At 41.7% G+C, this 128,210-nt stretch overlaps 1 protein-coding gene and 1 long non-coding RNA gene across 3 annotated transcripts; one reads left to right on the top strand and one right to left on the bottom strand.

The window, feature by feature from the left end:
- Nucleotides 1-6,768: 6,768 nt before the first annotated feature.
- Nucleotides 6,769-11,045, bottom strand: MAFB (MAF bZIP transcription factor B). The gene is made up of 2 exons (XM_070744750.1): nt 9,252-11,045; nt 6,769-8,827 (listed from the first exon to the last, which is right to left on the bottom strand). The coding sequence occupies exons 1-2, from the start codon at nt 10,241-10,243 to the stop codon at nt 8,773-8,775; spliced, it is 1,047 nt and encodes a 348-aa protein (XP_070600851.1). The 5' UTR covers nt 10,244-11,045; the 3' UTR covers nt 6,769-8,772.
- A 9,272-nt stretch (nt 11,046-20,317) lies between these two features.
- Nucleotides 20,318-79,300, top strand: LOC139165611 (uncharacterized). Of its 2 annotated transcripts, none has more exons than XR_011558778.1 (3): nt 20,318-20,400; nt 20,962-21,132; nt 79,131-79,300. It is a non-coding gene; the product is annotated as an uncharacterized lncRNA (long non-coding RNA). The 2 variants fall into 2 exon arrangements; XR_011558777.1 differs by having other exon boundaries at nt 20,337-20,411.
- Nucleotides 79,301-128,210: the final 48,910 nt, after the last annotated feature.

Raw genomic sequence — 128,210 nt, 5'->3', positions numbered from 1 at the left:
ATATGATCATCTTTGGGATCCTTCTGGCAAACCAAGTCAAATGGGGGAAGACAGATTCCCTTAATTGGGTTACTAACCTACCAACTGCAGCAGTGGTGGGATTTGATGTTTTTTTACTACCGGTTCTGTGGGTGTGGCTTAGTGGGCGTGGCATGGGAAGGTTACTGCAAAAATCCCCATTTCCTCCCGATTAGCTGGGACTCTGGAGGCAGAGAATAGATGGGCCCGGGACCAGTCACAGGTAGTATTTACCGGTTCTCCAGAACTGCTCAATATTTCCACTATCGGTTCTCCACAACAGGTCAGAACCTGCTGAAACCCACCTCTGAACTGTCATGATTCACTTAGCAACTTGGACAATGAAGGCTGTAAAATGGGACAAAAACTCACTTAACAAATGTCTCACTTAATAACATAAATTTGGGGCTACATTGTGGCTGTATGTTGTAGCCAGGAGTGGCTCAGTAGTTGAAGTGCAGCACTGCAGGCTACTTCAGCTAACTGCTAGCTGAAGTTCAGCAGTTCAAATCTCACCGCTGGTTCAGCCTTCCATCCTTCCGAGGTGTGTAAAATGAGGAACCGGGATTGTTGGGGGCAATATGCTGATTCTGTAAACTGCTTAGAAAGGGCTGCAAAAGCACTATAAAGTGGTATATAAGTCTAAATCCTATTGCTACTACCCTTACTGCCCTTTGCAAGGCAAGCCGGGTCCAGAAAAGTGAGAATTGTGTCCTTCCTGGTTTTGTCTTTTTTCTCCCCAGTGGCTGCTTATGTCAACAATTCCACTGAATGGAGGCTCAGCTGCCAGTCAGGGAGCCTCACTTTCATTAGGTTCAGCTAGAGCCCATGGGGGGGGGGAGAGTTAACCCTCTTGTTGCTGAAAGGTAGGGAGGAGGGTGGAGGCTGCCAAGGGAAAGATGAGCCAAAGCCTGACAGGTCTAGCTAGCTATTGGGGAAAGGGGGAGGGGGCAGCGAAGTAGAAGACCTTCAAGGTCCCTTCTAACTCTGTTGTTGTTGTTATTGTTGTTGTTGTTATTAATATTATTATTCACAAAAAACAGTAATACACAGCAAACAAGATTGATATGCTGGATTTTGTATCAGAATATCACAAGTCAAACACTTCCCAAGTGGCTAGGATTGTTGTTGTTGTTGTTGCTATTATTTTATTATTATTTTTTGTGTGGTTGGCTCTGGGCCATTTTAATTATTATTATTATTATTATTATCATCATCATCATCATCATCATTATATGCAGGACACTAAAGCTGACTGCTAGATCTCCAGGTCAGCGGTTCAAATCTCATCACCGGTTCAAATCTCATCACCGGCTCAAAGTTTACTCAGCTTTCCATCCTTCCGAGGTGGATAAAATGAGGACCAGGATTGTGGGGGCAATATGCTGGCTCTGTTATAACATGCTATTGCTAAGATTATGATGATGATAATGATGATGATGATTATTATTATTATTAGTAGTAGTAGTAGTAGTAGCAGTAGTAGTAGTAGTAGTAGTAGTAGTAGTGGTAGTAGTATCAGTATTAGTAGTAGTATTGTTTATTATTATCATTATAATTATCATTATCATTATTATTATATCGAATCATTCCAAGGAAGGATGCCGAGGACTCACCTCGACGCCTCCAGTTCTCTCACCTTCTGTCCTAACTTTTTACGCGAAGCATCTTCGAACCATAGCTGTCCCGATCCGGAGCCAAGTCCGGAGCCGCCTCCGGTTCAGAGCCGTCCCGGTCGGAGCCAATTCGTGACATTTGCCTCTCCTTTCCTCTCCCTCCCCCCCTTGGGTTGATCTGAATCGCCCCATCACGCGGGAGGATTCCCCGATTGAAATTTCCACCCAGGGATTACCGAGCAATAAACTCCCGTGTTGGTTTCTAAGTAAAATCAACCTGAGTTTTTTGGGCTACCTACTCGGGACCCTTTTCCAAAGTTTAAATCCAATGCCGGTCATTCATCCGTGGGGCGGGCGCGTTCACGTTTCGGATTGATTGATTGGTTTATTGATTGATTAGTTGGTTGGTTGGTTGGTTGGTTGATTGATTTTGTCCAATACAAATTGAAATTTAAAGAGAATAAAAACATTTAGTAGTAAATATCAGGGAAAGGGTAGAAGAAAAGATATGAGAATAGAATACGTCAATGAAGAATAGAGGAAAAGATATATGAAGGGAAGAAAAGATATATAGATATAGGAGGGGCAATTGGACAGGGGACGGAAGGCACACTAGTGCACTTACGCTCGCCCCCTTGCACTTCGTTTCCCAGCGCATGTCGCCGTCCGTCAGCAACACGTTTTTTGCTTTTGTGGTCTCGTGTGTGATTGTGCAGCCCCCAAGTGCTGCAATCGCGTGCGAAAAGGAAGGTTGGGAGGGAGGGGAGAAAGAAAAACTTTTGCTAAGTTTGGGCTGCCAAATCTCCCGACGGCAGTTGCTGCTGCTGCTGCAAAGCAATGGCGAAGTCCCCAACTCTCTGCTGCCATCTAGGGCTCGTCCCGATAGATGCAGCCCCAGATCTGGCGGTTTCCCCTCCCCCGCCCTCCGCCCTCCTCCCCGTTTCCTTTCCCTATTTCACCGCAACGCGCCTTGTGGAAGCCGGGTAGCGCCGCTAAGGCAAACCACGCTGCTGCGCCCAGCCAAGAGTAAAGTTTCACTTCTGCCTCTCCTCTGGGAAGCGGACAGCAACTTTGATTGAGGGATGGGGGCCTATTTCGAAATGGTCCCCAGACTCTCTGCATGTAGCCTGGCCATTCTAGGAATGTGTTTTCTTTTTCCCCCCTTTCTCAGAAATCAAGCTTATTCTAACTAGTGAAGCGTTTCCCCAAACTGGACAATTAGAAGATGGGTGGGGTGCAACTCCACTCATCTTCCAGTTGTCCAGATGGAGAAACACTGGCTGAGATACACACAGTCCGGGCACTTCAAAGGATGAGCCTTAGAATATCTCCCTCTCCCTCTCCCCCCCACCTCTGTGTGTGTGCGTGCGTGCGCGCGCGCGCGCGCGCGCGCGCTCAGCACTCTCGGTCCCAAGAAACTTCACGTAACCTTTCAAACCTGGGACCTCCAAGCTTGGCAACTTGTGGACTTCAGCTCCCAGAATTCTCCAGTGAGCTGGCTGGAGAATTCTGGGAGTTGAAGTCCACAAGTCTTCAAGCTTGGAGACCCCAGCTCCAAACGAAAGAAGGGTAGCTTTTAATTGGTTATTCACGTTCTATCCTTCCTGTGTTCGTGTAGAAAACCTCACTGCAGGGTCCAACTAATTTCCCCCAAGTCCCCCCCTCCACACCTCCCCCGGATTCCTGGCTTCCCCAGCCTGACTCGGACTAGGGACTTCCTTTCGTGTCTCAGTTTTCGACATAGGATCGCCGGGAAGGCTTCTTTCCTTGACGTAGGGACTTCTGCTTGGGAGCGGGGGTTGGACTAGGTGACCTACAGCATCCCATCCAACTCTAGTAGTAATCTAATCTAATTCCTTCCAAACAGGTCAAACCAACGAGCTCAATTCAATAATGATGGTGGTGATGATGATGGTGATGATGATAATGATAATAATAATAATGATGATGATAATGATAATAATAATAATAATAATAATAATAATAATAATAATAATAATAATAATTCTTTTTGCGCTTTCCCCTTTCCTTTAACGGGCCGTTGACTTCAATGGCCCAAAACGACCGACAAAGGAATTTCGCTCGGCCTGGCGTGCAGGGGAAAAGGAATGGAAGGGCAGAGATGTGAAGGGGATTTCGGGTAACCCCTTCCCAACCCGCTGTTTTTCCGCGAAGACGAGCCCGGTGCCGAAAGGTCCGCCTGTGCTTTTCTGAGGCCCAGTTTCCCCGGGTAGAGAAAGAAAGCGGAGCCGTGCGTGTGTGGTGGAGGGAATGTTGCCCAATTAGCTTCTACGATGTATTCCGTGCACGCATGAGAGGACATTAATATGCGGTGGCAGTTCCCACGAACAGGATTCCTGTTTCGCCTTCCGACAGGCCGTTTGCGTGCCTTCCTCCGGAGGGTGAGAAGGGCTTTTTTTCTTCTAAGGCCGGCCCTCACTCTCGCTCGCCCTCCGCGCTTCTTTCTAAAACCGCAAACTGACCACGAGCCGCCTTCTAGCGGCTCTGGGCTAGCTGCGCCCACCTCCGCAAGATCTCAGTGAATCTAAAGTTGGACAAGGTCGGCGAGGTGTTTTTTTTTTTCCTCTTTCACACACACACACACACACACACACTGGTTTCACTCCTGATAAAACCCTTCCTCCCGCGCCTCACCAGCGCTCTCCTCCCAACTTGGAGGGGGAGAACTTAAAAGTGAGGGAAAGAGAGTCTCCCACTGAGGGCGTCCAGCGACCCACTAGCTCTTGTAGATCACAGCAGTCCAACAGAACGCCGTGGCCAACCCCCTTATTCTGGGACAACCCGACTCTTATCTCTGCCGCTTCTGTGTCCAGGAAATCACCGGGAGTTGAACTACATTTCAGGGATTCAATATTATTTTTATTTTTTTATAAAATGGTCTGGGGCTTACTGCGATGGGCCCAACTGAGGTGATTCCCGAGCGCTGATTTCTCACCAACAGCCTCCTAGAGCGAACCGAACCGAGGTGCACAAACTTAAGTTTTGAAGGATCTGGAGAGGGGTGTGTGTGTGGATTTTTAGAAGAAGGTAGCCTTGTGAGTCTGAAGACCGCCGAACTAAGGGAGAGTTGGGATGTCATAAGGACCCACAGCCAATCGGCTGTGGGTCCTTATGACATCCCAACTCTCCCTTAGTTCGGCGGCCTAGCCTAGCCTAGCCTAGCCTAGCCTATTCTATTCTATTCTATTCTATTCTGGTGCCCAGGGTTTCGAGGTCAGGGACGTTGGCTTAGTCGGAGTGCCTAAGGGATTCCTTTGGGAGGCAAATGTCACTCACCGAGTATCTCCTACATTTGCCCGCCAGCCTTGAAGTCAGCGAGCTGGGAATTAAAGGTGAAATTAAAAGCGGACAAGAGCCGCTCGAAACGACGGCTGGCTTCGGCTCCAGCTGGTCGCGGCTTTCTGACCGATTGCCCGCTTTGTTTCTTTGATCTCGGGGGCTCTCGGTGGGGGAGGGGAGAGAAAGTGGTGAGGAGAAAGCATAATTAAGCGCTTGCCTTACGGCCGTTCCCACTGTTCGTAGCGGTTGTCGCCGCCGCCGAGGCTGGAGACTTAATGGGGAAGCCGGCCGGCCGAGGGGTGAGAAAGAGGAAAGTGACATTTCCAGGGAGACCAAAATCCCGGCCTCCACGTTGGAGAGGCAAGGCAAGAACCGGAAAAAGCTCGCTGGTCGGTAAAGGCGGTTGCGAGGAAGCACCAGTTTCACAGGAGATGTTAGGAGCCTACACCGCGATGGTGATGGTGGCTACTATTATTACGCTCTGGCGCACGGCCAAACAAGTGTTCTCAGCACTTTTATCCACCTATGGAATTCTTCTCAAGACTGCGGTGGTTATTGGGTCGGAGTGCAAAATGACAAAAACTGTAAAGAGTATAATTTGTCCCCCCCAAAAAAACGTGAGCGCAGAAGACTTCCAAAGCCTGCTTATGTCCAGCAAACTTTGTCCCCATCAAGATCTGGGCGATTTAGCTCAGAGTGGACCAGAGGTGGACTGCTAAAGGTGGAACGGTGAGGTGTGCTCACCCCGTAGCTCTGAGTGCTAGCGGAGTCCAGCGCAATTGTGTTACTGCACCTGGACAGGTAGCGAAATCGCGCGTCTGCCCAGGTGCACTAGCAGAATTGCGCTGGACTCCGCTAGCACTCAAAGCCACGGAGGCGAGCACACCTCACCGTTCCACTTTTAGCAACCCACCTCTGGAATGGACAGCAGCAGTTGCTGCTGACCCAGACCTCAGTGGGAAGCTTAGTCTGCGCCACGGCCATTTAAAACCTAGTGAGGGTTAAGGGATGCTGGTTAGGAATGGCTTAAGTGGGTACGTGGAGGCTAGCGAGTGAATCAGGTGGAATCAGTAGAATAGATGGAGGCAGACCTAGGACCTAAAACAGAGATGGATGGGGAGAAATGAGGGGAAGAAACTTCAGATGAAGAAGGAACATTCTCCACACCAACAACCACCACATACAAATACCTCCGCCTGCTTTGGGGAATCCCCTTTCCTCTGTCCACTCATCTCAAGCAAGGCTATGCTGACATTTCCTCCAAATGCCCAGTACCTTTCCAGTGGAAACACTCTCGGGGAAAACGCGGGGGAAAAGCTTGTTGGGATTGAAAGACCTGTCAGATTAAAAGAAGCTTGAAAGTTAGGAAAAAGAGGAATGTTATGGGTCATTGCCTCCCCATCCCAAACCCTTCAGTGTATTTTACCATTTAAAATAGTCTATGATATAAAGTAACATTGCTATTCCTGTGCTTTGCCCTTGTTTAAATAATTATCTCAGTTCCACAACTTTCAATCAAACTCCTGGATAAGTGGAGATACGATTCATGTAATACAGTTTGCATACCTCTCTGGATCCAAACAAACCCAGGGAATTCAGTGGTGGTTTCAGGAATGTGGGGTTGGGGGATCAAATGGATCAAACCCTGAAATGCGTTTCTTGCAACTTTGTATAATTTGCCTGATTGGATGAATTGGTGACGCCATCCTATTTCCCACGTTTAAGAATAACTCCCAATACCCTTTAAAAGAATGCCATATCAATAACATTAGTAAGCAAAAATAGGAAACCATTTTAATAACCAAGAGGAACAAAAACCAGAAACCAGTCTGAATAAAACTACAATAAGACCAAGAGGTGTTTTTTTAATATTTTTTCATATCATAAGCAGGATTTGAAATTGATCCCTTCAGAACGTTTACATGAAATAAAAACATTTTCTACTGCTGCAATGCTGTGATTTCAACACAGTTGAATCCATAAAAACCCAAAAAGCTTAAGAGGGGTATTTTCTGATGCATGACTATTAATATTCACAATATTTAAAACTGCAAGCACCATGCTTTTTTCATTTTTTCCACGATTCTTGGTATTACTGTTAATTTATAAACTAATACAAACTCAAAATGCATCCGGCCAGCAGTGCCAGCAAATTCTAAAAGGAAACTAAAAAATAAAAGGTTTTCATTTTGGTATTTTTGTCAGTGCAACGTAAAATCCTTTTACTGACCTGCAGGAGGAAAAAGAAGGGGGAGAGGAAATCTCAAGAAGTAATAATTATAATAAACACCCATAAATTGCCAAACTATTAAAAGTTTTGGCTACACTCACTGGCTGCGTGAAAAAGCAGATTAAACATTGCAAAAGCTAAACTCGGAAGCTGCAAAGCTAAAAACCACCTTTTTAAAAGAGGAAAAGTGTTTTCCCCCTATGCATTCTGAATTCATCCATCCTTTTAAAGGGGCATAAACTTAAACCTTTAACCAGAACTCTAAAACACGTGAGCTGCCTCGCATACAGTCAGTAAAACTGACTCATTTTTTAGTTAAGAAACCAAGTGGCCAATTGTTGCTTTGGAGAAGAGACAAAAATAATTGCAAACTTTTCTTTTTTTCAGCCAGCCATAAAATCAGATGGCCCTCCCAGATGCTGGGTCACGAATGGTGGATTGTAGCAAGACCCAACTACTAAAATTATCCCTTGACACCACTTAAAATAATATTTCTCTCAATTAACTTTTTTTAAAAAGTATTTCAAAAGGTGACTCATTAAATATTGGAAGTTACTTGGAAGTTAAATCTAACTGGATACAAAGGAAGCTGGTTCTTTCTAGTCACAGAGAGCTGGAGATCAGCTCTCCTTAATTTCAGCAGACTTGACCTCCAAGTTATTTAATTAAGATTGGGGAATTAATAGAGGCAAAGCGCTTGCCCCAACAAAAACCAAAATGAAAACTAAATGAGCAAAAAGAACCTACAGCTTTTTTAAAAGTGCACTGAATATACAAGGGTGTTTTCTGAATGCAAAATTGCCCAGAACCTTTTTTTTTTTTTTTTTTGGTAGGTTATTATTTCTGCAACAAATGATCACTGAAAACCAGCCTGCTGAAATGTTCTTGTGTTTTCACCCTGTGCAGATTTTATGTGGTGTGGCTGATATTTACAAGCTAACCCAAGAGCCCAATCCACCCCAGCTGTTCTCTTATGCAGCAGCCTCATTTGATTTCTGTGAAAGTTGCACAGGAGAGGTGCCTAGTGGATTGAGCTAATTATTATTTAAAAAAAATAAAAATAAAGCTGATAGAGAGATAGAACAAGCAGTTGCATGTGCAAGTAAAAAGAAGGGTTTTATATATATATATATATAGAATTTGTGACAGTTTCTTATTCAAAGAAACAAACAACAGTACAACAGGAAAAAAAATAAAGAAGTATGGTCGATGATCAACGACATGCGAAATTCTTAAACAAGAAAAATGGTACAAAATAGAAGTTACCATACATGTCCAGCATGCAGGATTAATATTTTTAATGCAGATTTTTTTTTGTGTGTTTTTCTTTCTTTTTTTCTATATAATCAAGCAGGCAATAAAACTGAGGAGGCTTCTGTCTCTCGCTCGCTCGCTCTTTAATTTCCTTCCCTATTTTGACTAGCTCGCATGGTTAATAAGTCCCATTCTCAATTCTGTCTTTTTCAAAGCAGGCGAACTATGGGGAAAAAAACCTGCATATACATCGTCCTTGCTCCTTTTTCCAGGCTACCGGTCCACTTTCCCCCCTCGCGTGTGTTCTTCCGGTGGGGTGGTTGTTTTTTTAAAAGGAACTCCAAAGTGGGTATTCTAGACAGCTTGTCCGGCGCCCGTCCCTTTGTTTTGTGAAGTCCAGGGTAAAGTTCTACAAGCAAGCAATCAAGTTGTATATATATATAAAAAAACTTTGACCAGAGGCCTTTCCTTCCCCCGACCTCTCCACCTCTCTCTCTCTCTCTCCCCCGTCCCCAAAGCTCCATTTGGCTATCAAGCGGGCCGATTTAAGGGGAAAAGTTGTACCCTTCCCTTTCCGAGCTAAGTCTTAGAGGCCCAAGATGCGGCCAAAAGAGATTTCCCTGGCCTGGAGAAGAAAGCCCACCCTTTCCCCCCAAGCCTCGTAGTCAATTCTTCTGACTCTCTCAACCTTAATCTCGCTGCTGGCTCGGGGAGGGTAGATGGATGGAGATGTCAGCGGAGGGGGGGAGAAGGGAAACCAGTGGGGAGGAGTAGCGGGTGGGAGGATGGAGTGGGGGTGTAGGGGGGTCTTGGCATATTTTGCAAGGACTCACATGAAGAACTCGGGAGAAGACGGGTTGTCGCTGGTGGATCCAGCTTCTCGAAAGCCATTGGTGGCCAGTTTCTCGCACTTGAGCTTGTAGGCGTCTCTCTCTCTGGCCAGCCGGTTCACCTCTTGCTTGAGCTGCTCCACCTGCTGAATGAGCTGGGTCTTCTCATTCTCCAGGTGATGCTTCTGCTGGACCCGCTTGTACCTGCAAGACTGGGCGTAGCCGCGGTTCTTCAAGGTCCGCCTCTTCTGCTTGAGGCGGATGACCTCGTCCTTGGTGAAGCCCCTCAGGTGCCTGTTGAGCTCGCGCACCGACATGGAGACCAGCTGGTCGTCGGAGAACCGGTCCTCCACGCTGCTGGAAGACGAGGCGGAGGAAGAGGAGGAGGAGGCGGAGGAGGAGGCCGGGTGAGGCGGGTGCACGCTCTGCATCGGCTGGGACGAGCTGGACGAAGTGGACGGGGTGGGAGAGGCCTGGTGGTGGTGCGGGTGGTGGTGGTGGTGGTGCGGGAGGCCTGCGCCGGACAGGTCTTCGTGGGTGACTCCTCCATACGGGTGGTGGTGGTGGGGATGATGGTGGTGGGGGTGATGGTGGTGATGGGCGGCCGCGGCTCGGAAGCTCTCGAAGCTCTGGAGCTGCTGGGGCACCTGGTGGGTGCCGATGAGGGCTTCCACGGCGTCCTCCGGCGTCAGGTTGAGCGTCTCCGGGTTCATCTGCTGGTACCCGTTGGCCATCCAGTAGAGGTCCTCCAGGTGCGTCTTCTGCTCCGTGGGGCTGAAGCTGGGCGACGAGGGCACCGAGCTGCACGGGGTGCTGATGGGGGTGGAAGAAACCGAGCCGGCCGGCTGGAGGCGGGTGCAGTGCCGGCCCGAGCGGTCGGCGCGGCCCAGCGGCTCTTTCTTCACGTCGAACTTCATCAGGTCGAAGTCGTTGACGTACTCCATGGCCAGCGGGCTGGTGGGCAACTCGGGGACGATGCCGAGCTCAGCAGCCATCGCGCGGGGGGAGCGGCGGAGGGAGCGGCTCCCCTCCGGGTCCGGAGAGAAGTCGGAGCAGGGGGGGGGGGCTGTTCTCCGCTGGGTCGGCCTCACTCCAGGGCTTCTCTGGGGGGGGGAGAGGCGGTGCAGCCAAGTCCGAAGAAAACTTTCTTCTGCTGCTTCTTCTCTCGCCGCGCGCCGCCGAGCCAAAGCAGCCGAAGGAGATCCACGCAGGCGAAGCTGCGGCCGTTCGGCTTCGCGCTAGCTGCTGCTGGCTGCTGCTGCTGCTTTTCTCTCTAACGGCGCTTTGCAAAAAAGAGAGAGAGAGAGAGAGAGAGAAGAGGCGCAAAGGCAGCTCGCCCGATTTCGCTCTCCTGGCCGGCAACCCCGCTGGCAGAAGGAGGGAAGCACAGTCCGGCGAGGGCGGATTGAGCTGCTGCTGCGGTGCCCGATTCCCCCCTTTTAGGGGGAGATCTTTCGCTGGGTTTAAAAAAAAAAAGAAGGAAGGAACAAAATCCAAGAAAAATTCTCTCTTGCGCCTCTTTCTTGCTTTTTTTGTTTGTTTTGTAAGTCCGGCTCTCTTTTTTTCTTCTTTTCTTCAATCCGCTGCGAGGATTCCCGTGCAACTTTTTTTCTTTTTTTGCAAAAAGGTGGGTGATTGGCTGCCGTCAGGCTCGGCGATGGGAAAGGGGAGGGAGGGCAGGAAGGAGAAACAAGGGGGGAAGGCGCCCCGCCGCCTCCTTCTCCTCCTCCTCCGCCGCCGCGCTCAGCTCCCAGCCGCAGCCTCCAGCACTGGGATTGAACAGCTGTGATTCGCCCAGCCGCCCCTCTCGGTGCCTTATATTGTTTTCCGGGCTGACACTCAAGGCGGAGGGGGCGGGTCGGCGGAGCTCCCCGACCAACCGCGGCTCGGACGCCGAGTTCCCGAGGTAGCCGGGGGAGGGAGGGGGCGGGGCTTTCCTTGGGAAGAGACTGACAGCTCCTGGCCAAGTCAGCTGACGAGCAGCTGGAGGAGAAAGCCCGCCGCGCGGAGTTCCAGCTGCGCGGGTTGGGGGGCTTTTGCCTTTTCTTTTGCCTGCTTTCATCTACCCGAAATCTCAGCCCGGCCGCGCTTCCCCTCGCCGCCACCCCCCCCTCCGCAATTAGGAAAGGGGTCCCGGCCCCGGTTTCTCTTTTTTCCCCCTCCCCCACCACCACTTCCTACCTATTGCACGGCAAGGTTGTTTGGGATTTGTGTGATTGATAGTGTGGTCGGGATTTCCCCCCCCCCCAAAAAAAATATCCTGGCCTGCAGAAAGTGGTTTTTGTTGTGGTTGTTGTTTGGTTTATTTGTTTTACAATGGCCCTGGAAAAGAAGGGAGTGATAATAATTTTAAAAAGTGGCACTTTGCTCCTTGGGAAGGGCGACGAGAGTTTAAAGTTCCCATAAAGTGAGGGGGGGAGGACAGAGGGAGGCAGAGAGGGGGGAGAGGGGGGAGAGAGAAAGTGGGGAAGAGAGGGAGAGGGGGGAGAGAGAGAGAGGAGAGAGGGAGGGAGGGAGACAGAAAGGGGGTGGGAGGGAAAGGGGGAGAGAGAGGGGGGAGAGAGGGAGTGGGAAGAGAGAGAGAAGGGAGAGAGAAAGAAAGAGAGAGATGAGAAAGGGAGAGGGGGAGAGAGAGGAGGCAGGGAAGGAGAGAAAGAGAGGGGGAGGGGGGAGAGAGAAAGAGGGGGAGAGAGGGAGAGAGGAGGAGAGAGGAGAGGGGGAGGGGAGAGAGAAAGAGGGGGAGAGAGAGGAGAGGAGGAGAAAGTGAGAAAGGGAGAGAGGGGGGAGAGGGAGGGAGACAGAAAGGAGGGAGGGAAAGGGGAAGAGAGAGGGGAGAGAGGGAGAGAGAAAGAAAGAAAGAAAGAAAGAAAGAGAAAGGTGGGAGAGGGAGAGAGAGAGAAGGCAGGGAAGGAGAGAAAGAAAGAGAGGGGGCAGAAGGGAGAGGGGAAGAGAGGGGAAAGACAGAAAAAAGAGAGAAGGGGAGAGAGGGAGAGCAGAGGGAGGGAGAGAGAAAGAAAAAGAGGGGGAAAGAGGGAAAGGGAGAGGAGAGAGAGAGGAGGGGGGGAGAGACCGAAAGGAGAGAAGGAGGGAGGGCGGGGAGAAATGGAGAAGTGGGAGAGAGGCTGGAGAGAGAGGAGGGAGGGAGGCAGAAAGGAGGGAGAGGGAGGGAGGGAGACAACGTGGGCCCAGAGGTAAAAGAAAAGGCGAGGAGACAAATGGTTTTCGCCTTTCAATCCTTCCCATACTTTTAGACGTCCCAACTGAACGCCTGGGAGAAACGGCGTTTTGCCTCCGCTGTTTAGAGCAAGTCGCAACGAAGTTCTGATTACATAAAATCAAATCGAGGCTGGAACGAGGCCTAGAAAAGCCATCCCGAATTTGTGATTGTTTTAAAAGCGAAGAAGCAAAAACCGGCAACGCTCATTTTCCCGGCTGAGATTGCAAAGGAAAGCGGGGAGGAGGAATCAGAATGGCGTTTCGCTTCTGGGTGGAAGGGCTGCGACTCCCCCCCCCCCGCCTCCATTTGCCTGCCATTATTAATATAATATAATAACAAAGTTGGAAGGGACCTTTGGAGGTCTTCTAGTCCAACCCCCTGCTTAGGCAGGTAACCCTCCACCACTTCAGACATATTTATTGAACTTTCAATATCGCATGCAAAGACGACCTTATTCTGCAAGGAGGGTTCCCCTCGGGGTGGGGTGGGGGGTCGCCTTCAGTATTTTTGTTTGAACATTTTGTAGCGATTAAGGGAGATTAAGTCTCTCTCGCGCGCGCGTTTTTCATCTCTTCCCCTCCCCCTCCTCGCAGCTCCTCTCCGTTCCAAACGGACATAAAGCGCGACCCCAAGTGGTCACACGAAAAATCGCATCCATTAAAAAGTGTGTGTGTGAGAGAGAAAGAGAGAGAGAAGACGAGCTAGAGAAAGAGAGAGAGAGAAAGCGACAGAGAGAGAGAGAGAGAAAGCGAGAGAGATAGAGAGAAACCGAGAGAGAGAGAAAGCGAGCTAGAGAAAGAGAGAGAAAGCGACAGAGAGAGAAAGCGAGAAAGAGAGAGAAAGCGACAGAGAGCGAGAGAAAGCGACAGAGAGAAAGAGAGAGAGAGAAAGAGACAGACAGAGAGAGAGAGAGAGAGAAAGTGAGACAGGACGAGAGAGAGAAAAAGCGCGAGAGAGAAAAACAGACAGACACAACGAGAGAGAGAGAAAGCGAGAGAGACAGACAGACAGAACGAGAGAGAGAGAGAGAGAGAGAGTCTGGCAATGAAACGAAACCCAGGTGTAAAGTGAGGACGTGTGAAGCGAGGGTCTCTGCCCGTTGAAATACCCACCATTGCTAAACACGAGGCAGCGTTTTAAAACCCGATCCTTCGCTCTCACGAAAGCCATTGGTTTATTTTTTTTAATTCATTTACCTGCCATCTAGACCCACGCGGTCGCGCGCGCGCACACAAACACACACCGGGGGGGGGATTTCCCTTGGCCATTTATTCAAAGAATATGCGCTTTATCTCTTTGATCCCATTGAGCTACGACCTCGGCTGCTTTTTATTCGGGGGCAAGAAAAAAAGGGGGGAGTTAAATATGCAAAGCGCCTTCTTCTTTTAAAAAAGAATGGCCAGTGAGTTTAATCATCCCCAATCCCGGAATGCGCGAAGGAATAATAGAAGTGCTCCGTCCGAAAAGGTGAATTCCAAGGACGGGCTCTTAAATCTCTGATAACCCACCGGGCTTCTTCTTCTGTTTTTGGTGTTGTTGCCGTTGTTTGTTTGTTTGTTTTCCACCCCAGCCCCTTAAACGCGTGTCTTTCGGGAGCGATCTTCACGGTGGTTTTGCCCAGACGAGATAAAGCGCTTTGCTTTGAAATGAACGCTAGTAAAATCAACGCGATCGGGTGGTCTTGCTTCTAAGGAAGCTTGCTTGCTTACCTGCCTGCCTTTATCTGTCTGTCTGTCTGTCTGTCTGTCTGTCTGTCTGTCTATCTATCTATCTATCTATCTATCTATCTATCTATCTATCTATCTATCTACCTACCTACCTACCTACCTACCTATCTATCTACCTACCTACCCACCCAAGCATCCATCGATCCATTTATACCAAACAATTATAGGATGGTAATTTGTGCAAATAAACATTAGATAAGTAATGATAGAAGACAATAGAACAGTAGGACACGGAAAGTTCGGGGACGAGGGAAGGAGGGCGCAAGACGGAGGAAAGGCTTTTTTCTTGGGAGAGCTCTTCGGAGGTCGAGAGACCCTTTGGCGTGAAAGGATTCCCCCCACTTCTTTTTTAAAACCAGGGCCATCGCTTTTCAGGACCCAAGTAAGAGATTCTCACAATCCATCTCTCACCCACCCACCCCACGCTTTGTAAGCCGACAGCAAACTTGCAGGCCGAAGGGGAAAACTTTGAAAGTTGCGAGCCGCCTAACTTAACGCGCTGATCCAAGGGAAAAGGCAGGCGGAAAGGGAAAACCAAAACTGGGGTACAAGTTTCCAAGTTTTCCGGAGACAGGGGTCTGCCCGGTTCCTTTCTTTCTGACGCCAGTGGGCACATTCCTAGTTCTAGAGAAGTCTTCCTTTGGCCCACAGGTGGGCTGCTAAGGTGGGACGGTGGCGTGTAGTCGCCCCTGTGGCTTTCAGTGCTGGTGGAGTCCAGCGCAATTCAGCTACTGCACCTGGGCAGGTAGCGAAATCGCGCGCGGACACGCAGCTGCGTGTCCGCGCGCGATTTCGCTACCTGCCCAGGTGCAGTAGCTGAATTGCGCTGGACCCCACTACGGAGGCAAGCACAAGTCACAGTTCCACCTTAGCGGCCCACCTCTGCTTTGGCCCCACGGCTAACTTCCTGGGCTCGGTCAAGAAACCGCGGAGGTCAACCGGGTGGCCTCTCAGGGAAGGGAACTACAGAGCGTTTAAAAAGTTCCTTCCTCCCCGCCTGGTTGAAGCGTCTTCTCCTCGATTTTGCTTCCCCCCCCCTGCCCCCATCAGCCAAATTGTACCCAAGCAAGGGCTCTTATCCGTTCACTCGCCATCCCGTCCCCCGTAAGCCCCGGGGTCAGAACTTGGAGGGAGGGGGATCTGAGTTCGAATTCGGTCACGAGCCCTGTTGTAAACGGGGAGGAGTGGGGAGGAAACTCGGCAGCTAGAGTTTCCAGGGAAGGAAAGCGCCTTCGGCCCATCTTTGGCGCAAAGGCGCTCGGGCGGTGGGTTTCCCGGGGTATTTTAAAGCGGGAACAAAAACGCCACGACAGAAACCGGAGAGCCCATCATTGTAAAGAGCATTTTTGGGATCGAGGTCTTAACTTTTTTCCTGAGTTCAGTGGGAGTGATTTGCCCCAAAGGCTGCGCCTGAGATTGGCGCCCTCAAACTTCAATCCGGTTAGGATCGCACTGTCTTTTAGTTATATACACTGCTCAAAAAAAATAAAGGGAACACTTAAACAACACAATATAACTCCAAGTAAATCAAACTTCTGTGAAATCAAACTGTGCACTTAGGAAGCAACACTTTGACAATCAATTTCACATGCTGTTGTACACATTCAACTTTGTACAGAACAAAATATTCAATGAGAATATTTCATTCATTCAGATCTAGAATGTGTTCTTTGAGTACAGTATTCCTTTTTATTTTTTGAGCAGTATATAAAAAAGATCCTCGTAGGCTTGCTATTGATCTCCATTATTATTATTATTATTATTGTTGCTCCTCACAGCGTTTCCCATATGTAATAATTCCTTTGATTTTTACAGTCCGGATCCTAAACCCCCGAGCTCTGAACAAATGCCCACATCGAGTTCGATTCCCACCCGAATCAAGTTTTTTCTGCTTTGGAATCATCGAACGATTGCTGGATGGATGGGGACGATCCTTTTTCGGATTATTATTGACCGCAGTTCGTTCCCACCTCTCTTGGCGCCTATACTGAGGGACAACGCTAGGGAGCCTTTTTGAAGGCGCGCGGCGTGAGAGTCTGCCTCCTGGAGGGGTTTTGCCGGCCCTGGTCACCACGAAACACCCCAAGATTTAGGAAGCGAGCGCACTAAAAGATCGCGTCTCCAAAGAAAAACGCTCGGGTGAGGCGGCAGCCTAGTGGGAAAGCGAGGAGCCCGAGCGCTCCCCTTCCTTCCTTCCTTCCTTCCTTCCTTCCTTGCCCTTCAGCGCACATCCCCTCGCCGCCGCCCCCGCCCGCAGTTCTTTCCTGGCGCTTAGTTAGCCAGACCGCGCGGTCCGTGGAGAGCGGAGCTGTTTGCCGGCATCCCCGTTACCGGCAAACAGCTCCGCTCTCCACGGCAGCCAAAGCACTTCTCTTGGAGGCAGCGGGGGAGTGGCGGGCGGGAGGAAGGGGACAGGGTCCCGCTCCAGGCAAAGGTAGAGACCAGGTCTGGAGGTGTATATATATATATTTCTTAACAACCCCGCACTGACAATTCTTTGTAAATTAGATTCGACTTTCCTTCCTTCCTTCCTTCCTTCCTTTCCTTTCCTTTCCTTTCCTTTCCCTTCTTTGCTTGCTTCCTTTCCTTTCCCTTCCTTCCTTCCTTTCCCTTCCTTCCTTCCTTCCTTTCCCCTCCTTCCTTCCTTCCTTCCTTCCTTTCCTTTCCCCCTCCTTTTCCTTCCTTCCTTGCTTCCTTCCCTTTCTCTTCCTTTGCCTTCATTCATCGCTTCCTTCCTTCCTTGCTTGCTTGCTTCCTTCCATTTCCTTTTCCTTCCTGTGTCCCTCCCTCCCTTCTCTTCCCTTCCCTTTCCTTTCCCTTCTTTCCCTCCCTCTCTCCCTCCCTTCCCACTGAAGGTTTCCCGCGAGCCTCCCCGGCGGGCTTTTCTCACCGCTCTTCTCGTTTGTCATAAACTACGTTAGACAGTCATAAAAGGGGGGGGGGGCGCGCTTCTCTCTCTCCGGTTTCAATAGCCTTTTTATTTCCTCCTCGTAAACTGTTTAAGAGAGACTTTCTTCACGAAATGTGGGTACATTTAGACGAACACCCACCCACCCACCCCGCCAACTGGTGTTATTATTAATAGGGTTCCTGGAACTTCCAGAGAATTGGATTTCCTTTCTTTGCCTGCGATTTACAGGCCGGGTTTAACATCACTTGGCGTTTTGTAATTTAAGTTGTCGAAAGCGCAATCCGTCCCGGAATTATAAAAGCTGAGGGAGCGTCCGTAGACTTAAAACACAAATACGAGAGGAGAAAAATAACCCAAAAGTTACCACCCTGGTCTTTTAAAAAAAATCGGCAGCCCAAAGACCAGCCAGAATGAATCAGGTGTCGGCGGAGAGTCGCGCTGGTACTAGATTTACGCACACACACCGGAAATCATCGCAAAGCTATTCGCTTTAGCTCAGTCCTTTGGTCCACAAGCGTATCCCAGAAGTTTTGGAAGCAAGAAACTTTTGTGATGTTTTGATGTTGTGTGGCTTTAGCTCCAAACACGCCTTGTTTTTAAACCTGGGATTTCGGCTGCCGCCTTTTGAGATTGGGGGGAGGGGTCTGTGTAGACTTGCAACCTAAACTGAGCGCGCAAGTGTTGACCTCCGCGCAAGAAGTGGTTTTAACCAGCCACCTTGTTGGGCGCAAGGAATAAAGCACCTGTTAGAGTTTGGGGGTCTCCCTCCTCTTGTTGATCCCCAGGCAACCTGCACAAAAAAGCGAAGAACTGCGCAATTATTTTGCGCTTGAAGTCTTCTTCTACGATCCTGAAGGGGCGACTTGGAGCTTTTATAACTTTTTTTATTATTCAGGCCGGTTTAACCTGAAAGGAAACCTTCCCTGATTAGAATATATGTTTAGAACAGGTTGAGCTCTTCTTCCCGAAGTCTTGAAGTTTAACACAGCTCGTCCCCTATAATCCACAGCTCAATTCATTGAACTGATAGAGAATGAGTGTCAGGGACTGCATTAGAATCCTAGATGTAGTGAAGGTGGAAAGCGCCAGTTCCAACCGTATTTTTCGGAGTATAAGACGCACCTTTTTACTCCCCCAAAGAGACTGAAAATTCAGGTGTGTCTTATACTCTGAATGTAGCCTTGTTCTACCAGCCCCCAACTAGCTGCTAAGGATCTTCCCAGCTCTTACCTTCCAGGGACTTTCATTGTTTCTTTCAGCGAATAATATTTTCAAAGCCCTAAGTTATGCAGGGTTTCTCTCAGTGTTCTATTTGCTCTGAATAAGTTTCTTCCTAGCCCTAAGTAGGTGCTAACCATGTTCCTACCTCTTAGCAAACTTTCATTGTTATTCTCTGCAAAGAATACTTTCCAAGTCCTAATCTGTGCAGGGTTGTTGTTGTTTTCATTGCTTTACTTACTCAGAATACAGTATTTCTTTCCAACCCCCTAACCAGGTGCTAATGGTGTCTCCACTTCTTAGGAGCTTGCAAGCTCTTTCATTATTACGGTAAGTCAATTTCATAAGCGGATCTCATTCAGGCAGCTTTTAGACAGCAAGACCAGCAGTGGCGGTCTTGGGTGAGCCTAATCTACAAGTCCATGGACCCCTCAGATCTCCAGCCTTACTTTTAGTAAGGAAGGAAGAAAAAAGAAAGGTGGATGGAAGTCCCATCTCACCCGCGGGCGCGCGTTCTTCACGAACCCGCAAAGTTTAGCGGCTTAAAGCAGAGATTGCCGCGAGGCAGCCCAGCGCAGCAGCATCTTTACAGGAGGAGATTTCAGAGCACAATTGGCCAGGCGGAGGCACTCCGGAGCGAAATTGCGCCGGGCTTTTCCAAAGAGACGGCGGCGTAATTCGCTGGGGGGGGGGTATTCTGGGGGTATTTTATTCCCATCCAGAGGTGTGCTCGCCCCCGTGGCTCTGAGTGCGAGCGGAGTGCAGCGCAATTGTGCTAACGCACCTGGGCAGGTAGCGAAATCGCGCGCGGACTGCGTGTCCCGCGCGCGATTTCGCTACCTGCCCAGGTGCATTAGCACAATTGCGCTGCACTCCGCTCGCACTCAGAGCCACGGGGGCGAGCACACACCACCGTTCCACCTTAGCAGCCCACCTCTCGCACCCCCCATCCTGTGAAAAGCACTGAATGCTTTTATACCGCAGAATCACCCCTGGGGTTTCTGCTCGATGTGTATATTTAGTCCTTCTAAAAGTAGGGGGATCCCCTTATAAAAGTTGGGGGACCACGAAAAAAAACCCACCCCGATGTCTTCTGAAGATCGAAGCCACGGATAAACCCGGCAAATTTTGAAACGGAATCCCGTCCAACCCACTTCAAATAAATCTATTTCGGAAGCATCTTCAGTCGATGGGGGAGGGGGGAGAGGCGCCGTCAAGACTGACAAGACGGGACAGGGTTTTTTTCCTTCCCTTTGCAAGGGTTTTAAAAAATGATAGCGGACACTCTTTCGGATTCGAGTCCCAAACGAGAGGCCGTATGGAGTGTGCGTGCGTGTGTCTTCCTTTGCTCAGTTTGTAACGCCAGAGAAATTTAAAGGGAAGGGTAGATTAGCACAGGAGAACGCGAGGTATCCTTGTTGCTTCCCCCCCCCCCCCAAGATGCTTCCATTCAGCAAAACAACCCACTCACCTAAAAATCGACAAATCCTCGACTTGGCCCTTTAACTCCCTCTACAATTTTACTCTCGCTCGGGCCGGGTGATTTAGGCTCACTCCGATCCCTTGGAAACAAGAAAGCTCTCTCTCCCATATGTGATTTCACAGACAGAAATGGGCTCACCTGTTTATAATCTCGCAAAACCTGGCCCGAAGTTTATTTCATGGGAGGGGCGCTCAGCAAGAAACGCGGTGCAATTGGGGGGGGGATTTAAGGTGCAAACCGCACGGTTTTGCAAACTAAGGAAAAGTTTCTTTTTATATCTCCCCCGCTTCTCTCTCTTCCCCCCTCCCACTTTAGAACTGCTCAACTGGGGAGGGGAGCGTTCCTGGAATCTCATTTGAACACCCACCCCCCTTCCCAGAGACTCCGCAGAGAGGCGAAGCTTCGCCGCTGCTATGCCCCCCCTCCCCCACGGCCTTTCGCGATACTTACCTAGCTTCCCTCCCTACTTATCGGTTGCAAACGTCCGCTACTTTTATATGCAGGCAAGGCATGAATGCATTGCAAGACAGCGAGCGCCGCTAAGGGAACTGGAATTCCGCGATGCCTTTTACGGCTGGGTTCTCTTAGGGGTCGAGGTATGTGGAAGGTGTGTGTGTGTGAATTTGCTCTTGTTCGGAGGCTCAGGTTTTAAGAGGAGTCCAAAGAGAGCGGTGAAGGGAGGGAGGGGGAGGAAAGAAATTGGGGAGGGGGGAAATGGCGCCACTTTGGCTGCGTTTGTATATACACTGCTCAAAAAAAAAAATAAAGGGAACACTTAAACAACGCAATAGAACTCCAAGTAAATCAAACTTCTGTGAAATCAAACTGTCCACTTAGGAAGCAACACTGATTGACAGTCAGTTTCGCATGCTGTTGGGCAAATGAAATATTCAATTGTCCAGGCTAGGATGTGTTCTTTGAGTGTTTATCAGAAGGGGGGGGGGGGGAAATCCAGCAGCTCCTGGGTTTAATTCTGCTCCGGGTTCCTCCCCCCCAGTTAATCATTGATTGCACATCAAGGGATGTGCTTTTGCAAGAATCAGGCGTGGGGGGAACAGGGAGCATTGAAAGTGGAAGTAGCCCGGAAGTGCAAGTTTTCAGTTTTAGTACCTGTGGTTCTTTTCTGCACACTCTTTCTCTCTCTCTCTGTCTCCCAGGACTGGTGACACTGTGCAAGTCCGGTCCCCCCCCCACTTTGCAAATGTTTTGATGTTGGCCTGCCTGACTTGGGAAGCAGGAGCCTCCCTCCAGTTTGACTGATCAGATCCCAGGCAAGGGACCTGAGGGGCTCAGGTGGATCTCTCCTGGGGAAAAACCTTTTTACCAAGGTAGGTCTCTCTCTCTCTCTCTCTTTCTCTCTCTCTCTCTCTCCCTCCCTCCCTCCCTCTCTCTCTCTCCTAGAAAAAGCAGCCTCAGTTTCTCTCTTCCTGCCACCCACAGACTGCAGATGCTCACAGGCATTGCAATACCGCCCTGTGCCTACAACTGATTAATCCATTAGCTTAATGCATTTGGGCTTAATTAGAATGCTCACCTTAAATTGCTGCATTTGTGGGTTGCCTTTTGGTTCAGGCATGTACAGTCGCTCGGAAGACTGTGTCACCTCTGGGAAAGTGGTGCAAGGTTCAATAGGTGTGAACAGAGGTTTGATTGCATTTCCCTCCCTACACACACACACACACACACACACACACCTACCTTTTAAAACAAAACAAAACTCTGGCCTTCCCTTTGCAGTGAGAAATGTCAGGTTTTTTTGGTCTTTTTTAATTGGAACAATGGAAGACCTTGCATGTTTGTTTGTTTGTTTGTTTGTTTGTTTGTATGTTTGTTTGTTTGTTTGCTTGTTTGATTTATTTATTTATTTATTTATTTATTTGTATGCCGCTCTTTTCCAAGGACTCAGGGTGGCTAACAGCATATAATATAACAATACAGTACAACAGCAAATCAAATTAAATTTAAAATTACAATCTAAAAATCCAATATTTAAAAACAATCATACCAGTTCAATCATACAACATATATCTTATTTAGTTGGCCCGGGGGCTGAGACCTAATTGCCCTAAGCCTGGCGACACAGGTGAGTCTTAATACTCTTACAGAAGGCAAGGAGGGTGGGGGGCAGTGTGAATCTCTAGGGGGAGCTGATCCCAGAGGGCGGGGGCCCCCACAGAGAAGGCTCTTCCCCTAGGCCACACCAGGCAACATTGTCTGGGTGACAATTTGTAGTTGTCTGAATTGTGATGCTTGGCCTTTCTCCAAACCTTTGGAAACCAGTAACTGCATGGCCGTTATTAAAATGACTGCCGGCCAGAGTCCACAAAGAGTTGAGTGGCTTATAAATTTAACAAATAAATAAATAAATTTAACAAATAAAATAAATTCATTAATGAAGCAAGCCACAAATGAATTGCTCCCAAAGATTATTAGACTGAATTAAAATTCTGCGGAGAGGGGCGGCATACAAATCCAATAAATAATAATAATAATAATAATAATAATAATAATAATAATAATAATAATAATAATATTAAAAAAACAGCCTTTCTTTGATTTAGAAGGGAAAGTTTCAACTGTTTGAGCCCTTATGGCTGTGGAAACAGACTTTAGCATTACAATCATGATATGAAAATAGAGTGAATAGGGCTCAATCCCATACATCTTTTTTTCTCTTTCTCTTACTGCAGAATATTTATGGAGAGGTCTCTGAATACGGCCATAAAAAAACCCCGCACCTTTAATCCAATTCAATCAACCCAATTAAAATAAAATTTTGGGGTTACATGGCATCCTTGGCTTGGAAATCACTAGAGATATTGTAGCCAAGCACTTCAATATTTGGTGGCTATGTAGACAAAGTTGTCTGGATGGTTTCCATTGGCTTGGACCCAACATGTCCTTAACACTTGGGCAGAGGTCTTCAAACTTGGCAATGTTAAGACTTGTGGACTTCATCTCCCAGAATTCTGGAAGTTGAAGTCCACAAGTCTTAAAGTTGCCAAGTTTGGGGGGCCCTGACTTAGAGGGAAAAGACAGGAGAGCAATAAACAACAAATGCCATAACATAATATACTGGTTCAGTTGGGTAGTTCTATATCTCACTTCCTTCCCTGTTCAGAGAAAAGGCCTACAGAAATTACAGAAAGTACAGTATATGTTTTCTTTCCTCTGCCCTAAAATAGAGAGGCTTGGGTGGGTGGGTGACTTTATGTGAGAGTTAATTAAAGCAAGGATATCATTTTGCAAGGCTATTAGTTCACCATAAATGACAAAGAATCTCATATGTCAATAATAAACATTTGTACAAACCTAGGAAAAAAATTCCCATGGCGGTATTAAAGATATATAAGGACCTGGCCATTAGGAGGGGGACATATCCAATAAATCCATTGCACTTTGCAATGCCAAAAGGAGACAGTGACTACCTTTTTTCACACTAGGGATGGTTTTCACTATATAAACTTTTCCCATTAAGGAAAACTTATGGGTATTCAACATTGCTTTAATTTTTTAAAAATAGGATTGGCTCAACATGGCTCAACTTCTTTAATTCTACACTCACATGCAAATACCAAAAGTGCTTTTTCAAGAGACAACTGGACTTTCTGTTTTCTTCTTTGAAGACTTTTGGATGAGAAGCAAAATGTCTTCAAAGAAAAACCAGAAAGTCCAGCTGCCTCTTGAAAAAGCATATTTAGGACAACCATGACCTGGATGACTGAGAATCTCCATAGACATTCACATGTGAAAGATGCTATTGGTATTGCTTTATGGTTAATGCATTTCAAAAGTGCATTTTGAAAGGATGCAACATCGTATGTTGAATATTTCAAGTATTATTTTACTTTTTTTTTCTTGGGAAGATATTAAAACAATGAGGATGGTAATGAGGCCTTTATATTTTAAATGCATTAACTAATTACAGCAATAAATGCCTATTCATTTTGCCAAGCCTAGAGTGTCTTGTATGTATTATTTTAAACTTGGAATCCTGAGAGAATTAAATTTGGGGAATGTTTTCTGTAGATGAGAATGATGCATTATTATGATCAATATTATGTGTAAATAAAATATGAGTTGAATTAATTTGCTTGAGAATTTAAATATCATCGTGCAAATTCATGGGCTAACCATCAGTTTTCCTGTGAACTGGCTAGCCCCATTAGTTAGACACCTCTAGTTAGCTTCTGGCACTAATTAATATATCAGGTTGCTCAAAAAGGTTTCCGTTTCATTATAGCTAATAGTGCCCAGTGATATATCAGTTTTCATTAATGTAGCTAGCTGCTATTTATATTAAACTTTTTGATTTGTGGCTAATATTATATCTTGTGTCTATAAACTACATAAGCTGGTGGCTGATTATAAAGAAATATCCCTTCACTGTCTTATCCTTTAGGTTTTGGTAGCTCACCTTTCCTTAGGATAAGCAACTGAAATAATTGCTGCCTTGCAGTCTTTCCAAATCTTGTTTTTTCATGTCTATTGCTTTTCCCCCCAATTATATTATTGTTTAATATTATTTCAGAAATTAATATGGCCACTCAGATTAATGAGTGAGATAAAGTGATTCTGGGTATTGTACCACAATCCAGAAAAACAATAAATATAAAACAATTATTACTTAAAACTTTTATAAATAATTGTTAACAATATTAAAAACTTTAAAAAGCTATTACTTTTGCCTTTTTTATATAGAGAAAAGAAAAATAATAGGCAGAGGGGATGTCAATTATAATGGGGCCATCTCAACAAGTTCACTCTGTTGATAATGTTGTATCGATTTTTGCCTTTTTAAAAAGTTACAGTGCTCTTCAAAATAAAGGTTTCCTGAATAAGTTTAAATAAGTTTCTTAAACAAGCCTAAATATGTTTTCAAATTTACTGTATAAATTATTAAACTAAAAATGACATTCAATGATTCTTCCTGAGCACAGAAAATAATAAAATGTGAAAGGGATCTGCTGTGATATAGCCAAGTTAGTGTGGAAATATTAAACTGCCAACATACTGTATGGAAGGTATGAGAAAATAAAAATTGTATTTTCTCCAAAAATAATATTTACTGGGTGTCAGGTATGCCCTACTGAAAAAGTCATTCTGGACTTAGGGTCCAACTCTGGGAATGATGATTCCTGGTTAACCGTGTGCTACATCTCTGTACAGAAAGAGACTGGAACCAAACCTTTAACCATGTTTTATAAATAAGCTAATCAGGACTGTCATATCGGGGTTTATCAAGGAATGATAAGCTTGGGGCTGTTTTTTGCGTAGGATTTTAAAGATGCTTTAAAAATATCCCACCAGGGAACAATAATGCACAGATAAAAAATATTTGCAGTGTTCAAAAGTGCAGTTGGTTAATTTTAAAAACATAAAAGGCTTTTATTTGGCCTTTTTAATCCAAGCCAATTATGTCCTTTCACTGGAGATGTATAAATAGGTAGAATTTTGGAATGCAACAGAAAGATATAAATATAATCTCTTGTCCTTTACTATATAACTAACTTTTGCTCTTTTTACCTTCCAATCCTGTTGGGAATTTCTGGTTTGGTTTCTGTTTGCCAGTGTATCTGTGATGCTAATTCCCAGATGCTTCTTGATTTAATACCAGTTCAGTTATAAGAGAAGGATGCACAGTTAGCATTTTTTTTTTCTTACAAAGTATTGTTCAAATATTTTCTGATGTATCAGTCAGGATTCAACATTTCTCCAATTGCAGATGATCAGAGAGTGATGATCAGGGTGGTTTTTTAATGTCCCCTGAGGAAAAAGTGGGACAAATTCCATCTTCTTCATATGGAGATTTCTTTCCATTTAAGGAACAGTCCTCTTTTCTCCCACTTATATTTTAAAACTAAACAATGAGGGGAAAGTAGATGAGGTTTGATGCAGATGTTGTTCTTCAAGGCGTGACGTAGCAAAAAATGAGATACAATCAAATCATTTCTTTGTGGAAGCATTAATTAAAGTATGTTTTTCTGACCAAAGAAAATTGCTTTCAGTATGGTTTATTATCTGTTCTACCTTTGCTTTCGTGACACTAAGCTAGCAGGAATAGCCAACACCACAGAAGAATAGCCAACACCACAGAAGACAAGCTCAGGATCCAAAAAGATCTTGACAGACTTGGCCAATTGGCCCTGTCCAACAAAATGAAATTTAATGTGGAGAAAAGCAAGGTTTTAAACCTGGGCAGGAAAAACCAAAGATTCAAGTACGGATTAGATGAATCCTGCCTTGGAAACAATGTGAGAAGAGACTTTGGAGTCCTAGTGGATGATCACTCAAACATGAGTCAGCAGTGTGTGGTAATACAGTGATCCCTCGAGTATCGCGAGGGTTACGTTCCAAGACCCCCTCGCGATACTCGATTTTTCGCGATGTAGGGTTGCGGAAGTAAAAAACACCATCTGCGCATGCGTGCACACTTTTCCATGGTGGGCGAGCTCGCCGCTTACCATGGAAAAAGGGCGCGCATGCGCAGATGTTTTTTACTTCCGCTACATACAGCTCGCCGCCCCGCCCGCCGTTGTCCGCATGCCGCTTGTCCGCACGCCGCTTGTCCCACCGCCCACACGCCCGCACGCCGCTTGTCCACCCACCGCTTGTCCGCCGCACGCACGCCGCTTGTCCCCTGCCCACCGGCCCGCACGCACGCCGCTTGTCCGCACGCCGCTTGTCCCGCCTGCCCCTGCCCGCCCGCCGCCACTTGTCCGCCCGCCGCCTCATCGCACGCCACTTGTCCGCACCGCCGCTTGTCCGCACAGCGCTTGTCGCGCACGCACGCACGCCGCTTGTCCCCCCGCCCACACGCCGCCCCCGCCCACCCCGCACGCTTGTCCACACGCCACTTGTCGCCCGCCGCTTGTCCGCTGCCCCGCCCGCCGCTCGCCTTTCCGCCGCTCACCTGCCCGCCGCTCGGTGCAATGATCGGGGTTTCCCCTTTGCATGGGCGGCGGGGAATTCTGGGAGGTTGAAGACCCAGGGAAGGTTCCTTCCGCCGCCCAGCAGCTGATCTGCTCGGCAGCGCAGTAGCAGCGAGGAGCTGAAGATGGGGTTTCCCCGTTGCCCACGCAAAGGGGAAAACCCCATCTTCGGCTCCTCGCTGCTACTGCGCTGCCAAGCAGATCAGCTGCTGGGCGGCCGAAGGAACCTTCCCTGGGTGCCGCCCCGTTCCCCCCTTGCCTCGAGAGCAAGAGGGGGAGAGATAGAGAAAAGAGAGAGAAGGAAAGAAAGAGATGAGAGTGGAGGAAGGAGGAGTGTGAGAGAGGAAGAAGCAAGATAGAGAAAGAGAGAGAGAAAAGAAAGATGAGAAAGGAAGGGAGTGACGTCATCGGGTGGAAAAAATCGCAATATAGCGTTTCGCGAAGATCGAGATCGCGAAACTTGAGGGATCACTGTACTAGCTGTTGGGTTTAATACTACTACTACATGCTTGCACTGTCTTGTAAACACATCTCTATGGTCAGGTCGCAATTAAATGACCAGTGTGTCACCTTTTGATGACCAAAAGGGGCAGATACCCTGCAGGCTATATAAACTTCTGCAGAGTAGATGATCCCCCCCCTCTCTTCTTTCTCTTCTACCTCTTCCTTCTGAACTCCTGTGTGCTCCATTGTCCTCGGCTGAGGACACATGTGTGAGATGAAATCCAAAGCCATCCTCACACATTGGACCATCCAGAAGTTATTAATATGGACTGGAATATAAACTTATCTGCCTGCAATCTATCAATTGCATGAATCAACATAATTGTAAGTAAAAATTGTATTTTTCATCTTTATGAAGGATGATCATTCATTGCTAACAAATGGGATTTTGAACCACGTGTTATTTCTTGCCATGCTAAATCCGCTGCAAATTAAGCCAGCTGAACTCTTCTAATACAAATAATATTAATAATAATCAAAATACCCAACACTAGCAACCCAAAAAGTTAATACAATCCTTGGTTGTATAACAGAGGCGTAGAATCAAAATCATGTGAAGTATTATTGCTGATTTATAAATCCTTAATAAGACCACACCTGGAATACTGCGTCCAGTTTTGGTCACCACATTACAAAATAGACATTGAGACATTTTAAAAAAGTGTAAAGAAGAGTAACTAAGATGATTAAAGGCCTAAAACATATGTAGAATGGTTGCAGGATTTCAATTTAACCCAAAATTTCTTTTGCCAAGTGAGAACATTTGTTAAATGATTTTTGTCCCATTTTTATGACTTTTCTTGCCACTGTGGTTAAGTCAATCCCTGCACTTGTTAAAAGTAACCATTAATAAAGTGATCATTAAATAGACTTTCCTATTGACTTTGCTTGTTGGTAGTTAGCAAAAGGGGTTCCCTTCACATGACTCACATAGGAGTCAGTTGCCAAGCATATGAATTCTGTTCACATGATCATGGGGATGCTGTATGGTAAGTGTGAAAATGATCACAAGTCATTATTTCAGTGGTCTAATTTTGAATGGTCACTAAACGAATGGTTGTAAGACAAGGACCATGTGACATCCCTTCCAGCCTGTTTGGGGGACATGAAGTTCTCCCAAGATGGACCTGTAGGGTTTGGGTGATAAAGTGTAGACCTACATAACCCATTCTAAATATTTCCGATCATAAATCATGAAAACATCATGATTAGATTTTCTAGCTCAGTCCAGTGTTTGTATTCACCTCATTTCAGACTTCCTTCCCTTCAATGAAAAAGTTTCCTTTTTGTGGAAAAAAAAAGGAAAAAAATGTTTCCAAAATGATTTGCCACCCATGAGTATCAGTGTCACTATGTTTTGCCGGAGAGGCGGAGTAACGACACGGACACAAGAGCTGGATTTAAAACTGGGTCATTTTTATTAAAATAAATTTGCATAATTTATATAATTAAATTAGCATAATTAACGTAATTAACTATGACCCTAACGAGGACCCGCAGGGTCAAACAATTGCTTCCGGGGCGGAAAATGACGTAGAATAAACTTCCGGGGCAACTTCTGGGCGTAGCTCCATGCAAGTCCAGGTGAGGGACCCCTCCCTCACCTGAGACCATGCCATGCACTTGCATGTGGGAGGTCCCGCCGGCTACCCCTAGCAAGGGGAATTAAATGGGCGGGACCCAAAGACAGGTTCCCCCCAACTGCTCAGGTCGCCCAATACCACAAGCCTTTGGAGAGAACCTGTCAATCATCCCCAAAGATGCCCCTAACCTGCCTACCCAAATGACCAAAGGTAAGCCAATCAACCTAAACGGGTGCAAGCACCCCCCTAACCACTTTGTCCGTCTCCACAGTGTGGAATAGGCGAAAAAATGGTCAAGATTAAAGGGCCTGACCACCAAAAATTCCTATTCGGCCCCTTAGGGCGACCCAAATAGCACACCTGAAAGATAGGGAGGGCGGGTGGGTGTCTGCTTGAAGAGACGAGTCCGGGCGAAAAGGAGTAACTTCGGGCCTGCACACCCTTTTATAGGGCTGGCAGGCCCTGCCCGCGGCACGTCACTGATCAGGCCACCCTGGCCTGATCATCGGCCGAAATCTCGCGAGATTTCGGCCGAAAATTACAAGATGGCGGCTACGCCATGTGGCCGGTCTCCCTGGCCCTCCTGAAAAAGGGCGCCGGTGGGTAAGTACCACCAACGCTATTTTGTCTAAAAGACATGACATTATATAAGAAAAAAATATTGTGAAGGGGAACAATAACAGAAACCTATTCTTATATCACTTTTTTAAAAGAATACATAATTACTTACATTCAGTTTATGGAAAGGAAGAGCTAAAAAACTGAGGAGATTTTTCTAGAAAAGACTAGGAAGTTCTGCAGTCTGATGGTCACAGTTACCTGGTAAAAATGGAATTAGAAATTGATGAAGATGATATGCCTGTACAGCTGGTTGTGACCTTACTTTTCTTCACTTCCCTCTGCTACAGGCAAATGCAATATTTCTCAACATTGGCAAATATAATATAAAATGGTTGCCTTCGAATCCCAGAATTTATGCTGCCTTAGGAATTCTGGGATGAAGTCCAGACATCGTAACACGACTAAGGTTGGGAGATATTGGGCTAATATAATGGATTGCAGTTGAGAGCTTGGTGCTATTATGCTCACAAATGAAAAAGGGTCGAAAGATCAGGAATTGATCAGAAAAAGTAGCACGTTGCAAAATTATATTCTGTAATATGCAGAACTTATATTTCCAATCAGTTGTTCGTCTTTTCCTTCAAAAAAGCTTTAAGAAAGCAAGATTGTCTGTCTGTCTGTCATCATAATCTAATTTGTATTTTTATGTATCTATCTTTCTATACTTATCTCTCTCTCTCTTTCTATCATCATCTATCTATTTATCAATCTATATCTAAATCTATCATCTATCACCTATCATCTATCTATCTACCTAGTTACCTATCTATCTACCTATCTATCACCTATCCTCTATCTATCTACCTAGTTACCTACCTATCTATCTAATATAATATTATCTATCTATCATCAAATTTAGGTACTGTCAGAGGCACTTTCAGAAGTGCATGCAACACTACCTCTGTTTTAATCTAAGTTGCTGTTTTGCAAAGTATACTGAGCCATAACCTCACTAACTAATATGTTAAGCTGTAAACCCACCAAACCACCACCACCAGTAACTAAACTTGTACACATTCATCTGCCAATTCTTTCTCAGAACTGTTAAGTGTATTGCCTGAACAGTGAAAACTTTATTTGGAATGTATTTCATAATGATGTTATAACATATTTTGAAACTTATTGCAGCTAGAATTTTAAAAAAAAATTGCCTCTGAGTATTTTGAATCAGTTTAGATTATCTGGAACTTAAGTGGAAGATTCCAGTATATGATTCAGATTAATCTGGCTATAAATAAATCTTGGCTGAATTGTGGCGACTACTCTGTGGCTATAATGAATGATGCTTACTAAACCTTTTCCAGAAGTATTGGTATTGTGATTCTTTGAAGGACAAGCTGGCTGGCTGTCCTGGGAGCTGTAATCCAAGCTATCTGAGAGACATCAAGCTGGGGAAAGGCTGAACTATATTGCAAATTTTCAGTATTGTGTTCCAGGATTTGTCAATAATTCTTTTAAGAGGATAGCCAAATTATGGCTTGTTAGGAGAGTTAAAAAGACAGCCACAGAGAATCCAATTGATATGTAAAAAACCCCAGAGGCTGAATTTGAAGTATTCCTAAGTAATATAGAATGGAGAAAAGATTTGGCCAGAATTCTGGAGATTCATTGCCAATAAAAACTCATAATTCTGGTATAGGAGGACAGTCATCTAAGGCAATAGAAATCAGATTTTAATATTCTAGAATTCACCATCCTTCTTCATTCAATTAATATAAGTCTTACATTTCACTTATTAGGCTTAAATACTACTTTTCTTCCTGGAGCTCAAACTAGCATACAACACACGCACACACTGTCCATTTTTCTCATAATCAGAAACTAGAGAAAATTTGATCATCAAAAGTAATAAATGAGATGCGTGTGAATCTAGATCTTCCTCGTCACAATTTAAAATCTTATCCTGATTTGTCCTAGGTGGAAAGAAATAGCAAAACTGCTACTGGTATTTCAGTGGTGGTGAAGCTATCAGTACCAGCAATTAATGATTCTTAGAAGACTGAAGCTTGAATATAAAAGACATTTTTAAGCATGCATGCATGCAAACACGTGTGCGTGCACACACATACAATAAAACCCTACACAAAACAAAACATATGGAATTATGGATCTTAAAGCTATTGTTTACTAGGGCTGCAAGTGTTCTCTTTCCCTAACAATATGAGATGAGATGAATGTTTTCCCCACATCATTAAATAAAGCTTTTCTATAATAAAACAATTTTAATAAAGGGATGCATTCAATAACTATTCTTCATTGTAGTTTCTGTGAAAATTCTTAATAAGGGAAGTACATGCAGCAAGTGATTATAGCCTATTCTTTATCTATTGAGTTGACACAATATACAAACATTATAATGAATTCTAAATGTCTACCCAGAACTAAGTCCCAATGGGTTCACTGGAACTTATTCTAAAAAACCCCAAGTATAGATCTGCAACATAAGAATTCTACAGTTTAATTAGAATATAAATCAGCTTTTTTTCCACTTGGTATTCTCCACATTAGTCAAGACCCTTTGAGAATTACCACCCAGTCAAAGCACTAGTTGCTATAAAGCCATCTGATTCAGCATCCTGTTTTGTACATTAAAGTGTGGCAATATAGATATTTCATTCCTTTATACTATCCTTTTTTTCTTTCCACTATAATTGGAATTACAACAAAGATGAATATGGGACTGGAAGCCAAAACATATGAAGAATAGCTGTAGGAACTGGATATGTCTAGTAAAGAGAATAATAATAATAATAATAATAATAATAATAATAATAATAATAATAATTTATTAGATTTGTATGCCGCCCCTCTCCGAAGATTAGAGGTGATGAGATAGCACTCTTCTAATATCTAAAGCAGTGTTTCCCAACCATTTGCATTTGCTGGCTGGGGAATTCTGGGAATTGAAGTCCAAATATCTTCAAGTTGCCAAGGTTGGGAAACACTGATCTAAAGGTCTGTCACAAAGAAGAAGGAGTTAACCTATTTGTTCTGACCCAGCCTTAGCAGAAGCAAGAAACAGACTGTCACGAAAAACCCCTTTTTATTTATCTCTTGTGAATTAATGGCATTCAACCACTGAAAAGTACAAGCAAGAATCCTGCAAGGAATTAAATGCAGTAACAAACCTTATCAGTTCCCAGCCAAAAGGCTGCAAAATTTATTTATTTATTTATTTATTTATTTATTTATTTATTTATTTATTTATTTATTTATTTATTTATTCATTCATTCATTCATTTATTCATTCATTCATTCATTCATTCATTCTTTGACACACTTATATGCCAACCAACTCCCAAAGGACTCTGACAAGTTCTGGCAAGCAGTCTTTGATGCATGAAACACAATGAGCAAAATCTTCAGAAATACGAACTGTTGTCTCCTACAACAATGACTCCCCTGTCCTTTTTAATTTTTTTTAAGTTTTTGTAAATACACACAAGACAAAACAAACATATCAAAAGCTAATATTGGATATATGTATATTATACAATATTTTGTTAATGTTAAGATTGCTTTATCATTGCTTATACTTACTCCCCTGTCTTCTATTTATTCCCCAGCCAGGGAGGGACCATTCAGCATCTACATGTACTTTGCTTCCTGAATCAACTCCTTGTCCTCTATTGTTCACTTCTCCTAACTGCTCTGCGCATACATGCATCTGGTACAGGCCCCCACTGTTCTTCCTCTTCACTCATCTCAGCCTCCAAAGGCAGCTGCCTCTACAATGGCTGGGAAATATCAGACAGCCCTGGTTCTATCTCTGTGTCTGACACAAGGCATCCATCAGAGCCTTTCCCAGACTCCAGAACTGGCCCAAATTCCTCTCCAAACTCCTCCTCATCTGAATCTTCCACTAGCTCCACTGGCAGCTGGCGGGCCACAAAACTATTTTCCAAAGCACCTGAAGGCATGACAAGATGGAAATTTATCAAGTAGAAGTCTAATCAAGAACTGGAACTATTGAGTACTCCGTCACTAGAGATTTTAAAGAAGAGATTGGAATGCCATTTGTCTGAAATGGTAGGGTCTCCCACTTGTGCAGGGGTTTGGATTAGAAAACATCCAAAGTCCCAACTCTGTTGTTCCATTATCCTGCCCTCAGAATAATTCAGATGATAATTTTGGTGGTCAACTCTTGACCTTGGAATGTTCCAAATATTGAATCATCGTCAGGGGTGGGCTGCTGCCCGGATGGGGTGGACGGGGTGGACAGTGGGGTAGCAAAAATGGAGCTCCACCCCAGAGCACCCAATTTTCACTGAAAGATGTTGAAAGAAAATGCAGGAAGTCCTGCATAAGCCACGCCCACAATGTGGTAGTAAAACTTTTGGTAGCCCTTCACTGGGTACCATGATGGATTAATTTCAATATTAAACATGGGTAATTTTAAAATTATGTGTACATTTCTTAAATAAATTGCTGTAGATATGAGTCAAGAATTTGCATCGTAGAATTTTATCTCTACCACTTCGAAGGATGCCCTGGGGCCTTCTTCAGAGTTGGAAGGGACCTTGTAGGTCATCTAGTCCAACCCCCTGCTCAAGCAGGAAACTCTACAGCAGGGGTCCCCAAACTTTTTACACAGGGGGCCAGTTCATTGTCCCTCGAACTGTTGTAGGGCTGGACTATAAAAAAAAACAATGAACAGATCCCTATACACATACCTTATTTTAAAGTAAAAAACAAAATGGGAACATACTATTTAGAGGGGGGGAGAAATCTGAAATTCATATATGTTTATGTTTTGTTTTTAATTTTCTTTTGTTAACATCTGATTGGCTATACAAGGTTTTCTCAGTTTATAGAAAAATGTATAAAGAAACAAGGAAGCACTTTGGCATAATGATTAAGTTAGAAATATAATTGGTGTTGTACTTTTTGAAGGAACACTAAGGAGAGAATTTGATTAAAAGAAAAGTATGTACCTGTGCTCCTGTCACTCACCCGTGGGCCAGATAAATGGCCTCAGGGGGCCGCATGCGGCCCATGGGCCATAGTTTGGGGACCGCTGCCCTACACCATTTCTGACAAATGGAAGTCCAATCTCTTCTTTAAAGTTTCAAGTGATGAAGCTCCCACAACTTCTGTTCCATGGGTTGATTGTTCTCACTGTCAGAAAGTTCCTCCTTGTTTCTAGGTTAGATCTCTTCTTGATCAATTTCTGTCCATTATTCCTTGTCTATTCTTTGGGTGCTTTGGAGAATAGCTCGACTCCCTTCTTTCTGTGGCAGCCCCTCAGGTATTGGAAGACTGCCATCATGTCTCCCCTGGTCCTTCGCTTCAGTAGACTGTCCATGCCCAGTCCCACTCGTCATTTGTTTGAGTCTCCAGTCCTCTGATCATCCTGGTTGTTCTCCTCTGCACTTTTTCTAGGGTTGCAATGTTTTTTTAATAATGTGGTGACCAAAACTGGATGCAATATTTATTTATTTATTTGTTTGTTTGTTTGTTAATTATTTGGATTTATATGCTGCCCCATTCCCGGTGTGGTCTAACCAGGGGTGGGTTACTGCTCGGACGGGGTGGTGGTGGAATGCAGTGAGGTAGTGAAATGGAGCTCCACCCCAGAGCACCCAATTTGCACTGAAAGATGTTGAAAGAAAATGCAGGGCATCCTGCATAAGCCACGCCCACAGTGTGGTAGTAAAAAGTTTGGTAGCCCTTCAGTGATGATCCTACATGAAAAGAATAATTGTTTGTTGCTCAGCAGAATCAGTTAAAAAAGCAGATTCTGATAGCTAAATTGATATTCTTGGATTAAAAATAAAGTCTTGCTCACAATGGTTGAAGCTTTATCAAGAATCCCAAAGTGCCATTGCTTTAGTCAACAGTCACTGGCTTCCCTAAGAGAGAAATAATGATCTGCACCAGGACAGAGAGTTGTGGATCTCATCAGACAAGTAAGCCTTTCTTGTCTCCAAGGATCTAGTAGATGAAGATACCTCATCCATCTTGATCTTTAAGCCAAAAGAATAATTGAGACTGAACATAACAGATAAGCTCACCACCACCACAATAAATGACAAATGAGTACAAAAGGGACAATGCTATATCACTCCTAGTGTTTATTTTTCAAAAACTAGTAGCATCCTTGAAAATAGCTGGCATCCAACTCATATATCGTTCCATGGGTTTCTAGGCTATAAAATAGGAATACAATATACTGTATCTAGTTTGTGGTTGATACAGATCAAATATTATCTTAAATCTTCTATACCTTCACTTTCTGGGTCTCAAAAGGGAGAAAAGGGTTTTATTTTATTTTTAGTCAAGCTTCCTCTAATTGATGAAATACAAAGCATGCAACTACATCTCCCCTACCTTGGCCAAACACACTATGTGCTTTATTTATTCTTTGTCAGTTTGAACACGTCTTCCTGGCTATGATCTTACAGTCATAGGAAAAAGCCAGTATAAGAGTTGACTCTTATACTGTAAATTTATACTTATACTGTATACGGTGCAAAAAGAATATTGAGACTCTAGACAAAGTGCAGAGAAGAGCAACAAAGATGATTAGGGGACTGAAGAACAGTTGCAGGAATTGGTACATGCAAGCTCAATCCCTAATTCAACACTCCCAGTAATAGTCTGGGGAGGGGGGGTGGCGAGAGGTATCTGAGAGACTCCTGACTGGCCTAGAGTCATCCACTGAATTTCACAGCTAAGGGGAATTGGAATGTGGGTTTCTCTGACCCAGACTGCACCTGCCCAGTTACATTACTCTCCTCCCTTCTTGTCCGAGGGCTGGAAAGGAGTCATGCTGATTTAAATCTTTCTGCCCTCACAGTACACTCTTAGCACATACTTAGAGTAGATACAATTTAACATGCAATGTTCTAAAATATATCACTGCTGGTTCTATTGGTTAAAATTTTAGCCCATCCAATATTCACCATGAGAAAAAACTGATCCAACTGACATGCACAAAGTTCTGGTTACTGCATGCACTTATTTATTGCTTAAAAAAGAAATCATGAAGCAATGAGCCAACCAATCAAACATTTGGCCCTTTGGCCACTAAATGGCAAGAGAGGTAGCGTTTTTGGTATCTCTTGGCTGCCATCTAGTGGTTGGAGTTGTACGGTTATTTCGTAGGTATTGTGTAGGAGCTGGCATTTGAGAAAGAAGTTTAGTTATAGAGATTAATGTGGGAAATGTAAACTAAGAACATTATTCATTTTATTTTATTTATTTGTTTATCAAGCATGTACAAGATAACATATATAGGTATAAACATAAGCATAAGCAAAGTACAGATAAATGAGGACAATAGACATTAGGCACAATGGTGCGTTTATGCACGCCCCTTACAGACCTCTTAGGAATGGGGTGAGGTCACCAGTAGACAGTCTAAGGTTAAAGTTTATGGATTGGTTTATGATTGATTCCATGACTTTGTTGATGACACAACGTAATGAGATATGTCTGTAATTTTCAACATTACCTGGTTCTCCTTTTTTGAAGATAGGGATGACTGTGACTAGCAAGGAGCTAGTCCTGAAGTTGCCTGTTCCTCACTTAATAGTGTAATTGAAAATATAATTGAAAGAATTATTCTTCATACTTCTATAGCCTGCTGGTGCCTGCTGCTGCCAGGAAGCTGAGGCTAACAACGATTGGGCCAAGTAATTCAAATGCTGTAACTGAAGTCTGAATTAAAACTTGGGTTTTTTTTAAAGGTAACTCTGGAAGAGAATCTTTACAAAGGTATATTTCATACCTTTTCATGACTCTTAATGGAAAAAAATCATTATTTTAAATGGGGAAAAAATCATATTTTTCCATTAATGATAGTTAATCCAAAGTGATTTTTAAAAGTCTCCAGTTCTAGGATGGGAAAAATTATCAATATTGGTTTCTTCCAGCTTCTGTTTTTCCCAAAAATGTAGTTTTGTTTTTACCACTATGCCTGTTTTGCAGATATGCCATTTCATACAGTTCATACATCCCTTCAGATCCCTTGTAGAATGTGACTTCATACTATTTTCATGAATGTGCAAAGCCTTTACTTACTTGTTTTACATTTTTTAAACTGTTGGTAAATTCCAAGGCAAAATTCTGAAAAATGTGAACTTTGCACCATAGCTAACTTCCTGTTGACACGTTGCTTCAAAAAATGCAAAATTAGATGTATTTCCACTGGACATGTTTCTAAATATATACTGCTCAAAAAAATAAAGGGAACACTGAAATAACACATCCTACCGGTAGATCTGAATGAATGAAATATTCTCATTGAATACTTTGTCCTGTATAAAGTTGAATGTGCACAGCAGCATGTGAAATTGATTGTCAATCAGTGTTGCTTCCTAAGTGGACAGTTTGATTTCACAGAAGTTTGATTTACTTGGAGTTATACTGTGTTGGTTAAGTGTTCCCTTTATTATTTTTTTTGAGCAGTGTATTTCTCCCTCATCCCTATTTCCTTCTGACACTAAAAAGAATAGCAAGATTAGAAAACCAGATCGCCAAACCAAATTCAAATTTTCCTACAGGAACTTACTCTGTAAGATGGTGATCAAAGCTCAGAGGCCAAATAAGGTATGATGAATATATCAACAAAATGAGACCCCTTTGCCCATTATTCCAGCAGTGCTGTTATTGACAAAATTGAACGGGTCCAAAGACGGGCTACAAGAATGGTGGAAGGTCTTAAGCATAAAACGTATCAGGAAAGACTTCATGAACTCAATCTGTATAGTCTGGAGGACAGAAGGAAAAGGGGGGACATGATCGAAACATTTAAATATGTTAAAGGGTTAAATAAGGTCCAGGAGGGAAGTGTTTTTAATAGGAAAGTGAACGCAAGAACAAGGGGACACAATCTGAAGTTAGTTGGGGGAAAGATCAAAAGCAACATGAGAAAATATTATTTTACAGAAAGAGTAGTAGATCCTTGGAACGAACTTCCAGCAGACGTGGTTGGTAAATCCACAGTAACTGAATTTAAACATGCCTGGGATAAACATATATCCATCCTAAGATAAAATACAGAAAATAGTATAAGGGCAGATTTGATGGACTATGAGGTCTTTTTCTACCATCAGACTTCTATGTTTCTATGTTTCTAAGTGCCCCACACACATATCTTCTTACACAAATCTTAATACTTGGCTCCAGAAGCAGTAGATTGCCCCAACCAGTCGGCAGCCTAAAACCATTAATCTCTGCTCCTTGTCCAACTGGTACTAGTAAGTAAAGAAGAAAATACACAAGCAGAATCAGTGACCCACTACAAATTGGTCCTGAAAAGTCCACAAGCCTAAATAGACTTTTGCTGATCCAACACTTGTTAGGAATCTGAACAAAGGGGCGATTGGCTCGTCTGATGAGTAGCTTGCTATTGGGCCTTTCACAGTGGCCAGTGATGGATGAGCAGCCTCCTTTTGAGGGGGAAGATGAGGCTCCTGGTATGGGGCCTTTTCTCATCTTAAATTTGTACTCAATAAATCACAGGTGCAGAGGAGACAGCATCAGTTTCATTACACCTACATGCTCCAGTATCAATCATGCCAACACAACGGACTGTGCGCAGTTCATTTGGAGAAGCGACCCCTCCCTCCACAGCTTAGAGTTGTACTCACCAGGGCCATTTCCATTCGCTCGTACTTAACATTTCAAGTGTTTTAAGAGCCTTCACGCCAGTTCTGTCCATGCAGCCTGCAGAAAAGAACATTTGCCTCCCTTATTTCAATTTAGAAACATAGAAATATAGAAGACTGACGGCAGAAAAAGACCTCATGGTCCATCTAGTCTGCCCTTATACTATTTTCTGTATTTTATCTTAGGATGGATATATGTTTATCCCAGGCATGTTTAAATTCAGTTACTGTGGATTTATCTACCACGTCTGCTGGAAGTTTGTTCCAAGGATCTACTACTCTTTCAGTAAAATAATATTTTCTCACGTTGCTTCTGATCTTTCCCCCAACTAAATTCAGATTGTGTCCCCTTGTTCTTGTGTTCACTTTCCTATTAAAACACTTTCCTCCTGGACCTTATTTAACCCTTTAACATATTTAAATGTTTCGATCATCTCCCCCCTTTTCCTTCTGTCCTCCAGACTATACAGATTGAGTTCACTAAGTCTTTCCTGATACGTTTTATGCTTAAGACCTTCCACCATTCTTGTAGCCCGTCTTTGGACCCGTTCAATTTTGTCAATATCTTTTTGTAGGTGAGGTCTCCAAAACTGAACACAGTATTCCAAATGTGGTCTCACCAGCACTCACCAGCACTCTATTTAGGATTCTTTTGGCCTGTAAAGGGCATCTCATGTGGATTGTGAGGTGTTTTCTCTCTCTCTCAGATTTCCCAAGTAATTAGGGAAGTGATAATGAACCTATAGCACAGGTGCCACAGGTGGCTTATGGCACACGGAGCCATATCTGCCGGCACGCAAGCCTTTTTAATTTTTTTATTGTTTTGTTTTGTCCAATACACAATAATACACAATGAGGGTTATAGAGGATATAATCAGGTAGAATGTATTAAAGGGAGAATAGAGGAGAAAATAAAGGAGTCAAATATAACTATGAGAGAATAGCAGAAAAAGATATAGGGATAGAAGAGAAGATATAGGAGATATAGGAGAGACAATAGGACAGGAGACGGTAGGCACTCTGGTGCACTTATGTGTGCCCCTTACTGACCTCTTAGGAACTTGGTGAGGTCAACTGTGGATAGTCTAATGGTAAAGTCAAATTACTCAATACCCACCTTTATCACCAGGCATGGGGGTGTTAAGATATTCCTTCCCCCTAGGCCATTACAAGTTATGCATGGTATGTTTGTGTGTATGTTTGGTTTTATAATAAGGGTTTTTAGTTGTTTTATTAATTGGATTGTTACATGCTGTTTTTTATCATTGTTGTTAGCCCCCCCGAGTCTGCGGAGAGGGGCGGCATACACATCCAATAAATAATAATAATAATAATAATAATAATAATAATAATAATAATAATAATAATAATGTGTTGGAGGTTAGGAGATGATACTACAGAGTCCGGTAGTGAATGCCATGCTTCGACAATTTGATTACTAAAGTCGTATTTTCTACAGTCAAGTTTGGAGCGGTTAATATTAAGCTTGAATTTGTTGTGGGCTCTTGTGTTGTTGTGGTTGAAGCTGAAGTAGTCTTTGACAGGCAGGACGTTGCAGCATATGATCTTGTGGGCAATACTAGATCATGTTTGAGGCGTCTTAGTTCTAAGCTTTCTAGACCCAGGATTGTAAGTCTAGTTTTAGATTGTAAGTCCTTTGCCCTAGATCAGCTCCAGCATGCATATGCACCCTGGCCAGCTGATTTTTGGCTCATAGAGAGGCTCTGGGAGGGCATTTTTGGTTTCCAGGGACCTCTGGAGAGATGGAGGAGGGCGTTTTTGCCCTCCCCAAGCTCCAGGAAAGTGTCTTGAGCCTGAGGAGGGTGAAAAATGGGCCTAATTGACCCACCAGAAGTTGGGACACAGGCCTCTAGAGGGCCTCTGAGGGCGGGGGCAGGGAAGGCAATTTTCACCTATCCCAGGCTTGAATTATGGGTGTAGGCACTCGCACAGTCATGATAGTATGTGTGCACACGCTTTCGGCACCCGAGGGAAAATTAGGGCATTATAGGAATAGAGTCATGGGTATGATTAAAAATGTTTGCTGATTAATCATATTAAACTGTGGATCAATCAAATTGTGATTGGAGTTTGAGTCTATGTGTGTCCTGAATTGATTAGAAATGGTTTGGATGCAGTGGTCTACCTGTTCTGGTCTTGCATTTAATATTCTCTAGAAGATATTGGGCTGTGGAGAGCTAGAGGCAGTTGCTACTACAACACTCAGTTAAGCTAGCACTGTGTTTTTTTGAAAAGAAGACCACCTTGAGTCTAAGGTGACCTATCCAAATAAATGGAAAGAATTGATTGAAATAAATTATACAAGACAAAAAGCATTCACCCTATCAGGAACATACTGAAATTCATGAAAAGTAAAAGCACTAAATGAATATGAAAAACAATGGTAATCGGTTTAGAGATTCAAAATGTGCCTTTATTCATAATGGAACCACCTGATCTTATACAATTGCATTAATAGTGCCCATCCTGAAACGCAGGAAATACTGCGTACTGGTGGCAGCATAATGTGTCTTAGATTTCATATGGTACTAATTCTTACAAAAACCAATTATACAACAATGCATTAAAGAAGTTTCTACTTTAGTTGCCATGGCTCATATAAGGGGTTTGGACCTGAATGGGGAGAAACCCGCTGGTGACATCACAATGACGTCACTGAATTGGATTGGTCGATGCCTGTCTGTGGGCACCACCATCATTTTTTAATCATTATTTTTTCCTTCTGAGCATGTGCAGAAGCCATCTTTTTTTCAGCTTTGTCTTTTATTATTATTACTTTCAGATTTTTCGTTATTGCGCATGTGTGCGCAGCACACGCCCATGAGGCAACCCAGTATGGGAGGGAGGATGAAGTTGGAACCCACCCCTGGTTAGAATCCACCCTTTAACTCTGGGAGAGCACACACCGCCACTTGAATAGGGATTTTGTTTGGGCACAATCCATGGAAAGGGCCCCTTTCCCTTTCAGTTACTCAGGGCCCAGAGCTCTAAATCTTAACTCTCCTAGCAGCTCAAGGAAAGCATCTGGGAAAAGGAGCCATCAGATCTCTCCCATCCTACAGATGGTATTTTTCTGTACCGATCATAACTAAAAGTGCCCTGTCATAGGCTGTTCTCAGAAGAAGTCTTTGTTTATTTGTTTGTTTGTATGTTTATTTGTTTATTTATTCATTCATTCATTCATTCATTCATTTATTTATTTAGTCCAATACACAATGAGGGTTTTAGTGGTTATATATCTATACTGTATACACATAGTAAAATACATGATGAAGGTTATAGAGGAGATACTCATATGTAAGAAATAATAGAAAAGAAGATATAGTAATAGAACATATCAATGAAAGAATAGAAGAAGAGATATAGGAATAGAAGAAAGGTATAGGAGACAAATCCCAGCGACCGATTAGGTCCCACAGAGTGGGCCTTCTCCGGGTCCCATCAACTAAACAATGCCGGTTGGCGGGTCCCAGGGGAAGAGCCTTCTCTGTGGCGGCGCCGGCTCTCTGGAACCAACTCCCCCCGGAGATTAGAATTGCCCCTACTCTTCCTGCCTTCCGAAAACTCCTTAAGACTCACCTTTGCCGTCAGGCATGGGGAAACTAAACATCTCCCCTGGGCATGTTAATTATACATGGTATGCTTGTGTGTGTGTTTGCTATTACATGGGGTTTTCTTAAATCGTTAAATATTTTAATTAATTGGATTGTTGTGACTGTTTTTACTTGTTGTGAGCCGCCCCGAGTCTTCGGAGAGGGGCGGCATACAAGTCCAACTAATAAATAAATAAAATAAATAAATAAATATAGGAGAGCAATAGGACAGGGGACGGAAGGCACTCTAACTCTAGTGCACTTGTACTCGCCCCTTACTGACCTCTTAGGAATCTGGATAGGTCAACCGTAGATAATCTAAGGGTAAAGTGTTGGGGGTTTGGGGATGACACTATGGAGTCCGGTAATGAGTTCCACGCTTCGACAACTCAGTTACTGAAGTCATATTTTTTACAGTCAAGTTTGGAGCGGTTAATATTAAGTTTAAATCTGTTGTGTGCTCTTGTGTTGTTGTGGTTGAAGCTGAAGTAGTCGCTGACAGGTAGGACATTGCAGCATATGATCTTGTGGGCAATACTTAGATCTTGTTTAAGGCAATCTCAGTTCTAAAATTTCTAGGCCCACGATTGAAAGTCGAGTCTCGTAGGGTATTCTATTTTGAGTGGAGGAATGAAGGACTCTTCTGGTGAAGTATCTTTGGACATTTTCAAGGGTGTTAATGTCTGAGATGCGATATGGGTTCCAAACAGATGAGCTTCCCTGAATGTCTTTTCAGTCCCTGAGTTGAACTAAATCCACAAGGTTTCAGATGCTCAGATCCTACTAGCAGGAAGAGTTTGCACAGTATGTAGTATACTCAGGGGTGGGCTGCTGCCCGGATGGGGGGACAATACAGTGGGATAGTGGAAATGGAGCTTCACCCCAGAGCACCCACTTTGCACTGAAAGATGTTGAAAGAAAATGCATTAGCCACACCCACAGTGTGGTAGTAAAAATTTTGGTAGCCCTTCACTGAGTACACTCCTTCTGTGGGAGTAGGATCTAGCACAGATAATCTCCCCTTTGTGCTGGATCTCAGGATCCTTCCATGCTTTTGAGCAAATGAACTGCAATAGTACACAGCCAATCTGTGTGTGCGATGACTGGGGATTTGGGGAATTGTGGTCTGTATTACTAGCAAATGGGGAAGACCATCTCAAACATCAGTACCGCTCTGAGAAATTGTTCTCTCTAGAAATGGTGTGCGTGTTGTGTGTTCAGAAAGCAACGCAGATCCATGGCAAAGTAGCTGAAAGCGTTGTGGGAAAATTGGGATCTTTCTTTCCTCACCCCATATCTTTTGATCAAGAGGAAGGGGCAGTGAAGGGCTACCAAAATTTTTACTAGGACACTGGCTGTGGCTTATGCAGGACGCCCTGCATTTTCTTTCAACATCTTTCAGTGCAAATTGGGTGCTCTGGGGCAGAGTCCATTTTCGCTATCCCACTGTGTTCCCCCCCATCCGGGCAGCAGCCCACCCCTGAGAAGGGGCTGCTGAGATAAAGTCACATCTTTAGAGGGGTGGCACTCTAAGATCTTTCATACAGGAATGGAGGACCCACCAACTGCACTGTTAGAAGACAGGCCCATCTCAGAGAACCTCCAGCGGCTTATTTTTCACCCAAGTCCAAGCCATTTGGAAAGCTTTCCTTGCATGAGCTAATCCAAATTTCCTGCACATCACTAGCCCACACCAGCAAGCACTAACCCAAGAGAGCAGCACTTGGCTCAGCATCTTTAAGGAAAAGCATGACTGCCTTTTTTTCAAGCCTCAGCCATAAGGGCTAGAAACGTGGCTTTTAAAAAAAGAGAGCAATCAAATGCTCACTTGCACTCACAGCGCAAATTGGGGGGGGGAGAGATGCTGGTGGGGAGGAGAAAGCTGATATTATATAACCTGTTGGAGTCTAAGAGAACCAGACAGTTGTTCCTCCCCTCTTTAACACTTAGGGAGGGAGCCAAAGGGAGCAAACCACTGAAGCGATTCCTTCAGGAACTATTGAAAGTCCCTTTGTTTTAAAACTTCAAGCTGATCCTATTTGCAGATCGAGGGGTCCACCACCCTTTTGAAAGGCGATTAAGATCTGGGAACAAAATGGGAGGGGAAGGGGCATTGGGGAACCCCAAGTGGCAGGAGACAAGGGGCAGCTGCTCACCTGGGTGCAGGAAATGGAAGAAGGAAATGGAAGGGGGGAGAGTGGGGAGGGGAGAGGAGGAAAGGAAAGGGGGGGAAGCAAAGGGGGAAGGGAAGAAAAAGAAAAGAAAATAGAAAAGAAAATAGAAAAGAAAAGAAGAAAAAAGAAAAGAAAGAGAGAAGGGGAGGATAAGAAAGGAAAGGAATGGAACAGGAAAGGGAGGGAGGGGAGGAGAGGAGAGGAAAAGGGAGGAGAGGAGAGGGGAGGGGAGAAAAGGAAAGGGAAGTTAAGGAAAGGGAAGGAATGGGGGGAAGAGAGTGGAGGGACTACAGCTACAGCTCTGGAATATGAGATTGACTTTCCCACCATCAGTCTGTCCAATTTTGTTTCCCTTCACTCAGATTTACCAAGCTTCTTGAGAAAAAGAACACAAAAGAGGTTTCCAAGCCTGTGTGCCTGAACTAGACACTTTCTCTCGTGCCTCCCACCCGGAGGCCTTGCAGAAGCAGAGAGGTAGTCCTGAAAGGCAGCTGGGCTCCAACCCCCCCCCCTCCCCAAGTTGTCGGCTGGATTTAAAATTATGCATTTGGTGGTTCCTGAGATCCAAAAGGTTGGAAACCTTTGATCTATGGCACATATACTGGGCAATGTGTACGAGCCCTTTCCTCCTTTCAGTGGTCCATGAAAGTTCATTGATATTATTATTATTATTATTATTATTATTATTATTATTATTATTATTATCATCATCATCATCATCATCATAATCATCATCATCATCATCATCATTATCATTATCATTATTATTATTTATTAGATTTGTATTCCACCCCTCTTCGAAGACTCGGAGAGGCTCACAACAACATGTAGATAATAAAGTTGAAAAAAAGTGAAAAATGTTTTTACAGATGTATAGATACCTTGAGGATGGGCTTGACAAGGAAAGGCTGGGAGAGGCAGGTGAGGCACCCCTTGACGTGAGTGACATTGAGTTGGCCACACCCACCCAGTCCCATTACCATGAAGCCATGCCCACCCAGTCACATGACTACAAAGCCATGCCTGCCCAGTTACACAACCACGAAGCCGCTCCCATCCAGTCACATGACAATCAAGCAACACCCACAAAATAAGCCATGCCCACAGAGCCAATAGAAAAAATATTTTAGAACCCACCCCTGGCTGATATCCAGACCTCTTGGAAAAAACACATCGTTTTCTTTAGACCTTTATATCACTATATGCTTTCTTCCTATATTACTTTAACACAGACATTATTTCCATTTAAAACCATCACATCGCCAGAGCTCCCTGGGATAGTATGCCAATTATATGCTGTCAAAACATTGATGGAAATATGTGAAGTTTCTAAAATAAAAGCAGAAATAAAAGTAGATGGTTTGTTTTAAGACTTAAAGAGAGAAAATGGCTCAGAAATTGAACTATAAATTCCTGCTTCAGATTTTGGCCAGATGATTATTTTGTTCAAACAAGGGTGGGCAATCTAGCCCTAGACTGGCTGGCGCTCTCTTTATTCTCCTTTCCTCCACCTTCCACTGTATCTCGAGAGAATGGAGATGCTAAACAACCCCATAGTTCTGTGTAAGGAATTCTGGCATAATCAGACAGAATTTTTCCAACGTTCTGAAATAGTAAATTTCTTAGGAGAGAGCAAGAGAGGGAGGGAGTGAGAGGGAGAGGGAGGGAGGGGGGAGAGATTTTGTTCAATAAATTTGTTCTGGAATCCAGACTATCTGTAATACCCTGTTAATCTTTGGCTAAATAAAAAGCCATGTCAGCACAGAAGAAGAAACGGGTGTCCAAAAGCAGATTGGAATGAGCACACATTTGCAGCAGTCAAACAAAAGGAGTGTTTCAAAAGGAACACTTTCATTCAGCTTAAACTTAATTGGATTGGCACTTTTGTTTATTTGTCTTGAGGCTAGGGCAAGAGAAAGGAACATTATTTGGAATACCAGCGGGATAAACCGTGGATCTTTTTAGTGTCTGCTGAAGTACAAGCCGAACATTGTTATTGGATTAGAAAATAAAAGTTGTATTAGATGCATCAGAAATACATTTCTCTTCCTTCGTGATGTGGGGGACATACACAATGACAATTAAAAGCATCAACATATTATAAAGTGATCATAATGAATCTTTTATCTGGCTTGGAACCAGATGTTTCATTAGTATAGACATAGTATCAGTCACTCTGACTCCACCCCAATGCAATTGGTTGCTGATCAGTTTCTGGTCACAATTCAAAGTGTTGGTTATGACCTATAAAGCCCTTCATGGCATCGGACCAGAATACCTTCAGGATTGTCTTTTGCCGCACGAATCCTAGCTACTGATTAGGTCCCACAGAATTGGCCTTCTCCGGATCCCGTTGACGAAACAATGCCATCTGGCGGGACCCAGGGGAAGAGCCTTCTCTGTGGCAGCCCCGAACCTCTGGAATCAACTTACCCAAGAGATCAGGACTGCCCCCACCCTTCTTGCCTTTCGCAAACTCCTAAAAATCCACCTCTGCTGCCAGGCATGGGGAAATTGATTCCCCCCAACTGTCCTGTTTTATGTATGGTTTGTTTGGGTTGTATGATTGTTTTTAAATTAAGAGTTTCAACTGTTCTGTTTTTTTAAATCATTGGATTTGTATTGTGTATTGTTGTTGTTAACTGCTCCAAGTGTTCAGAGAGGGGCAGCGTACAAATCTAATAAATAAATAAAATAATAAAATAAAGGATTATAGACAATAGTGGGTTCTAAATCCCGTCGCTACCTGTTCATTCATGTGTGCATGCTCACAATGCTTTTGCACATGCGCAGAAGCATTCTGGGCAGGTGGGCGGAGCATCCCGGGGGAGTGAGCAGAGCCTCCTGGGAGGGTGGGTGGAGCTTTCCATGCAGGTGGGCGGACCCTCCTGCCAGTGCCACTACCGTTCACAGAACCAGGCTGAACCGGGAGCAATCCATCACTGATTATTGGGTTGTTTATTTATTTATCTATTAGGCTTCTATGCTGCCCTTCTCAACCAACTCAGTACAACATAATAATAATAAAAAAGAAAAATAAGTCAGAGGTGTCTGATAGAACCCACTTTAATTTGACATTTATATGCATTGCACTATGTGATTTGCAAATTCATTTCATTTGTTCAATGGTATCATGAGAGGCATGGTATCATTTGTTTCTCTTCTAGATGCTTACAGTTCTGAACAACTCTACAACAAATGTTTGATTTTAGGTCAATATTGGGTCACATTAAGGACCTTTAAATATGGCTTCTCCGAAACATCAATCCGTGTGTGCAGTCATCACTATGGTAGAATTATGAGAAATGTAACCCCACCTATATGAAGAATATCAGAAAGGAGGAGGGTTTGCTAACAACCCACCTTGGTTTGCAGAAACCGAAGGGATCCCATCAGCTGTAGGAAGAGAAATCTCTTTCATTTTGGAGCATCAGCGAATTGGAGACACATTAACAAAACAAACATGAGATCTGTTGATTGATCAACTATTAAACATGCCTGCATTAGGACATAGGTTTGCTTCGTTATCTCCAGATATATGTTACCAAGAGCAGATAGATTTTGAAACTTGAGTTTCAAATTGTTTCTTTTTCTTTTCTTTTCTTTTTTTAACCTTTTTTTTCTTTTCTTTTTTCTGGCCTTCTTTTTCAAACATTGGTAGAAAGTCTTTTGTGCTTCTCATCAAGGGACTTTGTGCTTGTCTCAATTCTTCCTTTGGCAGCCTATTGATTGGGCTTAATAGCTGTGTGGGTATTTTTAGTTGATGTTAATCAGACTTTTAGCTTAATTCAAGGATGAAACAGTTTTTATTTGCCCATTGGACACAAGCAGTGACATCTCATTGATCTGGATAACTCTTTCAAGATACAACAAGCCTCTAGACTGACTATTTTATACATTAAATATGGATAGCCCTTCTTTAAGTATCTAAAGTTACATTTGCTAAACATTCCACAGATCGCATAGTTTGAGAACTTAAAGAAAGGTGAAACCATTGTTTGATGACAAATTTTTATATTTTTCTGAGTAGGGAATTTCAATGAGTTGAATGAATGTTTTTTTCTTTTAAATAAGATTATGTCCACATTAATTAACAAAATAAATTAGAACAATTTTTTTTTTCAAGTGGTGATTTGAGGTGCATCATTAATACTAAATTTGAATTGTATCCAGGGCTCTGTTTAATTAAAAAACATATGCAGGATAACGTTTTTTTCTGGAAATAAGAAGAGCATTCAGATTCCATCCAATGGCCAATATAATCCAATATTGCCTAGCAAGAGGTTTGATTAATTCCTCTAAGCAAAGTAATAAAAACATGAGTACAGAAGTATTCTTCAGTTTGTGTAACTCCCATCAACTGATACCAAAAATAAAACAGCACAGAACAATCGTGGCTAATCATAGTTAATATGAAATCCTTATCTTCTTCTAATGTTTTTGATGCTATAAATTGTGACCATTCCTACAAACTGTGCAATAAACTACATGGGCATTCTAAATTGATAGTTCTATTGTGATTGCTGAAATCCTCTTTGAATCTTTCACATATAGCTTCATGAGGTGACCACATTTCTAATATTATTGGAAAGGAAAGGAAAGTTTCTCATACATGCCTTAATGAGCTCAAGATTGTTTAATATATTTTTAAGAGGATGCCAATCTGGAGCAAAATAAAGCAACTCCTAAAGAAAGCAAACCACCTCCTTAAAATGGTGGAGAAACAAGGATATCTGCAACTCATTTTTTAAAATGTGCATTGATGATACTTTAGCTCAATTCAAAGTAGTATTTATTATCCTCTATGTTAACATCATTCTTAGAACTAGAACAATTTAGCATTTCTATTTCGGATTGAGTGCAGTTTATGCAAAAATTTAGACTGTCAACTTTGAATTGAACCTGGTACAGATATATACCTACTCTTTAAAAGTTGAAATGTTGGTTATAAAAACATTTGTACCATTATGAAGAAAGGACTAGCAGTAATTTTTATGCAGTAATTTTCTGTAATACACACATTTAATCAAAGAGTTATCCTATTCTAGGTCAAACTATTGTCAGCCTAGCCCATCATTGTCCCTGATTCTCCAATGCCTTAAATAAAGTTTTTTTTCAATTGGAGTGGCCAGAGATTGTACCAAGCCAATTCTGCAGACAAACCATGTCCTTTCTATTAAATAAATATTTCATTTATTTGTTCATCAACTTTCTCTACCAGCACAATCTGAAAGACTTGATTCTAAGCAGCAGAAAAAGTATACAATAAAAAAATCACAGTGTACAAATAAATAAATCAATGATAAGTATAATTGTATACAATTGATCTTACCTAAAAAAAAATGAAACCAATATCTATTAACAATTAATATGTTACAATTATCTTACCTAAAAAAATTGAAACCAATATCTTTTAACAATTAATATGTTGCAATTAAGTATAATTGTATAAAATTGATCTTACCTAAAAAAATTGAAACCAATATCTATTAACAATTAATATGTTGCTATTAAATGTGTATTTGTAAAAGTTCATATACAGAATGAAACAGATTGATAAGAACAAGCTTTTATTTTTAGACTATTTTAAAAATACGTTGTTTATAGATCCTTGAAGGTTCTGTTTTGTGCAGATGATCTGGTCTTTCTTTTATAGACTAAGAGATTCACAACAATAATTTTTTTTGTTTTCATAATTTTGTGAATTTTCACATACAATTCTTGACATAAAATATACATAGCAAAATTAGCATTTTAAGTTTAAATGTAGTTTAATGCAGTTTAAAATAGCTTTAGAATGAGGTAGAAACTTCTTTATGAGTGCCACTTTCATAATGTGGCTAAGGCATCATACTAAAAACTACACGATTGTGAGTTCTAGTCCTGTCGTAGGCACAAAGCCAGCTGACTTACCTTGGGCCCTTGGAAGGAATAAATGACAATACACTTCTGAAAAACCTTGCCAAGTGAACTGCAGGAACGTTTCCAGGAATCAACTTGTGGGACAAAAATCACCCACACTTTAATAATACTAAGCTAAAAATAATGTATTCTTGTGTGTTTTACAAAAAGTTATAGACTTCTGCAGAAATGGGTCAGACTAACTTACATCTGGAAATAGTTTGATTTGTTCATCAAATTTTTATTCACATTACGTGATATATACTATAGAAACAAATTAATACAGTAGTGTAGAAATGGGGAAACAAGTTGGCAGTGTAAGACCTATGCACCTAAAAAGTAGACTGGAGCAAAAGATCACACCTATTAACATTAACTTTTTAAAATTAAGTGCATGATCAGTGTTAACTCTCTATGTAAATAATGACAATTATCTTTAGGCCATCTATTTATAAATATGTACTGCCAGTGATACAAAAATGATATGACCTGCAAAAAAATTGAAAGCACCTTTCCAGTTTCTTTTGAGATGGAAGAAAAACAATCTCTTAGCTACAGAATATGGAATCAATAAAATGTTATCTTATAATTGCTCTAAACTATCTTTGAGTAGGCTGTTAAAGAGGGATTGTTGGAATAAATCCAGTGGAATCTTTCCAAGTTCTTCCCCCGCCCCCAAGTTATTTTTCTCCACTGATGGGGGAGGGAATTAATTATTTGTTAGTGAATTAAGGTATCCATTTCTGTTTAAATATCAATTGGGTGATGTCAAATATTAGTTGGTTCCTAATGATTTTTAATTATTAGGTCCCAGCTTTTGCCAACCTTGAAGTTCGAAATCACATTAAAAAAGGCAAGTAGAAAAATAGGACCACCTTTGATGGGAAGGCATTTAATCATGCCAGCCACATGACTACGGAGATGTCTTTGGACATGCTGGATATTCAGCTTTGAAACAGAGATGAGCACCGCCCCCCAGAGTCGGGAACGACTAGCACATATGTGCAAGGGGAACCTTTACCTTAATAATTTTGAGGGATTCAAAAGATAATAAAAGTAATAGTCCATTACATTACCTACTTCAGCAAGATTGTAATGAACATAATAAATTCCAGATCAGGGTTATAACAACTTCCATCTATTTAAAATGAACTTGTAGGGTTACTTTCATTAACTATGTATATGGAGAAAATGATCTGACATATTACTTTAAAGAGCCGTAAAACTGATTAGAAGGAAATATGCTTCTCAGATAGCGATTTTAGCCGCTGGGGACATTTTATCCCAGGGAAGAGAGAAGAGAGCCAGACACTGAGGGATACAATGACAACGATTTCAGCGAAGGAAACCAGGACTTTCCCTTCTTTGTGCGGGAGAAAAGAAGGCTCTTGTTAATAACTCCGAAGGATCCTTCTATATGCTACAGGCAATTTCTGCCTCGAAATGAAACTCTTCCGGCCTCTGGAATGGCCTTTTGGCAACCCAGGGGAAGGCTGAGGTATTAAGGGGAACTCTGCCCTCACTGTAGGAAGGAGGCAAGGGAGCTAGCACTTGACTGCACTATAGAAATTACTGCGGCACCTAGAATGCTGGATCCATTTATCAATTTCATTGCAAGGAGGGAAGGGGGAGAGGAAGGGGGGGTGGAACCAAAAAGCCTGCCTTTTCAGCTATATGCTAAACCTAGACTCCCAAGCCGATCGTGTGTATTATGAAGAGCCTTGGAGAAAGTAACTTCATACTAATGATTTATACCTAATTGGATCTCTGAGTGATTAAAGTGCTGGTAATGAATGAAAAACATCCTTCTAATACACCGTATCCACACATAGGGAAAGAGAAGGGAGGGAAACACAAATGGGTCCCTCTCCACTTTGTAGAAGGTTTTTTTGGTTAGTGACCAGGACATGACACTCATGGTTTTTATGATAGCTCAAATGAAACAATGTCATTATCAGTTCCCACAAATTAATATCCCAAAACTATTGAATTCATGGACCAGATGAGAAGATATTTAAACACATATAACGAGACATTATTCACTCCTGGATATATATTTTTTCTGTCAAATGTGTGTGTGTGTTTGTATGTGTTTGTGTGTGTTGCGTAACATATTTTTGCTGAATTTGAAAATGAAGGGAGACTAGCATAGATCTATTTTGGCCTTGTTGTGGCCTCATCAACTAGCCATACCCTCACTGGGATTTGATCTTACAGCCTCTGTAAGGTAGAGAATTAACCTTTAGGCCACAGGATCTCATCCTTCCAGCTTTGTACCAGGGAAGTTTTATATATTTTTTTCCTGTTGAATCACCCTGATATACTCAAATATGGGAGAAGCTTAATACTTACTTTTGCCTCTCAGCCCAACCCAGGACCATATCCAAGGCAGTTAATTAATTTTTCCATAGCCGACAAACTATACTGTTCAAAAAAATACAGGGAACACTCAAATAACACATCCTAGATCTGAATGAATGAAATATTCTCACTGAATATTTCATTTGCACAACTATTCCATTTGCACAACAGTATATGAAATTAACTGTCAATGCTTCCTAAGTGGATGGTTTGATTTCACAGAAGATTGATTTACTTGAAGTTGTATTCTGTTTTTTTTAAGTGTTCCCTTTATTTTTTTTGAGCAGTGTATATTCTGTATGTGTAACATATTTTTGCTGAATTTGAAAATGAAGTGAGACTAGTATAGATCTATTTCAGCCTTGTTGTGACCTCATCAGCTAGCCATACTCTCACTGGGATTTCACACACACACACACACACACGCACGCACACACACACACACACACATGAATTTAGAAAGAAGAAAAGTCAAGCAGGCAGAACAAAATATTAATTCATGAAAACCATCTCCAATGGGCCAGTCCCATAACTCCAAATACATGGAAAAATCAAAACTCTGTCACAAATGGTTTCATTCCTAATCTTATCCAGCTGCTCCATCTTATGTGAAAAGCAACAGAGGAAAGCATCCATAGAGGCCAAAGAAAGCTGATCTGTTGAAAAATACTTGCCTTCATTGAGCTCTACACTTTTAAAAAAAATCACTGGTATTTTTTTAAAAATAATTTTGTTTGCCATTGTATCCAAAATGTATTGAGTAAATTTCAAATGGCAACTCATTTGAATATTTGCTGTATTAACTTAATTTGTGGTGGGCTTTAAAGAGCTATTTTAGCTCTTGTAACTCTGTCTATTAATTTACAAATATAAACAATTTTGGAGAAATGTCCACTCTTAAATATAATAAGCTATATTGGGTTTTGTTATAAACTTAGGAACTTATAAGTCATTTGGGGACTAATTAAACAGTTTTATGGAATACATTTGGAGAAACATTAGAAAAATCCTGTTTACTAACAAAATTTCTCCAAAGTTCTCTATCCAGCTTTTTTTTAAAAAAATGCTCATTCTAAGGACAATTTTGATTTTTTTTAAAAAACAATTCCTTGGATGATGAGACATCTCTGAAGAGTTCTGTAGCCTCGTTAATAACCTAACCTGGTTTTCAGCCTTCGTATAGCTTTCCTAGCTGAATTCCACCAACTTTTCTTCTTTGAAAAAAAAATAAGAATAAGAAAGTGGAAGAAAAATTCAACACAATGCTATAAGAAACTGTTACCAGGGGACAGGATAGAAGATTATCATACAAAGACTTCCATTATTGACAAAGAGAGATTATGAACAAGAAAAAGATGAGTCAATTTAATGTTTGAAATGGATGCTTCTTACTACCTTAAGTGTTTGGAAACTTCAGATGGTGCAGAATGCAGCTGCGAGAGCAATCATGGGCTTCCCAAGATATGCCCATGTTACACCAACACTCCGCGGTCCGCATTGGTTGCCAATCAATTTCCGGGCACAATTCAAAGTGTTGTGACCTATAAAGCCCTTCATGGCATCGGACCAGAATACCTCCGGGACCGCCTTCTGCCGCACGAATCCCAGCGACCGGTTAGGTCCCACAGAGTTGGCCTTCTCCAGGTCCCGTCAACTAAAAAATGTCGTTTGGCGGGACCCAGGAGAAGAGCCTTCTCTGTGGTGGCCCCGACCCTCTGGAATCAGCTCCCCCGGAGATCAGAACTGCCCCCACCCTCCTTGCCTTTCGTAAAGTTCTTAAGACCCATCTCTGCCGTCAGGCATGGGGGAACTGACACATTTCCCCCGGGCCTATACAGTTTATACATGGAATGTTTGTGTGTGTGTTTGCTTTTAATAATGGGGGTTTTAGTGTTTTTAAATTATTAGATTTGTTCTTACATTGTTCTTGTTATTGTTGTGAGCCACCCTGAGTCTACGGAGAGGGGCGGCATACAAATCAAATCAAATCAAATCAATCAATCAATCAATCAATCAATCAATAAAAATGTGTAAAATAGGCTGATCTTGACCAGATTTGAAGATTTGGTACAGTGTCCTCTATTTATATAATAACCTGAGACAAATGATGTGCAGAACGTTTCAGATGTGAATGTTTTTTAATTCCAAAACCCCTAGTTCAATTATATGAATTTGAGTGGCTGTTTTCATATCTGGAATGGGCTTTGTCAATAATTTTAGAAGTGTTTTGATTTTCAAACGCCTGTTTCAAATTAAAGCCACTCTTCTTCAACCTAAAACACTTCCAATACCGCTGAAACAGCCATTTTGAACACAAAACAAATTTGAAATAGTTTCAATCTAAAACATGTTGTTCCTTATTGGCATCCTTGAAACATTTGAACGGTTTTCACCCCAAATTATGTTCAAATTTTATCAAGCCAGAAGTTTTATTTTATACTCAAGCCTATCTCACCCAGGGAACTATTTTGAGGTATGTTGTTTTGGTACAGTTATGTTGAAAGTTGTGTTTTTTAAATTGCTTGGTTATGACTGTTATTTACAGATTTTATACTGTGTTCTGACATTTTATTATATTTTGTGATTGTTGGCATTTTATTGTTGATGCTTCCTAATTTCTTGCGGGCTGTTTTATGCCAGGAACATATGCTTTATAAATATGATAAATGAAACATAACAAAAATTTATTTTCTATACAATATTGGCAAGGCATTTAGACATGCACTTTCAGGGAGCTCTGATATTAAAATAAAAATGCTTTCTTCGTCTTTCTATATTGGCCTTGAAAGTGTGGAAGCATTTCTAACAGAAGGGATTTGATCTGAGTAATGATTATTAGAAAGGTTTTATAACTATTTAAAAAAAGGAGATTTCTTTAAGGAAATGCAGACACAGCCCAGCTAACTACAGTCTATTAAGAGGAAAGCCAAAAAGGATCTACTTTTTGTCATTAGTCCCTAGGGCGAGAAAGAAAATCATTTGAGATAGCACTCTCTCAGATAAAGGGTAAGTGAAGTGACAGACAAAGAGGAGGAACATAGTAAATCCTTCACTCTCTAACTATAACCTATTGCCCCCTTGTGGTCAGCAGGTCAAGAGGTGTCGAAGAGTCATTGCCCTTAAGTCACCCTTGCAATGGTCTAGGGGACAGGGAAAGTTAACTATTTTCCTGTTGCTGCAAGCAATAGAAGGATATTATTTGGACCATCCATCGATGCTGCATACCTTCCCCAGTTCTTCTGTGCTGGCCCTTTAAGTTTTCTCTTTTACATCTTTCCTACTCTTTAGTGTTAAATGATGCAAGACTCTTCCCCACACAGTTGCTGGGTGAAGGCAATCTTGAGGTCAGATCTCTTCTGGGGATGAACCCATATTTGCACAGAGAGATCTCATCTCTTACCTCTCGTCAACCTTAGATGTAGGGTTGGAGTTTAAGGTTGCAAAATTGTAAAATTATCAAGGGGATGTACTTTAACTTAAGGGAAACAATGGGCAAATATTTGAGATATGACATTAGAAATAGAACAGGAGAAAAAACAAATAAGTGGATAGTTGGAACTAATTAAGGGATGGGGTGGCTCAGTGGCCAAGATTTAAGATTAAAATTTATTAGATTTGTATGCTGCCCCTCTCCGAAGACTCGGCGCGGCTCACAACAACAACAATACAATACATAGAATACAAATCCAATAAAGTTTAAAAAGGAGATTTAAAACCCATAGATATTAAAAGCAATCATACTGCACAATCACACCATTCTCATATATTACAGTCAGGAAAAAAGGTGGTGGTGGGGGGGAAGAGATAGTTATTCCCTTCATGCCTGGCGACATAGATAGGTCTTCAACATCTTGGGAAAAGCGGGAAGGGTAGGGGCAATTCAAATCTCCAGGGGGAGTTGATTCCAGAGGGCTGGGGCTGCCAAAGAGAAGGCTCTTCCCCTGGGTCCCACCAAACGGCATTGTTTAGTCGACGGGACCCAGAGAAGGCCAACTCTGTGGGACCTGATTGGCCACTGGGATTCGTGCAGCAGAAGGCGGTCGATTAGAAAGTCAGCAGTTCAGCAGTTCGGATGCCTAGCACCATGTAATGGATTGAGCTCCCATTACTTGTACCAGCTTCTGTCAAACTAGCAGTTCGAAAGCACATAAAAAATGCAAGTAGAAAAATAGGGTCCACTTTGGTGGGAAGTTAACAGCAGTCTGTGCACCTTCAGCATTTAGTCATGCCGACTACATGACCATGGAGACATCTTCGGATAGTGCTGGTTACTCGACTTAGAAACAGAGATGAGCACCGCCTCCTAGAGTTGGGAACAACTAGCACACATGTACGGGGGAACCTTTACCTTTACCTGGAACTAACTGAATTTTAAAAAAGAATAGAATTTTGTTTTTATATATTCATGTTAACAATGTTTATTATACTCAAACACCTTTATTTTGAAGCAGGACATCAATATTTATGTTTGTTTATATGTATAATGTTCATGTTCAATTTCAACAACCTGTATAGGAACCACTTTTAACATTTTAATGATTTTCTATTTTCTCTCTCCATGCACCATCCCTGCCTTGTTTCTGATATATCTCTAGGTTCAGTTTTTTCCTCTTTATTTTCTCTCTTCCTCCTCTCAGGAATGCCATAGATGAGATAAGCTGAAGCCTTCAATATTTACAAGGGTAGATCTGTTGTTTTTTTAAAAAAAATATTTGCAGCTTTTAGTAAATTCTGAGCATTTTAGAAATAACAATAATAATTACTGTTAAAACTGACTGGACTTGTGCTAAGCATTTCTATATTGGTATATTCTTTTTTCTTTCCTTCAAATTTGAATTTTTTTTGTTGCATGTTGGCATTTGCAATGGAAGATCACCCAGGTTCGCCTGGTGCACCAGTTGCGGCCCTATTTGGACAGGGGGTCATTGCTCACAGTCGCTCATGCCCTTATCACCTCGAGGTTCGATTACTGCAACGCGCTCTACATGGGGCTACCTTTGAAAAGTGTTCAGAAACTTCAGATCGTGCAGAATGCAGCCACGAGAGCTATCATGGGGCTTCGTAGATTCGCCCACGTTTCTACAACACTCTGTGGCCTGCACTGGCTGCCAATCAGTTTCCAGTCACAATTCAAAGTGTTGGTAATGACCTTTAAAGCCCTACATGGCATTGGACCAGAATACCTCCGGAACTGCCTTCTACCGCACAAATCCCAACGGCCGATAAGGTCCCACAGAGTTGGCCTTCTGCGGGTCTCGTCGACCAAACAATGTCGTTTGGCGGGCCCCAGCAGAAGAGCCTTCTCTGTGGCAGCCCCGGCTCTCTGGAATCAACTTTCCCCGGAGATTAGAATGGCCCCCACCCTCCTTGTCTTTCACAAGTTACTTAATAAGACCCACCTGTATCGCCAGGCATGGGGGAACTAAGACATCTCCCCCAGGCTTATTATATTTCTTGTTTAATGTGTATGTGCTGAATGGTTTTTAATTGTTGAGGTTTTTATATATTTTATTATTACATTCGTTCCATTGTTATACTGTTTTTATTATTGTTGTGAGCCACCCCTAGTCTTCAGAGAGGGGCGGCATACAAATGTAATAAATTGAATTGAATTGAAGATCCCTTGATATATATTTTCATGATGAGATGAATCTTTATCCCTAGTTATTTTTTATTCTTATTTAAGAAAGTTTGATTCTTTATTTTTATTTATGAGTGTATTCTCTTAGCAGTCTCACACTCTTTACTGTCCTGCAATGGGTCATATCTAATGATAGAATTTAAAAATTATACATCCGAAAGAGAACTTGAGTCTACTGAGGGATATAGATCAACTGTTTCTAATAATTGGAAGTTCTGATTTGTTTAGCTGTAAACATCCTAATTAAGAACAATTTTTCACATAGAAAACCATTCCAAAATATTCTTAGATTTCATCGTACTTGGTGATGTTGGGTGTTTAGAAAGCATGGGAACTTCCTTATCAGATGCTGAATGCCGATTGCTATCAGGAACAGGCTGTTGTCATGGATAATAAAGGGGGAAAACAGGTGTCAGATGAACTGCCTGATTAATAGAGCATTACTTACAATGTCATTGACCCAAAACACAACCTTTGGGTCTAATTTTGCTTGTCATGCTGGCATCAGCCTGGAACGATGCCACTGAGGCCAATGCTACCAAGAACAGGCTTGGTGTGCAATTTAATTCTCTGCCTATTTAGACAAAATTCTACTGAGTTTGTATCAAGGTAACTCTGCTAGAGACTGCAACTCTTAAGATTTTTTTAAATGCCTTAACAAGATTTTTGGAGCAAAATAACTTCTGATACTATTAAGAAAATCCTAGATTCTATCCACATAATCCCACTTATTTATTTATTTATTTATTTATTTATTTATTTATTTATTTATTTATTTATTGGATTTGTATGTCACCCCTCTCTGCAGACTCGGGGCGGCTAACAACAGTAACAAAACAGCATATAACAATAATCCAACACTAAAAACAGTGAAAAACCCATTATTATAAAAACCAATCATACATACAGACATACCATGCATAAAATTGTAAAGGCCTAGGGGGAAAGCGTATCTCAATTCCCCCATGCCTGGCGGCAGAGGTGAGTTTTAAGCAGCTTACGAAAGGCAAGGAGGGTGGGGGCAATTCTAATCTCTGGGGGGAGTTGGCTCCAGAGGGCCGGGGCCGCCACATAGAAGGCTCTTCCCCTGGGCCCCACCAAGCGACATTGTTTGGTTGACGGGACCTGGAGAAGACCCACTATTGATATCTAAATATAACTAAAACATTATTAGCAAGAGAGCAAGGAGAGAGTAGCCTAGAAAGTAACCTTTGGTAATTTCAACATTTAAAGGAGTATAGCTAATTATAATTGAAACATTTTATTAAATTTATATGCCATCTAACTACTAGAGCCCTTCCTTCCTCCCCCACCCCTTATTTTCTTGTTCAGCTGTTCTATTTATAAAGGGCCAACCAGACAGAAATTCAACCGATGGTGCCTTTATGGGCATAGACCATTCTGACTGCAGTTTCTTGTTCCTGCCTCTGTTGAAGAGTTAGCACCATATTTCCAATATGAATTTGAGAGAGTGTTGTACCTGCACAAATGGCTTTTCCTCTCTGTCACCGAGATTTTAAAAATTCTTGAAGTAATTTATAATTACAATGGCCATCCTCTCCACCCCAGCAAACTATTATTTAGTTGCCTGAATGTATGCTGCCTTTTTATAAGAGCTGGGTCCTACAGACAAATGAAGGCCAATGAAATCTATTTTTATCCTTTCAAACAATCAGCAACCAGGTGCAATATGGTGGATTCTGGAGGTTTTGAATTACCCTCTGTGATACATTTGTGTCTGTATTAGCAGGACTGACTTTCATGTTTAATTGGGGAAAAGAAACTTTACTGGTTTTTAAAAAGTCATTTGCTTATTTACTTGAAAAAGGGACTACAAGAAGGGGTCATTTTAGTAACACATACTGTATCTCCCAAGTCAATCTAATAAACACCCATTCATTAACAATCAGATTCTGAAATGCTTCCTGGCTGGTGTACCTTGCAACTCTGACATAATGTTGATTTAGCAATCTATTATTCTCTGACATCTAATTCCTTGTGTCAGAGGAAATCAGGTTTTGTGAAACGTGTAAATGTGCACTATACATTCAAGTACAGTGATCCCTCGATTATCGCGAGGGTTCCGTTCCAAGACCCCTCGCGATAATTGATTTTTCGTGATGTAGGGTTGCAGAAGTAAAAACACCATCTGCGCATGCGCACCCTTTTTTCATGGCCGCACATGCGCAGATGGTGGAGGTGGGGGGCGACGAAGGTGCGGAAGCCTACAGATTGCAGCACCCGCTCGCCCGCCGTTCGCCGCTCGCCCGCCCTTCGCCCGGCCACCCGCCGTTCGCTCGCTGCTCGCCCGGCCACCCGGGTTCGGGGGGGTGCTGGGAAGCCCCCCAGGCTGGCTGCGACCTTTTAAAACAGCCGCGCCGCTTCCCAGCTGAGTCCTGAAGCCAAACGCGGAAGTTCGCCTTTGGCGTTTGGCTTCAGGACTCAGCTGGGAAGCGGCGCGGCTGTTTTAAAAGGTCGCAGCCGGCCTGGAGGGCTTCCCAGCACTCCCCCGAACCCAGGTTGGGGGTTCGGGGGGGTGTTGGGAAGCCCCCCAGGCCGGCTGCGACCTTTTAAAACAGCCGCGCCGCTTCCCAGCTGAGTCCTGAAGCCAAACGCGGAAGTGGGGTTTTTTTTAATTAATATTTTTTTAAAAATCGCGATATAGCGTTTCGCGAAGATCGAGATCGCGAAACTCAAGGGATCACTGTATTAGTAAAGAGGCATTATGCAATCCTCACCAATTCCAATCCTCACCACATATCCACTTACTCATCTTTCCTCATATGATTTTTCGGGATTTGTTTTCCATACATCTGATTATCTTTATTGCTCTTCTCTGATCATGCAAAGTATGAGGGCCTGGAATGAAAAAGAAAATAAACAATAGAATGAATCTGGAACTATTTTGGAGTCAACCTTTCTTATTCAGTTTCGAATATCATTAATGGATGGAATCATATCTTTTTATTTTTTGTCTCTGGGTTCATCCCCTGGGAAAGATACAACTTTCTGTTAAATAATATATATTTTACAAAAGAACGTCTTCTGTTGGATGGTCTATCTAAAACAAGTCTAGCTTGGAGCTAATGGGATCCTATGCAAGGATAACTGTCACATACTTGAAATAGCTTATAAACAGCTAACTCTAGGTGGACTGAAAAGGTTACCCAATAATGCTCATCACAATTATTGAGAGATGCATCTTTATTTAAATTATAGTTATTGTTACTAAATGATGTAATTTGCATAAACTAAATACATTTTATACAAAGTGACAATCTGTTTGAGCCTTTCATGGAGATTGTGATGTATTGAATATACTGTACTATACAGTTGTGTTAAGTCCTGCTAAAGTGAAACTTCACTTTTAACAACAACAACACAAGAGCATGCAATAGATACAAACTAAATGTAAATCGCTCCAAACTAGACTGCAGAAAATACGATTTCAGCAATAGAGTGGTCAATGCCTGGAATTCACTACCGGAATTCAACCCCCAATCCCAAAATCTTCTACCTTACATTATCTACAATAGACTTCTCCCCTTTTCCTGTCCAAATGTCTTTTTTATCTTTTCTATCTCTACTTTATACTTATATTATGTAAACATACTACAATACAATACTATATTTGTATGACAATGGCCTGTTTCCCAACATCTGGTGGGCCCAGTAGGCTCATGTTTCACCCTTCCCAGGCTCCAAAGGCTTCCATTGAGCCAAGGAAGGTAAAAACACCCTCCCCCATTCCCCTGGAGGCTCTCTGGAAGCCAAAAGCATCCTCCCAGAGCCTCTTTGCGAGCCAAAAATCAGCTGGCCAGCACACACATGGACCTTGGACCTGAGCTAGGGCAAGGGCTCGCATGCCAGCAGATATGGCTCTACATGCCATCTGTGGCACCCATGCCATAGGTTTGCCATCACTGGCCTAGAGTATGAATTACAAGCATTTGCCTGCTGTTCCTCAGTTCTAATTTTGAGTCAATAAATGCTGTTGTAGTTAGGTTGGTCTGCTTCTTGCCTACTGAAGCCCACTACACAATAGAGATGATTCATTTCCTTGGTTTGGGAAAAGGAAGTAGTAACCCACAACTGTGTTTTTGATTCAGAGAATGCTGCAGGGCTAAGAGAAATCCCAAAAAATGTGGCAGGGTCAAGCAAAGAGGATCTTCTCTAATATCTTTTTTGGGCAGCATCCCCAGAAAAGCAAGAACTGGAACGTATACTGTAATGACCTCAGATGATTTACTTTTTCTTTTATTTTTATAGCTGACCTGACACAAAAGAGTACTTGAAAAGTAGATGACAGCAGGTGATCTGCAGGACACGAGGATTTGTCCCAGATAATGTGATCAAACTTTTAAAATACATGCTTCAGTTTAGGTTGTACTGATTCCCAGAAGGTTCCCTTCCTCTACAAGGACTAGTTAGATGTTCAAGCATATCATTTGCTTTTTGCATGTCTTTGAAGTATTCTCAAAACACAAGAGTAATAATTGGATACTCTCACCTCAGCTGGCCTGAACAGCTTGGGTCACATATGTAAACACCCTAGTCAAATAACAACCCCAAAATTTAATTTATTTCCACCCAAACAAGTTCTTTTATCATAAAGCAATAAATTTGTCTTGGTGCTAGCAATTTGTTGTGGGTGACATAACATTGCAAATTGATTAATCGCTACTGTACACGACAAAATGAAAAAAGCAAGAAATTATTATGAATAGCGTCCATCTGATACAGTAGGGATTCATTATTCAAAAGTGTTTGCTATTGGTTAGCTATCCCCTTGCTGCAAATTACATTTATTTGCAGACTTCCTACATCATGCGTATACAAATCTACAAACATGCATTTATTAAGACATGGAATGAAAGCTATTAAAATATGAAAAATGGTTTTTTCTTGCCTTTAAAAATATTATTTTTATATCTAGGTAGGCCATTGCTTTGCACATGCATTTGTTGACTTCAGGCTTTGCTGCTGAACTAGTCCTACAATTTATCTGTTATTAACTGTTCACAGGTAGATTTGACTCTTTTGCAGTCAAATGTAAGAGCTGAAACATATTACAAAAGGAGATATTTGTGCTTTTTCATAGGCTTTTAGTGTTTAAAATAAGGGTGAGAGATCTTTAATATTTAAAATAAGGGTGAGAGATCTTTAATGTTTAAAATAAGGGATCTTTTCAATTGTCACTTTAATCATAAGGACTTTTTAAAAATTGAAATGCATACAATATAGATATATAAAGGGCTTACATAAGTGCCCCAGAGTGCCTACCGTCCCCTGCCCTATTGTCTCTCCTATGTCTCCTCTATCTTCTCTTCTATACCTATATCTTTTCTGCTATTCTCTCATAGTTATATTTCACGCCTTTATTTTCTCCTCTATTCCCCCTTTAATACATTCTACCTGATTATATCCTCTATAATCCTCATTGTGTATTATTGTGTATTGGAAAAAACAAATAAATAAAAATAAATAAATAAAATATTGTGGCTAAGACATATCATTGTGTGAGAAGAGGTTAATATTCCCAGTATAAAACATTCCAAGTCTAATGTACCAAGCATGGTAATATTCAAAACCTATAAATTAGAAGTAAACAATTCTGCTCTGAAATGAAGCAATATCATCACATTATGCAGTATTTTTCTGTCATTGACCAATCCAATCCTCCATTGTCTATATTGTGGTAAGCAACCTGCAATCCTCAAACTCAATATCTCATCATTTTTTAAAGGTGACTTATGGTGCTCTCTCCGATAGTGCTGTGATGAAATTTGAAACACAACAATACAAAATACAGTAATCCAGTTGATAAAGGCATTATTTTAAAAATGAAACAGAATGACCAAAGAAGTTTTACACTCTGTAAAGCACCTTTTTTAAAACTCAATTTTTGATGGTAAAGGGATTTTCAGAGCTTCAAAGATCATAAAGATATACATGGACTCAAAGGAAATGTATTTGTTTCTCTTTTTTTAAATCTCTGTCTGTTCTCCCCTCACTCCCCCCTCACTCCCCTCCCCCTCCTCTGTTGGACACATATCCCCACTACATACATTGGCATACACACCTGTAACCTGTTAATAATTTTTTCCCCCACATCTTATCTTGAGGTCTGTATACTTTTTTGTATACTGAACAAGTTTCCAAACAGGTTGAGTGCAATGTAAATATAAAGTGGTAGATTCCCACTTGGCTAAGATACAAAGGATGATTGGTGATTGATTTAAGATTAAGCACTGGGCACTCAACTATTTTAAAAATGGGCAAACACAGATTAGGGTGAATAACATCTGTATATCATAAAGTACAATTATAATTAACTGTGCTCTTTTATTATATAAGGGAGAACTGTGACGGCATAACTACGTCCCTACTATTAAGGCATTTTTGATGGACAGCTCCATCTTCTGATTTTTAAACAATAAACTCAGACACTTTAATTAATGCAGGGATGGTCAACCCGATGCCCTGTGGCTGCAGGCCACCATTGAGCTAATTTCATGCAGGGCTTTGTTCTAATTTCAAGATCTCTGTAAAAACAAAGAAGGCCGAAGTCAGATCTTATTAAAAGTTATCAATTCCTTCCTGGCATCCAGCAGAAAGTGAAAGAGGAGAGCAGGAGGAGAGAAACAAGCAGGAGTTGCTACTTATCGCCACTACCGGTGCACTGTACATGCAGTTTTGGTGTATCAGATTCCTACCAGCTACGGGCCATACACATGTGCAGGAAGCAAAATATTGTGAGGGGGCTCGCATGCGTCTGAGATTTTGGCGATCCTTTTGCTTCTATGCATGCACAGAAGCAAAAAAAATAACCAAAATCCCACAAGCGCACGTCTCCTCTGCATGCGCAGAAGCAAAATATTACTGGAAATGCATGCATGCGCACGCCGGCAACCCAAAATTGCACGCACATCTCCCATTTTACTACTAGTGCACAGTATGTCCCGTACCGGGTAGGAATCTGATACAGGAGAAAAAAGATGTGAACATAAGACATTGAGAGTGAGCCACAGCTCTGGGTGCTTCAACCCTGCCCATTCTGTATCGCTTGAGAACGTATGGTCTTCAAAAATCAATTTTTTTCAACCCTGAGCTATTTAGCATTTTTAGTGGAAAGTTATTCCTCCCGTAAAGTAAGATGTGGTGACTCTACAGTTTTTAACAAAAGTAAAAAACAACAACAGAATGAAATCAAATGTCATTGGTCTCATCAAAGAATGTGATGATATTTCATTGAATTATCAAATATGCCAGTCATTATTTGAAACTAAGACTCCTTGAAATCCAGGCATAATCTAAGTAATACAGTTAGGATCTGACTACAGAACACTGACGAACAACAGAAGAAGGAAACAAGAAGAGCTCAGCATTTTATGGAATACAACCTAAAACAGAGGAAGTTGTTTGCTCTGGGGTGCTGTTCTTGAGCATGGAAGCATGGTGGACAGCTGGTTCCATATGCTCAATTTCTCCCTGACATCCCATTTTGTTTCTTGGCCTTTTACTCTTACTTTGTCAAATGGTCGTATTATGCAGCACAAAGTTTCAATCTCAATGCTTGAAAGAATTGAGCACTTTTCCAGGATTGCCTATACCAAGTTAAACAGTTTTCGTATTATACATTGTAAGGACAATATCTATCTATATTTATCTATGTCTACATCTGTATTTGTATCTTCTGTATCTATATATCTTTATAGAGATAGGGAGGGAGGAGGGAGGGAGGGAGGGGAGAGCTTATGTATACTGTATTTTTCAGAGTACAAGGTGCACCAGAGTGTAAGATGCACCTTAGTTTTTGGGAAGGAAAATAGGGGAAAGAATCTGCTTACCAGGTATTCATCTGGCTAGCGTCCTTAGTCTGGTCAGCTTCAGCACATTATTTTATCCCCTGGTTAGGACTTAACAAAAACTTTATTTGGAGAGAGTAACAATGAAAGACTTTGCAAGCCAGTAAGAGGTGGGAACATCATTAGCACCTGGAAAGAACCATTCAGAGCAAGTAGAGCAATGGAAAAAATTCTGCAAAGACTTATGGCTTGGAAAACATTCTTCGCAGAGTAACAATGAAAGAGCTTGCAAGCTAATAAGAGCTGGGTATATTGTTAGCACCTAGTTAGGGCTGGAAAGAAACTTATTCAGAGCAAGTTAGAGCAATGAAAAAAAAGCCCTGCAAAGACTTAGGGCTTGGAAAATATTCTTCACAGAGCGAAACAATGAAAGAGCCTGCAAGGTAAGAGCTGGGAAGATCATTAGCAGCTAGTTAGGGCTGGGGAAAAAAAGCTACATTCAGAGTATAAGATGCACCCAAATTATCAGCCTCTTTCAGTGGTGAGCTACTAGCTGGAACACCTAATCGGGGCTCACCTCCGCAGCTCTGGAGATCCCGTGAGTTTCAACAGAGCTATGCCTGTACAGATAGCGAAATCGTGCATGGAGAGCGCAGGTGTGCCATGTTCCGGCAAGGTTTTTTTTGATTTTGTGCATGCGTGGAAGTAAAAAAACCTCACCAGAACACGGGTGGACCTGCGTCTCTGTGCACAATTTTGCTACCTGCACGGGTGCACATCATAACTCTGCTGAAACTCTTTTAGGAAGGAAAAAGGTGCATCTTATACTCCAAAAAATATGGTCATTTAGAAAGATGGAGACAGAGACAGAGACAATAATGATAGAGATGATAGAGATAGTGAAGAGAGAGAGATGATAGAGATAGAGAAGAGAGAGAGAGATGATAGAGATAGAGAAGAGAGAGATGATAGAGATAGAGAAGAGAGAGATGACACACACACAGAGAGAGAGAGAGATGATAGAGATAAAGAAAATACTTGTTCAGCCAACAGTATGAGCTGGCAGCATCAGTGATAGACAGACTTTGTTTAAAATGCTCACCAGGTAGCTAAGGCAGCAGATTCTACATTTATGCAACTTTGCTTGCATCTTGGGAATATTTGAAACACTGTTGTGTAATGAAAACGTAATCTTACTTTCAGGGAAATGCATTGGGATAGCACTTTCTGCCTTTTCTACTGAATGTCTGCTATAGCTCATTGATCATGCACAAAGAGCACAGTTCCATTGGGAGCCTTCTGTATTTAACAGAACATTCTGCTGGCGGAATCTGGCAAGACATCATTTCACAAAGATATGGACACATTTCTTGGAGTAGGTGCTAGTAAATATAGTGGGGATTATTACCAAATAAGTATGATCCCATTGTTGGATTTGATAACTGATAAAGAATTATTATGTTGATGGCGTATTCCATTATATAATAATATTGGTAGTATGGATTATGTACAGAATATTTTTCCATGCTTCCCTTCTTCATCTTTACTTTTATTTCACATTGTTTTTTGCTAGTATTTGACATACTAACCTTGATTTTGTTTGTTGGAAGGGTATGTGAATGGCAAAATTCCAAAAGTATAACAGAGGCAATATCTAATTGCTCATATAATTCCTCCCTCCCTTTACAAATTTTTAGACATTATTTCTAAGTTCAGAAATATATTAAAGGCCAATGCAACATTTGCTAAAGCCTCTGAAAGAGACAGCTAGCATGAAAATAGAATGGATGGCACACGCCTCTTTTTACCAGTTTCCCATTAGTAGCACCTATTTTCTTTGCAGAAGAGCCACTGAAGGAGCTTCCATCCATTTTTTATCTGGAATTTCATTCTTTCATTCTTTTCCTCCTTCTTTTCCTCCTCGCCCTTCATAGGCTGTTCCCAAAGTTGGCAGAAATGCTTCCTGAATTTTGGAAAAGAAATCATTACGGCCAGTGAAGGCCTATCAAAAATTTTACTACCACACTGTGGGCATGGCTTATGCAGGATGCCCTGCATTTTCTTTCACCTTTCAGTGCAAATTGGGTGCTCTGGGGTGGAGCTCCACTTTTGCAACCCCACTGTGTTCCCCCCACCCATCCAGGCAGCAGCCCACCCCTGACTATGGCCTTCCATGAACCATCCTCCAAATCAGATTGCCCCGTAATATGGGGAAAAGACACTGAAGAAAGCAGAATGTTTTATCTATAAACCACTACATTTTCACACTTCTATTGTACATTTAGAGGTATTTTTTTAAAAACAGAATTTTTACAGTTTAATAGTACACAGCTCTAAAATGACTGCACCTCGTCAATTCTACTTTACCTGAGAATGTAAGACATTTTATTAAAAAAAAAAATTACTGCCATGTAGGGTTTTGTTCCTTACCTGGCAATGGGACAAAATAAACTCCATTTAAATAAATCCCATTTTAGATTTGGAGATTAATAATTTCTGGTTAAATCCAAAGAGAAAAAGTCCATCAAAGTTCTATAACTGAATCCCTTATCAAGGTAATAGATGGCAAATAATCAATCACTCAATCATCAATCAATACATCTTAAATATGTCTCGCCTAATGCAACAGCAGACACTGTGAATTATTTTCATTCAGCGCCGTTTAAAATAGAACATGTAAATCAATAATGTCTAAACAAACCAGTAACTTCCTATAACAGAATAATCATACAGAAATAAAAACAATAAATTTAATTCAGGCTTAATCTATGGAAGTTTGCATACTAGAATGCTAGAATTGCTCTTGGTATTTTAAAAATATTTCCTGCCAGCTTGTGGGATTTTGTTTTGTTTTTGCTCTGCAGTTTTGAAGGGCGACTATGATCATGCATAATTAAAAATATAGCCAATTTACCATGAAATGAAAGTGATGGCAACCAATGAAGTGGGTCAATGTATGGGGGGTGAAGGAGGGGGGAGCAATTGCCTTTGGGTAGAAGTGCTGTATCTCCTTTGGATGCATAATGTCTTGGTGGGGCCTTTTGAAGCTCAGTGCTTCTTGGAGAGAAAATAATTTTTGTTTTGCCTAATATGAAAGCATTTTTCTCTGGATGTATCATTTTAGCTCATTTTTACTGAGTTGTTATTGAGATGATGGCTTCTTTAACCCATGAGTAGGTGCTGAATCTAAACCACTATGTTACCGATATCACAATTTAAGCTTTACATAAATTACTGTAAATTCAATTTGAAAGAAAAGGCTCAGAACCCATAAATATATAAAAATGGCTTCCTCAGATTTCCAATGAGAAAAGGGAGTGGTGGAAATATAGAGATCCATGATGAACAAACAATATGTAGAATACATACATACTGTATTTTTTGGAGTATAAGACACACCTTTTTCCTCCCTAAAAGAGGCTGATTATTTGGGTGCCTCTTATACTCTGAATGTACCCCCCCAGCCCCAAGTAGCTGCTAACAATATTCCCAGCTCTTACTTTGCAGGCTTTTCATTGTTTATCTCTGCAAATAATGTTTTCCAAGCCCTAAGTCTTTGCAGGGTTTCTTTCATTGCTCTGACTTGCTCTGAATAAGTTTCCTTCCAGCCGTAACCAGGTGCTAACAATGTTCCCAGCTCTTACTGACTTGCAAGCTCCTCCATTGTTACTCTGTAAATAATGTTTTCCAAGCACTAAGTCTTTGCAGGGGTTTTTTTCCCATTGCTCTACTTGCTCCAAGTGCTCTTTCCAGGTGCTAAAGATGTTCCCAGCTCTTACTGGCTTGCAAGCTCTTTCATTGTTGCTCTCTCCAAATAATGTTTTTTAAAGCCCTAACCAGGGGATAAAATAATGTGCTGAAGCTGACCAGACTAAGGATGCTGGTCAGGTAAGCAGATTCTTTTCCTATTTTTCTCACCAAAAACTAAGGTGCATCTTATACTCCAGTGTGTCTTATACTCTGAAAAATCGATACATACATACATATTTTCAGCCGCACTGTGAGGACCAGACTTTTGGGCACATGGTTAAGGTACCACAGAGTATGAGTAGAAAGGTTCAAAATATATTCTAATTCAAAGAGGAGAATTGAGGTCTATTAAGTATGGGAAAATTGCCTATTTCAATGGGCATACAGCTACTTCATTTTTTGGACCCTACATGTTTGAGCTTCAAACAAGCTTTACTTTCCTTTATTTTAGTCTTTTCATAATGAATTTTCCATATGTCATGCCAAACCATCTTTACTTAATTTTTTCAAATTGCTTCTCTAACAGATGATGTCTGTTTCATTGTCTATCGTAACTCACCTATTCAGCAAGAAGGGATGAAATTAAGGTTTCAGCTTGTTCTTTCAACCTACCTATAACATACTTCTCTGATTCATTTCTACTAACATCCATTTCATCTGATATTTCTGTAATTTCGATCCAATGATCTCCATAAAAATTTCTATCTTCCCAACCAAAATAAATTCAGTGGGGGGGAAATGGACAGGTTTATTTTAACAGTTTCTACTTACACCTTAGCTTTACTGTATAGTATATATAATTTTAATGTAGGGACAGCTGGAGACATTTAGCAGTGCAGGAGAAAGAATTCAATGAGTATAAATTACATGCCTAGTATAAGCAACCAATCGTCACTTATTTCTTCAAATATTTAGACACCTCACTAAAGACAGAGTTGGAGTAATCTAAAAGGTCCATTACAGATAAGATCATCAGTTTCTGAATACCATTTTTTTTCTTTAGACTTTGCAATAATCTTAGGATCATCCCAAGCTTCTACTTTTCTCATCAGCAATTGTCACTATCTTCTCCCCTCCCTAACTGTTCAAAATGATGGCAAATGTCACCCTGTGTCATCATTTCCTGGGAATGTATAGGGCACTTGTAAATATCTCCAGTGTAATGACTGAGAAATATAATAAGTAGTGATGGGCGAACCGAACTCGCACAATTCGGGTCCGTACCGAATTTTGCGGTGTTCAGTATACTGATCACGGACCCAAAATTTTTGAAACTTCGGGCAAAGTTCGTGGTCATGTTCGGCGTTCAGAGCTTTGACGTCACTGGCAAGTTGCTAAGGATGCTAAGGTGATCACTTCCTAGATTCCATGGAATCTCTTCGTGGGAGGGATTCCCCAGCTCCTTCAAAGGGAGGTCTTCACGTAAAAATAAACATTGCTATTTTTATGAAAAAGGACACCGCAGCGGCACTGCAAGCAAAGGGCGGTCCTTTCACATAAAAATAAACGTTTGGGTTTGAGTTCGGGTTTAGTTCGGGTTCGGCTGAATTTTGCGTAAAGTTCGTCCGAACTTGCTGAACCCAAACACCGTTGGGTTCGCCCATCACTAATAATAAGCTATGTTAAGTAGGTAAACTGGAGACTTGGATGGATGCAGAGGGATTTAGTCTCTTGACCATTTTGGTTTTATTGGCATTAGCTACAAGTCCAAGGCAGAAAATAAGGAGTGGCTGTTTTGATGCTGAAGCTCTGCTAGTAACTACTCTATTCTATGAATAATTTGTCATCACTAGGCTCTGTTTCTGAAATTAGGTTCAAGGCCCAAGGTGGGACTGCTGTTTTATATCTTTCTTGTCCTCAAGCTGCTGAAGTTGTCTCCAGGTTAATTTTGGAATTGCCCCACTTTATGGTTTTGATTTCAACTTACATTTCTTGCAACTGGAGGATTATTTGGAGATGGTTTATTGGAGTTGGCACCATGAATACCTCATCAATTTATTAATAAAAGCATGCTTTAAATGATGTCAATAAATTGTTCCTGAAATCATCAGGCACAACTATTTTAAATTCTCTACTCAAAATAGGGCAAGAATGTTTCTGGATATCATTCCACTGATTTTTTTAAAAAAGCTTTATTTTTTCCCCTCCACAAATGTTTGTATGTCTTTAATTGAAGCAAAACTATTCCATGTCTTATTTTTCCTACTTATCAAAGGTAGCCTGACCAGATCAGCGCAAAACAGGTGTGTCCACAGGGAGCAGGCCAAAAAAGTCAAATTGTCCATGATCATGCAGCTAAAGTCCTGCCTGAATATATTTCTTTTCTTATTGCAAGATATTTTAATGCATATTTATTTAAAAATGGTGAGCTGCTCCCTGAACCAAGAAAATAGTCATAGCAAAAAGATTTCAGCACCAATAGTACCAGATCTGATGCAGTGGCACCAATTGCCCTTCATTTTGCAGAGGTTCTTTTATCCAATTTCACCAAATAATTTGTTTTGCTAAGGAACTGGAAGGGAAAACAAGGGACTAAGGGAACAAAGTCCCTACTGAATGAGCAAAGACCAAATTCTCGAAAACCTCTGAGGTGCTTGCGTTAATGTCATGTCATTACACTGTATTGCTGTGCAGGTTAATATAATTGGGTTACTGTGTATGAGCAACGATCCGTGGCATATTATGGCACAGAAACAAATGACATTTAACTAAGAGATTTGTAAGGCACCTTGTTATCTGCATGTTGAACAATTGGAATGGATAGTCAGATAGCTAGACAAGCGACTGATGTATTAGTTGTTGGGTTTACTGGACAGGCTGGATTTATAACAGCACCATTCTAACATAATTTATTAGACCCATAAACAGACAGATCCAATGTTTTTACTTAGATTACATCCTTGTCACACTCTCTGATCTTGAGCCAGCAGCAGCCCTCTCGTAGCCTAATTTAGTATTCACATGAAGTACAGCTGCTTTGGGAAGCAGAGGGAGGGGGGCTGAGTGGCAAGCACACCTTTCCATTTTGGCACTTCAGAACGCCATGCACTTATTAGACAAATGTGACTTAACTGCTGTGCATAGCTTGACTCGCTATCTTGTCCCTGGCAGAAACTAGATGTTGTTAATGAAAGAGGTCAGCAATGCAAAAGAGATTTTCACCCTCAAGCAAGGGAAAAGAAAATGGGGGGGGGGGTAAAGGAGGCAGCTTCTGACATTTATTTATCCCTATGCAATGAGAAATCTCGCTAAAATATCAGCTAAAAGGAAGCAAACTAATAGGGGGGGAAAGTAGACCGTCTTGAAGTAGCCTGCTTTAATTGGCAAATAGCTTTTAATAGGGATGAAATTTGGGGAAACATTGCAAAACAGGATAATTTAGAGCAGGCTGGTCTTTTTCTGGAGCAGAGTGGCAAGCCATAAGTATTCCATTCGAATCCTCTAGTTCAGTGATGGCAAACCTTTTTTGCTTTGCATGCCAAAAGGGCAGGAGTGGGCTACTAGCCAGAACGCCAAATTGGGTTCGCTGCGGCAGCTCATGAGTGCTAGCGTGGCCAGAGTGATTTTGCTTCTGCAACTGTGGAGGTAGCAAAATCGCGCACAGAGCTGCAGGTGCACCTGTGTTTTGGCATGCACAGAAACAAAAAATACCCCAAAACACGGGTGCACCTGTGGTTTTGTGCATGATTTTCCTACCTCCACAAGTGCAGAAGCAAAATCGTGCTGGCCCTCCTAGCACTCACAACCCATGGCGGTGAGCCCAATTTAGCGTTCCAGCTAGAAGTCCAGCCCTGCAAAAGGGTGTGTGTGCAACCCCTGGGCATGTGCACAACACACACACCCCGGCGCAACCCCACACATGCACATAGACTTCACTGAAGCCTGGGACACTTAAAAAATGGCCCAATGGAGAGGGGTGGCATACAAATCAAATCAAATCAAATCAAATCAAATCAAATCAAATAAATAAATAAATAAATAAATAAATAAATAAATAAATAAATAAATAAATAAATAAACAAACAAACAAACAAACAAACAAACAAACAAACAAACCAGAAGTTTGGAAAAACAGACTTTCAGTTTGCCCGTTGTGCTGTTTTTTGTACTCTGGAGGCTTTAGGGAAGCTTCCTGAAGCCTCCAAATTACAAAAAACCAGCACAATGGGCAAACAAGAAGTCCGTTTTTCCAAACTTCCGGTTTGCCCATTGGACCATTTTTCGCACTCTGGGGCTTCAGGGAAGCTTCCCTGAAGTCTCTGGAGTGCGAAATGGCCTTCCCCAAGGCCAAAAATCAGCTGACCAGCATGCACATAGGGCAAAGTCTTGTGTGCCTTCCAATATGGTGGCATGCATGCCATAGGTTCAGCATCACTGCTCTAGTACTAATCTCCCTCCTCCCCACACACACACACCAGCATAAATTAATTAAAGCGGTGTTACAACAATCCAGCAACAGCAACCTCAGGAAACTGTCAAGCAAACAGCAATGGCAAAAATGACAAAAGGTTTTTCTAAAATCAGATTAAAGAGAATTTAACTACTGACTTAAGCCTGTGTGTTGCTTTTAAAAAAAATAACAATTGGCATTCCTTCCCTTATAAACTTCAATATGTCTGCAAATTTCATTGAATGAAGATGAAAAACAAATCTTTTAAAAAATCCTTATCTTTGGGTTACAATGGCAATAGGGACAGAAATTACCGTTACTAAGTGACATAATAAAGCATATGACTGCATTGCTTAGCAATGGCAGTTCAACAGTTCCAGTTGCCATTGTTAAGCAATGTCTACATAGTTCACTAAACAAGGACCACACATAACTATACCACAGGGATGTTGCAACACCTGAAACTCTTGAAGGCCAGTTTTAACTCCCCCTTGTTCAGCACTATCACAAGTTTGAACTATCGTTACTGTACTTATTATATTTCTAATGTATTTCTAAAATTCCACCCATTAATTAATTAATTAATAAACTTTATTTTAAAAAATAAAAATAAAATAAAATAAAATTCCAGAATAGAACATCGCATTGACCGTTAAGTTTTTTCCTGCTTCAAGGTCTTAGCCTATTTCTGTGTTTATCCATCTGTTTCTTTTTAGCCTTGCTCTAGACTTCTTTTCTCTCCAGTTTATGTTAATCATCTCAAACCTTATAGACTGTAAACTTGTTGCAGTTTAGGAGCTGATGCTATGAAACCCTGATTTCATAATGATTAAACTGCCAAAACTGGTTGAATAACTGCATCAAAATTGTATTATTTACAAAATTTATTGATAACCTTCTAACTGGGATTCTCTGAATACTTTGAAAGAGTTAATAAAAATTGTGATTAAAAAAATCAAAATACTATCAGTATGATATAGTCATGTGATGCATTGCTTTAAAAAAATGAAAATGAATTACATAGCAGCACATCACAGTTAAACTGTTCTTGGAATGACAAGTTTATTCTAAAAGAAACACTACTAAAATAAAACCTTCTTTATTAAATACGATCATATTTGAGTGAGAATTGTCATAAAATACTAATACTATCATATTTCAAATACTATCATATTTGAGTGAGAGTTGTCGAAGTGTGGAACTCATTGCCGGATTCTGTAGTGTCATCCCCAAACCCCCAACACTTTACCCTTAGACTATCCATGGTTGACCTTTCCAGATTCCTAAGAGGTCAGTAAGGGGTGTGCATAAGTGCACTAGAGTGCCTTCCGTCCCCTGTCCTATTGCTCTCCTATATATCCTATACCATTCTTCTTTCCTATATTTATTCTATTCTTTCACTTATATATTTTATTCCTATTTCTTCTCTTCTCTTCTTTCTTAGATATATTTTACTATGAGTATATCCTCTATAACCTTCATTATATTTACTACATGTATACCTAATATACTGTAACTCTCATTGTGCAATGGACAAAATCAATCAATAAATAAATAAAGAATGGGGCAAGTATTTCAGATGAGCTTTAAAAACAAAGAATAGAGAATAGAATAGAATAGAATAGAATAGAATAGAATAGAATTCTTTATTGGCCAAGTGTGATTAGACACACAAGGAATTTGTCTTGGAGTTTCAGATGCAAAGAATCAGGACCATTCATAAGGTTGCACCAGAGAAAATTTATTCAAACCCATACATAAGAATCTTGTCAGCACTAAATTGGTGCTAGATAAGGACCAATTGAATTCAGGAGGGGTTGGACTTGAAGTGCTTACAGAAATACAATGACTCTAAACTGATGGCACACTTTACCCTTCCCTCCAACTGTGCCTCCACTACAAAGAATTTGGGTGGAAATCTAGACCATTGCTTTGCTATGGTAATCCAAAATTATTTTTTAAAAAATCTTCAGCTGTACCCTAAACTTATTTATATGTGGAGGCACTGGTGGGAAGGTATCAAGAAGGCAGTTGGCAACTATCACTGCATGGTCACACTCTGCCCATTTCTTTCTCTGCGTTACAGCCACTCTCTAGACCAGTGTTTCCCAACCTTGACAACTTGAAGATATCTGGACTTCAACTCCCAGAAGTCCCCAGCCATCAGTCACTGGCTGGGGAATTCTGGGAGTTGAAGTCCAAATATCTTCAAGTTGCCAAGGTTGGGAAACACTGCCCTAAACTGCCCTTCCCAAACATATTGTCCTTCTTGTTAAACAACAAAGTCAACCTTACTAGACACACAAGAATTTGTTTTAAATAAATATAGGACTGCATTATTAGTCCAAAGTGGTCTTACAATGGAGCCTTTAAGGAATCCAATGCACTAGTGCATCCAGGAGATTTCTTTCATCTATCCTGGCCATTAGCAACGGGAAGAAATGCATTTAGAATTATTTTAGATGAAATTAAGTTTAGGCTGCTATTAAACCATTCCAGCAGATCTTCTCCTATGTGGTCTTTATTGGGATCAGCATTGTGTTAAATGAGCTATGTATGTATAACTGAGCAGGGATAGCACAATTTAAGAGCCTGCAGTGCTAATGGTGCACATGTTTTTATGGACAATCATGATACTATCAATGATCCCTCAAACTTGCCAAATCTTGTATGAAGATGTGGAATTATTAAGTCAGAAACATTTCCACTATTGCTGACTCTGCTAAGCCAAACTGGAACTAATAGAAAATCTGTGCCATAAATAACAATAGTCATGCTTCAGTTTGTCCTAAAACAAAATGTATCATTAAACAAAATGAAATTGATTCAGTCCATTTGGAATAATGTTTCCTAAACCTTCCAGACACTTTGGAACTACAACTCCCAGAATTCCCAGCAGCACCGTTTTAAATTGATTTGAAAAGCAATCAGTTGCAAAAAGCTGAGCTAAGACAAACCTTCATAATGTGACTATGTTTAAAGTAAGAGTTTGTCTCAATTATGAGATTAAAAATGATAACAATATTTTTTTAAATGTTTTACTTAAGGAAAGTTTTTGATTTTTTAAAAAAAAGTAATTTCCTTTCAGCCTCAGGAAGTTAAAAAGGATTCTGCATTATTGTTGTTACCGTCATAATTATCATCACCAATATATCTGATTACAGATTGACAGCACACTGAACTGAGAAAATTAAAGATGACTTTCATATTTTACTTTTATTTAGACAGGTTTTTCTTAATCTGACATTCTTTTATGTCTGGTTGAACTACAACACCCTAACTCAGTGATGGCGAACCAATGGCACGGGTGCCACAGGTGGCACGCAGAGCCGTATCTGCAGGCATGCAAGCTGCAAGCCATTGCCCTAGCTCAGCTCCAACATGCATGTGTGTGCCAGCCAGCTGATTTTTGGCTCACACAGAGGCTTTGGGAGGGGGGGGTTGCTTCCAGAGAGCCTCCAGGGGGATGGGCGAGGGCGTTTTTACCCTCCTCTGGCTCCAGAGAAGCTTTTGGAGTCTGGGGAGGGCAAAACACAAGCCCATTGGGCCCATCAGAAGTTGGGAAACAGGCCCTTTCTGGCCTCTAGAGGGCCTCTGAAGGGGGGGAGATTGTTTTCGCCCCCCCCAGGCATTGAATTATGGGTGTGGGCACTCAGGCATATGTGATAGCACGCACCCATGTTCTTTCAGCACCTGAGGGAAAAAAGGTTCGCCATCATTGCCCTAACTGCAAGTAACAAGAGAACTGGGGTGGCGCAGCAGGTAGAGTGCTGTATTGCAGGCCACTGAAGATGACTGTAGATCTGTAAGTCAGTGGTTCAAATCTCATCACCGGCTCAAGGTTGACTCAGCCTTCCATCCTTCCGAGGTGGGTAAAATGAGGACCCGGATTGTGGGGGCAATATGCTGGCTCTGTTTAAAAGTGCTATTGCTAACATGTTGTAAGCCGCCCTGAGTCTAAGGAGAAGGGCGGTATAAAAATTGAATGAATGAATGAATGAATGAATAAATAAATAAATAAATAAATAAATAACATAGCCAAGAGCTATGTTGGTTGAAACAATAGGAAATTCAACATATCTGATACAAACTAGGTTAGAAAAACCTCCTTTAAACATGACAAATGTCATGTTGAGTCTGTTTGCCAACCTCTCTGGAAAAACTAAGGCAGCTGAGAGCTCTTTAAACTATTGAATCAGGCCTAGCATGTCTACATGATATGCAGTAGCTTTCAAACAAACAATGATATATCCCTGAATTAACACAGGAAACATAGAAAACTTTATAGCGTCCTTAAAAACAACATCTATTGAAATGCAGATAAGATTTTTTTCACCTGTTCATACATCCCTTCATAATGCAAATGTATAATTTAAGAGGAACTTTTCTAATTTCACTGTATTTAACATGTTTCCACTATCTTTCTCTTGCAGCACCCAAGAAAGCGGATAAATACGAAGAGTCCAGTTTTAATCTTGCACCATGCAGGAGACCTACTTTGATGAAAGATGTAATTTCCAGGGGGGGAAATGCTACCTTTAATGGATTAGAGGCTAATTCTCCCACCCTCTATTGTGTCTGAAACACACTGAACTTTTTAAATAAAAAAGTAAGTAAAGAGAAATATCCAGATAAATGAAATAGTTAAAGGTACCTTGGTGCCACTATCACTTTTCTATTGAAAACTGATAATAATACCAAGTTCTAAAAAATTCAGCCTGAAAGAAAAATAATTTAAATTTCAGACTCTGCAGGACCCATGCTGTTACTTTAAAACCTAAACTTCACAGCTGTTCCTGGCAGCTGGCAGACAAAATAAATAGGCCACATATATCAGCCTATTTTTTAACAAAAACAAGTAATCAATGGGAACAAAGTTTCAACCTGGAGACTGAAATCTCAGAACCAACTTTTCCTAAGATATCTACATTCTCCCTTGTATCAAACACATCAAACTATTTGGACAGGGAGTATCTCCTCACAGTCACTCATGGCCTCATCACCTCAAGGCTAGATTACTGTAATGTGCTCTACATGGGACTACCTTTAAAGAATGTTCAGAGACTGCAGTTCATCCAAAATGCAGTTGTGTAAGCCATCTTGGGTGTACCAAGGTATACTCATATATCTCCATCACTCCAAGAGCTGCGCTCACCTCACCTTCTTCCTTCGGCAACAACTGTCCTCCTCCTCTTCTTCTTCCTCCTCCTCCAAGTTTTTATTTCTTTCCTAATGGGTTTGCATGCATTACTTGCTTTTACATTGATTCCTATGGGAAAAATTGCTTCTACTTAAGAATATTTCTACTTAAGATCCTGGTCATGGAACGAATTAAATTCTTAAGTAGAGGTACCACTGTAGATAGATAGATAGATAGATAGATAGATAGATAGATAGATAGATAGATAGATAGATAGATAGATAGATAGATAGATAGATAGATATACCTTGTACAGACTAACTCAGAGATCCAGAGGTTGACCTCTGCAGGTTTATAGACATGAGAGAGAGCAATAGCAGCTTTCTTTTCAATTTCTCTTTACTTTTCTAAGTTACTTCCCAAGATGAGCATTATTATTTCTATCACCATTCAACCTTGTGGACCCAAATCTTTCCATTTTTCCTGTCCTCAACATATCCATAGTTTGGACACTAATCATGTCATAGCTCTTATCTTGGAGCTAGGGGTTTTGTGACCTCAGATCAAAAATAGATCCCTGAAACTTTCTATAGCCTCCAGGTTTTCTCTTCAAGGGGTAATGGAAATGCAGTTTTAAAGGACTTTTAAAGAACTTGGCCCATTGGGTTTAATTGGATGATACATTGAATTGGATGATACTTTAAAATTCTCCATATGACCGTACTCTGTGATAAGTCCAGCAATCACATGACTCATAATTTATTCTAGGCTATTGGTGTAGAGAGGGAATAATTGGTTTAAAAATAGTTTCCATGGTTTTTCAATGCCTAACAAAGGGCCATGTGATGCTGAGAAACAATGTGACTATTTAGATGGGAGTGGGGAGTACGCCTGAAAAGTCAAAGCTTAGAGTAAATGTTAATTTAGATGTACACTGGGAAGCTGAAAAGTATCTCAGAAGTAGGCAATGGCAGAACACGTCCAGAAGATTTCATGACTATATCCCTATAAGTTATCCAGAGTCACTCTTGATTTGAAGAAAATTTTATTTCTAATAAATTCCTAAAAGGCACAGGGTCAAAGATAATAAGTAGACTAACTAGAAATTTTTTTGGGGGGGGGGGATGTTTATGGTTTGCCTTACTTTTTATTATAAATATATTAGAAATACACCCAAAAGCCACAACTCACTTATATGAAACATAAGATAGTTGATATACTTGATATACATTTACTGATATTGGAAGTTCGTACTCCAAGGGTTGGGTTCTAAATGTTTCATTACCTGGCTAGGTAACATATTCAGAAGATAAAAGGAAAACCCAAAAGTTTTTATAAACAGAAAAATAGAAACAGCTCCCTTTTTAAATGTCAAAGGGATTTTCTGGTACACACAAGGCACAGGTTAAATGCAGTCCAATTGCTCACCCAATAACTGGGAAATTGAGTCCAATTCTAAAGTCCAGAGAGCCCACACACAAAATCCTGAACAGCAAAAACCACGATCTTGATGAAACAATGAATCAGATAAACTGCCATGAGGCTAAAACACCAGGCTGCACTTTTATCTGTAGCACTAATTACAGCAGCCCGACCCAACCACAGGTGGACTCATTTTCTCTTCTAATAATCCTTCAGTTGTTGTCTCCTATGCATCACTCTACGCATGTGTGGATGTGTCTTTAATTCTTGTTCAGAATCCAGGGATGATACAGGTGACTGATCTCCTCCTGGGCTGCCTGCCAAACTCCCCTCTTCCCTGTCACTCACGCCTTGGTCAGAGGAGACTTCGTCGGCAGATTCTACTGAGAGCAAAACAGGCCTGCGGCATGTGGATGTCTCCCCCACATCCACCTTCACATTCCTTGGAGCAGGAGCTGGGCCAGAGCTAACCACAACAGATTGTGTAGTATCAATTGTTTTTAAGATAATGGGTTTTAGTTAAAGTTTTAATTATTAGATTTGTTCTATATTGTTTTATTGTTGTTGTGAGCCATCCTGAGTTTTCAGACAGGGGTGGCATACAAGTCTAATAAATTATTATTATTGTTATTGTTATTGTTGTTGTTGTTGTTGTTGTTTTGTTGTTATTATTATTACTGTCTGGAAAACTAGAAAGGGTCCCTTCTGAAATATTTTGCATGCATTCTTTCCTTCTGTGGACTTCTTTTATATACCAGTTATCCTGTTTAAAAGCTTCTTTTCCTGGCTCCCAAGATAATTCCCGCATTCTGTTACCCATCATGACATCTATTTGGCCATTTTTAAAAATTGTACTTACTTACAGACATCCATGGCTGTGTCCTCTTCTATCTTCCAAGTGTATTTATTTATTTGATTAATAGATACACCCACTTCACGTCTACATGACTCTAGGCATCTTACAATAAAATACATAAAATGCACAATATAAAAATTGCTTCCAATGTAAATGTGTTGTCTTAGGGTGGCTGCTAGCTGTTATTTTTGCAACGTTAATGCAAGGAGCAAATTTTCATCTGCCCAATGGTCCAGGGAAGGTTGCCGCAACAACATATTTAATTAGGTGATGCTGAAGATTTCAGCATCTCCAGAACACCCAGGGTTGTTATGTGCAGAATTATTACTACCTTCTTTGTATGTGTATGATGTATGAACTGTATGTATTTCTTTGATAAATTGTTTTTAAACATTTCCTCCTTTTTATTAATTGAAGAGGAAACTCATGCATCAATGACAATTTTATGCTGGTTTACACATAAATTATTTCTCCACAATGTTCACTTTTATTATTATTGCCAATATTACAGCAAATGTATTTTTTTGCCTTGTAAACAAGATTTTGCTTACAGCTAAATGAAAAGAAGTAAAGTTAATCAAGTTGAAATAAGAGGTTTAAAACTGTAATCCAGGGATGGTGCCTCAACAGATATTTTTTCACAATTAAATGGTCTTCTTCGAGGATAGACAAATATATAAAAAGTTCAAGATTTCAAGACCTTTTCCTAGTGATCTTCAAATGTTCCAGTTAAGCCAAATTTTAAATTTTCTTGAGAGGAGGAGGAGGGGACAGGGAGGGGGAAGGGAAGGGAGAGTGAGGAGGAGGAGGAAGAGGAGGAGAAGGAGGAGGAAGAGAAGAAGAATTATTTATGTGTTGCATAGGTCCTGTGGCTTCAGTTTGTCCAGTGCCTATGGTGAATATTTGTAATTGGGAGGATAAAGCTAACAAAACACTTGTGTAAGACCACGTTGTGAATATATTGCATTGTAGAAGTAGGATTCAACCCAGATGTGTCCCGATTCACATATGACACTTAATCATTATACTTTAACACTTTGTTATATCACATATCCATGTCTGTCTTCTGCTCAACTTCAGATGATGATGTATACAGATGAATCCATCAGGTGGCATGGGATTTGCTATTACAGTATATCTTTTTTTAATCACCTGCTGTCTTGTAATGCTTTCAGAAGGAAGAGTTTCCACAGGTATTCGCACTGATTGCATCCCCCCTCCATCCATAATTCACAGGGGAATGAACTAAAACAGAGTATCAACTTGCAGAAAATGTGCATAATCTAATTTATAGATCATAAATGCAAATTCAGTAATAATTTGAATTAGTAACAGAAGATTATAATTAAAGTTAGTGGGAAAAAACCTGCTATATCCAGATAATCCATGTATTTGACCTACACATATACTTTAACTAATAGGCCTAGACAGGACATACTTTGTGAAGACTTTTCTACTCTGGCAGATTTTTGGCTTATTAAATCAATTATTATTGTGCTTGTTGCTAACTTCCTGCTGCTCCTTTATAAATTAAAATCAGAAAGCTCTTCAAGTACAAAATTGACCTTTGATGGTCCTTTGGGCAGAAGATGCTATCAAATAGTCAATGTTCTTCTGTAAAATAGGATTCACCATCACATTAGTTTGTCTTTTTAACTGGAAGAACTGTGGACTGTATTCAATTCCATATATATAAGATTAATAGAATCTTGGCAGTGTCTCAATGAAGTTCCACTTGTCATCTTCAGGCTGGTACTTTCGGCTTTGTGCTAGGGTGAACAAAGTGTGGTCGGACTGCCATCTTTTTATAAATATCGGTGGAGGTATTTTGAGTGCTGGTTTAATTGCTGTAAGCGGGTTGGTTGGCTGTATTGTGATAGGAGAACTAATAGGAGAATAAATGTATGCGTCACAGAGCACAAGAACGCAGTCAGAAAAGAAGGAAAATACTTCCTCCCTTTTCCAACACATCAAAACAACAGGACATGAAATTGATTTTGAAAGAACCAAATTAATCTCAAAAGCCAAACACTTCAGCAAGAGAATAATTATGGAAGCTATTGAAATAGAGAAACACCCCCACAACATGAACAAATGTGACAATACCTTTCACCTACCAGACATCTGGAAACTAGCCCTAATCAACAAATGAATCCCAGCCACGAAAACTGACACTGAACCCAGAACAATACAGGATGCCACCACCAATCACCCTCACAAGACCCAAACCCATACCTACCCCACAGACAAAATACAATCACCACGGTAGCTAAACCATGGCAGCACCTCCAACTGCTGCATCCCATTCCAACACCCACACAAAACAAACTGACATATAGCCACACCACAAACTCGGAGCCAAACCAAACCCCAGGATGTTACACCACAGACATACATTACAAACAGCCAACTAATCTGCAAACATCAACTGCAACAACTACTCAGGATGTCACCCCTAATCTGCAAACATCAACTAATCTGCAAACATCAACTGCATCAACTACTTAACTACTCCATCAACTAATCAACACAGCCAACCAACCTACTTACCGCAATTAAAACAGCATTCCACACCCAGACACCAATATTTATAGAAATATGGCAGCTGTGACCATGCTTTGTTCATCCTAGCACAAACACCAGCATCAAGCAGCAAATATAAATAATTTCTGTAAGAAATCAAAATTAATCTGCAAGAACTCAGAACCTGTTTTACACTAAATCAAACTATTGATCCATTTGAATAAAACCTAGTTTAACTAGCAAGACATCCTTTTCAGACAAGAGATTGAAGTTGAAACGTTAGGCATTCAAAGTAAGTGTTCCATCAAAGGATTTTATTGTGATGTTTACTTGAACTTCCCTTTTCTTTTCACTACATCTTATATCAATCTTTCTCTTCCATTTTTTGTCAATTAAACTTAATGGCCCATAGGTTGAAATGAATGCAAGAAATTGAAAATACTTAAATAATTTGATACTGTAATTAAAGAGATTATCGATATTAAAGGAAATATTATTGTATAAAGCAAGTGGTCATTTTAAATACTGAACTACATTTTGAATGCCATCCCTCATATGGGGGTATAATGTGAACAGCTTCCCATAATTTTTCCCAGTTATAAAATTGTGCTGGCTTTAGCCATGAAAATCTGGCTCTCTAAATCTAGACCTTCATTTTTCTGCTCTGATATAGTCTGTAGCCTAACATCCTTTTGAGCAATATTGGCTTACTTTTTTTTTTATCTCTAAGAGGCTTTAGAGTGAAAATTTATCTCTGTTGAACCTTTTTTAAAAAGTCTTACTTTGGAGCATGCATTTTTTAGAGTCCAGAAAACAAAACTCAATTTCATTCTTTCAGATCTGTTCAATCTGTTCAGATTATGCATTTTTTTTAAATATTCTGGAATAAGAAATCTTTCTGGAATAGCCTGCACGATCCCTTGGCCATACTGCTGGCTGATATAACCTGTCATGGATTTATTGACTTCACTCTGCTTGAACTTTGCCAGCTGAAAAAATTGGCACTTTTTACCCTTTTGTTTTTAGAGTGTTATAACTCAGGATTTCTTGCCCAATTCACTTTAAATTTTATAGAGAAATTGGCTACAAATCTAAACTAACAAATTCTGAGTCTAAGAGTACACATTTTCTTGGCCATTTTAGATGTCAAGATATAGTTTACAGCAAAAGAATGAGAAAGAAAGCATCTTCAAATGGAAGATAAGCTGCAAAACAGAGTAAATAAATTTGCGTCTTGGACTACTGAAAGACACACAGTCCTATTTTAAATTTTGGACTTTAAAAATATATTTTTATTAATTAAAAGCAAAGTAAACAAGCCTTGTATTTACAAATGTGTATATGGATAAAAGAGAACAACATGGCTACAACAAACAAAGAAAGAGAAGGAAAAAAAAGAAAAGAAAAAGTACAAAAATGTACAAAAATTCACTTGGTTAAAAATATATCATGCAGTTATTCATATCGTTTAGTGTTGTTTCCTTCTCATTTTTGGTGTATTATAGATGTATCACTTTAATAATACATTATTGCTATTTAGTAAAATATACTATAATTAATCAACACATTTACTATCTTTCACCTTTGTATACTGAATGTTTTTCTCTAGACCAATTTTCCTGTTCCTATGTATTCTCCTTAAGGTCTCTTCTATGCAGTGTAGTTGGTTCATTTTTCTTCTTTTTGTCTATCCAAATATACCATTTATCCCATACTTTATAGTAGTCAGTGTCTTCTTTCTCTTTTATTCTCATGGTTGACCTGTTCATTTCTGGTGGTGGTGGGGAGTTCTTTCTTCCAGGATTGGGCAAATCAGACTCTTGCAGCTGTTATGTGGATAAACAGGTATCGCATATCTTTGTGCATTTTTGGGCCTGTAGTCTTTTTTTATCCAATGACTTTTCAATAAATTTGTAGATTTTGCAAGGAAAAATTGGTATTAATATCCCTTATGCTTGCTAAAATAGATCAGCTTTAAACTAAAAGTTTGCAATAATTTAGAACAAAATTCTAAAATTATGTCGATACATGTACTAATGTTATGTTCAGGTTAAAACTTTCATTTCAGAAACTGAGACGCACCATTACAAGTTATTTTTATGTATCCTAGTCATCTCTGATAAGATAGATAGTGCATATATTTAATTAATAAATAAAAATCACTTTTTCAAAGCAAGAGTTAGGGCCAGAATGTGACTTACACATCAAAGTGAAATAAACAGTAAAGCTTGAATGCTTTTTATTATTTATTTATTTAATTAATTCAATTTTTATGCCGCCCTTCTCCTTAGACTCAGGGTGGCTTACAACATGTTAGCAATAGCGCTTCTTAACAGAGCCAGCCTATTGCCCCCACAATCCGGGTCCTCATGAATGCTATTAAAGTACAGATATTTTATTGCTAATTTGGAAGAAAAATCTCATGTGATTTTGAGAAGCCTTATTGGACACAACACTCTTTCTATGCTATAGCCCCCGTTGATCGCAAACCTATGGCCCACATGCTGGAAGTGGTACACAGTGCCATCTCTCCGGACACAAGAGCCATTGTCTATTGTTCTTCCTGGTTCCCAGTGCACTGGCCAGCTAGTGTTCATGTGCATGGGAGCACCAGAAACTGGAAAAGCAGCCACCCAGCATGCATGTGCATGCTGGGAAGTTGATCTTCCAGTTTCCTGCATGCACACTGACCAGCTGGTCTTTGTGCATGCAGAAAAGGATTTAGGGGTAGTGATTTCTGACAGTCTCAAAATGAGTGAACAGTGCAGTCAGGCGGTAGGGAAAGCAAGTAGGATGCTTGGCTGCATAGCTAGAGGTATAACAAGCAGGAAGAGGGAGATTATGATCCCGCTATATAGAGTGCTGGTGAGACCACATTTGGAATACTGTGTTCAGTTCTGGAGACCTCACCTACAAAAAGATATTGACAAAATTGAACGGGTCCAAAGACGGGCTACAAGAATGGTGGAAGGTCTTAAGCATAAAACGTATCAGGAAAGACTTCATGAACTCAATCTGTATAGTCTGGAGGACAGAAGGAAAAGGGGGGACATGATCGAAACATTTAAATATGTTAAAGGGTTAAATAAGGTCCAGGAGGAAAGTGTTTTTAATAGGAAAGTGAACACAAGAACAAAGGGACACAACCTGAAGTTAGCTGGGGGAAAGATCAAAAGCAACATGAGAAAATATTATTTTACTGAAAGAGTAGTAGATCCTTGGAACAAACTTCCAGCAGACGTGGTTGGTAAATCCACAGTAACTTAATTTAAACATGCCTGGGATAAACATATATCCATCTTAAGATAAAATACAGAAAACAGTATAAGGGCAGACTAGATGGACCATGAGGTCTTTTTCTGCTGTCAGACTTCTATGTTTCTATGTGTGTCAAAAACTGGAAGACCAGGTGGACAGTGCGCATGAGTGCATAGAAAACCAGAAGATCATCTTCCTGCCATGTACATGCTTGTTCATGTACATTGACTGTTCTTCCGGTTTCTGGCATGCCCGAGTGTGCTCCCGTTTCAGCATTCGGTGCCAAAAAGGTTTGCCAACACTGCTATAGCCAATCAGGATAGTTAGGAGAGAATTACTATTCTTCCTACAGTTTTGTGAAGTGCACCAAAAGTACATGCAAATTAAGCACAGTACGCACTGAGTGACCAACCTGTAGATCACAGCAGAGTTTACATGATAGAGTCTATTGAGAATCCCTATCACTGGGAGCTTCTAAAAGAGTTGAAGGCTTTACATATATGAATTTTACTTTCCCCTTGATAATAAGGTTCACAACATGAGCCTTATGTAAGGATGCCAAGAGATAGAAACAGAGCAACAGAGAGTCCTGAGAGAAAGAATATACGGTATGTCCAGTTTTAGAGGAATTATAATTATATAATTTCACATATACTTTTGAGATTTCACTTCTAAATGGCTGCTTGTGTGAAGGCTCTTTTGCCTTTCTAAGCAGTGTGTCCAAAGGAAAACTCATTGAATATTCCACCAAAGGCACTTTTGTATCTTTGTGTTCAAAAAAGTGCACGTAGCTACCCTTCCTCCCTCATTCCCCCACCCAGTCAGAGCCTATATCTTTTCTCATTACAGGAAGCAGTCCAAAACCAATACAAATTAAATAAATATCCTGCTGAGAGCTTTATGTTTGAAAATAGCCTTTTTACTGTACAGATGTGCACTATCTACAACTGCCTTGGCCATCTTTAGTTGCCGTTTTTTTAAAAAAATAAATAAAACTAAACGAAGAAGAAATTAAAGTCTAAATATTATCAGGGAAGCAAGTGTTTGCATTTGTACACTTTGATTCCATTTTCCCTCAGCATGCCATGTGCTTTCATCCTATAATGGCTCTTCTTTGTGAATCCTCATCTCCTCCCACCTCACAAAATAACCACAACTCAAACAGTCAGAGACAGATCAAGACTGATAAAAACACTAATCAGTAGCTCCATTTACAGATACATATTAATGGATACAGTGCAATTTTGCTTAATGTCTTGCTGTCTTCTTACTACTGCAGTTCTCATCGGTGCATTCTCACATACTGTAAGAGGCTTTGCCAGATGGAAACTAAAACTCCATTTTTATAGATATTTCCAGGCAGAAGAAACATTTGGTTTGCATTAGTTCTAAATGTGTAATATTTATTGCCTGAACTATTTTGTCTTTTATAGGAAGGGTAAGAAGAACAAAAATAGACCTGTAACTAAAAAAAAAAAATCTTTTAGAAAATAAAATCTGCTAACAGCATTTTTTGTGGTCTAAGCTTGTAAGGTTTCTAATAAACAAATTGTTGTGTTCGTTTAAAAAATATTCGCAGAAAATCTGTGATTGGTTAAGACGCGGCTATTCAGAAAATAGCCGCGAAGGTTAAATGGTTGTCAGTTAAAGAAAGCCCGCCGTTTTAAGCGAGTATAAAAGGGCAACGGATTAGCCGTTGCCCTCATTCGGAAAACTGTTGTTCCAGTGCTTGTATTTTGCCTCGTTATGAATAAACCAGTTCTGATTAAACTACCGGAGTCCTGACTTTTCAGTGGCGACGAGGAGGTCGACCTCCCGCGAACGCAGCCATGAACTCGGCCATGGCTCCACCACCGCCTGTATTCAACTCCGAGACGGAAGCTTGGACCTCCTACATGTCCAAATTCACATTTTTCCTGAAAGCGAGCAATCTACATGACGCCGATGATGACAGAAAGAAAGCTATATTCCTCGCTTATTGCGGCACAGAAGTCTACAGCCTAGCCTCCACACTCGTTGACCCAGACACTCTGGAAACCATCGCATGGTCAGCTCTACAAGCAAAACTTGCCGCTCATTACCAGCCGACAACTCCTGTCCGTGTATACCGCCACCAATTTGCACAAATGCGGCAAGCGGACGGAGAATCTACCAACGATTTTATTACTCGGCTACGCGCACTCCTTCCAAAATGCAAATACAAGGATCCGGAGGAGCAGTTGATTGACCGCCTTATCTTCGGACTAACCAATATCACGCTACAGAAGAAATACTTAGTTGATGAGGATGCCTCCCTCCAAGACATTCTTAAGGCTGCAAAAGCCTCCGAGGTATCTGAAACGTCTGTTGCCGAGATTAAGCGCGCAACCTCAACCGTTCATCACATCCCCGATGAATCACCTTGGCACGCCTGCTCTCCCGATGAGAAACACTTGGAATCCACCACTCCAGACGACACCTGCCTCCAAATCCGAAGAGCTCCCGACCATGACGCCAAAGAAGCACCCCGTGCAGACAGATGCGCCGGCTGCAACGGAAATCATCCTCGTTTTCGCTGCCATTTCAAGGACGCCTATTGTCGCCGTTGCCAGCGCCGCGGCCACATCGCTGAAGTCTGCCGCGCCGCCAACCCGACTCCAGCAAATCCGCAAAACCAACGACCCTATTTTTCACCAAGGAATCGACGACCGCCGTTTTCACGCAACGTTTCCTGCCCGGCTGACAACTCTCACTCTTCAAACCAACGAGGTAACTGCCCTTCTTCTGTAAACTACAATTTCCCTGCTGCGGAAAACAAACTATTTGTTTCTCTTTTCCTCAACGGCCGTCCCTGCGAAATGGAATTGGACACTGGCTCCAGACATTCCATAATGCCTTGGGGAAAACTTAAATTATATTTACCTCGTGTAAAAGAGACTGACTTAGAACCTTGGGAACCGGGTTTGAGTGATTTTCAGGGTCATAAGATTCCAGTATTAGGATGTTTAAATGTTCCTATTGCTTTTAAAAAGTTTCATGGGTTTTTACCTCTCCTAGTGGTTGACGGTCCTAAACACACATTATTGGGGCTTAAATGGTTACAACCCCTAGGCATTGAAATTTCAGGGGTTAACAATGTATGTGACTCTTTTGACTCAAATGACTTATTGAAAGAATTTCCCGAAGTTTTTTCTAGCACTCTGGGTAAATATACAGGCAGCCCCATATCATTTAATTTGGACCCAAATATTTCTCCCATCCGACTAAAGCCCCGCAGAATTCCCATCCCACTTTTGCCTAAAGTGGATGAACAATTGGACAAATTAATAGCTCAGGGCATTTTGATTCCCACTGATCATGCTAAATGGGAAACTCCTATCGTAACCCCCGTTAAACCGGATGGATCTATTAGAATTTGCGCAGACTATAAAGCCACAATTAATAAAGCCTTACAGCATAATGCCTACCCAATCCCAGTCGTGCAACAACTCTTGCACACATTAGGAAATGGGTCCATCTTCGCGAAGTTGGACCTAGCCCAGGCATATCAACAGCTTCCCGTTGATCAAGACACCTCTGAGGCCCAGACGATTGTAACGCACAGAGGTGCCTTTAAATGCACCCGGCTCCAGTTTGGAGTCTCTACCGCCCCTGGCATCTTTCAGGGTCTCATGGAACGAATTTTAAATAATATTCCAGGGGTCGTCCCATATTTCGACGATGTATTAATATCAGCCACATCTAAATCTGAATTATGGGATAGAATCAGGCGCGTTTTAACTAAATTTAAAGAAACAGGACTCCATTTAAAAGCAGACAAATGTTCCTGGGCCGTTCCCAAAGTAGAATTCTTGGGTTTTACAATAGATAGATTTGGAATTCACCCCACAAACGACAAAGTTGATGCTATAAGAAATGCTCCCACGCCCTCAAATAAGACAGATTTGCAAGCATTCCTAGGACTCCTTAACTTTTATTCCGTCTTTCTTAAACAGAAAGCGACGGTGGCAGAACCGCTACATAACCTTCTAAAGAAAGACTCTGCCTGGACGTGGGGACCAAAAGAACAAGCCGCTTTTACCGCAGTAAAAAATTTACTTTCCTCCAACAGTGTTTTAGTACAATATAATGTAGCTATGCCTTTATCCTTAACATGCGACGCTTCACCGTTCGGCATAGGAGCTGTCCTCAGCCATAATTTTCCAGACAGCACAGAAGCCCCAATAGCCTATTACTCTAAAACCCTCTCTTCAGCTGAAAGAAATTATTCCCAACTCGACAAGGAGGCGCTAGCCCTTGTGGCTGGAGTTAAACGATTTCATTATTATCTCTGTGGTCGCCCCTTTACTTTAATCACCGACCATAAACCTCTCTTAGGCATTTTGGCGGGAAACAAACAAACTCCCGCCTTTCTTTCCCCTCGCATGACTCGTTGGGCTATTTTTCTTGCCGCTTACAATTATACTTTAATCCACAGGGGGGGGAAAGATATAGGGAATGCCGATGCATTAAGCAGGTGCCCCCAAACAGAATTGGTCAGTGATCCTGCCCCTGCCTCAAGCATTCTATTAATTGAAACTAGTAAACAAAATTTATTAACAGCGACAGAAATAGCCAATCAGACACAAGTAGACCCAATTTTAAAATATATTAAACAATGGATATTAAAAGGATGGCCAAATGAACAGCAATCAAATCAATTTCAACCCTTTAAGAATAGACAGTTTGAATTAAACGTGTTAAAAGATTGTATATTATGGGGAGACAGGGTTGTTATTCCAAAATCCTTACAGAAGCAAGCATTGCAGCTATTGCATATAGGTCACCCAGGAATAGTCAAAATGAAAACTATTGCCAGAAGTCATTTGTGGTGGCCGGGTTTGGATAGGGACATAGAGTCATGGGTTGGTGGTTGTGTACCCTGCCAGAGAACAAGACCCAACCCACCAAAAGCCACACCATCAGAGTGGCCAACACCAAGAGGGCCCTGGTCCAGAATACATATTGACTTTGCAGGACCAATCAGGGGCCAATCCTTTTTACTAGTTGTAGATGCATACTCCAAATGGCTGGAAATTGAACTCATGGCATCTACAACTACTAGCGCAACTATAAAGGCACTAAGGAAAATGTTTGCCACACATGGCATTCCAGACATTTTGGTATCTGACAACGGGCCTCAGTTAACAGCCCGTCAAATGGAACTATTTCTTGCAGACCAGGGCATAAAACATGTGCTCACCCCACCTCATTTTCCCCAAGCGAATGGGCAAGCAGAACGAATGGTTAGAACCACAAAGGAAGCATTAAACAAAACACCATTAGGAGATTGGCAACAACAAATCGATGAATTCCTAACCATTCAGCACATTACGCCATCAGCGTCCACAAACAAAAGCCCGGCAGAACTTTTAATGGGCAGAAACCTCCGCTCTAAATTAGACAGAATTCACCCAAATTACCAGAATGACCAAAAAGAAGTTAAATTACAAAGCGAGAGACAGTTTAACATTGGGGATTTAATTTACGCTAAGGACTATGACTCAAATGATAAATGGAAAGAAGGAACGGTACTAGAAAAAACCGGGTTAAAGACATACATCATAATATTAACAGATGGGCGCAGTTGGCATCGGCATGTCGATCAACTACGCAAAAGAATTAAGACTAACTCAGACATTTTGCCTACTGTAGACAAACCAATAGAGGACTTACCAGAACCACTTCGAGACTCCAGCGATGGCTGCCTGTTGCCCCTGGCGGCCGGCGAAGATCAAAATGCATCATCGCAACCAGGCCCGTCAGAGACTAGCCTTAGCGGAACAACGGAGCCGTCCGTCCAGGCAAGCAGCTCCCAGCAAAATGAACTGCGCAGGTCCCAGAGATCTGTAAAGCCGCCAATCCGCTTGCAGGACTATGTGACGTGGATTAACACGTAATCATGGTCTCATCCAAAGAGGGAGGGGTGTTGTGTTCGTTTAAAAAATATTTGCAGAAAATCTGTGATTGGTTAAGACGCGGCTATTCAGAAAATAGCCGCGAAGGTTAAATGGTTGTCAGTTAAAGAAAGCCCGCCGTTTTAAGCGAGTATAAAAGAGCAACGGATTAGCCGTTGCCCTCATTCGGAAAACTGCTGTTCCAGTGCTTGTATTTTGCCTCGTTATGAATAAACCAGTTCTGATTAAACTACCGGAGTCCTGACTTTTCACAAATAATGGAGATTGCTTAGATATATTTACATTTTGCATCGTTTGCTACCTAAACTCAAATCGCACAGTATGTTTTAGGACGGGGGTGTCAAACTTGATTTCACTGAGGGCTGCATCAGGATTGTGTTTTATCTCAAGGGCCTGGGTGGGTGTGGCCAGCTTGATGTCACTTGTGTCGGGAGTGCCTATGGCAGCTAATTCCCTCTGCCAACCAACAGGGTGTCCTAAGCTCCATTTTTGGCTGTGACAGCTTCTTGCAACCCTCTGTCAGCAAAAATGGAGCTCGGGAGGTCCACCCGCAACCTAACCTACGAACCAGTAGTGGGTTCCTACCGCTACACCAAATTGCATGTGTTTGAATTAAATTTTGCTGCACGGAACCAATAACCTTGCCGAAACATGCACACGCGTGATTCCCCATGTGAGATTTTGCTACCTGCACAGGTGCAGGAAGCAAAATTTTCCTCAAATGCGCATTCGTGCACCAGCCCCGTGGAGTGTGCACAACTAGGCACACTCCACTGGGCTACTAACTATCCCAAATATGACATGTTAAATATTTACTTTTAATAAATAATGCAACTGGAAACATAGAGTGAGTTTTAACTAAACAGTTATTTTCCTATATAAATAAATAGAATCAAAAATAAGTTTTGTTCTGGCAAACCAATAAGGTGTATCAGAAATGCTGTAGGATCCAACTATAAGTCTTTATTTCATTATAGAGGCAGCCAAGGAAGGAGGAAGGTATGTTAAAAAAAAAAAAAAGATGGCCACAATCACATATAGAAGCTCCAGAACCTTTTTTTTTTGTTAACTTCATGCCTCTAATGTCAGCATTAGAATTAATATCCGAGAAATAAATCAGAGTCCAAACTTGGCCTTCTTCCAAGTTCCAATTTATTAACAGAGTCATACTGGCATGAAATGTAGGCAACCTGAAACAAATTTTCCTGTAGTTCTCCATGCAGGTTAAAGTTCATTCCTTGTCCCCACACCCACTAGTTCATCACATGGACCACTCTGTTTCTCCCAACATCCATGATCCTCCCATGTACTTCCAGCTGGTACTGAACAAAAGATGACCTTGAATCTCTGGAAAGAATTTGTTGTGACTAGTATTTTCCCCTTGCATGCAACCACCCATCCCAAATTCCCATAGTATGGTTCTGCTTGTGGCAAGCCAAAGTCTCTAACTCAAGATGATGGCTTCAGCCTGACAGGTGCCCCCTCCAAGACAAAAGCATGTCCTGCAAAAGGAAAAGGAAAAAATCACAGGGGTTTAAGAATCATCTTTAAGCACCACTCCCCACCCCAGGGGGACCCTTTGGTTTGCTTGGGTATTTTTCATGGAACTCTTTAATTAGTTTATCAGCTTTTACATTCCAACTTTTAACCCAAGTGACCTCAGACAAAGGGTATCCCTTCCAATGAATTAAATATTGCAATCGACCTTTAATATACAAGAGTCTAAAATCTTTTTCATTTCATAGTGCGTCTCCCTCTGTATTACTGCTGGGGGAGGTGGTGGCTGGGTATGAGGTCTTATATTGGACCCAATTACTGACTTAAGCATGCTGCAATGAAATACAGGGTGAATTTTCCCTAGAATTCTAGGTAATGCAAGTTGCACAGTGACTGGGTTTATCACTTTCACTATTGGAAAAAGACCTAAAAATTTGAGTCCTAGCTTTTTGCTAGGCATTGAATGTATTTGGTTGACAAGAAGACTTTGTCCCCTACTCTAAAAGGAGATTGGAGAGACCGGTGTTTGTCAGCTTGCTTCTTGTAGGCTTCTACCCCTTTAACAAGTGCCTGCTTGGTGTCTACCCACCCCTTCTTTAGCTTCTCCATCCACTTGGTTAGGGACATCAAGGTGGGGGGTTTCCATAGGTAACTCAGGCATGGGAACAAAATCTTGGCCACTGATCATCTGGAAAGGGGTTAGTCCCATACTGCTATGGGCAACTCAGTTATTCTGTTATCATTCATTTAAAAGTAGGATATCAATGGAGTCTTTAATTGAATGGTACTTGTTTTTTCTTGGCAGTATTTACCTACTCAAAAAGGTCATGGCACATCTAAAAACAGAACAGGCCAATCTGGTAGCCAATTGCAATTCTACTAGGAAATAAAAAAAAGAGAGAAACAACCAGTGATGGGCTACCAAAAGTTTTACTACTATACTGTTGGTGTGGCTTATGCATTTTGCTTCAACATCTTTCAGTGCAAATTGGGTGTTCTGGGATGGAGCTCCATTTTCACTACCCCACTGCGTGTCCCCCCCCCCAATCCGTGCAGTAGCCCTCCCCTGGTTATCTACTACATAAAGTGCATGTGCACGCACACACGCACAGCTCTTCTAAAATTATACACATTCAAACTCATTTACTGCGATAGGAAAAACATACCCAGAGCCCAGAAGGGGAAAAAAAGAGGGGGGATCAAAATTTTGCTACTGGTACTGTGTACTTGACTGTATCTGTAGAAGCCCACCACTGGAAACAACTACAAGTATGCACTTTTACAAAGCCCCCTGATGACCTCCCAAAGAATGGCTGGGATTCCATAAACTTGCTAAATTTTGTGTGAATTTAATAGTTTTACACACTTTTCACAAGAATAGCAAATATTTCTGAGACATAGCAATCTGTGAGATGCCTTGATTAAGAAGTAGGAAATATGTTTTTTAATATGTTTGTGAGTGACATAGGGGAAGGTTTGGTAGGGAAGGTTTGCCTATTTGCCGATGACTCTAAAGTGTGCAATAGGGTTGATATTCCTGGAGGCATCTGTAATTGTTGTGATTCAGCCTGAGGCTCCTCAGGGAACAGCTGGAACTCTGCCGGATCCATGCTCAGAGGGGGAGGACGATGAACAGGAGGGGGAGGACCAGGCAGAAGAGGAAGAGGAGGAGGGAGAGCAGCCTGAGACCCCCAGGGGGGGCTCTCCCCAGCGAGTAGCCTGGATTCATTAGATGAAGACACCCAGGCTATCACAGATATGAGGCAGAGACGGGCAGCCCAAAGAAGGGGCCAATTAGCAAGGTATTTCCATCCCTGAATTGGTAACAGCTGGGTTTGGGTGTGGTTCTCCTCAGCAGGGTTGAAAAGGCAGGCCCGCCCTTACTGTATTGTGGAGAGTTATCAATTGGGAGTCCTGTGACCTTGCTTAGATTCTTGGCGTCCCTGATCCTGGCTTGTGGCTTCGAAGGCTGAAGACTTGGGGGAGGCATGGGTTTTATTACCTCCAGTGTTGTTTTTGCCAGCAAGAATCCTGTTTTATTGCCTGGCCGTCGTGAAACCTCTGTGAAGCTTCCTGTCTGTAAGAAGTTTTTGTTACCTGTGTTTGCTTTCAAATATATAAACTGCCTTTGCTTTTTACCAGTGTGTCTGGATACTCTTTTTAGTTGGTGTTGGCGTCTGGGGGGGACCCAGACAGAACAGTAATATGGTAAATGATTTAGCTTTACTAGATAAATGATCAAAGCAATGGAAACTGCAGTTTAATGTTTCCAAGTGTAAAATAATGCACTTGGGGAAAAGGAATCCTCAATCTGAGTATTGTATTGGCAGTTCTGTAATTAGCAAAAACTTCAGAAGAAAAGGATTTAGGGGTAGTGAATTCTGACAGTCTCAAAAAGGGTGAACAGTGCAGTCAGGCGGTAGGGAAAGCAAGTAGGATGCTTGGCTGCATAGCTAGAGGTATAACAAGCAGGAAGAGGGAGATTATGATCCCGCTATATAGATTGCTGGTGAGACCACATTTGGAATACTGTGTTCAGTTCTGGAGACCTCACATACAAAAAGATATTGACAAAATTGAACGGGTCCAAAGATGGGCTACAAGAATGGTGGAAGGTCTTAAGCATAAAACGTATCAGGAAAGACTTAATGAACTCAATCTGTATAGTCTGGAGGACAGAAGGAAAAGGGGGGACATGATCGAAACATTTAAATATGTTAAAGGGTTAAATAAGGTCCAGGAGGGAAGCGTTTTTAATAGGAAAGTGAACACAAGAACAAGGGGACACAATCTGAAGTTAGTTGGGGGAAAGATCAAAAGCAACATGAGAAAATATTATTTTACTGAAGGAGTAATAGATCCTTGGAACAAACTTCCAGCAGACGTGGTAGATAAATCCACAGTAACTGAATTTAAACATGCCTGGGATAAACATATATCCATCCTAAGATAAAATACAGAAAATAGTATAAGGGCAGACTAGATGGATCATGAGGTCCTTTTCTGCCGTCAGACTTCTATGTTTCTATGTTTCTAAGATCTGAAGGACCCAGTGAATAATTTGAATTCTAGATTATTTTGATCCCAGTCCAACATTTTAACTTCAGCACTGCATTTTAACTTTCCTTTTTGTTCTTTCTTACCCAAAAATGTAGCAGTTATTGAGTGGGAGCATACAACTATTAAATCATGTCTATTTACATAAAACATTTCATTAAGTATAATACTCTCTGATTTATGCTGTTTTAGCCAGTATTTTCACCAGCATTTTTTTCTAGAACCATCATCTCCCACAGTTTGAGTTTACAATAAGAAAGTAATTATAAGCTTTTATAAATATAGATTTTGAAAGAAGTCCAGACTATCGAGCAATATAATTAAATAGAGGCCCTAACCTGACTGTGAGCTTCTCTCTATACTGTGCTTAGTAGAACAATTAGCAAAGTCTCAATGTGGATTTAAAAGTTCTGCTCTTAGAATGTATGCGGCAAAAGCTTCTGAAATTCTTATATTGTCTTTCACAGAGACTTTACAGATTTTGATCCTGTCATTAACCCTGTTGTGTCTGACACTTAGATGGACATATTGAATGTGTCTGGAACAATATTCTGCTCAACTTATTTCCACAGGAGACTACTGTATATTGAATAATATTAATGATGGGAATATAGGAAGAAAATAGAAAGATAGAGACTGGCTTGATAACTTAACTTTAATTCTCTCATTATATTGGTTTCATTGAAGCTCAGTTCAAAACAACATCAAATAATTTTTATATATTCCAAGGAGTGTGATGTTGATTTTCAATTTAATTTGGAATGCAGTTTGATAAACAGTTACTGGCACTAAGAGATGTTATTGTTGGAGAACTTATCATATGGACTTAGAACTTGTGTTCTCCCACAGTTTGACATATGGCATGTATTTTTTTTTAAAAAAAATAACGTTCATAAAACATCTGTTAGAAATTAGAGAGTAACACATTTAAGATGTATTAAAGTGCACTCTGATTAGTATTTCAGCAATAAAAATAAGGTATTCTGACTGAACTGCCTGTACTTTCACGCATCTGCCAACCATCTGAAATTTGCAAACATTTCTCAATAAATGTTCTTTGTACGTTCAAAAAAAAATAGCAGGGAAAAAATTGTGCCCCAAGTGGGTAGTTTCTTCTAATACTTTCTAAAAGAAAAAAAACCCAGTAAAGGGCGATAAACGCTGAATGATTGAATGAGATGATAAAATATCTTTTTATACAAATCCAACCTGGTGAAGTTTGGTATGTGAACCATAACACAGTGCTTCATTCACATAAACCTAAATACTTAGGCAAAAGTGTGTGAAGCATTTTCACAATTATTATTATTATTATTATTATTATTATTATTATTATTATTACTATTATTACTATTATTATTATTATTACTATTATTATTATTATTATTATTATTATTATTATTATTATTAATTTATTAGATTTGTATGCCGCCCCTCTCCGAAGACTCGGGGCGGCTCACAACAGTAATAAAAACATTATAATGGTGGAACAAATTTAATATTAAAAAACCTATAAAACTCTATCATTATTTTTTTTAAAAAAAAAAAACAACCAAACAGCACATTCATACCAAACATAAAACAAAGTATAAAAAAGCCTGGGGGAAAGGTGTCTCAACTCCCCCATGCCTGGCGGTATAAGTGAGTCTTGAGTAGTTTATGAAAGACAGGGAGGGTGGGGGCAGTTCAAATCTCCAGGGGGAGTTGATTCCAGAGGGCTGGGGCCGCCACAGAGAAGCCTCTTCCCCTGGGGCCCGCCAAATGACATTGTTTAGTCGATGAGACCCGGAGAAGGCCAACTCTGTGGAACTTTATCGGTCGCTGGGATTCGTGCAGTAGCAGGCGGTTCCGGAGGTACTCTGGTCCAATGCCATGTAGGGCATAAACCAATAAACCAATGCCAGTCATCAATAATTGATGGTTTATTGGCCAGAAGATCAAAAGAATAAAACGAAGTCTACATATTAAGGGTAAAGAAGCCTTTGTGTGAATTTCCCCCAGTGAAGGGCTACCAGAATTTTTACTACCACATTGTGGGCGTGGCTTATGCAGGATGCCCTGCATTTTCTTTCAATAGCTTTCAGTGCAAATTGGGTGCTCTGGGGTGGAGCTCCATTTTCGCTACCCTACTGCGTTCCCCTCCATCCAGGCAGTAGCCCACTCCTGTTTTCCCCTCACTTGCTATATTAGTGATGATAAAGGTTTGGGCTCAGCATATCAAAAATTTGGAAAATGCCTAATATGACTGCTGGTGTGTCATCCCCTCCCCTGAAACAAAAGGGAAACAATTCCCTATCTCCCACAGCCCCATTTAGGCTGCCTTGAACAACAGCAGTCAGCTGCAGCACCAAGAATAGGCCTGAAGAAGAGGTTCAGGTCTCAACTTCAACCCTAGCTTTATTGCTGTCACTTTGAAAATGGCCACCTTGTGCCGCTTCTGAATGTGTGAGCGTATTGGGAAGAGGTTGATTGCTACCACAGGCCAGCACTCACTAGAATCTCCTGTGCATCACTTACCTTGACAGACTAACGCTGTGGGCCCAAACCAACAAAATTATTTTCAATGTTGAGAAGAGCAAGGTCTTACATATAGGTTAAAAAAAACCTAGACACGCATACAGTCTGGGAGAAACCCCACTTAGCACTAGCGACTGTGAAAGAGATCATGTTTAGTTGATTATCCACCAAGACTCTGAGATAGAAACATAGAAACATAGAAGACTGACGGCAGAAAAAGACCTCATGATCCATCTAGTCTGCCCTTATACTATTTTCTGTATTACATCCTAAGATAAAATACAGAAAATAGTATAAGGGCAGACTAGATGGATCATGAGGTCTTTTTCTGCCGTCAGTCTTCTATGTTTCTATGTTTCTATCTCAGAGTCTTGGTGGATAATGAACTAAACATGAGCCAGCAATATGCAACAGCGGCTAAAAAGGCCAACACAATTTTAAGCTGCATCAACAGGGGGATCCACTCCAAGACCAGGGAGGTATTAATACCACTCTATTACACCCTGGTCAGGCCTCACCTGGAGTACTGCATTCAGTTCTGGTCACCACACTTCAAAAGGGACATAGAAACTCTGGAGAAGGTGCAAAAAAGAGCAACCAAAATGATTAGGGGACTAGAAACCAAGACTTATGAAGAGAGACTGCTCAAACTGGGTATGGATAGCCTTGAGAAAAGGAGGGCCAGGGGGGACATGATAACAGTATACAGGTTAAACAGTAAACAGTATACAGGTTGAGGGGTTGCTACAGAGAGGAGGGAGCCACACTATTCTTCAGGGCAACAGTGGGCCAGACAAGGAACAACGGTTGGAAGCTGACCAAGGAGAGATTCAACCTGGAAATAAGGAAGAACTTCCTAACAGTCAGAGCGATGAACCAGTGGAACAGCCTGCCAGTGGAGATTGTGAACGCCCCAACTCTGGACACTTTCAAGAGGAGATTGGACTGTCATTTGGCTGGGGTGCTGTAGGATTTTCTGCCTAGGCAGGAGGTTGGATTTGATGACCTGCAAGGTCCCTTTCAACTCTAACAATAAATAAATAAAAATAAAAATAAAATACCTTCAGGCTTCTACCTCCAAAAATCCTTTGAAAGTGCATCCCATTCTTGCATGATTTTTAGAAGTTCTGGAGGTTCAGAAGCCATGCAAGGACATTTCTATCCTCATGCAGTCTCCACAGCTTCAAAAAATTACACCGAGAATGGGATACAATGGTAGATTGCTGCCAGTTCAGACTGTACTTTAGAACTGGTAGTGGAAATTCGGCATCACTCGCCAAACTGGCAGCAATGACTGGAGGTCCATGCTCCCGAACTGCTCTCTGGTCACTGTAGATTGCAAAACAAAAAAAGCCTGTGTGCATGCACAAAGGCTTCTGCACATTCTTAAAGAGCCATTTCTGGGAAGGAACATGTGTGCAAAATGTGCACTTCCATTGTAATGCAAAGCTGGTGGGGAAGGTAAGTAGAACCCATCCCTGATGGAAGAGTTTTTGAGAATCGCTGTTGGGTGTTGGTGATCATATAGCTTCCTCGTAGAGATCAAACTCTAAAAAGTCAAGTCAGTAGCTATTTGCTGATGACTCTAAAGTGTGCAATAGGGTTGATATTCCTGGAGACATCTGTAATGTGGTAAATGATTTAGCTTTACTAGATAAATGATCAAAGCAATGGAAACTGCAGTTTAATGTTTCCAAATGTAAAATAATGCACTTGGGGAAAAGGAATCCTCAATCTGAGTATTGTATTGGCAGTTCTGTGTTAGCAAAAACTTCAGAAGAAAAGGATTTAGGGGTTGTGATTTCTGACAGTCTCAAAATGGGTGAACAGTGCAGTCAGGCGGTAGAGAAAGCAAGTAGGATGTTTGGCTGCATAGCTAGAGGTATAACAAGGAAGAAGAGGGAGATTATGATCCCGCTATATAGAGTGCTGGTGAGACCACATTTGGAATACTGTGTTCAGTTCTGGAGACCTCATCTACAAAAAGATATTGACAAAATTGAACGAGTCCAAAGACGGGCTACAAGAATGGTGGAAGGTCTTAAGCATAAAACGTATCAGGAAAGACTTAATGAACTCAATCTGTATAGTCTGGAGGACAGAAGGAAAAGGGGGGACATGATTGAAACATTTAAATATGTTAAAGGGTTAAATAAGGTCCAGAAGGGAAATGTTTTTAATAGTAAAGTGAACACAAGAACAAGGGGACACAATCTGAAGTTAGTTGGGGGAAAGATCAAAAGCAACATGAGAAAATATTATTTTACTGAAAGAGTAGTAGATCCTTGGAACAAACTTCCAGCAGACATGGTAGATAAATCCACAGTAACTGAATTTAAACATGCCTGGGATAAACATATATCCATCCTAAGATAAAATACAGAAAATAGTATAAGGGCAGACTAGATGGACCATGAGGTCTTTTTCTGCCGTCAGTCTTCTATGTTTCTATGTTTCTATTGAATTTTCTTTCCTTTTTAAAAACAGGTTGAAGTTGTGATGATCTTTGTTAATTATTTTACTGATGATAACTTACTGCAGGGTAAGGCATGAAACCAAGCAGCTGCAATCTTTATAGAAATTAGTCATACATAATAAATATTTCCTCCTTTTTTATTTTAAAAAAATTAGAAGCATGTGTGCTTTTCTTTCTCTTGCAATTCATATTTTTCATGGTCTTTGGTTTGCTGAGCTCCATTTATTCTGCTTTTGCATCAAGATAGGACAAATGGGAAGAGAAAATGGTCCTTAACCATGTGCAGTACATCTTTTCACTTTCCTTACAGTACTGTTGTGAATCTTACCCATTTTGTTGCACCTTAGGGCCCAATTCAATGATGAGAATTGATTTTTTGGTACTTCAGTGACCATGAGTGGAAACTGGCTATATTATTTTTTATTGAATACAGTCTGAAAGCATGAACACCCAAGCTCTCCTCAATACCCTGTAATAAAACAATACCAACATTTTCAAGTTCTTTGTATTTTCATTATTTCAAATCTCTTTGAAATACTACATTTTTACGCAGAGTTTTTTATGGATGTGAATTTTATATTTATTATATTGACCAAGGTGGTTTCTCTCATTCGGCTCCTGGGTTTTGGATCATAATAACGTCTGAAGAAGGCATTTAGAGTTAAAGCAGAGCTGTATGCACCATCCTCTGAAGATAACCTTATCTCCAACAGTTTATTTATTTTATTTATTCAATTTTTTAATGTCACCCTTCTCCTTAGACTCAGGGCGGCTTACAGCATGTTAGCAATAACACTTTTTAACAGAGCCAGCATTATTGCCCCCACAATCCGGGTCCTCATTTTACCCACCTTGGAAGGATAGAAGGCTGAGTCAATCTTGAGCCGGTGATGAGATTTGAACCGCTGACCTACAGATCTAGCAGTCAGCTTCAGTGGCCTGCAGTACAGCACTCTACCCATTGCGCCACTTTGGCTCATTTGTTGTGATAGAATCTAGTCCATATTCCCATAAATGAAGGGAGTGCATTGAAGAGAAGCAGAAACAACTCAGTTTGGATAGTGTTCTGTCTGGGTCACTCCAGAAGCCAATACCAACCCAAAAAGAGAAGCCAGACACACTGGTAAAAGGCAAAGGCAGTTTATATAATTCAAGGAAAACACAGGTAACAGAAAATGTCCTTACAAACAGGAAAAACACTGGAACTTCAAATATATACATGAAGGGAATAGTCCATGAAGCAATACCAGATTCTTGCTGCTAAGACGAAGCTGTAGATAGCAAACAGACGCCTCCCACGAGTCTTCCAGACTGTGAGGCCACAAGCCAAGATCAGAGACACTGAGAATCAAAACAGGTCACCGCAACTCCAATTGATAACACTCCACATGGCTTCCAGGCCTTGCCTGCCTTTTAAACCCTGCTGATGAGGACCACACCCAAACCCAGCTGTTTCTAATTCAATGGTGAAAATATTTCTTTAACTGCTCCTTTCGTTGCTCTGAACGTCTCTGTCTCATGTCAATGACAGCTTGTGCGTCATCACCTAATGACTCCAAGCTACTGGCTGGGGAGAGCCCCCACCCCCCAGGGCTCTCATGCTGTTCTCCTTCATCCCATTCCTGACTCTCCTCTCCCCCGTCCGACTGTTCAGCCCCCTCCTCTGCGCTGTCATCCTCCTCCAGGCATGGAGCCAGCAGAGACACAGCTGGTCCCTGAGCAGCCTCAGGCTGAATCACAACAGATAGTTTGTGTGCGAGAAAGAGGGTGAAGGTTTTTCCTCCTGAATAATTTCCAGAGTAAATGCTTTATGGAGATAGTGGTTTGCTTTAGTTTGGCAATATTCTGTCCATTGGTGAGGAAAAGTAAAGAAATCTGCTTGGAAAAATCACAATGTGTTTTTATCTACAATTTGACATCAGTTGATTTGAAAATGATACTAAACAAATTCACACTTTGAAAACAAAAATATGGTGTATTTTATGAGAGACAAAGAGACAGAGAATTTTCTAAGAAAATTAAAAATATAGAACTGAAGATACTGTATTCTTGTTATTAGATAACTAATTGCAGTATGGGTATTTGTATATGCCAATATGACTACAAACACTTCTTTTGAGGTCTGTTAGGTTTCCTGCCTCTCCAGATTTTTAAAAATGTTACTTTTTTAAGATTAAAATGGGGGGGGGGTCTCATATGTTGCTTGGAAGCAAAGCTACTTAGAATGCCTCTCAGCCTCACATAAATCTGGAGAGAATCTGAAAATAAACAGACAATGTACCACACTGTTTCATTCTAGGGGCATGAAAGCATATTGCAGATTAGTTTACTTTGAATAGTTCCCAAAATAAGGAGTTGTTTAGTTGTCAGTCACATTCTCTGCTTTCACAGAAGAAAGTCTACCAAATCCTGTGGTTTCAGGGGCTAAATTTCATAATAGAAATAATAGCTACCCAAGCAACAATAATGCCTTATAATGCACTGACTCAGAAAGCTCAAACTGCCCAGGGATCTGCTGATACAGTTCTATAGAGGAATTACTGAGTCTGTCATCTGTACCACTATAACTGTCTGGTTTGGTTCTGAAACCCAACAAGACAGACATAGACTTAGAATTGCAGAAAAAACAATTGCTAGTAACTTGCCTCCCATGAGGACCAGTATACTGAACGAGTCAAAAAGAGGGCTGTGAAAATATTTACAGACACCTCGCATCCTGGACACAAACTGCTTCAACTCCTACCCTCAAAATGATGCTATACAGCACTGCACACCAGAACAACTAAACGCAAGAACAGTTTTTTCCCGAATGCCATCACTCTGCTAGACAAATAGTTCCCCTAACACTTGTCAAACTATTTACTAAGTATGCACTGCTATTAATTTTCTCATTGTTCCCATCATCCATCTCCTCCCACAAATGACTGTATGACTGTAACTTTGCTGTTCATATCCATACATTTTATATTGACTGGTTCCTAATATGATTTGATTGCTTATTTGTACCCAGACTATCATTAAGTGTGGTACCTTATGAATCTCAACAAACTTATATTTTCTTTCGCTAAGAATATATGCATCAAGATAAATTCCTTGTCACACTTGGCTAATAAAATTCTGTTCTGTTCCATTCTATTTTAATTCTTGATCCATTTATTTATACAAACAGAAAAGAGCAGACATTGTAAACATTCAATTTTTCCAGAAATACATTGCAAATCCATCTTAAAAATCATGAACATGATATTCATTTTTATATCAGAAGACTAATTTCTTTTTAAATATGGTAGTTCTATTAGTTTGGCAATAAAGAACTGTAGTCTTGAACTCCAAATTTGCCTGTGCTTTGGTCTTCAAGAAAAGAAAATGTATCTTTGTAATTGATGATGCAGAAGGGGTTTTTTTTAAAAAAAGGGGGGGGGGAGACTTTTTGTAAAGGGAGAAATTTTCTCCCAGAGTGACAAAAGCAGTGATTACTGGGGTAAGGGGAAATCTCCTGCAGGTATTAGTCTTCTCGTAAGAAGTGCCAAAGGTCAGTATGGCACTTGTGATGTGGAACCGTGATGAAATACTATGGGAAAAAAGCAAGTCCCACAGCAGCAGCCTAGGCATTTGGTGGTCACAGCTATGCACCACTTGTGATCAATGAGTGTGAAGGCAGGGTCAGGGCTATAGCAGTGGGAGATACAGGCACTTTGCAATCTAGCCGGGCCCCAACGAGACGGCTGAAATTCCATGATTCATTTATCATAAACTAGCAATTTGCAAATGTTAGCACTTTTCCCACAGATCCTGAGCAGTGAGTGACTTTAATAAAAGAGAGAGGGGGAGAGGGAGATGAGAGCGCCGAGGAAAGAAGGAAGGAAGGAAAGAAACCTTATATAATTAATGCAACTTCTTGAAACTGCTTTAATTGGGAAAGTGTTACCTTTTTGTAAGTAATTGCCATGCAGGTTCTTGTCTGGCTTCCAGATTCTGTTGTTTTACATCAGTTTTACATCACTTAATTAGCCACTTGTCTCAGTATTTTCTCCCCTTTTATCCTTAATTGTTGTTCTGAGATGATTTCCTATTTTATTTGACTCTGATGATCATTAAAAGCTTGAACACTTCTGTTCGTTTAGAACCTATGGCATGTTTAAACTTTAAAGAGCTCAAAGGAGAAAACCCTGGAATTTAAAAAAAAACCAAGGATGAAGGATTTGTACAAAAACACAGCGAGTTGCAAATAACTATAGCAGTTCTATATTTGCATGTTCATGTTTAAGGTAGAAGGAGATAATACCATTCTACCTTAAGCTATTTTCCCAATTTAAATTTTATATTAGGATTACATTCTAAAGATAAAGGCTTCCTCAAGTCAAGCTCAGTTTTCTTGGCATGAATACAGTTTGAAATTGCCTTCTGCAAGGATATTTCCCTCTACTCTTCAGCCTCGCCTACAACCTTGAGATCTCCTGATGCCAACATATCCATTTGCTAATCTGTTCTGACCCGAATAGCTTTTTCAAGATTAGCCAAAGTTGGCATACTAGTCACTTTCCAAAATTGTACTCAAACTAGCTTGGATCAGACCTGGTCCTTCTTAGATCTAAAAATAGACTTAATAATATTAGTAAAGCAAGGTTTAGCCACAACACTAATGTAATTAGTGATTCAATGATATCCTTTGAAAGAATAATGCCTGGAACTAATCATGGGTTGTTATTTTGATGCATGAAAAAATAGTTCTCCTCAGGAAAGGGAGCTCCTTCCCTCATTTCAATTTATGAAATGAATGTAGAAGAGTAAAGCATTTTGGTACTAGCCCTTCCAAAACAATAGATGCATACAAATCTAATAAATAATAATAAAGACTGCTCATCTTCACTAAACAGACCTTCAGCATAGAAGACGTGTGAATACACAGAGGCCTATATAATGGTTTCTCATTTGAAAGTAGAATACTCACTGGAATTCTTATGCTGTCATCATAACTTTCCTTCTAATAAATGTTTATTAATCTTAGAATTGACAGATTTGTTCCTTGGGTTAATTGTTTCCAGCTCAGTTTCCTTGGAGAAGGGTTTTTTTTTTTTAGAAAGCAGGGTTTGTTTGTTTTTTTAAAAAGGGAACTTTCTTTTAAAGGCAAATTTATTTATTTAATTAATTTTTTATTTTTTATTTTTTCCAATACACAATAATATACAATGAAGCTTATAGAGATATAGTAGAGAAGATATATGAGATATAGGAGAGACTATAGAACAGGGGACAGAAGGCACTCTAGTACACTTATGCACACCCCTTACTGACCTCTTAGGAATCTGGAGAGGTCAACCATGGATAGTCTAAGGGTAAAGTGTTGGGGGTTAGGGGATGAATTCCACGCTTCAACAACTCAATTACTAAAGTCGTATTTTTTACAGTCAAGTTTGGAGCGGTAAATATTAAACTTGAATCTGTTGTATGCTCTTGTGTTGTTGTGGTTGAAGCTGAAGTAGTCTTTGATAGGCAGGACATTGCAGCTTATGATCTTGTGGGCAATACTTAGATCATATTTAATGCGTCGTAGTTCTAAGTTTTCAAGACCCAGAGTTGTAAGTCTAGTTTTGTAGGGAATTCTGTTTCAGGTAGAGGAGAGAAGGGCTCTTCTGGTGAAGTATCTTTGGACATTTTCGAGGGTGTTAATGAATAATAGTAAAAATGAACGAGGCTCGGTGTTTCTGGTTGATACTTTTTATTCTCGGGCAAGCAGAAATAACATTGTTTCTTTTGTTGCTACAAAATCATAGGCACGACTACAACAGCGGCTTCTGATTACAGTTTTTATACCTTCTTTTTTCCCGCCCAAAAGTAACTGCGGGTAACTTAAATGTCCCACTCACCAATTCAACCAATCAGCTTCAACATCAATACTCCAATTCAATTCAATTCAATTCAATTTATTAGATTTGTTTGCCGCCCCTCTCCGAAGACTATTTACATGTCGCTAATGAATATTTAACACCCCTCCCTCCTTAATTAAACAAACTAACCCAGCTAAAAAATAACATTCTATAAACTAAAAACAAATCATGTTGCCTCAGATTGCATCCCTCATGCCCAATGATTATGTGCTTTGTAGGGTGAGTTGGACACACCTGTATTCATAAAAACCAGACGCATACAGAGAAGGGTTGTGCAAAACGTAAGAGAGGATGCTTCAATCTGGTGGTGATTTAATACCCCCTCTACTACACCTCCCATTTTGCAAGCAAGGCACAATGTAACAAAAACACTGCTTTGCTTTGTCACAACACTGAGGAATTTTTTTAGCTTTGGCTCCCTACTGCTTCCCAAAATGTGAAGCTATCCAGTACTATATGCACTTGCCTATAATTACAATAAACACAGTTAAATGAAATGTCCTGTAAACAGTGTCTGTGTATTTTAGTTCTGTCTGTACAAACAGGCAAATTACATTACCTGGGTCCAGGAAGGAGGATATAAAATGCCAGTTGCATCAATGAACAAGGAAAGTGTAAATATAATCCTCTGTCAATGTGATTTTAAGGGAATTTTTTCTCCACGGATGTGTTGGAGTAATTCATCGGGAATTTCATCCCAATGCTGTTGCTGGTTTCAAGTAGGGACAATAGCAAGGAAGGAAGGAGTTAACTTCTTACTCCACGCCTGCTGAGATCTGGTAAATTATTCCTTTAATCCCCTATATGGATGGCGGCGGTGGCTGAAAACAATCTAGCATCTGAAGTAGAAATATGGATTGAATTTTACATATACAGTAATTCAGTTCTTTGTGTTAACAATAACCATAATTATTTTCTAAAGGACTAGTCTGATATGCTACTATTACTAATTGTGAAAATTTCATTATTCTGAGAAATATTTTCCTGTCTCTTTAGTGACCTATTCACACAGATATTTGCATCAAATAATTTTTTAAAAAATGGCAGATTTAATTTAAATGAAATGGAACTTTGGTCACAGTTGCCATCTTGCCTTTAAAAAAACCTTTCTGTCCTTATTACAGACCCAAATACTGGTGGAATGTGCAAATAGTGATTTCCCCAAATATTGTTTATGGGAACATGACACGTTTTTGTGGTTAAACTATGGTTATTATCATACAATTTTAAATGTGTAGATCCTATAAAGTTAATTGTACCCATAGCACAATAAGTGCATCTTAGATTTATAAAACTTTTCAGCTGTGGTGAGGGGGGCATTTGCCCAGGTTCGCCTGGTGCACTATCTGGATCGGAAGTCACTGCTCACAGTCACTCATGCCCTCATCACCTCGGGGCTCGACTACTGTAATGCTCTCTACATGGGGCTACCTTTGAAGAATGTTCGGAAACTTCAGATCGTGCAGAATGCAGCTGCGAGAGCAATCATGGACTTCTCTAAATATGCCCATGTTACTCCAACACTCCGCAGTCTGCATTGGTTGCCGATCAGTTTCCGGTCACAATTCAAAGTGTTGGTTATGACCTATAAAGCCCTTCATGGCATTGCGTCAGAATATCTCCAGGACCGCCTTCTGCTGCACGAATCCCAGCAACCGGTTAGGTCCCACAGAGTTGGCCTTCTCCGGGTCCCGTCGACTAAACAATGTCATCTGGTGGGGAAGAGCCTTCTCTGTGGTGGCTCCAACCCTCTAGAGCCAGCTCCCCCCAGAGATTAGGATTGCCCTCACCCTCCTTGCCTTTCAGAAACTCCTTAAAACCCACCTCTGCCATCAGCCATGGGGGAATTGAAACATCTCCCCCTTGCCCATGTAGTTTTTGTGTATGATTCGATTGTGTGCTTGTTTTTTATATATATTGGGGTTCTTTTGGATTTTTTAACCTAAAACTGTAATTTAGATTGCAAAATATTAGATTTGTTACTATGTTTTGTTTACCATTGTTGTGAGCCGCCCCGAGTTTACGGAGAGGGGCGGCATATAAATCCAATAAATCTAATCTAATCTAATCTATATGCACTAAAGACAAATTTCTTGTGTGTCCAATCACACTTGGCCAATAAAGAATTCTATATTCTATTCTGTTAATTTGAAAGTTGTTTAAAACTTTAATTTGAATGTTATCACTTCTTCAATTAACACTGATTACAGGAAAGCAAATTCCAGTTGTACATTAAAGACAGCTGCCTAACAATAACAGAAGTTCAATAGTGGAATCAATTATTTGGGAAACTGGTGGTTCCCTCTACTCTGGTTGTATTCTAACCAAAGCTTAATAGCTTCTAGAAAAAGTCATTTGGTTTCAATGTCATCTGTACAGTGGTGGGCCACCATTCCCGGCACTACCGGAACGGGCTGGGAGCATGCGTATATGCCCCGCGCAGGATTCAGCTTCTGCATGTGCGAGATTTCCAGGTTTTTTCTCTTCTGAACATACGCAGAAGAAAAAAGACCCAGAAATAGGCCAAAATAAGGTAAGTGGCCACTGCCGCTCACCCCTGCTCATCACCTTTCGCCCCGCTTACCGCCACTCCCACCACTCACCTCACTATGCTGCTCGTGGTGGCTCCATCCCATAAGGAACTGTAGCTCTGCTGTGAGTGGCAGCTCCGCCGTGAGTGGCCCACCCACTGCCTGCTCTGCCACCTCCTTAAGCCCTTACCTTGCTCCAGCACGTGACCTTCTGCAGGGGCGCCGAGAAAATGGGCCAGGGTATTGGGAGCAGGCCAGGTGCCCCCAAGGTCTGTGCTCTCCCACACTGCAGGCATCTCTCTCCTGCGGCCTGGAAGAGGAGAGAGCAGGCCACATGGCTGGAGCACAGGCTGACCACTTTTGCCATTGGCCCTGGCTGCCGCTCTAGGTGCCACAGTGAGATTTGGCTGCTGCGCATGTGCAGCAGCCAAAATCTCACCCACAGACGTTCTTCCGACAACAAAAAAAGCTAGTTCTGTGCATGCGCAGAAGCAAAAAAATTGTAATTTTTTACCTGAATCACGCTGGTTGTGCATGCACAGCAAGTGCATGTGCAGTGGCAATGGAGCAAAACCACATGCTCCATTGCTGACACCGGAACGATGTTCCCATCGTTCCAGCCCATAGTCCATCCCTGCATCTGTATGACTTTTCTGCTAGGAATGTGGTAGTATTGTGCTATCTTAAGACATCTACAAAAGGGGCATCACCTGCTGTAGTGATATCACCTGTTGTGAAGTTCCTTTCATTAGTTTAACAACCTGGGTCCCCCATTCCCTGTGGATGTGCCTTTTCTTTCATTCCATTTACGTACATTATGCTTTCGTAATCAGTTTGTACAATTGAGATATCTGTGGAAGGAAATCCTATTTTTGATAATTTACCAACATTTCCCTTGCCTTTGTTTGATATGCAAGAAAATTGGACATATATAGCCAGGTAATTTATAGCTAGGTAAAAGAGAGTCAGTTGACTAACACAATATTGTTTCAAAAGTTATAATTTATGATGCAGTTATTTGCTTGCATTTTTGCCAAGAAACAGAAGCACTGCCATTTCTACTGAATAATCCACAATTATACTTCATACATTTAAGGAAACAAATTACTGAGCCATATGGCACCGTAGTTGCTTATACAGGTCATTTGCCTACTTCCCAACTTCTTGTAGCAAAGTTTGGGTTTCCTTATCAACCCAGGGAAATGAAAATATTCGATCTTGCAGTTGTTGCATCAAGAACTCTAAAATATTTGATCAAATCCCCTTCACATTCCTTTTAGTGCAGGGGTGTCAAAGTCATGGCCCAAACACCAGATGCGTCACGTGCCCTCACCCAGTTTAGTGAAGGGGGAGAAAGTCCTGATACATCACATGAAAAAGCTATGATGACACGAGTTTGACACCCCCCTGTTCTAGTGCAATACTCTTCCCACATTAATGGGCCATAGCAAACTTTGTGGCATATATCTATGGAGGATGTCAATATTCATATGTCATTTTCCATGGAGAGCAAGGATGGAAAACCATTTCTTTTTAATGAACAATGATACAACAGCAGCACTGGATTGTGTTTATTATTTTAGAGCAGATGAGTAGAGACTAAACATTTTGAAATGAGTGATGTGTAATATGTTAATTACTGATTTTTATATGCATATGTACTGTAGGAAATCTAGCAGAGTTCATTATGCCAGCTAAATTTTAGCAAATGAAATAAAGTTTGTTGCTATGTGTTGTATTGAAAAATAATTTGATTTTAATTATATGTTTGACGCATTGTAATTTGCATGATATGTCTTTTATCAGGTTTAGCTATGATAATACGTTTATTACTACCAGTATTACTAAATAAGGATATTATTGTTGTCCAGTTGTTGTCAATACATCTGTACATTCAAGCATGGCCAATAATAAGGATTCTAGCACTGACTGGAATGATACCAGAACCCCACCAGCAGGGGCGGGCTGCTAGCTGGAACGCTAAATTGGGCTCTCCACTGCAGCTTGTGAGTGCTTGCAGGGCCAGTGTGATTTTGCTTCTGCATCTGTGGAGATAGAAACATAGAAACATAGAAGACTGACAGCAGAAAAATACCTCATGGTCCATCTAGTCTGCCTTTATACTATTTCCTGTATTTTATCTTACAATGGATATATGTTTATCCCAGGCATGTTTAAATTCAGTTACTGTGGATTTACCAACCACGTCTGCTGGAAGTTTGTTCCAAGGATCTACTACTCTTTCAGTGAAATAATATTTTCTCACGTTGCTTTTATCTTTCCCCCAACTAACTTCAGATTGTGTCCCCTTGTTCTTGTGTTCACTTTCCTATTAAAAACACTTCCCTCCTGAACCTTATTTAACCCTTTAACATATTTAAATGTTTCGATCATGTCCCCCCTTTTCCTTCTGTCCTCCAGACTATACAGATTGAGTTCATTAAGTCTTTCCTGATACGTTTTATGCTTAAGACCTTCCACCATTCTTGTAGCCCGTCTTTGGACCCGTTCAATTTTGTCAATATCTTTTTGTAGGTGAGGTCCAGAACTGAACACAGTATTATACCTCTAGCTATGCAGCCAAGCATCCTACTTGCTTTTCCTACTGCCCGACCACACTGCTCACCCATTTTGAGACTGTCAGAAATCACTAACCCTAAATCCTTCTCTTCTGAAGTTTTTGCTAACACAGAACTGCCAATGCAATACTCAGATTGAGGATTCCTTTTCCCCAAGTGCATTATTTTACATTTGGAAACATTAAACTGCAGTTTCCATTGCTTTGACCATTTATCTAGTAAAGCTAAATCATTTACCATATTACAGACCCCTGAAGGAATATCAACCCTATTGCACACTTTAGAGTCATAGCAGATAGCAAAATCACACACAGAACTGCAGGTGTGTCCATGTTTCAGTGAGGTTTTTTTACTCCCGCGCATGCTGAAACACGGGCGCACCTGCAGCTCTGTGAACAATTTTGCTATATCCACAGGTTTAGAAGCAAAATCATGCTGGCCCCACAAGCACTCATGAACCATGGTGGCGAGCCCAATTTAGCGTTCCAGCTGGAGCCCCCCCCCCGCCCACCAGTATATAAAGACAGTTATTTTTGTATATCTAAGGATAAATCTAAGTTGTTTCCGCATGTTTTTGAAATAACACAATATGATGCTGAAAAATTTGGAACACATTTCAAATTGCAGGGCATACCCCACAGCAGAGTATACAAAGTATTGTGCTGACAGAATAACTAAGACCATTGCCATTATGGACACAAATAATTAGTTCTTTTCATGAAAGAGGAATAATGTTCTGAGATTGCAGATTCACGCCAAAGGCAGATTTCATTTTTTTTTAAAGCTAACTATTGTAAAATTCTAATGCAGTATTATTCTTTACTATATATTGTATACTATATATTCCTTATTGTATATTGCAAGCTATCTTAATAGACAATCTTTGCTTTTGTTTGTTTATATTTCTCACGTCTGTTGTGGTTAGCTCTGGCCCAGCTCCTGCCCCAAGGACTGTGGATGTGGGGGAGACATCCACATGCTGCAGGCCTGTTTTGCCCCTGGTGGAATCTGCTGATGAAGGCTCCTCTGACCAAGAAGACATGAGTGACAGGGAGGAGGAGAGTGTGGCAGACAGCTCAGAAGGAGATCAATTATCTAGCTCCTCCTTGGATTCAGAACAAGAGTTAATGATACAGCCACGCATGCGGAGAGCGATGCATAGGCAACAACAACTGAGAGATTATTATCAAAGAAAATGAGGCCACCTGTGGTTGGGTGGGGCTGTGGTAATTAGTGAGGCTGGTATAAATAGCAGCCTGTGGGTTTGGCCATTGTGGAGGATTATCTGATCGTTGTGTTTCGTGACTGCTTTACTGACTTGGACCTTTTGTGTGCTGATTTTTCCCCGCTTTCAAACTAAACCAGAGCAAAGTGTGTTTCACTTTGTGAAAGAAGAAGGACTGTGAATTGTCTCACAGCTGCAAGCTAAGTATCACAGAACTGATAAGGGACTTGTACAAATTACCAGTTTGTTTGGAGACGAGTGCTCTTTGCTATACCAAAAGAGGGCTTAGTTTAAGTGAATTTTCATTATAAAGAACATTGTTTTGAATTTTCAAACGTGTGTGTGTCTGAAATTTGTACCTGTGAATTTTTGGGAGGAGTCTACCAGAGAGCCCAGAACAGTTATTAAAACTTATTTTGCAATATGCTGCTATCTCTGATCAGAGGACAGGTGACTAGGAATGAGCCTTAAAATGTCAGATCCATCTATTCTCGCTGGCTGACTTACCGGCCCCACGGCGCTTTTGCTGAAGGGCCGGGCAGACTCGGACCCTTCAGATGGCGGCCGCCATCTTGTTTTCGGCCAAAATCTCGCAAGGCGAGATTTCGGCCGAGAATGCTCAGCCCTCTTGGCTGGGCATGACGTTGGGTCCGGGCGGGGCCTGCTGGCCCTATTTAAGGGCAGCAGGCCGGGAAGAAAGCCTTTTCGCCCGGACCTAGCTGAAGAGCAGACACTCGGCTGAGTGCTGCTCGGACGCCATCTTAGGTTGCCCTCGTGTTGCGGCCGCCATTTTGTGGCCGACCGAGGGAGCGAAAAGTCTTTTCTCTTCACCGGATCTGTCGTGGGAGGCTCCAATCCTCCGGACTTGTGGAGCTTTCTCTCGGAGGATCCCCCTCGGGCCCGAGGGGGACTGCTAACCTCCTCCCGGCCGGGAGGAGGGCGCGGTGGGGGCGTTTTGTTTCTGGGGTCCCTGGTCTTGGGCTGGTTGGAGGCCGGATTTCGGGCCTTTAAGGCCTACCTTGAGGGGAGGCTTTCTCTTTAGCGCCTGAGGGAAGGGGCCTGGGGGCGGCAAGGGCTTCTCTCCTTTCTAGTACTTGGCCCTAGGTAGGGCCCAGTGGTGGGGGACCTTTGCTTGCCACTCAGGCGGTGGGGAGTGCGATCCTAGGAAGTTTGGGTGGCTCCTTGCATAGTAGAATTGAGCAGTTGGGATGGCCCCAAAAAAGAGGCCTGCCACTGCCCCTACGGCTCCGCCGGCTGCGTGCCCCAGGAGGGCCCTTAGGCCTTCTGCCCGGGCTCGGGCCAGTAGGGAGGGGCCCACGGGGGTGGTCCCCGAGCAAGGGGGGGTGGTTTCGTTGCCTCCTGCCCCTCAACCTGTTCTTTCTCCTGCCATGTCTTGGGCCAGGGTGTTGGAGAGGCTCGACGAGCTCGAGCAGTGGAGAAGCGGTGCGGGCTCCGGAGGGTCCCTTGATCAAGTTCCTGCGGCGTTGGGGAGAGATCCTGCGGCGGCCCAGGCTGGGCAGATGGCTCCGGTTGGACGACAGGCCCCGGCGGGGCCGATGGCGGCTTTCCCGGGCCCTGCAACGATGGGCCCCCCGTGGATGACATCAACCCCGTATGGGGCAGGTGAGGCTGCACCACACACTACACCACTGTCCTTTCTTCCTTCCCCCACCCCGGGTTTTCCCCCGGCGGGGGTTGGGAGCGGGTCCAGTTTTTTGGGGTCCTCCACGGGCACCTGCGGGCAGGTCTGGGCACAGCCGGTTCCTCCGTCGGGGCCGCCGGCGGCTGGCCCTGCTCCGCTGCCCGGGACAGGTCCTACGGGGATACCTGCGGTGCCTGGGGCAGGGGGGTGGGTCCCCCGGCCCCTGCTGTCATGCCCCCGCTCCCCGTCTTGCCCTACCCCCATGGTGCGGGAGTTTTTGGTGTGGCGGCCAACTCGGTATGGGACCCGTTCACTTGCATTAAAGCAGGGGCTATCCCATGCGGGTTGCCGTCCACCCCTTTAGGGTGCCACCTTCACCCTTCGGTGAAGGAGGCTATATGGCGGGGGGAATACGTGGATCTTTTTTCGCTTTTGAACCGAGAGGTTCCTAAGCAGGAGAAAGAGATTGTCCTGGGGGAGAAAACAAAGAAGACCAAAGTAACGAAATGCTTCAGCTCCTGGCTGTATGCTTTTCTTACTTATGGGTCTGTGGTGATTCAAAGGCAGCCGGCTATGGCCTCTGCCATGTTTAAGTATATAGATTTGATTGCTAGGGCCCACTTCGAATATAAGGGCACCATATGGCGCCATTATGATAAGGGTTTCCGTATGAGGATGGCAGTTGAGCCTAACTTGCCATGGGATATGGTGGTTCCGGACCTGTGGTTCCGGGCCACGCATATGTCTGGAAAGGAGGGGTGTGAGCGTACGGATAGTGGGCACTTCATGGAGGAGGAGCCTGGCGCGGCTTCACCAGCCAAGGCGACTCCTGGTGTGGCTGGCAAGGGGGCCTCGCCCGCTTGTCATGAGTTTGCTGCAAAAGGGGCGTGTTTTCGTCCCTTTTGTAAGTACAATCATGCCTGCGGGAATTGTGGGGGGTCCCATGCAGCTTCAGTCTGTCCCCGCCCCAAGAAAGGGGCGGAGAAGAAGGGCGGGGGTCCAGGAAAACCTCCCCCACCAGCTGGGGGAAAAGGGGCCCAGCCCAATTAATGTGTCTGTGCTCGAGGGTTGGTTGGTCGACTACCACCCTCGCCCGAGAGCCGAGCTGCTCTTGAGGGGCTTCTCCGAGGGATTTAGGATCCCTTATGTGGGTGTTAGGAAGGCTTTCATGTCAGACAACCTCAGGTCGGTTGTCGGACATGAGGACATTGTTCGGGCTAAGATTCGAAAGGAGGTTGCCGAGGGCAGGGTCCTGGGGCCTTTCCCAGAGCCGCCCCTTTCGAATCTTAGAGTGTCCCCCCTGGGGGTGGTCCCCAAAAAGGCGAGTGGTGAATTTCGGTTGATTCACCATTTGTCTTTTCCAAAAGGGGAGTCAGTGAATGACTTCATTCCTGACGAGCTTTGTTCAGTCCGGTACGCATCCTTTGATGCGGCCATGGCCATGGTTAGGGAGTGTGGGGTCGGAGCCCTTATGGGTAAATGCGACATTAAGTCGGCATTCCGGCTCCTCCCTATTCACCCAGGCGACTTCGAGCTTCTGGGCTTCCATTTCGAAGGTGGGTTTTATGTGGACAGGGCATTGCCTATGGGCTGTTCTGTTTCCTGCTCCCTTTTTGAGAGCTTTAGTACCTTCTTGGAGTGGGTGCTCAGGAGGCGTAGTGGCCTGGGTTCGGTCGTTCATTACCTTGATGATTTCTTGATGGCCGGGCCTGCGCAATCGGAGCAATGCGTTGCTTTGATGCGGGACTTCGAAGCCCTTTGTGCTCAATTGGGGGTGCCTTTGGCCCCCGAGAAGACCGAAGGCCCTGCCACCAGGATTACCTTCCTCGGTATTGAATTGGATTCGGAGGAGCAATCTTCCAGATTGCCCCCGGACAAGTTGATAAAAATTAGGACCAAGATTGAGGCGGTCTTGGGCTGCAGGAAGGTTACTCTTCGGCAGCTCCAGGAGTTGGCCGGGATCCTTAATTTCGCCTGTCGGGTAGTGGTGCCTGGTAGGGCTTTTTCTCGCCGGTTGTATGATGCGATGAAGGGGCTACGTTTGCCCCACCATCGTACCCGCTTATGCGCCGGGGTCAGGGCTGACCTCTGCGTGTGGCGGGAGTTTTTGGAACATTTTAACGGGTTGTCTTTTTGGCGGCAGGAGCTTCTTTTGGAAGCGGAGCTGCAGCTGTGTTCCGACGCCGCAGGGACTTGCGGTTTCGGGGTAGTGTTAGGTGACCAGTGGTGCTGGTCGGCATGGACTCCGGAATGGAGTGCCTGTTCCTTGGTTAAGGACTTGACCTTTTTGGAGCTTTTCCCCTTGGTAGTGGCCTTAGAGCTCTGGGGAGAGCAGTTTAGGGACAAGACTGTGCATTTTTGGTGTGACAATCTAGCGGTTGTCCATGTTGTGAACGCCCTGTCCTCTAGGAGTGACAGGGTAATGCGGCTTGTCCGTCATTTTGTGCACAGGTCCTTGTCTCTAAACGCCTTGTTTTTGGCTAGGCACGTCCCGGGGCTAGATAACGGGGTGGCTGATGCCTTGTCCCGTGGTCAGTTGTCCAGGTTTCGGACCCTGGCCCCGTGGGCCCGAGAGTCGCCAGAGGTGTTTCCAGCCCACCTGTGGAGCCTGGGCGGGCTCCCGAGAGCTGGAGGGACGAGGCCTCCCGGGCGATCGCCTTATCTGTAGCTCCTGGCACCCTGCGAGCTTCCCAGCGTGCAGGTAAGGAGTTTGGGGATTTCAGGCAGGGTAGGGGTTACCCCCATAGCTGGCCTGTCCCGGTTGCGCACCTAGCTGAATTCTGTGTCCTACTGAAGGGGCGTGGCCTTTCAGTCAGGACTATCAGGTCTAGGTTAGCCGGCCTCGCCTTTCTGTCCAAGGCGGGGGGGTTTAGTGATGTTTCAGGTGATTTTCGCATCCGGAGGATGCTGGAAGGCTGGGTGCGGGAGCGACAGGGGTTCCCTCCTGACGCTCGTCAGGCCCTGACGGTTCAGCAGCTGTCTTTGATTAATCACACATTTGACAGTCTGTGTGCCTCTCAATACGAGGCCCGTCTTTTTAGGGCAGCGACTTGTGTTATGTTTTTTGGGGCCCTTAGGGTCAGCGAGGCAATGGCCTCCTCGCAGTCTGACTTGTCGCTCCGCGCTTTCCAGCTCGCTGATCTGACCTTTAGACAGGGGGGTGTCTCCCTTTTGGTGAGACACTCCAAGACAGATCAGTTACACAGAGGGGTTAGACTTGAACTTAGCGCAGCCACCGATAAGTCTGTTTGCCCGGTGGCTGCTTTGCAGTGTTTTTGCGGCTTGCGGGGGTCAGGGCGTGGGTACCTTTTTGTCCACCAGGATGGCACCCCCCTGACCCGGTATCAATTCTGGGCGATAGTGTCTAAGGCTATGTCTCAGGTAGCCATGGATCCCGCCGGCTACGGAACGCATTCGTTCCGTATCGGCGCCGCCACTAGCGCGGCACTTTCTGGTTTCCCGGCCCAACGGATTCAGGAGATCGGCCGCTGGCGGTCAGCGGCATATTTGGGTTATGTTAGGCCCGCTGAGGATTCTGGGCAGGGTTTAGGCTAGGTAACCTCTCTGTGTGTGTCCTCTTCCAGGTTCCCAGTCCAGGCAGAAACCGACGGCGCTGCTGTGTGGCCACAGCATGGTCTTCTGGGCCGGCCGCTCAGCAGCCAGAAGCGCCATTGGGACCCAGCTGTCGTTGGGACGGTGGTCAATATTGTTTGGATGGGCCGGAGGGGTATGCGGTGGGAGGGGCTCCTACCGTCGTTGCTGGGTACTCAGCCTCCTCGGGCGGTACCCGGCGCTGATGGGCGGGCGGCTACCCAGGGTCGCGCCCAGATGGGACTGGGTGGTCGGCAACCCATAGCCGCACCCAGATGGCTGGTCTTGCACCTCGGTGGCAATGACCTGTGCCTGCTTGGTGGTCTCCCACTGATCATCCAGGCGCGCGAAGACCTGCGGTGGCTTCGCACGGTATGGCCCACCACGCAAGTGGTGTGGTCAGAGATCCTTCCAAGGATCGTTTGGAGGGACGCCATTTCCCTTAGGGCCATCCACCGGGTTAGGCGTAGGGTGAATAAGGCCGTGGGAAAAACAGTCAGGGAATTAGGTGGGGTTGTAGTGGCCCACCCCCTCATCACCGTAGATCGGCCGTGGCTTTACCGGGCCGATGGCGTTCACCTGTCAGAACAGGGGAACGCCATTTTCTTACAGGACCTGCAGCGGTCTCTGCGTGAGCTGGCGCAGATAGAGGGGGGAGTCGGGGGGCCAAGATAGAGATCTGACCCCCGCTCCGTGGCAGGTTAGGGGCGGAAATCTGGGTGGTGGTTCAGCAACTGCGCGTTCTCCCTTGGGCATCTTTGGGGATGATTGACAGGTTCTCTCCAAGCCCATGGTGGGTGCTACCTGCGCACTTGGGGGGAACCTGTCTTTGGGTCCCGCTATTGAAGTCCCAGGGTAGGGGTGAGCCGGCGGGACCCCCCTCATGCGAGTGCATGGCAGGGTCTCAGGTGAGGGAGAGGTCCCTCACCTGGACCAGCATCGACTACGCCCTTAGTTGCCCAGGAATGTTGACCTTTTACGTCATTTCCGCCCCGGAAGTGTTTGTTTGACCCTGCAGGTCCACTGTTTCCGGGTCATAGTTGAGTATGTTGATTTATGCAAATTTATGCTAATTCATGCTAATTTAATTAATAAATTATGCAAATTTATTATAATAAAAATGACCCAAGTTTAAATCCAGCTCTGGTGTCCGAGTCGTTACTCCGTCTCTTCTGCAATATAGTGTAATAGAAAATCTCCTGAAAATCTAAGGTCCTGGTAGTAATGTTAGGACTATGGGGATATCAAAATATGTGCCCCTAAGCGGTGATTTATGATGTCATCAGAGGTCCATGACATGCATTGCAGATTTGTAAGACATGACCTCCTCTCATTCAATTCACAGACTGCTCACTGTACTGTAATTCATACACTAACATTTTATAGGTGTCCAAGGAGAAGCTAACATGGTTATTCAACAAGCATGAACCGATTTCATGACACATTGCTTCAGTTGTCAAGCATCGCCATGTAGTAAATCAGTGACAGTGATGGGCTCCCACAAGTATGGTCAGGTATGCAGAACTGGTAGAAAAATTTTGGTCAGGTACGCAGAAATGGTAGGAAAAAAATGATTTCCCCCCTTTTTTTCCCATTCTGGGCTGTGGGTATGTTTTTCACAGTAAATGAGATTGAATGTGTATAATTTTAGAAGAGCTATATGTATGTGTGTGTAAGTGTGAACATACACATATACAGTGGTACCTCTACCTAAGAACGCCTCTACTTAAGAACTTTTCTAGATAAGAACCAGGTGCTCAAGATTTTTTTGCCTCTACTTTAGATCCATTTTCTACTTAAGAACCCGAGCCCAGAAAAATTTCCCAGGAAATTTGAGAGCGGCACAAATGCCCGACCAGTTTCCTGCCATTCCCCCTTTAATCCCGGCCATCTCAGGGTTTCCTGGGCTGCCAGAGGACTTTCCGTGGTGCTTAAGGAGGCTTTGGCAGCCCAGAGAGAACGGAGCGTTTTCCTTTCTCTGGGCGCTTGGAGAGGGAATAAACCACTTCACTGTGGTGACTCCCTCGTGCTGCCTCCCATACACCCGGCGTGAGGTTGCCTCCTGGAGTGTCTGGACGTGGAAAGGCAAAAGGGGGTGCTCACCTCACCTTCTTCCTTCAGCAGCAACTGTCTTCCTCCTCTTCTTCTTCCTCTTCTTCCTCCTTCTCCTCTCACCCAAATTCTGAGCTTTTATTTCTTTCCTAATGGGTTTGCACGCATTATTTGCTTTTACATTGATTCCTATGGGAAAAATTGCTTCTACTTAAGAACGTTTCTACTTAAAAACCTGGTCACAGAATGAATTAAGCTCTTAAGTAGAGGTACCACTGAAGTTTATATAGCAGATAATGTATATTTTTGTGTGCCTGTGTGTAATATGTATGTACACATATGGCATATATACATAGAATTAAATAGTATATTTTGGATGTTCAGTAATAGTAAATAGATAGGGAAATTGTATCTTTTTGAGGCAAGGAGAGGCCAGGCACCCTAACCCAAACCCTTGATGTGAGTGACGTCAAGTTGGTCACCTTTAAGCCAGTCACATGACATTTAAGCCACCCCCGGTCACATGATCATCAAGCCACTCCCACCTGGTCACATGGCCTGCAAGCAACTCCCACAGTGTGGTAGTAAAATAATTTGCAGCCCTTCACTGGTCAGTGACTATTTGAAAGAGGAGTTATCGAAGTTTTGAATGGCTGCCACAGGGATGATGTAGCAATATAGAGAACCACCCCATTGGCCTCTGATGATTTGAACTTTTTAAAATGAAACAGTGTCCCATCAATGGATTGGTCAGAAGGGGGCCCAAGACCCTGCTCTTTGTGCTTGGTCTGTGAGATGGCTGGAATTTTGTATTACTTTTTAAAAATAAAATATTGTGTCATGAAATCAGTTCATTCTTTTTGAATAACCCTGTATAATGGAGCAAAGTCACCATATTTCAGCTAAGTAGAGTGAAAACGGCCCTTTAGCAAATAACTGAGAAAGGGATCGGGTCAAAGAAAGGAATGGAAATAATACACTATTCCCTTGCTCATCTTTCGTGAAATCATCTTCCATTATGCCACAAAATTATAAGAGGCCAATTTGTTGTCAGATGGAAAAGGTGTCTGCCTCATGATCTTTCACATGAGGCAGACCTTTATCTGAAGAGCTATTATGGTATAATTCTCCAATAAAAACCCATTTACATTCCAGCTATGAATACAGGGATAAAGCACCAGAAGAAAGAAAAATAGTGCCCATCAATATTTTAGCTCCTGAACAGCTGATTGAGGTATGGTGTTCTCTTAACCTCTATCACACACTATCATTAAAATTTATCAGTATGATTAGGTTGCATTGTATTTTTAATTAAATTATAGTAATTATACTATAAGAACAGTATTATAGTATAAGTAACTGTACTATTTAAGCACTGTATTACAAAATTATATATTATTTCTAAATCAGCACATGCAATCTTTCTTTTTTTATGTTGGGAAAGAAGAAGGACCCAAATCTATTAGTAGCAAGCTTTCTATTGGTGGGACAGCAGTTTCTAAACCTTAGAAATAAATATATCTGTCTGGGAAAGTATAATGCTGGCAAAATTTGTGAAATACAGTTCTTGCTATACAGAAAATATTTAATCATGGGCAATTTTCACTATTACATGTTGAGAGCCAAATTGTGTTGTTTCTTGAACTTGAAAAGTCAAACAGTGTCCAGCTCTAGATATTATTTGGAAAAGTAATCAGGAACTTTAGAAATGTAGGTGAGACAGCGATCATCTCAAAAAAAGCTTCTGCTATTGTGAAGAAAACTATTTAACTGTGTCTAGGGAGATTCTCACTCACCCAGGTCACGGTTGTCCCAAAAGTTTGCCTTTTTTCAAGTTTCTTTCTGGTTTTTTTCTTTGAATATGTTTCAGTTGAAGAAACTTCTTAGATGAGAAGCGAAACTTCAAAGAGAAACCAGAAACTATAGTTTCCTCTTTTTTTAAAAAAGCAACTTTGGGACTACTTAACTATACCCATGTAGCAAAGGAGTGAAGAGCAATTCAAAGAGCTATTCAAATTTACTTATCAGAGTTAGCAGAGATTCAGAAATGAGAATGTGGGTATTTTCCCATTCTGTTGTCATGTGCAATTCAAACCTCTGTAGAGGACAACAACTGAGGTTGAGTGACCAAAGATTCTCTCCTCTCAGATCATTAAAGAACTAGTAAATGCTTTTGTTTTTAGTTTCTCGTGTCATTTCTGCCATTATGATATGTAAACTATGTTTTACAGCTCTGGGTCATGCATAAGGAAGGGCCAAAATGGCTTATTCAACAAAGCTATGGTTGAAAACATTTAATACAATGTGTGAAGACTAAGGGCAGGCTATGGGATGTTGAAGAAGTGACAATTAGCTGGGTTGATATGATTTGTGGCCCACAAGATAGTGTAATGTCTCTGAGCACTCTGTGTAAACCTAGCCAACCTGAAGCTGTTTTCACATTACATATATTCAACCTGATGTGTCAGGGAAAATACATAATTTGGCTTTGCAGCATTTAGAGATAAAGTAGGTAATAGAGGAAAGAGAGAAGCAGAGACACAGTACTGCCACCTAATCTTCCTATTTGATAGGGTGGGATTTGACTCAGCAGAAATTCCTGATACCCCTTCATTCACTTAGGCTAAAGAGCAGGTGACAGGAAAGGTGGGAGCTTGAAATTCTCTTGCTCATAATCAGAAAATATTGCTCTCTTCTGCAGGGCTATCACTCTAATGCTTTTCTTCTTAAGGCACAAGTTTTGGTTTTTGTTTTTGGTCTTACAAACCATTTCCTTATTGAATATGCTGGTGAGACTTTTTTTTAATAAAAATTTTATTGCTTTTAAAACAATAGCAGAAAAAGAAAAGAAAAAACAAAAGGAACAAAACACAAAGATACAGAGATTATCAAAAATGTGCTTAAAACTAAGTGGAAAAATACAATAGAAAAAAATAGGATATATGTCATTATAACAGTAACAGTTAAAATTCTATTTATAATTATCGAATGCAAACATTGCAAAAATATATGTATGCATTTTTAATACACTTTACATAACATATATATTTGATCTACTGTTTTTTGTATAAAGCCCCCTATTTCATTATATTTATTCACCCGAAGTCCATGTCTATAGGCAATCTGCTCAAAACTAGCAATTGCAATCAGGTCTAGCACTGTGCTAATTAGTGCTAATCAGATCTTCAACCCCTTGCATGAAAGGAGCCACACATTAATATTTCCAATGTTGCAATATCACTCTTTTAGCTATAAGAGAATCCGTTTATGTTGTCCAGTTGTCAGATTCCAGGTAGCGGTTATGTAATTCAAAAGTATATTATCCTGTGAAAATTTTACCCTTTGTTGAGCAGTCTACAAAGAGTAAAAACCCACCACATTTCTACACTGCTGAACCTAACTGTGCCTTTCTCGGGATAATACACTGTTAAAATATTTTTGCTGTCCTAGAATGCAATCACAGCCTCGAGCATTACTTTGGACAATGGCCTGAGGACATTCTGGATGCAAAATTCTACAGCTATTTCCTTTCCATGTTATAAACTGAGTGGCACATATATTCAAAGAGACCTGGTTTGGGTGTTTGTTTGTTTGTTTGTTTAGTTGTTTAATACATTTCGCCTTTCAACTAACCACCGAATGGTTTTTGATTTTCTGCTTTCGCTACTAAGGCTGCTGCTGCCATCTATACAACACAGGCAAAAATGTCTGTGTTAACACATTCTAGGGCTGGTTTTAATTTCTACAGTGCCCCCTTTAATAACAATGTCTAATTAAAACATCTGTTAAAAAGTCTGTAACATTAACTTTACAGGCAGAATTTAATAGAATTATGCTGGGAATTGCTAGCATTTAACGGGTTTCCTAATTGCAGTGCTTAAAAAAATCCACAAATTAAAACCAAACCTTTCTCTTTTTTTATTATTATTATTATTATTATTATTATCATAACAGCAAATACTATGCTCCAAAGGCAGGCAAGCTTCTAATAATGGAGTGTGACCAAATCACAACAACTTCCAATCAAGAAGTCTAGAAATCTACACAGCTGTGCTCAAATCGTAGAAAACAAGGGTGGATTCAAAACATAATATGTGCACTCTTTTCAGAGATCATTTTTTAAAAAATAATCATGGATGAATGTTTCTATATCTCATGAGTTTAAAAAGTAGCAGCTCAAATAGCTTATATTTTCTAAATGTTTGCTTCAGTTAATGATTTATTTAAGATGTATTAGCAGCAGTATCTACAACAGAAAGCATTTTCCGGTTTCAGTTTCCCTATAGTAAAGATACAGAATGTAAGCTCAGAATTTGTTACCGTATACTAATAACAGGTAAAACTACTACCTGTTATTACTTGTTTTGAGTAAAAAAAAAATTTAAATAACATGTGTATAACTAACTAGACAGTAACTTCCAATTTACAGAGGAATAAATCTTTCAATGTTTTTTGCAGTCTGGCTACTTCAAATAAACTGGGAGGATAGCAAATTCTCTTTCCTTTAATATGCAAATGTGTACAATATCTGAAAATGTTATCAGTGCATAAATAGCTATCTTCTATGTTAATCTAGACTTTTTAAAAAGTGCTAGCATTATGGAACAAGAAAAGATAAGAAAAACATTTCAGACTGAGAAACTGATTCAGTCAATTACAAATTTTGGACGTTGTGCCCACTCTATCAGTAAAAGCACCATACCCATCTGTAAACCAGTGTTTCATGCAAGGTATGAAAAGAAGAACAGCATAAAATCTACCCTAAAACTTGGTTTGATATGTTGAGTTGAAGAATGTGTATCAAGAATCACATTGACTGTATTCACTTATTGTACAAAGCTGGAATGTGGTTCCTTTGCTTTTGATTTATGTGATGTGAATTCAATCATTATTTGTAAACTAAGGTTTATGGTTTAAGCACTTATGGACTGTCCCACAAATCACAATGGTATGATGTGCGAATCCAGACATTTGGTCTTCACTTTCTGTAACTGATAACTTCCCAAGTAACCCTGCATTATAAGGCTGAAGAAATATATCACCCTCCTTTCTTAAAGATATATACAGTATTTTCAAACTAACAATAAACTGAAATGAACTGCATAATTTCACTTGGTTATTTCTAAATATTGGGGACATCAGATAGAAAGGGGGGAAAATATTTAATATTAGATAATATAAACCAATAAATGACTGTTCTCCCTGGCACATACTCTTACAGTGTATGTATCTGTAAACCTTAAAATTTCTTTGAGCCTCTCTTACCTCTGCTTAATGAAAGAAAGGGGACTATAATTCAAATACATTCTTTGAGTGACACAAG

This window comes from Erythrolamprus reginae, chromosome 3, assembly GCF_031021105.1.
Source record: "Erythrolamprus reginae isolate rEryReg1 chromosome 3, rEryReg1.hap1, whole genome shotgun sequence".
NCBI lineage: Eukaryota > Metazoa > Chordata > Lepidosauria > Squamata > Dipsadidae > Erythrolamprus > Erythrolamprus reginae.
The sequence above is the reverse complement of the archived record's forward strand: the minus strand, read 5'-3'. Positions and strand labels throughout refer to the sequence as shown.

Coding starts and splice junctions, on each gene's coding strand:
- MAFB (XM_070744750.1), bottom strand. CDS start 10,243: ATGGCTGCTGAGCTCGGCATCGTCCCCGAGTTGCCCACCAGCCCGCTG. Junction 8,828..9,251: donor TCTTCTCCCGAGTTCTTCAT/GTGAGTCCTTGC, acceptor GCTTGCTTGTAG/AACTTTACCCTGGACTTCAC.